Genomic DNA, 113,550 nt, shown 5'->3' on the forward strand with positions numbered 1-113,550 from the left:
TGGCTAGGCCACTCCAGGACTTTCAAATGCTTCTTACGGAGCCACTCCTTTGTTGCCCGGGCGGTGTGTTTTGGATCATTGTCATGTTGGAAGACCCAGCCTCGTTTCATCTTCAAAGTTCTCACTGATGGAAGGAGGTTTTGGCTCAAAATCTCACGATACATGGCCCCATTCATTCTGTCCTTAACACGGATCAGTCGTCCTGTCCCCTTGGCAGAAAAACAGCCCCATAGCATGATGTTTCCACCCCCATGCTTCACAGTAGGTATGGTGTTCTTGGGATGCAACTCAGTATTCTTCTTCCTCCAAACACGACGAGTTGAGTTTATACCAAAAAGTTCTACTTTGGTTTCATCTGACCACATGACATTCTCCCAATCCTCTGCTGTATCATCCATGTGCTCTCTGGCAAACTTCAGACGGGCCTGGACATGCACTGGCTTCAGCAGCGGAACACGTCTGGCACTGCGGGATTTGATTCCCTGCCGTTTTAGTGTGTTACTGATGGTGACCTTTGTTACTTTGGTCCCAGCTCTCTGCAGGTCATTCACCAGGTCCCCCCGTGTGGTTCTGGGATCTTTACTCACCGTTCTCATGATCATTTTGACCCCACGGGATGAGATCTTGCGTGGAGCCCCAGATCGAGGGAGATTATCAGTGGTATTGTATGTCTTCCATTTTCTGATGATTGCTCCCACAGTTGATTTTTTCACACCAAGCTGCTTGCCTATTGTAGATTCACTCTTCCCAGTCTGGTGCAGGTCTACAATACTTTTCCTGGTGTCCTTCGAAAGCTCTTTGGTCTTGGCCATGGCGGAGTTTGGAGTCTGACTGTTTGAGGCTGTGGACAGGTGTCTTTTATACAGATGATGAGTTCAAACAGGTGCCATTCATACAGGTAACGAGTGGGGGACAGAAAAGCTTCTTACAGAGGACGTTACAGGTCTGTGAGAGCCAGAGATTTTCCTTGTTTGAGGTGACCAAATACTTATTTTCCACCCTAATTTACGAATAAATTCTTTACAAATCCTACCATGTGAATTCATGGATTTTTTTTTTCACATTCTGTCTCTCACAGTTGAAGTGTACCTCTGGTGCAAATTACTGACCTCTGTCATCATTTTAAGTGGGGGAACTTGCACAATCGGTGGCTGACTAAATACTTTTTTGCCCCACTGTACCTCCATCTCAATACAGGAGTTTAGGGGCCTAGCTGCTTTTCATACCTTCACCCTCCAAATAAATATCTGTCTCCAAAGAAAGGCATGGTAGAGTGGAAAAACCACAACGCTGTCAAACCTGTCACAATGGTTCTCAAAAGACTCCAAGGCAGAACTGCCAGGAATGCCACATTGGTGGAAAAGCAGTAACAGATACCGCGGTAGAAACATTTTTTCATTGGTGTGTACCATCATATTGCCCATCCCTGCACGCTAACATCTCAAGTTACCCAACAACATTTAAATACTGTCCGGTTTTTGTCTGCACTGAGGTTTGTCTGAACAAATGTGATTTTTGTGTTTGTAAATCAGCACATTATAGATCCAGTATTTCTCTGTTTCTGACCATTTACCCATCATGTTATGTTTGGAACAACTTGTTTGGAGCAGATTTGTACAATAATTCTAGGATTAGAAGTTGAACTGTTGGACTTTTTTCAGACTAACAGGAAAAAACTGTTCAAAATCATTATCACACAAAACGAATCCCTTTGAGCCTCATTGTTGTTAAGTGAGACTCTAATTTATAATAAGCCTAACTGGTCTGATCAGCTTGTTGAAAGGCCACAGAGGGCTGATGTCATGATGATAAGAAAATGCTGTCATGCTTTGCTCTGTTTGTAAAACTGTGAGAAAGACTGATGGGTTGGTGTGTTTGCTGGATGGAAAAGTTTGATTCCACCTTTGAAAGATGCTCGGTGATCAACATGTAGTGTCTTAAATGTTTGTTTGCCTTCCAAGGCTTTAATATTCTGTAACAGTTTAGCATAGAAACATCTAGATGGCTGTCCGTAATATTTTTGTATCTCAACAAAAAGACTTTTTAGAGTATTGCTGTACTGTATCTGTGAGGGAGGGAAGGTTTAAAAAATCTCTTATGTTTATTGTTGCCAAAGAGATGCTGTGTATGTTTTCACCCCATTGTGAGGACAGACAGGAAGCTCACTGGCCTTGAACCAAAGGCGCAAACGTGCGGGAGAAGCTTTGGTTGAGATACTGTCATAATGTGTGCCCCAACAATGACCTGGTCACATCGTTACTTTCTGTACCTTCTATCAATTACAAATAAAATCTGGTTTACACATGTTAAATATATTGGCCATTTTTTTACGTGTTTTTAAATCAATTAATTTATTTACACATGTAGACTCTAAAATCTTACAGAGTTGTTAAAGAGTTCAGATGTAAAATTTAAAGAGTCCTTAGATTCATTTTGGACAACCAACAAATACTGAAGAACTCTGATATTAAATATAAGTTTTTAAAACTTCATTTTTAAATCCATGTATAAAACAAAACAGTCTCTCATCTTCGTTGTCTGTGTTAAAAGGTGCAATGGGAACCATTTTTGCACTCAAAACCTATTAAGCCACCAAATTCCAGTCACATGGTGTGTAAAGTCTTCTATAGTATAAACGTACCGCATATTATATCAACTTAACAGGAATGTAAAAATACAGAAGATTGATATGTTTTCAGGTTGCTTGTGAACTTCCTCGGGCACAGGAAACATTGTATTTTACCCAAACAAACTTTTCAGATAATCGATGTTATTTTTTCAAAACATTTTAGCATTATAGTCCTCTTACAGGACTTCAATTTGGGCAATTTTTTACAGTAAGTAAAAATTCAATATAAGCTGGGTTAGAAGAAAGGCAGAGGATCAGGTAGAAGGGTCACGAAGGCAAGCCAATATATGAAGAAACTTCTTGGTGAGTGTCAAATCCAACACCCATTTCCATTTGTCCTTAAACTCACAGGAAGACGATCTGAAACTAAACTCTGTGTTTTTCCATAAAGAATTTTATATTTCAAACAAGTGGATTCCTTTAGGACACAGGTGTCAAAATCCAGGCCTCGAGGGCCGGTGTCCTGCAGGTTTTAGATGTGTCCTTGATCCAAAACAGCTGATTTAAATGGCTAAATTACATCCTCAACATGTCTTGAAGTTCTCCAGAAACCTGGTAATGAACTAATCATGTGATTCAGGTGTGTTGACCCAGGGTGAGATCTAAAGCCTGCAGGACACCAGCCCTCAAGGCCTGGAGTTCGACACTCCTGCTTTAGGACATCAAATAAAAAGTAGTAAAGTTTTAATCTCTCAACCTCTATCATTTAAGTTTTAAAGGTTTTACTCTACCAGCACTATTGTTCTTCAAACTGTGTTTTCTTCTAAGTGAATCATAATGGCATCAGATGACTCTGTGTAACCAAAAGGTTACAACCCATCTGAGATAATGTGCCAGGAATAAAAATGGGATTTATCAGGTGTAGCATGTCGCCTGCATGCAGGATGACTCAGGATATCCCAGCAGAATATCCAGAGAAACGATGCTGTTGTTGTCAGGTGGAAGGGTGAAGTCGATGCATGGTACATTCTCATCATCTTTACACTCTGTGTCATGCAACTCACTGAGGACAGCATGTTAAAGGGAGCCTGTTATGCTCAGTTCCAGCTCCATGTTTTTATTGCTGAAGAGTACCAGTCGAGCTTTGTGTGTTTACAGCTATCCTTATTTATCTTATTCTGTGCTAAAACTTTGACCACCTTTAAAATTAATGAGGAAAAGTGTAACAGATCAATTTTAAAGTTTCTCAGGGTTAAATTTTTGAGCATTATAACAGATAAAAAAAAACACTGCACAATATTGTTAAATACTTGATTCTTTATTGTCAGAATTAAACTAAAAAACAAACAATTTGTTTACCATCAACTCACATCATTATAGTGTAGACTGCCAGTACAGTACTCCTTATGTTACATTAACGTAGGTTTTATTGGTTTCCATATTTCTGAGTCACATAGTTTTCAGCTAATTTCTTATATCTCCCCCTGAAGCATAACTGTAAAATGAGCTGGGACATGTGGGATCATCTAATAATAAATAATGCAGATATTTCCAAAACATCCCGTGTAATTTTGTATTAACTATAGGGAAACTGAAGACAGCACTATAAGTGTATGAAGACTTGATAATTTTAACTATCAAATATATTATAAGAACAATAAAGCATATAGTTGAAGTGAAGTGAAGTTTTTCATGAATTGATCTCAATAATCAAGAACAGTTTCCTTAGAAAGACAATTAAAAATGATTATCATAGCAGGTCAGAGCACAAAACAGAGTGAATAACTGAATCACCCAATGCAGGTGAATCATTATGGATATATATGTACCTCTGTACTACACAAGTACTCTGATATAATGAGAAGGTACTAGCATGATCTCTGCAGAATCCAGAATTTGATTTTTCCTCATAATTAATATAAAACAATGGAGTTTTTTGGAAATATCCTCAGACATATACAGCTGAATACCAGCTGACTTTGGGGAAAATATGTGTGAAAAATTCTAGAAACTTTAAAAATAGCCTTAAAGAAAATCTCTTTTTCCTTTCTAACCGTCTAAATCCAGGTGAGGAAGTCGAGTTTTATTGCCATCTAGTGGTGGATACATGTTTTGCATGCACATACAATAAGGTGCATGATAGTTTCGATGTGTTATTACACATGGATTACATCCATGTGTAATAACAAGCTCCGTCGTTCACTACATTGGAGGTACGGGTGCTTTAATAAGGGCGGAAAGTACTGAGGCTAATTCTGCTCTGCTAATATGAAAAGTATAAAAACAAATAAATCAGACTTGCAATTGTTGCTTAAATTGGGTTTAAAACCAGTTACATTCAAATTTGTTTCTTGTCAAATCTCAAAGTCTTAATTTTTATTATTGTGAATAGGAATTCACCTCATAGTCCTGTTAACTAAAATTTACTGATGAAATTCATCAACAACTTAAAAGAAATCTGGTTCTCTGAAGGCTAAGAAAAAAAAAGTATTTTTATGTCAGTTCATCACTTATTAATAGGAATTAAAATTTCAGGTCTCTTGTGTTACTGGTTTTCTTTAAAAGATATTTCAGTGAATGACCCTCATCCACTGAAATATTTTTAAAGAGGTAATTTTTTATATTTATGGAGATATTTTAAAATTCCATTAAGATATATTAAAATACTCAGATAAATATGAAACTTTCAAAATGTCCTATTTTGAAAATGAGCCTTTCACAAATTTTGGATATAATTTTAAGAAACACATGCTTGAAAGATGCGAGGACAAAAATTTTAAAAACAACTTTCACATCCTGGAATAATTTTCTGAATAATAATTTTCAAAAAAGTTGAGACCTGAAATTTTGCATAATTCCTGATGTGGGTCCTTCCCCCTAGATATATATCCAGCAGTTAAGTAGTTCAAACCTGTTTTCCAGTTTGCTATTCCAACATGAAGGTAAACCAAACCTAACCTGAGCAGGTACCCACACTGGACCCTAGAATATCATTATTATCAGTAAGAACCATGACACTTACTGCAATCAAATAATTGTTCATGCTAATGAAAAATAATCAATAACTCAATAAGTGGGAAAAGCAGAGGGATGGTGTGATTTTTCTAAATGTAGTTTTCAGTACTTTATCAAGTTATTATTACACCCCCACTTAAATCTAAGATTTAAATGTATTTTAAATTCTTAAACAAGTAAACCACAGACACCGAAACGAGCACATCTTAATGACCTCAGTGCAACCAACACAACCTACGTTAGCGTGACCCTGTTTGCCTGTCAACGATTACCTTAAACTAGATAAACAACATGCAATTACAAAGTTTCTCCTGTTGATTGTGTTACTGAATTAAATCTCAGCTGAACATGTTGCTTTAAGAAGATCTTATAAAGTGCTTGTTCACTACGAACAATAACAATCAAACATGAATCTGAGAACCAGTGAAATTCATTATTAAGTGTAGGTACAAACGCCTGCACGGCTGCTTATCTCTAGTACTGCAGAAAGATAAAAGATTTCCTGTGAGTACAGAATTAGTTGAAGGTACAGTACTACGAGTAGTGTGCTTATCAGTTGTGATGCTATCAGCACAAACGTATTCTACAGATATCTTTTTCCATATAATCTACCTTTCTGATGTGTTTCAGTACTTTTTTTTCTGCCGTCGTGCTTTAAGATCATCGGTCTCTGAATAAGACGTTTCTTATGGTGCAAACACTGGACTGTTTGACAAGCATGAGGTGCTCTTGCCAGGTGAAAAGGCAGTATTGAGAGGTGAGGCTCAAAGGTGAGTCCCCCAGCATGGTGTAAAGCTTAGCAATTTTAAAGCCCTTTCATTGACAAGGCAAGAGGGGAGGAGCTGCATTTTAAATGACCGGCTAATGATCCTGTGAGTCTACATGGAGCTAGGCTTTAGTCTTTGGGTAACGATACGATACAAGAGGCAACAATTCTGACTTTAAAATGAACCACATGAGCCACACGAGTAAACATCTGCTCTCATTCTTCTTTTTATACACCACATGCTCCTTGTAGGCTTTAAAACCTTTACAAAAGTGAATCAGCTCCACTGCTGCTCATCTAAAATGCCACTTTACCAAAGTCACCAATCAACAGGAAAACCTCATCTTTCATTTTTGTAACTTTTGAATGTGGCTTCCTTGCTACGTGGTTAAATATAAAGTCAATCCTAGTATTTATTTACATTTTCTCCGGGCGATTACAGAGATTACTGTTGCCGTGACATGTTGTAGTGCACTTTATCTGCTGATTATATTTCATTCTTTTCATTTTGTAGCATTATTGTAATACCGAGGGTAAATCAGAGCCTTCCAGTTTAGGGTTGAGGGTGAAATTGTGCACCAGTGATCCACCTACAGCTGGTTTACATTGAAAGAAAGCTCAGAAGTCCCCTGGAGGACTGGAAGTCTTCTCCAAGGAATCATAGTGAGCTTCATCAAGGTGGTACTCCTCGATTTCATCCTCATCGTCGGAGAGGGGCGGTTTGGCCGGGGCCTCCACATCCGGCTCGCCTGGTGGATCATCGCTAGGAAGAAAAAGAGCAAAAGGGATTGTGGTTTTTATTTGTTAAAATGTAAAATGGTAACGGAAGACGAGGTCAACAAGAGCACAGGATGGAACAATGGGTTGAGTTTTTTTTCAGCCATATTGCTGCTGAAAATAAAAAGGTCTGAGTCATGCAAATAGAGAGAAAGCTGAGGCGAAAAGCATGATGCCGAAACAAACAACACGTTTTTCAGGCAAAGTGTAACAGCCCACAATCAGCTGATGAGGTCAGCAGTCACATCACATTAAAAACAAACAAACAGCGATGGAAATAACCCAAAAGCCACTCCACAGCTCGCAAAGAAAACACAAAAAAATGAAGCAGCTTTCAGTTATAATGAAAAATTCAAAAGCAAGTGGATACACGAAGACACTTTAGACCCAAGATTATTCACTTACGATGGGCTTTGGTCACTCAAAAGCGGGCGTAATCAGGCCCTGTACTGAAAGGCAGAAACAATCCCCATGTGTCAACAGTCAGGATCAAATACCAACTCACATCTTCCAACGTGAGACAGGGAAATTAATTACTACACACTTCCTCCTAACATGGCTGCACATTATAAGGCATATATATTTGGTTTCCTGTTAACACAAGGTATCATTAAAGGTATTAAAAGGGAAAACAGACCAAGACTGAGCTGACTGGAGCCTGTATTTAGAAGGTACTGTTGCTCCTTTTGTTTGATTTTTTCCACATTATTATCTGTAACACAGTGCCAGATATATTTAGTGATAACACTGTGAGACTTTTACATGACTGCTCTGAACAGTTTTCCATCATGATCTCACTGCTGTACCTTCACTGAGCCAAAGGTTAAGAAGGATTTTTTCACCAACATCAGCACCACATTAAACACAGCGTCTGCAGAGGCTGCCAGTCAAACTCAGCAAAGATCTTGTTTAATATTACTAAATTAGCCAAAATTATTGTCACCATTTACTTAGATTAAATTGAAACATGACAAAAAACAGATCAGAACTCCACAAATTCACCGAGACTGTTTACATTTAAATTATGACCAATACATATTCACATGTGTCACACGGGGGAAAATAAAGATTAAATTAAAAAACAGGCAAACAGGCATGTGAACCCACCACACAGTGAAGCAAAACAACTACAAAAATAAAAAAACACTTAAAATGAACACGTTGTGTTGATCGCAATACACAAACAGACACACTCACTCACACACACACAGTTGAGTTGAAAAAAGTACCTTTGCTAGCAGCAGGAGGAGCAGGCCAGTGGGTGTGTATAGCAGGTCAGGATGCAGTGTAAGTACTACTGTGCACAGAACACACACACACTGTACATGCAACAAGCCCGGTGGGAGGTTATGATGGGTCTCGGTTCCAGAAATGTAGATAAGAGTGGTGATGTCAAATGTGCAAGAAGAGCCGCTTGTTAATGTATTAAAGCAAGAAGGCGATCCCCAGTTTGTTAGCTGTGAGAAAAGATGTGGTGACTAAAGTTTAGTCAGCACAAACTTAAAGCCAGAATCGAGAGTTGAAATGCTGCCTGTCAATGAAAGTTCGTTGGTTTTACGAGCTAGTTTGGCACTTGAAGGCTAATTAAAAGCTTCTTCAAATGGTGTTTCGTAAAAGTTTCATCATGTCACACCAAAGCCTTCAGGGAAAAAACGAACAGAAACAATAAAAATATCCAGCTGAATAAATTTATTTAATACTTTGTAAGAGTAGAAATTCACCATACATTTGAGGTCATCAGTGTTACACTTTTTGGTGCCCCCAAAGCATGCACATACATAAATTCTCTATACAATATTTAGATGTTTTCCTTGTAACTCTTTTACAACAAAACCCCTCACAATCAGAGCACGTCAGTGAATGCTGGCGTTATTAGCCACAGGTGATTGGTGTGCTATCTCTGCAGCGATGTCAGCCATACCTTGGACTATTTTAGTGGAGAAAGAAGAAACACTGGCAGCTTCCAGTCGTTTGCACTCGACTTTTGTCTCTAAATTCATCAAAACAGAGATGAAAAAAGACGGGGGGGTTGGCAAAGCTAAGGGGGGAAGACGAGTGTTAGGTGACAGACAAACGGAGAGGAGAAGAAGAGAGCACAGAGACAACAGACATGTGCAGCAAGGAGAACATTTCTACAGTGCAAAAAAGGTCTGTGTTAGGTCTCAGGCAGAGTCTGGAAATATTTTTCTGTCTATAAGTGGCAGATCAGAAAAGCAGCACTTGAAAGTTGGTTTTTTTTTAATGCATGTGCCTTACTTTATCACATACTTGCAAAAAAATATATTGCAAGACTCTTCAAACAATTTCCCTCATTAACAATTTAGTAAAAGCATTTTTTGCAGTGTAGGAGGAATGGGAGAGATGCACAGTTTCATTTTTAACCTCCTCTCTTTGGTGAAGAAAGCACTCAGTCAGAAGCCGAAACTACGTCCCAGCGGGCTAGCTCGTGGACACCAGATGTCAACAAAGGGACAGCGGTTAGCACAGACAGGCACTAACTGGGCCGACATACAGACAAGCACACCGGTATTTTTATTGAGCACACAAAGGATCAGACAAACAGTTCTCTTGACATTCTTTACTCACTGAGGTTTGGAGAAAAAAACGAATCAGGCTTTTAATCGCAGAGACAGCAGTACAAGAAGGCTGAATGAGGCTTCAACCACAAATGAATTCCTCTCCCCTTCAAAGCTGCAGGCGGCTGTGCCTTCAGTCTGTACTTTGGCTGAATGCAGCACAGTATAATCACCACTCTGTAGCCAGTGTAGTTTTTTTTCTATTAATCACAATACCGCTGATGGTTCATGTGAAGTCTTAAGTTCCCATAAAACGACATTAATCACAGAAGTTAACCGACAGCAGAAGCACCACATGTGAATATTTTTGAAAGTAGAAACGGATTTTGAATCTTTTAAATGAACTTTATGCCTATTTTTTATTTATGATAAAAAAAACTTTTTTAATGGTTTCACGTGTACCGAGCAGCGCCGCAATACCAGTTGTCTTTTCTTTCATGCATGAACCAGAGTTTGCCTCCAACTCTAATCATTTTTATGAGCAATTAATCGATCCTTTCTTTTTTAACTGGTGATGTCAAAGTGATATCCTTCTAATGAGCTCAAAACCCAAATATATTTAATTTGCAGTCATATAAAAACAGAGAAAAGCAGCAAATGTCTGTATTTGAGAACCCGAAGCCAACAAATATTTGGCATTTAAGCCTGATAAGTTATTTCAAACACTTAATCGGCACAACACATCAGTTAACTGACTAACGAACAAACAGTTTCAGCACTAAACTCGGCTCAGAGCCTCGCGTAAGTTAGTTGACCCCATTCAGCCTTGGCACAATATTCAGTCACCACAACAGACAGTCAAAGGACCCCGAGAGTGGTGTGTTTGTGTGTCCATCCGAGCGCAGAGGCTCACACTGAGAACGTTACAGTAAGTTTGTTTACACACAGTCAGAAATATAGACTATTACTTCCATAAGGTGCATTTTTTTATAAACTGATCATAGATACTGCATGACAAGCACTTCTGTATGGCACATTTATGTACAGTAAACATTCCCGTCACATTTTTTTTCCCCCACGTTTCATGTGTGAAAACATTTACATGAGCTGTTCACTACTCGCGATACATGGCCTCTTATGTCAGAGGAATACAAAACCTCACAGCATGAAAAGGTAGAATTATTGTTAAATACTGAAAGATCCAGTAAAAGCATTGATTGCAATGTCATTTTTACATAATATAAAAATCCTCTTTGGGATCAACCACTTTAGGATTACACCCTGATTTACATATCATTCTTTACACTGTCTTTCTAACTGAGAGCACTGACATTAGTGAAAATCAGGTTCCTTCGTTGGGAAAATATAACTCCCAGCAATATATAAAAGAAATGTACATGCATGAAAGACAAGCAAAGGTTACATTTTCCTCACAGAAAATGTCCATCACACTGATTTTGAATATGCGGATGGCACAGAGTCCACTTTGTTCTGGTTTTGGCTTGGCTCTGCACCAAAGCTCCACCAGCGGCCCAGTGTGGCTACTGGCCAGTTAGACAGCACAGGGCAGGACTGAAGGACGAAGGGAGGGAGATCAGAGGGAGAAAAAGAAAGACACCCAAGCGTCTTCCTCGAACTGACCGGCTTGGGGTGAGTTTATTGTCGTGAGAAGGAGGTAGGGAGGCGGGAAAGAGGATGGGTTAAGGATGACAGATGGGCAGCGAGGTGCATGTCCTATCGTGTGGCTGAGTCTGTGCCTGTTTGTCTGTCTGTCCTCACACTGTCGAAATCAATTTGCCCTCTGTGGAACTGTGGACACAGAGAGGGAGAGGCTTCCAGGTGGGCTGGCTCAGGAGAAACAACAGCAAACACAAAACCAGGACACACGCAGACGCAGAAACCTCGTCTACCCTCTGACATGACAAGCATAACCTACAAGTTTAACTGGATCTGAGCCTCATTTTAAAGCAAAATGTGGATGTGGTTTTAACGAGCAGGGATTGAGTGAGTGCAGTTAGCAGACAGAAGGAGCTGCATGGAGCGTGGGGGGCGGTGGCGTGACGGGAAGGTGCCGTGGAGTCAAAGCATGATTTTCTTTCTTAACTTAATGAACAAAAGGAAACTTAAAACGACTTACACTTAAATTAATCAACTATTTCTCTTCCTGAGGTCTAATTAACTGCCACTTTGTCAGGTGCCTCCTGTGACTCCCCATTTCATGCACAATGTCCTCTGGACTCAGGAATACTGGCTTTTTGGAGCCCACAAGCAGGTCTATCAGTTAAGGATCCTAGTTTGGGCCCAGATCGAGACTGCATAACAGTCCCCACTTTTTTACTTTCACTTTGACTCGTCAGGTTTACGCACCAAAAACTGCTGGCTTGGGATTAGCCATTAAAAACTACTTGGTTTAGGTGTCTAAAGTATGATTTGTGTTAAAACAGCAGCACTTCTAAACACCAGAGGACTCACTGGGCATGGACGAGCCACACGGTGGCTTTGACAAAACAGCACTAAGAGATGATTAATGTAATCTAGTTTTACAGAGAGAAACAATTGTTACTAATGGATGACTTAAAGATAAAGCCAGCCTTCTTTAAAACCATTATGCGGTCAGAACTGCACCATCTTATCACCTATGGATTCCTATCACGCTGCTGCAAACAGAGGAGAACTAAGAAAAACAACACAAAGAGTGTGGTGTGTCCTGCTGGTTGTCTGTTTGTGGGTCTGAACTTGGCATGCACCAGGATCTGTCCCAATCCCTCATCTCTCCATCTTCAGCTGTTTGGTAAACTAACTCTCACTGATGCCTCAGATTCCAGCCCTCGAGCCAACGGGACAGAATTCCACTTTGGCTTCCCACCCACAAACACTGCCGAGTGCATTTGAAATGACTGAACTGGAACTGAGTTGAAGCTGATTCCTGGCACACACAAAAAACACACTGACTGAATCAAGCTGAGTGGTTCTTACCTTGTGGGGAAGCGGGGCTCATACTCTTCGACTCCCTGCTGCAAAGACATAATCAAAGAAGAAAGAAACGTTTAGTTTGTGCACTTTAAATATGAACTCTGAAATAAAGCATGAAAACCACATTAACTGTCACTCATACCAGTATGATGAGATAATATAAGCTAATAAGATAATAAGGTAAAGACAGTGCTTAACAATTTCAACTGTTTATTAAAAACAAGAAGACACAAATGTAAAAGATCTGTAAAAATAAATTGTTATTTATTGAGCAAATAAATATTAATTAATAATATTTATTATTAATAAATTTATTTTTTTTAATTTACTTTTTAAATTTTACTGCATTCTCTCTTAAAGGCACATTTTACAAAATGTGCTCTTAACAAAAATAATTTTTGTTAACCAAAATAAAAAATTGAGTTTAGTTGAGCCTGGTTCTGAAACGTCGTGAACTGTTGCAATGACAAAAGCAGTCAGAAGGTGGCGACAAAGAAACATAAAGAAGAAGATGCAGCATCATCAAACGAAAACTGGAGATGTTAAAGAAGCTGTATGGTAGGAAAATACACTACAATATACATCAGCCCCTCTCCTGGTTATCATCTCATTATTCTTTCACTGACTGGTTGAAATTGATGACTTAAAAGTGAAACAGTGTAAAATATATTTAACATATTTTCCATTTTTATGTTCATATTAAACAAACAAAATTTTGTGCTTTATTAAAGATCAAATCAGAAGTGAATGACCGAATAACTTCCACGCATACATATCCTTGACCAAAATTACAAAACACATTTTTCCTTAAATGTCAGCAGAGATGTTTCAAAGCTTGATGTTACATGACTGCTGAGCAATTAGGCATCGCCCACATGTAATGTTCCAGGTGAGGCGTAGGAGGGAAGGTGGGCCAGTAGTGAAGTTTACCGTTGCGTAAGGCTACTTTTGATTTTTCCTTCTGAAAAATTAAGCTGCCTCCATCACCACAGCTGCCTTCTCTTTAGCCTGGCTGAACGCCGACTCTGTTATCAGCTGATGCCTGTCAGAAGCACTTCCTTCAGCGACAGCGGTAGACCTCTGCAATCTGAGCTGTGCCTCATCTTACACTCGACCCTCTGTGACCAGGAATGTGAAGCGAGGCAGAGCTGATTTGTGCGTTTATGTAAGCTAAGAGAGAGCGAGTCAAAGCGAAGCATCTCCGGCTGGCAGCACGTAGGGGGAAGCTACCTCCAAACTTTCTGAGACAGACGAGATCTTTGCCAGGTTTCGTGAGACTGCTCGTGTGTCATGTGTGAACCCATGTGGGTGGATGAGAGTTTGCATGTGTTTGTGTGCTTGTTTTGCAGGCCCCCCACCTGTGAGAAGCCTGGCACCGCCACACTGTAGGGGCGTTGTTGTCTGCCGTGCAGCGCAGCAGCGCTCTGTGCTGCCATACGGGAGTGGATGCCATAATCAGGGACGGGGAGAGCCATGTCTTCTCTCTCTAGAAGGTTGCCCGTGCTGCTGCTTTTGCCATGGTGGAGACTAGAAACACAAAGAAGTACACAGAAAAGGAGGAAACTGTAAATCATGTGATCCCCCATCGGGCAATTCCTCCTGGGCCAATCAGGCGCTAACATTTGATGTCTCTAGGTAGGGAAGGTATATGGGCAAGTCATCAGGGGACTGATTTTGATTTTGGAAGTACTTTCATGATTGGTTTACTTTTGCTGCAAGGTACAATATCATTTTGAGTGCTGGGGCAGTGCAATCACATTATATTTATGCAATGTAATACAATAACATGCATTACTGTTCCCAGTATGAGTACGTCATATCGCAGTGTTATTTTGAGGCAGTATAGCCTAGAGTCTGATATTTGTATATAGAGTTTGTTATGTTTGTTTGTGTGTGTGTGTGTGTTCCTGTCTAGCTATCTTTGTGAGGACTGAAAACTGCTTGTGAGGACACACAACCTGGTCCTCACAAAGGCATTTAAAGCCATTTTTGAGGCTCAAAATGTGGTTTTAGTGTCAGGGTTACAATTAGGTTATGGTTATGTTTAGGGTAAGGGGCTAGGGAAAGCATTATGTCAATGAAGGTCCTCACTAGGATAGCTGAACGGGGTTGTGTGTGTGTGTGTGAGACCACCTCCCTCCCCTCCTCGCTCATTGCTTCATCGATGTGTGACTACGTTCAGCAGACAGAGGCTTTCACCAGCTCCTAAGTGCATTTTTTGTGTGTGGGATGCTTCGTCTTCGGTGGGGTTTGTGTCATCCTTCACACAGCATCAAATCCCAACCAAAGCATTTCAGAAGATTTTAGCCAGGGTCTTTTATTTTGAAAATTGATCAGCTTCCTAATGCTTTTCCTGCCCATTTCATCTGTTCTGTGCAGTTTGACATGACTTTGGCCAAAATACACTCGCTGTGCATTTTGTGCCGCACAGAACAGAGAGCCGTTTCTGGGATGCTTCTGAAAAATGCTTCAGTGCATTTGATGGACTCACAAGCACTGTACATGGGCACAATTACATCATTGCTGTAATACAACGCAGCTCCACCCCGCTGCCCGAGTAAGGAGTAACATCTCACATTAATATTTATGTAAAAACCCCAACTCTACTGGTAAAGGAGATCTGGCAGGTTAACCAACAAAATCATTAAGTTTCTGTGAATAATATTAATATTTAACTTAATAACATTCAGTTTGATTATGCATTCAAAACAATGAAGTCTGCAAAGTGCAAACACCCACTTGTGTACTCGAAGTTGCCGCATAGAGTCTCCTTCAGTGATCACCCGTGTGTAGGAGAAGGGAAACCAGCCACGCCTGCAGAAGGAGGACATCAAATATAAACAACACAAAAATCAAATGCACAGCATTGGCTGACCTGTTCACCTACAGTCTGCAGTTGCCGCTGCAACCCACTTTGCAACCCTTCTTCGCCCCAGCTCCTCCACTTCATGCTGATCATGCCATTTCTGACTTATTTAACATTCTGTCTGTTTGTCGCAGATTCCTCTATTCTGTCACTCCTCTCTCCAAGTGGGCCGAATATAAATCACTGCAGGTGGAAATAACGACTCAGCTTTGACTACAGTGATCCTGACAGAACTGCATTTGTCGCTTTTTTTGCTGCATTTCATTTTGCACTCACATCCTTGTCTTCTCATTCTCTCCATAGTGCCAGCCATCACGGGCCTCGGGTACCAGCAGGGTAATCACGTCGCCCTCAGCGAAGCTAAGCAGCGTGCTGTTGTCACCGGCAGCATGGGAGAAGACGGCCTGGACACGAGTTCTTCCGTTTTTCTCCAGACCTGCTGCCATGGAGCTGGACCGGGGCAGCGTGCGGGTCTCTGCTGTGGAGATGAGGAGGAGGAGGAAGACAGTTGTTATCACACTGCCATAAACTTCAGTTTTTGCTACAAAGCCCTTAACGATGCTTGAAACATACAGAATGTCTACAGGGATTTTATTCAATGTAGATTTTTATATTATTCACATTTTTGTGAAATATTCTCCTCTGAATCTATTTTTACTCAGAAATGTACCGTCTTACTTTGGTTTTATTATCACATCTCCTTCTATTCCCACTTGCTTTGGCCTCTTTCTTATTAAAACGGCACCGAGCATGTGTGTGGCAGCCGGGTCATCTCATTAGCTTTTTCTATATCTGAGATGCAGTAATTCTTTTCTGGAAATATACCTTCCAGTACATTCACTGTGATTAAAAGCACGCTGAATGCCAAGTTAAATTTGCTTTTCGAGATATTTTCATTTTGCCACTAAACAGCAGAACAACTCCACAACAAGCTGGCAAACTCACCGCCCTGAAATAACACTGGCTCACAATATTCTGCCAAGCAAACGATGGTCTTTTCATATATCCAGCTGCCGGAAACAAAGAGAACCATTTATTTGGAGTGCCGTTTTCTATCCTCTTGAATATTACTGCTGTAATTATGTTGTTTTTTCCTCAGACTTTGCTCTTTTGTGTTTTCACCTATATCTGACTGCTTTATATGTGACTGCTAGAGGTTCCTTTCTTCTTGAAGCTAAGTCTCGTCGTCACTTTGCTGTTTATTGCTGTGCAGAGAGACACTGTGGAGCTTTCTTTGTGAAACGAGCTGCTAGTGTCATGGTCCTGGGCCGTGTTGGCCCAGTATTCTTAGTTCTCTTGTATTTTTGTATTCAGTTCCCTGTTTAGGTTCTGTTTCCTGAGTTGCCCTGTTATGTGGTTCCCTGTGTGCTTTCCCTTTGTGACTCTCACCCCCTGTGTGCCCCTCTATGTATTCATGAGCCCTTGTCCCCTTTCGTGTTTTATTCCATGTTTTCCCCAGCCTGTTATGTCTGTGTTCTCCCCGTGCTCTCTCCTCCTGTCTGAACCTCTGTACTTCCTGTTTTACTTTGACAGTCTCTCGTCAGTATGCGTCATGTTGTGTTCACTCCTGCCCTGTCTCGTTATGATTATCTGTGTCAGCTGTGTTCCCCGTGTGCTCCCACTTCCCTCGTTAACCCTCTGTGTATTTATGTCTGCGTCTCCCTCAGTTCTGTGTCGTAGTCTCCCTCATAGCTGCGTGGATTTCCCTGTGTCTCTCTGCAAGTATTAGTTATTGTTCCCGGTTTAAGTTTTGTATTTCTTGTGATCTGCCTTCCAGCATTAAAGCTGTGATTTTGAGTTTATCCCCTGAGTCCGTGAGTTTGCATTTTGGGTCCTCATCCTGCCTGCCACACAGCTATCATGACAGATAGAGCTGGGGCTGAAATAAGGCTGATAAGACTGAACCAAACTGCAAATGTTCTCTAAAACTAAAACAGCCATGCAGGACTGGAGAAAGTGTCTGCCACTTTTATATTACATATAGTCTTTTGAGCCTTTCTTAATTTTAAAATACATTTAGGATTATGAAGTCAGTTAACGAGTCCTTTCATCAGCATCCTTGCTCAGCAGAAAAGTGCAGCGTTAGTGTGATTATTGCCAGGACATGTTAGATTAAACACCACGACAGAATAAATGTAGCCCACAGTGTGTGACCTTACTCAGTGTGGTCTTGCTCTTGGCTGGGGCGGCCTTGCGCACAGGTAGGGTGTTGGAGTACACCTCGCCTCCGTGCCGCTGAGTCTGCGGTGAGGCTTTGCCCTGGGCGATTTTGCCCTCCATCCACTGCTGGTAGTCTTCTCCTCCATGAACGCCGGCCGTACCATTCATCACAGGCATCCCTCCTTCCACACCTCCCATCAGCCTCTGCATGCAGGCAATTAAAATGCAAACATTTTTTCTCGTTACGTCACAAAAGGCTGTTACGCAACATCTTGAAGCTCATTAGTGATAATGAAGGAGGAGAGCAGATCTGGGTCATGAAATTGTGATTAGTGAAAACACTATTTGAGTTCACGCTGATTTGAAGATAAGCTTAAGGAGTAGCTGGGAGACGGCAAAAAGAATTTCAAAGTATATTTAGTCTGCCGTTATAAAACTCTACTAATCTGCACCACCGTAATTAAAATGATGAAGTCTTTGAATCTTGAAAGTCTGTGTTCATTTTTGAGCCTGCAGGAGGAGAAGGAAGGGGGCAGGGTGCCAAAGAGCCTGAGGATATAAGGACCAAATGATTTCATTTCCCTTGACCCAGATTTTGTGAGGATGTGTTGAGGGATTCCCCGATGCAGTTGACCGCTCATTCTCAAACCTCAAGAGTTAGAAAGTGTCCATAACCGAAAACTCTTTAAAAAAAGACTGACATAGCTTCTGGGTGCATTTTTTCTAACTGCCTGCAGGGGGCGACTCTTTGAACTGTGCTGTTTTCCAATGGCTAGAAACAGTGAAAACAGCAGAAGACTTCATGGAAATTCACTAACCAGTGAGTGACATCATGGTGGCTACACCCATCTTTTACATACAGTCTATTGTACATTGTAGTCTAAGCTTGAATCTCTATCACAACAAGCCCACAGCGAGCTCACTGGAACACAATAGTAACAGATGTTTATTTCTAACACGTAAGTGAGCGTGAAGAAACAAAGCACACGGGTGTACCAGTGTTTGGCAAACTAAATCAGGCCAGAAGAAGAACTCACCTGCTGTCCCATGCCACCGCTGGCCCTGAGGGCTGCCAGCTCTGGAGGCACTGGCAGGGGTTTAGCACCAGGAATAGGCTCAGAGATGGGAAGGCCGGGGTGATGAGCACCAGGAGGCATGGTGCCCGTTGCACCACTCATCTGCTGGGCCAGAAACATGGCACGGTCTGGCAGTTTGTTGGGCTCAGCACAAGCCTGCTGCCACAGTGGGATCTTCTGAGTTAAAAGGTCCTTCCCCTGAAAGAAAGAGATGAGAAATACTTGGTAGTCAAAATAATGTGTAAGTTTTAAATCATTTGAATCTGTAGCTGAAAGGAAATGAGAGGGTACTAGCAGAGCGCAGCGGATCCGCCAAAGTCACTACTCACTTTACAACTTCTTCTGCACATGCGCCGTATGCCACTTAAGCAGTTATGTAATATTCCAGAAAGAAATAAAATATTTCTTATTTGTAAGAAAAAACCTGGCTGACAAAAAGAGGAAAAAAGCTCACAGATGTGCTGTGAATATCACCTTTTTGTGGCGCAATAAACAGGTAAAGCTGGAGCTCCACAGCGTGAGTTGTTAATTTTTCTGTTTTTTTGGGAGCAGCGCTTGCCCCTGTTTGCTGTGGGTGTACATATATTTCTCTAGTTTGTTTACCTTCTGAAATAAAGCCGCTTCTGTAAGTGTTTTTCCCCTGTAGGCATCAATATAACAACACTTTTTTTTTTTTACATAATCCGAGCAGACAAAAAGGTGATGCAAGGAAAAGGGAAAAGGAAAAAGGAGAAAGAACACGCAGTCAGCGCAGGCCACGAGGGATGAGAAGCCATACATTATACAGTAGTTCAGTTACATAAAGATACTTCTCATTTGCATTTGTCATCAGTGAATAAATGATGAAGTTCTGAGTTTTCATGAATAAAGAAAGACGGCGAGCAGAATCTGCTCTGCAAACAGCTTTTAACCATGCCAGGCTGGTGTGGAGGATAAACACAGCGTGGTTCCAAGGTTGTCTGGCCCCGCTGAGTGCATGTGGGCCACAGTGTCAGGTGTCTGCGTGTGGGTTGGATGATCAAACAAACTCACACATACACAAAGGGAAAAAAAGTGCAGCAAGAACTAATTCGCACTGATAAAGTGACATCATGTAAGTGGCGATTCAAACTTGTTCTCTACGGAGAGTTTGGTCGTCGGGCTCAGAGACGGCCGTGTCAGCTCACGCCACCTGTGGCTATAAGGCTGTGAGTACACAACATACGTAGATTATCCACAGTTAATGCAGCTTTTGTTGTTTCAGGGGACTTAAATTATCACTGAACAAAGCAGGTCAGAAGGAAACACTGTTAGCGCTTCCTTTTTGTACCTGCATCAGTGAAATTGCGATGAATGAAGTATGACCCACGCAAAACTTTGTGTTTTCATAAAAATCTCTCTCGGTTCATGTGGATGTTGGCGAAAAAGATGAGTCATAACAATCTAAGCTTTTCACATAGTTAAGGTGGAGCGTAGGTGGGCAGAGCTTTAGCAGTGATGACAGAAATCGACAAGGAGAAGGCGGCTCTGTTTTCTTTCATTCTTTCTTTTCGGCTGATTGACAACAGCACGAGAGAGCCGCTCGCCTACAGTAACTAATAAAACACGAGATTTCCCAAAGTAACAGAGAGCTTCAGCAGTCATCTCACAGTACATGTACTCCTGAGGGTAACTAAGAAGTACCGGACCTGCAGGGTTTCAACAGTTCAGTGGAGCGAAGCAGCAATAACTTAGGATTACATTTCATTTCTAATACTCTTACAACCAAAGAAACGGCGACATAGTGATACCTCAGCTGCTTCCCTGAGTCTGAAGCAACTACCTGGTTCTGAGCTTCACAACCACCCAAAAATACATTTACATAAATCTAAATGTATTTATGCATAAATAGGGTGACTACAAATGATTATTATCATCACCACATGAGTTTAATTCAACTATCAGAGTCTTTCAGAGCCTCACATCCACTGATAAAGCTGAAAGTGGGAACCGTTTTTTCAAAAATAAGTATTAATGTGAACTCCTCTAAGACAATTTTTTTAAGGCTGTTTTATCATCACAGCAGCAGTTTGTGTTCTGTGCTTCCTCCCGCTGTCTATCAATCACCCATTCAGACACTTCACACCCACACACAGTGAGTCTGAACCAAGTGTTCTTGCAGAAGTAGGTCACTCTCCCTCCCACCGACCTCCACACTCCCTCCCATCCTCCTCTTCTACATCCTCTCGCACTTCCCTTTGCTACTTTTTTTTTAAAAAATAATTGACATTTTACATTTGTACAAAACAGACAAAACAGGAAACGGACATTTTCACATTTTACCATTTGTGAGGGAGTGCGATACAGGAGTCGTGATTGGCTGATGCATCTGAGGCGTCTTTAGGGTTTTTCATGGAATTAATACATGAAAAATGCAGAAGGTCACCGCGATTGGTAAAGGAAGACGATAAAGCGGCACACGTCTCCTATCACAGCTTGTACGGTATGTGCGGTAAAAGTGGCAGAAAACATGATCATTCATTTGGAGTGAAATATTGGATTTTAGTGCTTTAGTGCTTGTACTGCGTAAGGGTGCAGAATGGCTCCTCCCCACCAAACAAGTGGGAACATACATTCATACTTTCGCCGAGGCTCTGAAGCCAAACAATAAGGTTGAAGCTGGGTGGTCCTAAAGTTGTAACAACTTAAAGGTAAAGATAAACTGAGGGGCTGCATAAAGACTCACTATGAGATAAGTAATGATTATTTTGATCTGCGCATCATCATTTGTTTCCAGGAATACAAATATAAAGCTGATAAAGCCCCAAAGCTCAATTTTATTTATTTTTATTTATATACAGTAGCGCCAAATCACATCAACAGTTGCCTCAAGGCGATTTACATTGGAAGTTAAAGACCCTACAATAACACAAACCTGTTACACAACTGGAAGTCCTAAAACAGCATTTTAGCCTGCTACCCTTATTGGGAAATGCCTCAGTTACCAGTGAGCTATGAATGTGGTCCTACCACGACCAACAGTCAGTGAGAAGACCAATCGTGTTGTTGTGATGTCACAGCCTTGTGACTGTAAAAACAAAGATAACTAAAAAAAACTAAAACTTTTAAAACCTATAAAAGTTCTTGTTTTTTCAGGTTTTGGAACAACATAAATGATGGTGTTGTAGGAGCAACAGCAATTCAAACATATCAAATATCTTCTCACCTTGTTGTGGTAGACGCTGCTGTTTTTGGCCACAGCACACTGACGGTCCACCAGGAAGCAGTACCTCCTCCTCTCCTCAGACAGAGCGTTCTTGTAGCCCTCAGCGATGTAGTTATCCAGCTCACTCTGCTTATTACTGATGGCCTCCACATACTAGGAGCAAAAAGAAAGCACATGAAACAAAAACATGGAGGACAATCTTAATCCAGACACTCGACCGATAATACAAGTTTCAAGGAAAAACTAGGACGCCATAAACTGGACTGGAAATGCGCAACATCTACTCCGGTGATTAATAAACTGATACACTCTGGAGTAAGTTTTTAAGAACAAAATCTCTTTCCAGAAATGTATTTTTACAGAAGTTCAGAGATGCGGTGTCTTGATTATTCTCAAAACCCCCGAAAACTGTTATGTGAAGTGGGTGAATCAACCGTTTAACAATCAAAGCTTTAAATGACTTCAGATAATGGACAGAATTTCGATGGCTCAGGCATCATACATCACAATCATGACATATAAAAAGCAGACAAATTGGGCTTTCGTGAAAATTAAATCGAAAATGTCACAGCACATCAGACCTGAAAACCGTGAATTAGACAGAAAGAAGTCAGGCCCCTCAGGCTGTCTGATCACATATCTATTATGTGATCACAGTGACCGGTGCTCTAAATTTCCCGCAGATTAGTTGAAATCCGCTCTTTCCAAGCTATATCGAGCTTTTAAACTCATTCAACCTCCTTCACCGGCTCAGCCCACTGAGTCCATTTAGTGCTTGTACTGCGTAAGGGTGCAGAATGGCTCCTCTCCACCAAACAAGTGGAGCCACTCGTCCACATCCACAATCACCTTGAGGCACACAAAGGCAAAATTAGAATGAACGCAGGCTCGCTTACGTAAGTGAAAACATTCAGATTCCCACGGTGTCACATAATGTGAAACAACATTCTCTGAGTGCCAGACAGCAAGGAGCTCCTGGATGAGGCGTTAATGACCGCGGCTCGGTGGTTTGCAGGGAAACTTAGAAGCCTACGCACTGTCATGTGCAACTGGCTGTTTGAACTAGCACCAGTGCTGTGGATGGCAGACTGGAGCTTTTAAAAAAGAGAAAGCAGCACTTAAATAACCTAACACTGCGCTATAACCACCATCACACACTAAGCAGCACCAGATGTACTAATTAGTCCTTTAATGAAGCATAATCATGTGTTCTTTAGAAAATATTCCTGCCTCACCATCAACATCACACTTACCGACAACATGGGAAACTGAATGTATAAAAAGAAATCATCTGAAGTATTTTATGCAAAGCTGAAATTTACTGGACTGCTTGAATTCTTTGTTATCAGGTTGCCCTAAAAGCTCCCCGAAAAGCCTTCAGTTGATCTGGAACGCTGTAGCGAGAGTACCAGAGCGCATATTTCTCCCATATTAGCTTCTCTTTATTGGCTTTCTATTAAATTCAGAATTTAATTTAAAAGCCTTCTGCTCACATGCAAGGCCTTGAATGATCAGGCCTCAGTATATCTTAAAGACCTCATAGTGCTATATTATCCCAACAGAGCACTTTGCTCTCAGACTGCGGGCTGGTTTGGGGTTCTTCGAGTTTCTAACAGTAGAATGGGAGGCGGAGCCTTCAGCTCAGACCCGTCTCCTATGGAACCGGTTTGGGATCACCAAACAAACACCCTCTTCTCCAGATTAGCCTCAAAACGTTCCTTCTGGATAAATCTTATAATTAGGGCTGGATCAGGTCACCCTAAACCATCCCTTAGTTGTGCTGCTATAAGCTCGCGTAACCTTCTCACAGCAACCTGAGCCCCGTTTAGGTACTATTAATTCACGTCATTACCTGACCCTCGACCACTTTTGTCCATAGTTTGTGTTTTCACAGCTCTTTAAACTGGTTCACTCCAGTTAAACTGATTTTTCACACTGTAGATGTATTTTATTGACATGATATTCATTTTTGTTTTATCTGTGCCAAAAATCCCTTTTGGGGTTGTGTCAGGAAGAGCGTCTGGTGTAAAACACACGTGGAGCTACTCTCTGTGGCAACAACCTCGTGACAAAGGGGAAAGCGGACTCTTTTCTGACTCTTTAAAAAAGCTTCTTCAGACTTTTTCTGTATATAATTGAATAGAAATAAGAATTTGCTGAATTATTAAAGAAAATCTAAATTTTAAAAGCAAAACTGAACAATATCGTCACAGTAAGCTTGTGTTCATGTAAAGCTTTAGCTCATCCTTTAAATAGTAAGTGCTCCAATTAAAATGTAGCCATAGCGCTCTGCCGGCTGAGAGATTTAATTAAAAATCATCTGTGGAAATAAATGTGCAGGCACCAAAATAACACTATCACGCAATCTAATGCACAGAGATCAACATTAAAACAGGAAGGCTTTCACTTCCGCTCGTCCTTATTGAGAAAATTGGCCGTGAAGACATTATTGTGAAATAAGCAGTGGTGGATTTTCTATCTGCTGATGTTACATTTAGGAGTTAAGTGAGGGCTTTTGCAGAGAGTGGTTCATCATGCATTTAATTGTTTAGGCTTGTAGTTCTCTATGGAACCGACTAACTCTAGAAATATTTATTTTTCCTGCTTTTTAACCAATAACACTCTCATAGCCACGCAGTGTTTATTACAGTGTAATACTGTGCCGAACCTTAACTACATATGCTCGTTAGCTTTACGATAATCCTTCACTGGGGGTCATTTACACACTTTATCACTGCGAGTGCTTTAAAACTCTGTCGAGATTATGACTGTAATAAAAGTAGGAATAAATAAGAGTATGGTATGATTATTTGATCTATGTCATCTCCACTCCTTACTGAACCTGTGTCTTCATACAGACGGTCACTGGTCTTCAGGAAGAAGACACATTCACAGCGATCGGCTGTCTGTGCTGGTGTTGGTGTTTAATGAGTCTAATAGACCCCGACTGACAGGTAAGATGTGGCAACAGCTGCAGACAACCAGCAATTAATCTCATCCTTTCACTCTTCACTACAAAGTGATTACAGTTGGAAGCACAGAGCCCCATTTGTGCCGGAGACTAGGTTGAGTGCAGTCATGAAAAATATGCATATAATCTATTCCTGTGACATATTTGACAGTTGATATTACAAAGATTTTGGACATCTGAACTATTTAAATTCTGGTTGGGGGTTTAAATCCTACCACACGAAGAGACACAAGCTCGGTTTTCTTTTGCATTTTAATCAAAGTTCAGCCAACTTTTTGTTTGTTCTTCTACGTCTAAGTTTTATGTTAATTATCACCAATTTCCGGTTAAAATGAAAACAAAATATTAGTAAAAGAGCATCCGTTACTTTGGAGACAAAGTTAGAGCGGGATGGCTGAGATGGTCTGGGCATTTGCAGAGGAGGGAGGGTGGATATACTGGACAAAACGTGTTAAAGATGGAAAAGAGGAAGACCTCAGAGAAGACTCATGGATGTAATGAAGGGAGACATGTCGAGGGTTTGTGTGACAGGATGAAATGAAGAGAGATGATCCACTGTGGCTTAAAAGTTGACAAAAATAAAGCAACTCTTTTGTTAAAAACTGGATACTATGTAAGATACTGTCTACAAGTATCTATAGTTTAACCAAAGACAGAAAGCATGACTGCTCATGCTAAAATCATCCTTTTTTCCAAAAGTGAAACATATACCCATTAATTATGAGCCTTTTTCACCGCCCAGTTTCTGTGATGGGGTGAATAATGTGCTCTGTGCACTCCTCATAGGCAGGTGGTAAAACTCAGTGCTACACAATAAAGACATTCATGTGGCTGAATCTGGTTATTTAGCAGAAAAGAGCAATCTCTTAGAACTAAACAAAGTTGTTTATGTAGGCGAACAAAGGCTGAACATGCACCAATCACCCACACTGGAATAATAAATGGTGACAAAAAAGTGGCAGCAGCAGAGGAAGATGAAGGCCATTCATGAGTCATAAAAACAGCGGAGGTGGAGCCGCTTGCAGGTATCGCATTCCGACCGTCGCGAGGTTAGAGCGGCCAGAAGGGTGCAGTCAATCACCGGGAAGTGACTGACGGAGCGGTTTCCCCCTCCGTCAGCTCTCTGCCTGATTTCCTGAGAATTTTACTCTTTAAGAGTTACAGGAAATAAATCTGCGGTTTACCGAGGAGGTCACTTGTTTATTTACTGAATTCCTCGTGATTATGTCATCTTCCTAGAATGCCATGTGAACTCAAAAGGAAACCGAAAAACGTAAAAGGAGACATTTAATTAGCAGAAGCTGCCAAACCGGTCTCCTCTATCTGAAGCCTAAAGCCTTCCTCCTCTAAGATCCTTTACTCACAGCATGTAGACATAAAGGGCTGCAAGCTTAGACTAAACTGTAGTCCCTGAATGTGTTTTGGGGCATAACTCATTTTCTTTATTCTATTTAGGATTTATTGCAGACGTACTGCGTTATAACGGGTCTGGTATTAAAACCTAGTTTAAAAAGCCATACTGTACTTACACATGGTTGATCTATCTAAAGAGACTGTATAAGGAAGGGGGGAAATATTTGGCAACAGCAGCTTTTTGGTTTATCATCATCATAATAATATTGCATAATGTAATAATAATTACATTTAAGTAGGCCGAAACAATGACAAGTAGAAAAATCAAGTGTAGCTACAGTAGAAGAATCAAAATAAAACTTTAACCTCCTCGAAAAGACCAAAAACTTGAATAAACGAGGAGTATGTCAATGTAATCTCTCAGATCATGAATTCTGTTATATCTTAAATAATCCTTATGCTGCCATTGCATATGCATGAGAAAGGAACGTATATGGAATATAGGATGCAAATGTTTATAAAAGCATCCCTGGATAATTGATATACTGCACATCCAAGTGCATTTCTTCACCACAGCTCCTTCTCCATTATTCATGCAGCTTCACTACATTAAGCCTGATCACCCTCAGATATGGAGCCCTAATTAGATTCCTACTTGCTTTTCATGTTACTGCCAATCAGCCACTCTTCACCCAAAAGCTCCGCCTTTACACAAATATAAATCTGGCCAAACACTGCTTCTGGTTTCTGCTGACAGTGAGCCCGATCAGCATTTAAGGCCTGTGCACAGAGGGAGATGGTGTCCAAGTAATCACCGAGTTTTCACATTAAAGATGGTCTAAATCACTGGTGCAAAAACTCTGCTGAGTATGAAACATGTCTGTCTGTGGTGGAAACGGCCATTCAAAAAGCTTATCGGTACCGTTTGCAGCGTTTTCTTCAAAATGACACCGAGCTGCGCAGAGGGATGTTAAGCAGTGTACGGCTGTAGGTAAATTCATTCATTACATGGAGAGGTTAAAGACTACCTCCACATCCAGCTCTTACAGCTAAAGCTTTCTGTGTCTCACTGAGAGGAAAGTAAACGCAAACTGCCAAAAGGGCGAAAGTAATAACAGACTATTGTGTTAACTCCCTCCAGAGGAGCCTGCCAGCCATAAAAATAAAATGAAATTGATTTTGATGTCTCAGCGCTGATCCTAGTCATAAGAAACCCAAATAGTAAGGTCCCATCTTCATGAGTAGAAGGCCTACAGCATATGTGTTTCAAATAAAACCTGGTTATCAGATACATGTGGCAGACTTCTAACAACAACAACAACATAATAATAATAACAATAATAAAATCCCCAAAAGGGAGTTGATCCTATAGACGGTACATAAAAGATGGACCTAGCCACAAGCAATGTTTTTTATTTTTTTTAAGTTAGAAATCATCCAAATATAATTCCCTCGAAGTCAGCAGGTGTAAATTTATAGCTGAAAACAGAAAGGGTGACATCGTGGTTGCTATGCCCATCGTTTATATACCGTTTATGCTGTAATTTTGGATATTAGCAGGATAGTTTTGAACTCGGATATCAGAAAGTAGCGTATGATATCTAACAAGCAGGGTTCAGAGTTATTAAACTATAATTACATTTACAGTATATAACCTATTTGTATTTCATGCTATATTTGGTGTCTGTTTTACAGCTGATCAGAAATCAGTATTGTAATGTGAGCAAAGGGTGCGATTCTATTCTTTGCATCTGAAATGATCACAACAAAAAAGCGTCGGCACATAAATGTAGAAACAACCGCATCTCTTTCCATTCGTAACATTTCCATTAAAGCGACTTATCAACTGAGCCTGGTTATGTAACGCAGAAATGTGTCTGATGGAGCCAGCTAAGTGTGTTTACACGTGAAGAACAAGAGCACACAAGCGGCAGAGGGAGATCATTAATCACAGCCAAGCTGGCTACGAGCTGACTTCCTCTTATCTTCAACAAGACGCCCATAAAAAAATAAACACACACAGAAACAAAGAAAAAGGTTTTAACTATGCACAGTTCTCACTTACCTCTCATCAGCCTCGCATTCCTCTCATGATGAGATTGTAGTTTTGATTGGTGTTACTGCTGATTAATGTGAATATCTGTGACATCGTTGCTCAATATGCAGAAATATGCATTAAACAAGTGTCTGCAGATATGTTCTGTCCCTTTATGAAACACACGAACGATCTGTGTCCTAAGCGTGGTCATCTCACAGTTTCTGTAAGCTGCACATAAAATGGACGAGCTGAAATCAGTGTGGGAAGATTCAGAGTTGGCCCCAAACAGAAGAGATCTCAGAAAGACGAGACTTTCTTCAGAAAAGTGTGGAAAAGCATGCTGGTGTATTTTTCTCAGTAGGACATCGATGATTTAGGAGACCGCAGTGAGTCGAACAAGCGTATAAAGGGAAATGGCTCTGCGCTGATGAGAGACCACCGACGAGACTTCATTCAAGTGCCAGTGCGACTCGATTACGGCTAATTATAATGCAAATTCATCAAATACTTTTATTACTAGTACTGTCTCTAAAAGTAGTAAAAGGCCATGTCAGTCTTGTTTTGTAAAAACTAGCATAAAAAGCACAGAGTATATTTATTTACAATAATCTAAAATAAAAACAACTCACTAACGCTCATATTTGACAGGATGACGATACAACTATTGCTAAATTACTGAAGATTATTCAGTTATGTTGTTTTATATTCAGTGTTTTCCTGAGTTTAGAGTTCATGAATATCAAAGGAGAAGAAAATGGTTTCTTTTTTATTCTATTCAGCTTTTTTAAAAAACATTTTATTTCTCTTCTTATCATCCTGGGATTCTGCAAATGTACTGACCTTGTAACTCTTGCAGCATTAATCATAATGTGAAGTACTGATGTTGATATTCTTTCCATTGAAACATGATAATGTTAAACTGGAGGATGAATAAAACTGTTCTAATGAGCATAACCTAAACCTAGAGTCCAAATAACAAACACATCAGACTGTGTGCTGTGCTTAAAGAGAAGTTTTGCTGCCCCTGAGAACTGCCCGCTTTAATATTAACATCAGTCTTGAGCTGGAGGAACGAGCGGCAGTTACTTTAATCTGTGTTTTCTCTTCCTCGCTGCTCTAGAAGGCACCAGTGAGCTGTGCCATCATTTAATTAAAAGTTAGACAGTGGAGGATGCTGTAGTGATGGCCTCATTTCATGGAAGGAAGTAAGCAAACTTTCAAGCTTGCTGCTGCCAGAAAACACCCAGATCCTTGCTGTATGCCATGCTACAAAAAGGCAGATCTGTGTTTCACCTTTGCCTGGTGTCACTTGTTCCTGCCAAGACCTGATTCCCACGAGAGCCCTTATGATGCACAACAAGAATCTGGCTTTTTAAACATGCTGTTGCCCTCTGACTGTGCTAAGGCTAGTCAGGAGGTCCACAGTACATGCTAGCATACTCAAAAGGTGAAGACGTGGCTGCTCTTGCTCGGAGCTTTCACACCCAATAATACATTAAGGCCCAGAGGGAATGACAGACCCTGTGCTGGTGTTCCTCATGCTGCAGCTGAACCCCCCCACCCAGCCCCCCGTATCGATTTTTGGAACGACCGACTTGGCCGCCCCCTTCATGCTCCAGCAGCCATCCACTGCGGCAACACTAACAATTACACAATAATTACCTCCCCTGCTGCTCCCACAGAGCAGCACAGGGCGACTTCTTCAGCCTTTATATGTGCTGCACAATTAGCTTTTTAGCCTCTGATCCCTGTTTTCTTTGCAGTATAACAATAAGTTAAAACCACATTGTGTATGACTTCATGATATATGATGACCTCTCTTTCTGTAAATTTTTGTAAGTTGGACCAGAACTGATCTCTAAATAGTATCAAGTCAGCTAACAATGACCGTAATACATTTCAGGGGAAGGGAACTTACAATACATACTTTGGACCAGTGCTCTGTTCAAACAGCAATAGCTGATGTGACAGAGAAATTACCTCTAAAGAGACGTGTGAACCTCTGTTTTTACCCAGTGCAGCTGCAGGTGAGTACTTGTTTTGTGCTTGACAGGCTGTCAGCAGATGAAGCCCCATATTCCCCTTTACACTGAGTTTAATTTGATATCGTAAGTGCTGACAACACATATAAGCTTCAGAGGTCCATCAATCATACATTCAGCATATTGCTAACACCCAAATATACAAACATAAACAAGTGTGTGTGACATTTGAGTAAGCAGACAGCCAGCTGTGGAGACAGCAAAATCTGCCTGAAACTGACTTTATGACGCTGCAGCTGTAACAAAAGCGATTTCCGGATTGAAGCCAATTAAGGCTAACCTATATAAGGCTGCATACGTGTGCAAACGTTAACTAAGAAGCATAAGAACATAAAAGGATATCATCTTCCTTCCCTTTGCATCCTCACTCTCTATCAGCCTGTCAGATCACAGCAGCTAACAGCAGCATCTCCTGTGCAGGTTGTATAAGAGGGCACGCCCACCATGTGTCACTGCAACACCTACAGATGAGAGCGCAGAGACTTGCACCGTCTAATCACGCCTCCGCTCAAGCAGTTACCGGGACACGAGAGAAATATGCCTCACTCAACCCATTCACCTGGCCTAGATACTGTCAACAAATATTATGCAACGCCGATAAGTGCAGCAACTAATGACACAGATAAATTATTAAAAGTTGTGGGAGTGCATTGAACAGTTACCAAATAGATGTAGTCAAGCTCCTTTTTTTTTTTTTTGACACTGTAATTTTTATTGATAGTTTTGTCACAGTTTAAACATAGACATGTTTTGCATTACAGGAGAAATAACCATGCAAGCACACAGTCAAAACAAAACAGAACAAAAGCGAACAAAAGGTGTGGGTGCCAATTCTAATCAACTACCGTATGCATGCCTGCCTTTGCTCAGCAGCATACATACTCCAGCTTATATATGTACTTTTATACAGGCATGCATCAATAGATATACAGAGTCATAGACCTTAAATGTTTTGTTCGTTCATTAATTTTCCTTGGTGCCATACAATGTCCACTTCTCCCACTTAGCAACGAAAATATCTTCCTTTAATCTGGGAATGTAAGTCATTTTTTCCATTGCATAGATTTCTCCAACAATATTTAACCAGTCTTTTGATGAAGGCGGATCCAGTTTGTACCAGTTTCTTGTTATAGCTTTCTTTGCAGCTATCAATAGGATTTTTGTCAAATACAAGTCGTCGTACAGAACATACTCTCTAATATTCCCAAGATATACAGTTTTAAAATTGTGTGGTAATTGGTAGCCCAAGATATTGCCTATTACAAGACTCACGTTCTTCCAAAAATTATGCAGTTTCAGGCACTCCCAAAACACGTGCGTATGATGTGCTTCCATGTTACCACATCTTCTCCAGCATGGCAAACTGTCTTGAGTCTGTTTACTTTTGATTTTTGGTGTAATAAAGAATCGAGTAAGGTGTTTCCACCCAAATTCTCTCCAGCATCTTGAGTTAGTCGTTGTGTTCTGGGTTTCACACATATCTAACCATTCCTCAGTTGAGATATCAGTTTTTATTTCCTGCTCCCATTTCTTTTTTATGTATTCAGTTGATGTTGCCGTGTTCTCTCTTAGATTTTTATATAGTACAGAAATCTCCTTGAATTGGAGGCCCCTGTATGATTTAATTATACAATTCAGGATGCCATAAGACGTACGCGAACTTCGTATTTCCTTTGAAAAGTAGTCTCTGAGTTGCAGGTACCGGTAAAAATCGGTTTTCTCTAGACTATACCGATCTTTTAAATCTTGGAAACTCATCAAATGGCCATCTTTCATTACTGTACAAATCGCTGTTATTCCTTTTTGTTCCCACTTCCTGAATCCTGGGTCGTGAGCACTTAGTATATCACCAACAACATAGGCAGCCCAGTTTAACATCTTAACCTCCCTTTCCAACTTACTTTGTTTAACTAGGCCAAACCATATCTCTAGAGTGTGGGATGTTATAGGATCAAGGAAATGCTGTAAGGTTTTCTTAAGTTGCTCATTTCCAAGAAAAGTCTGGACTGGGACATCCCGTACTTTTATTTCAATATCTTTCCATTTAGCATTAAAGTTCTGATCACACCACTTTATCGCCGGTCTGGTTTGGGCCGCATGATAGTAATCTTTTAGATTAGGGAGTCCCACACCACCTTGCTTCCTAGATAGTTGTAATGTTGTGTATTTTATTCTAGGCCTTTTACCATTCCATACAAATCTAGAGATGAGCCTATCCCAGTCCTTGAATTTTTCCACTGGGATCTTAACTGGCAGAGATTGGAAAAGGTACAATAACCGTGGGAGGACACTCATTTTTATTGTTGTGATTCTTGCACTAAAGTCTAGTGTAAGAGTTGACCATCGGTTTAGATCGTGTTTAATCTGAGTGGTCAGCCTATCATAATTTGTTTTAAAAAGGTCACTCAATTGTTTAGTCACGGTTACACCCAAGTATTTCATTTGTTTTGCAGTCCAGTTCAGTCTAAACTTATTTTTAACCTCTTCAGATGGCAAATAGTTGAAAGCCAGTATCTGAGTTTTGGTCACATTAATTTTGTACCCCGAATGTTCAGCAAAGATATTAATTACATTAAACATTGGAATTAAAGTTTGGTTTGGATTTTCTAGGTAGAGTATGATATCATCTGCAAATAAGCTGATGATGTGGTCTTCCCCTTTAATACTTATTCCTCTCACCTCCTCACTTTGTCGGATGGCCTGTGCCAGGGGTTCAATATATAGAGTGAAGAGAAGAGGTGAGAGGCAACAACCCTGACGGGTACCCCTCTCGAGAGAGATTTGCTCCGTTAGGCTGCCATTGATTCTAATTCGAGCTGTAGGAGATTGGTAAATAGATTTGATACACATCACAGCACCGTCATTAAAACCAAACCTTTCAAGCACGGCATATAGGAAGTTCCAATCTACACTGTCGAAAGCCTTCTCTGCATCCAGGCTTACTAGGGCCGCACTGCCCTTTTTTGTTTGTATCGAGTTAACTATTTGGAGGGTCCTTCTTATACTATCTTGAGTTCTACGTCCTGAGATAAAGCCAGTTTGGTCTTCATTAATTAAGTCTGTCATAATTGCTCCATATCGCTTAGCGATTATAGATGTGTATATTTTGTAGTCCACATTAAGAACCGATATGGGTCTGTAGTTGTTACAATATTCGGTGTCTTTTCCCTCTTTAGGGATTACTGAGATAATCGCCTCTCTCCATGAGGGAGGTGTTACACCCTCCGCAAGGGTATGATTGAATGATGATTGAAGCATTGGTATCAACTCCTCCTTAAAGTTCTTGTACCACTCTGAGGGGAACCCATTGGCCCCCGGTGATTTATTAGCTTTCAGACTGGAAATTGCTCTAGATATTTCTTCATGACTGATGGGGGCAGTCAGTTTGCTGTTTTGCTGCGTACCAATACGTGGTAAGTCTAGGAAGTTAAGAAAAGCAGTTTTCTTATCTTTATTTGAGGAACATGGTTGTTTATACAAGTTTTCGTAATATTTCTTAAATGTTTCTTCTATTGCTTCCTGGGTATACTGCAAGTTATTTGTAGATGGGTCTCTAATCTTGTGAATTGTATTAACAGCTTGCTGCTGTCTAAGACGCCGTGCTATCAGTCTAGCTTCCTTTGGGCCATTCTCATAATAATCCTGTTTCAAAAATCTAAGTTTTTTTTCCACTTCTTCAGTCAATATATTGTCAATTTCCTTTTTTAGTGTTTTAATTCTGTCTTGGAGCTGAACATTCCGAGTTGTTCGGTATAATATTTCTGTGTTTTTCAATTCCTCCACCTGGCTTAGGTACAGGGCCTTCCTCATTTGGTGTTGTTTTGAAGTTATAGCAATAAGCTTCCCTCTGAGCACAGCTTTGAATGCATCCCAAAACACCGTTGGGCTAATTTCTTCAGTGGAGTTTTCCTCTATGTATTGCTTTATATCTTTCTTGATTTGGTCTTTCGTTTCTTTATTATTCAGACAGCTCAGATTTAACCTCCAACAGGTATTTCTACGCCTACTATTTAGATTTAGCTTTAAATGAATGGCACAGTGATCAGCAATATCTGCCACTCCAATTGTGCATTCAGTTACTCTGTGTAGATCCCATCTGTTCATTAAGACATAGTCAATTCTTGAGTAAGTGTTGTGAGTCTTTGAGTAGTGTGTATACTCCTTATCCAGTGGGTGGTGTTCCCTCCATACATCTACCATTCCATGCTCCTTCATAAATGTATTAACCATTCTCGCCAGGCTGTTTTTGCTTCTATTTGTGCTTGTTGTATCAATTCTATGGTCGAATACCACATTAAAGTCTCCTGCACACAGCACAGTCCCTTCAGATTCTGACATGACTGTAGTAAGTAGAGTCTTCACATTTTGTTGGTTGCTCTCAGGGGGAATATAGAGATTGATTAGTGTCACCGCCTCCCCTTCTAGTTTACCTCTTACAATAATGTATCTCCCCTCACTGTCCCGAATTTCTTTAGAACATTCAAAATTAACTGAATTTTTAATAAGTATTGCTACCCCCCTTTTACGACTTTTCTTGCAAGTACTATAGTAAGAATTTCTGTACCCAAATTTCTTCAATTTATCATGCTCTTCCTGCGACAAATGTGTTTCCTGTAGATATATTACATTGGCATTAAGCTTTCTCATTTTGAGTATCACTTTGCTTCTTTTAATTGGGTTATTCATCCCATTGACATTCATTGACACCAGCGTTATATTCCTCATCTTTTCACTGTTAAGTTTTGCTTTATTTTTGGCTTATCACTATCATAGCATCCCACACTAACTCTAAGAACTTGGAACAAGATAACAAGAAACTTAAGAGAAACTGAAAATACGTATTTCTTACCCACAGCGTCCCTGTGGTTCGTGGGGTATATCCCTTTCAGATTAGGGCCCCCCGTGAGATCCAACATAGGTTCCTTAAGAAAAAAGAAAAAAAAAAGAAAAGAAAACCTAACACTTTCCGGTCTACCTTGCCTTGAAAAGTAACAGAGTAATGAACCTTTAGTTTCAGAGTTCTACTGTTCAGTCATTTCCACCGGATTCAAATGTTTGTATCCTCACTTATAAGTTCTCGGTGTTAGATCGCTGCCATCCCAATGCATTTTGCAGTCGCTCCTCCAGCATCGTGCTTTCCCCGCTCCGCTGCGGCACCTCCACCTGTATTCCTCTCCTCCTTAGCTCCTCCGCCGCCGCCCGGCCACTGTCATATATCCTGGCGCCGCTCTCCCAGTGGATCCTGATTCTGGTCAGAGGCGTCTGGAAGCGAATTCCTCTCTCTTTTAAGGCTTTCTTAATTCCAGCGTATTCCTTCCTCTTTTGAACCACGTCGGCAGCGTAGTCATGATCAAAGAAAAGCTGCTTATCCTGATGTACAAACTTTTTCTTCCACGCTGCCTTCAGCACCATCTCCTTGGTTGAGAACTGAAGAAAATTAACCACCACCGATCGCGGAGGTTTTTCTGGTCCGGGTTTTGGCACCAGAGCTCTGTGCGCCCGCTGAATATTTAGAGCAGAATCCGGCGGGAGCGAAAGCTCAGCTCTCAACAAGTCCTCCACACACTGCAGCACAGAGTTTCCTTCAGAGCCCTCTTTTAGGCCAAAAATGCGAATGTTGTTCCGTCGGCTACGGCCTTCCAAGTCAGCCAGTTTCGTCTGAATATTCCGTCGTTGCTGAAGCGACTGGATTAGAGCGTCTTTTGCGGCCAAATTCCACCTTTCCATCTCTTCCAGTCTTTTCTCAGCTTCTTCGAGTCTGGTCTCATGGCTAGCTAGCTCGTTCGCAGTTTCTGCCAGCTTTGTATTAATGTCTTTCTTGAAGCTGTCGAATTCGTCCTTCATTTCTTGTGTGATGTCTTTCTTAAACGTGGCAAACTCGGTTTTAAACTCTGCTTTAAGTGAGTGAATTTCCTTAATGATGTCCTGGAAGTCTGCGTGAGGGTGGCTAGCTACATCTCCTTCCATCTGCTCGCCTTGCACACTGTTCTCGGACATGTCTGCGTTGCCCCCTCTTACCAGCTCCACTTGTTTCACAAAATCCTTAATGTTTCCTTGTCTTTTTGACCTTCTTCCACCTTCCATGGCATTTATTACACGGTTTAGCGGTGGAAATATTCGAATTCTGGTTCTCTTTCGAGTTTTGACCGGGAGCTGCAGGTTTATGCTGCCATCTTCCTTACGTCCCCCTAGTGGTCCCCCAGTCAAGCTCCTTTTATCATAATGCTTGGTTTTTTCTTAAACTGGTGCAACACCGGCGATCATAGCCATGTTAGCTTTGGTTAACATGGCTCATATTATATTGGTGCTATATAAATAAAACTGAATTTAATTTACAGAAATTTAAATCTAGCAGGACATAAGCAATTTTTATGCATCAGCATCTATTTTGCTTCTGTTGCTTTGTCAGATCTTTTCTTTAGGTGCAACATCTCTACAGATTCTTTGATTTATTAGTATAATATATAAGAGTTTCATCACTTTTTTCCCATAGACTTTTTATTTGGGTTCTTAAGGTATTTTATACACATTTTAGAGGCAACATTTAAACAGCATGTACAGGATAATGCTCGTTACCCAAATCATCAGTCTGGTAGGTCTAAAACCCACATGGCTTTATTTTGTCTACTCTATTGGGGAGTAGACTAAATATTACTATGTCTGTTGGCATCTACTGTTTTATGATCTACACTAAAACTCCAGTCTCAATTAAAATTTGTGTGTTGTTGTCTGAGTGGTAACATTCGCTATCTCCACTTCCCCTCAGAGACCGGGTACACAAAGCACGAATGCACGGTCGGGGGCCACATCCCATTCAGCTCAGCACGTCCTATCCCATCAGCACCGGCAGCAGTCACGGATTACTAGGCGCACTGAGGCTCAAATCCCATCAGGAGGAGGGAAAGCATCTGTGAGCCAGGAGGAGCCGAGTGTGTGGTAGACTGAAAAGTCAGCACGAGTTCACTAAAAGTCTCTGTTGGCGCTTCGAATTTTGACACTGCTGAAATAAAGATGGAGTGAATTATGTGAAACAGACATTTTCAGCAGAAGCTGACTGGCAGGTGTTCTGCGCCACATGCTGGCCTGAAGCCAGCCGGATCACATTTTTTTGGCACTGGCATTTGTAGCCATGCTGCCATGCATTTTTTTAAAAGAGGTCCTGCAGATAGCCATACGGATACTGTTGATCCATAGACATCTGCTTTTTTCTTTATTGATCCACTGAAGAAGCTGCACACATTTACATTGACCGACACACACACTCACACACTGACCTGCATCTCCTTGTCCCCATATTTGGACGGGTGCTTGCTGCCCTGGCTCTTCCGGCGCAGTTTCTTTAGCTCTGCCTGGCACTTCTCCAAACTCTCCCCTTTGCTCTTGTGCTCCATCTGGTACTTCTTCAGTGCAGCCTGGGGGGGAAGGGGGGCAGCACAAAGTCAGCAGGGGCACAGCAGAGCTGCTCGCACGTGTCAGCATCAGCAGATGATGTTTCACACTGACAGAGGCAGACATTTATTTGACAAGTGGTCAGCTTCTGCATCACTGAGACAGGAGAACTGAGGTCTCTTATTTCTCCTCCTCACTCCCAATATTTTGTTTCCTGATCGGATGTTTTTCTTTTCTTTGTGTATCACATGTATGTATCACAACATCAACTGTAGCGTGTTCATGTCAATAGTATGCATTATATAATATGTTCCTAACAACTTAAAGGAACATGCAAATCAAATTAAAGCATTCTTTTGAAAACATATTTGAGTGAAATTCATCCAAAAGCCCTCCAAGAGTGCTTAGAAACCCTTTGTTTAGCATTACATAACGCTCTGGGGGCTGATTCCAAACACAGATCACCCCAAATAAATTCCTCCACTTAATTTTGTTCTTTTTGTGCAAAACTCCTCAGTTTCCCAGAATTTCTCACTATTCACGGGACAGAATAGGATGTGATTTATGTAACTTGCTGCAGTGGTTTGGATGAAAGCCGGTGGAAAATTAAGGAGTGCATTTTGACTCCGAGCCAGTGATTTTATGAGAATGTGGTTCTTACTGTATTCCACATAAATTCACTCCCATGAGAGGTCCAACAGGATGTTTTATTCAAGCTCGTGGTGGGGCAGGTGTCCTGTTACATAATGAATCTGAATATTATGCCATCAGAATCTCCTCAAGCAGTAATTCTTATCACAAGTGGTTTTCATAAAATTCATGCAATTAAGCCGGGATCTTTTTTTCCTTAAAATGAAACATGAAGAAGTACCCAACGAATGTCCATGAAATGCTTCAGGAAAGCACAAGGTAGACGTAACTAAACGGTATCATTGTCTATGAACGTCTACAACATTTTAGAGATGAATGAAATTGACTGAATCAAGTAAAGGCTAGCTAGTGTCCATCAGTTAGTCTTCTTTTAGCGCTGCTTTGGTCTCCACCAGTTTCTCCAGGTGGTTTCTAAACCAGTCTGCAGCTTTTATTCCAACAGCACACAGCAAGTATTTTTCAAAGTGATGCGTTTGAACTAAACAGCAACAGTGTAGCCAAACCAAAACAATAAGCTAGAAGAGGCTGAAAGGCCCATCAGAGCGGCACAGTTTAGTGACTTGTGAAGAAGGGAATCTCACATTCAGATATCGCGCGTCCAGCTCGACCTTCTTCTCCAGCTCTGTGAGCAGCTCGTTGTGGAACGACTTTAACTGCAAGACACAGAAAAGCCTCAAACACAATGCAAGAAACAACAAAATGCACTGAAACCTCAAGCAGTCACATGATCAACCACAGCAGATTATTTTTAAAACAGGAACGTCACTCATGAGTTAGTGTTGGTGCAGAGGAATGCCGTGAAGTGTGAGACTTTTCCAGTTACAATGCAAATAAAGGAGGGTGTCTGGCAGTGTGCACCGAGTTTGCTGCCTGTGTGCACGTATAAGCTGAGAGAACACAGGACAGTATAGACTGGATTCTGCACATAATATACTGTGACCTTCCTTCTCTCCTTTGGATATGTTCATATAACCCAAGTTCTATTTAACTTGCTGAGAGTCAGCACCGAATGAAATATTTGCATAAAAATTTAATATTTGCTCAGTTTCTAATCTGCATCTTGTACCACTGCACAAAAAAATATCATTATTACCTTGAATCTTTGACACCTATTATCCAAAAGATCAAGGATTCCAGTTGCAAAATACCCTTTAACACAATTTGCATAAACATTAAAGACAGGATGCTCCTCGCTGTTTCTTTTTGTTGACTGAGCGTTTCCTTCTAATGTTGCCACAATTGGCCAATTTACTCTTTGCTGGATTCAAATAAAGACCTTTTGGAGAAGTGAAATGAGAATGTTTTCAGTCTGTAATGACTGTAATTTACATATCAGAGTATCAGTAAACAAACCATAGCAAATAAAGAGAGTTGCTGCCATTAGAAACTGGATTTACAGTAGAAGCTACTCGTGTACAGTAGGGAGTGTGTCCTGCTGGGTATTAAATGTTAAAATATATCGTGTGACTCCAAAGCAACCATCCCACAATCCGTCTGGCTCGAGGCTTAAGAACTGCTGATTTTAGCAACACCACCACCACATGCTCACCATCTCCTCAAGCTGGATCTGGATCTGTCTGTGCACTTCAGCCATCTGAAAGAGCACATCCCCTGGAGAGAGAAGACAAAGAAAGACAATAAACAAAAAGAGAGAAGGGAGGGGAGGGAGAGAGGGAAAAAAGATAGCGATATTAAATCATTCAAACTCTGTGTGAGAGCAACACACATCGTGCAAAAAGAGAGACCATGCAGCTGCGCAAAACAGATGAGAGACAGGTGTACGGTGTCGAGGGAAGAGGACAAAATGAGACAGCTCGTGATATCGACGAAGCAGACGAAACTCAAAACAGTGACAAAAATTAAAAGTGCACTCGAGAAATATGCGCTAATGAATGAAAAATAAGAGTGTTAACCAAGAAACCTACTGAAAGTATGTGGATTTCCCTTTTACCAAGAGCTTACAACACTACTGCTAAGAAACACACAGGAACAGCATGGTAAAAGAAAAAATCTTTAGTATTTCATCCTTGCAATAAGACATATGTATTACTACAACATAACAGGGGGAAACACCAAGAAGCAGACCCCAGAAAGAAATCAAAGCTAAAAATAGAGAACGAAACAAAACACAAAAAACTAAGTAGAAAGTAAAGGATGATTCATGCAGCCAGGGAGGTGCGCATTGTTTTAAGATACCTACATGCTGCCTCTTCTGAATACGCAATGCATTGTAAAAAAACAAAAAACAAAAAAAGGAACAAAAAGATCTAGTTTGAGCAAAGAACAGAGGGATAGAGACCTGAAGAGACAGTGACAGATCAAACTACCCCAGGAAAAATGAGACACACAACAAGATTTCACACAGAAAAACACTCAGACAGGCAGTTAGTCTGACCCTGCCCTTACAAACCATCTACGTGCTCTCCGCATCACCAGAGCTCAGACGGACACTGGATTTTTCATGCAGATGTTAGGACTGACTAAAAACTGGGGTATTAATTTGGTCGTGAAATGTATTATTTAAATGTTCGTGTCGGCTTCTTGTTTGTCAACGAAATACTGTCCAGCGTATGGAAATCAACACACGTAAATAGGGGAAAACTGATATACTGGCAATTTTGTTTTTTTGATATTCATCAATAATTTTGGATTGGCTACATTTTAAAAAATTGTGAAATTACAAATTTCTTTTTAAACATATTTTTATCTGAATCCAAGCACTTTTTAAAACATCAGCCCAGATCAGTGCATCCCTACTTGTATGCTTTGTAAATTCTCAAATTTCAGTATCTGCCTCAAAAACCCAGCATCAGTGAAGCTCTACAAACAAGGTAATATACTTTAATACTAAAAAGTAATGTACTAGTAACATTATATATAACCTATAAATGAAAGGAAACCTAATATTCTCACATGCCTTAAGAAAATAATAGTTAATCATCTATAAAAACAAACACATCTCATAGAACATCCTGTACATGTACTGCAGTTTCTTATTGCACATCTACCATAATATTTGGAAATACAGAAGTTTTTCCCTTTTCTTAGACAATATAAGAATATAATATTAATAATATAAGACACTAAGTAAACCGCTCTTGGTATTTTATGAAAAAGCCTAAATTAAAGTACATCTTACAGCTGCAGCGGCACCATAAAGCACCCGATTTATTCCAAATGAACCCACTAATATATATTAATGTCACTCATCTGCCTCCTGCATAATGCATGCTGACATTAGATAATGTACGCCGCTGCAGCGCTGACTTGAAGTGAGTCTGAGCGAAGGGTGTATGCGAGTGTGTTGGTAGACCTGTGAACACCGGACAGTGGACAGTCAGAGGGGACACAGAGAGTGGGCTGCCTGGACAGGATTAATGGGCTTAATGGAAGTGCTGTGTTCATGCAGATGAGATAGAGGGGATTTAGGAAAGGTCGGAGCAGGAGGAGGTGGGGGCAGAGGTGGAAGGAAAAGAAGTTTATATTTACTTAAGGGGACTGGATTTAAGTCTGCATCCAAGCTTCTGCTAAATAACTTGAGTATTTCAGATAGATGTATAGCAGCTGAGGTCAATACCAGCCTTTTTTCTTGCCGTCATTCTTCCCTACTTTCCCCTATTTGCTTCATTTGCAACAGCTTCTGCCTGTCACTGTCAGTATAATAAGGTAATCTTATTAGTCCTACAAAACACACAAAGTAAATGGTTTCTGTTTTCTTGCTAATAGCTATCAGAGCCGTGCAGCACATCCCTCTTTTGTAAATTTGCTGTCACCAGTTTCTCAGTACAAGATTTTAACTTCTGCAAGATGTCATCCTGGCTGCCCTTTAACCTCACACAAAACTCCAATGTCACACACGAGGCAAACCTGACTCATGCATGCAGAACAGAAAGCCACACAGGGGAGTTGAGCCCACAGCCCTTCTCATCCAACGCACCAGCTTACTTTAAAGCCTCCTGCTTCCTTATGAAAATGCACCGAAAGGCTATAACGCTGTGGAAGTGTCTGACTGCCGGCGAATAGGGCGTTGGGGCCAGCGAGGCAGATAAATGCACTGATGTGTACTTTCAAAACTCTCCTTTGATTCTTGGAGGACACCCAACGCACATTCCCATCCCATCCATTAATAAACAGCCGCTGGCCATCGACAAGCGACGGCGACCGGGCTGAACTCAAGCACCTCTATCACACACAACTGCACCAATGTTGATTTCAGCCAGAGGGGGGTAGCAGAATACTGAAGATTAAAGGGGCATTCATTTCTAGAATATAACAAAATATCAGATTCTTGGGGAGGATTCAACTTCCTTGTTAATTTATTTCTATTATTCTCATTTCTGGCCATTTTCCTTTATATTTCCCTCTGAGAAAATATTCAGAATTTCTCACCATATATTAGCAGAAAATGTCCAAATAGAGAGAAACGAGTGTGTTAAATCACACAGGTAGCCCTCAGACATTAGTTTCCATACTTCCTCCCTCACTGCCAACAAAACTGCCTCTCAGCTGGTAATAACATTTAAAGAACTGGCCTTGGTCATATTTCTGGGTTTTTAAATATGTACCTGCAGGCTAATTTACGTTGTTCTTCATTGTCCCTGAGGAGGAAGACTTCTCTCTCTGATTCTCATCCCCTTGCAGGCCAGAGTTCAGTCTCCACATCAACATACTGAGAGCATCTCACTTTAACTTTAGAGACATTCACTTCACTTTAAACTTTAGAGCAGCAGATGGTGACCCTGCCACCAGCTGCTGAAGCATATAAAAATAAATAAATCCTCGTTTGAGCTTTTATGCCTTCAAGGGCAGTTCTGACTGATAACAAGCTGGCATGGGAGCATAACTATCACCACAATGTCTGCAATTTAGTAAGAGACAAGCAGCTGAACAATGAAGCAACGCATATGTGCCAAAAACTGCAATACCTCTAATGACCACTTGAGGCAGGCTCTAAAAGTGAGACGGTTACGTTTAAATATTCAACTTTACAGCAGAAATAAGCAAGTTTGCAGCCTGCTACCAAAAACTGAACCACACAGCTTAACTACATTTGTGCTGTTATTGCCTTTATTGGCACTTTTATCAAATTATCTGATAAATACCTTACCCTTCATTCTAATTTGTGTTGTACAGTTATTTCATTTTTAACCTTAATTTATATTTTATTCCTTCCTAGTTAAATTTACCCTTTTTAATTTTTCATATTTATTTCCTATCTTATTCATAGCCTTTTCCTTTTTTGTTCTCTTTAGGTCACGAGCAGTTGTCCAAGCATTTCACTACATATCGTACTGTGTATGACTGTGTACGTGACAAATAAAATTTGAATTTGAATTTGAATTTAAATATGCTCTACTGAGAGGTAGACCTTCAGTTACGGTGGTGTTCTGGTGTTTTATTTGTCAAGCAGCACAATAATAAACAGCAATACACTATACAGTGCAAAGCCAACAGCAGATCTCAGTATGGCTGCACCGATCTTCTATAAATAAGTAAAATTTGAAAGGCATCTCCTGATCCATTTGCCAAAGTTCAATACTATTACAGCCAATGGGAACAAGGGTCAAAAAATTAAAACCAACTTGTAATAAAGAAAAAAACTGTTAAAGAGCCAACAGGTCTCACAGTGCTCCTCTGTGGCTTTGACCCACAGGCTTTTATCACCTGGAAAATCCCCAAATTCCTGGATGTTCTTGTTTAATTGCACCCATCTAATCCAAAATCTCTCCACCTTGCATTGTGAAATATCGGACTTCTACCCGGCAGAAGTAAGCTGCTTACTGTTAATCAGAGCCGATCACAACATCTGAGGCTTAAAAGGGAGTAAAGCACTCAGCACACGCAGGTCCAGATCAATTAAAGATTAAATACACAATCGCTGCTTTTGTCTGCAAAATGTTCTCACAAACCAAGACTCAAGCAGGCCACACTCTCACAGTTAGTCGCATTGTCTTCCACCTAGGATGACATTGTTCCTTCATGCTGTTCTTGGAAAAATTAACACAAAAAGGACACATCTAGCTAACAAATGAAAACCTAATGCTCAAAAGCAATTAAGTGAGATTCAAAGGTTTACAGCACACATGAGAAAAACACAACAGCTCAACATAGATGGGCTGAGAAATAATGACTCATAAATGCTGAGAAACCAAAAGTGGAGTAAAGTTGATTTTAAAAGAAAAAAAGCAGCAATCACAGTTCGCTCAACACTCCAGTGACTCAACTGCCAAACCACACTCTGTCAGTGGATATGTACAGTAAGAGCAGTTCAGACTGCAGGGTGGGAACAAGCCCATTACTCATTTGGGCAACCAAAGGGCAGCGCTAACATCTGGGTTTATTACCCCAGCTACTTTCCCATGCAGCTCCTGGGCTTTAAAGAGTGAGAAGGAGGGAGTGAGCCACAGTTAATGGCCATATGAAGGAAAGTGTTTTATGTAGTGTGCATCTCTGCAGGGACTGTATTATAGAAGGCTGAAAGCAAACAAGCAGCTCTAATCCCCAGAAAGCTGCAGTGAAGGGAGTACAAGGTGCTGCGGGGAGATTTGTCCTCCACAATGCCGCATGATTGACACCGTTATTGTTGTGCTCTTCTGGGTCTTTAATTTTGCTAAACACCGGCTGCATCAGGGTGCATATAAACACCCCCGAGAACATGTGCAAATTTCCCCAGAAGTAGTAACAATGCTTGATTTAGCATTCAGATTTTAAGTATCCACTTGACAACAAAGTAATAACAAGTTTTTTTGTTGTACTCGCAGTTAATCAGCATAACTTTTGGTGCATCTGTAGTCCAGCTATAATCCTGCACTCCACCGGCAGTAAAAACCCAAGCTGACATGTTAAAAGCTGTCACTGTGTTTCATCTTATAAATTACAATAAGGGCACAAATCCCGCTGAAGTGAGTGTAAACATGTCATCTTAGATCTGGGCTGTTTGACGTCTTCGCTTCTGCAGTTTATCGGAAAGAAAAATGAATCTTTTAAAAGCGCGATCGAGCTACAGGAGATCGATAGGAATGACTGGCTATACATAATCATTACGTGGTGGCTGATGGGGTGCTAAATGAAGAGTGATCATCTGTGGCAGAAGATGCAAGCTGCTACAAAGACGCAGGCACAGAGTGGTGGATGGGATTTCGACAAATCAACAGAGACCCAGGCAGGTAAACACAATTTGTGTCATCTTAAATCATTACTTCTGACCTCTAATCGTTTCTCACAGTGAGAAATGTACAAATAAAGAAAAAGAAGATATATTTGCTCTGTGTGCTTGTATAGAGTTAGCACACTGAGGCACAGGCGACAGTGTGAATCAGGGTATAATGTGGATTTCAAGCCTATAAACATCTCTTCTTCCACTAAATGGGGCATTGCTTTAAAAAGGCATGACAGAGGAGAATTCATTGACAGCTTCACGCTACAGCTTGGTGACAATAAGTTAATAATGAGCTGACAAGTGCCACTATGTTCGGATTTTGAAATGGATAAACACGCAGAAAGAGAAAATCCCACAAGCCTGGGAGGAGACAGGCATCAACAGCCTAACAACAGCTTCCTGTGCGAAACGACTCGCATGTATGAAAAGTGTCTCAGATCAGAGTCTCTATTATCAGCATCATTAAGTCACCATTTGGCCGACTACCCACATCAAGGACAATGCGACAGCTCAAGGACATTTTATAGTCCAACACATTATTAAAGCCACATTACCATCCCATTAGAGACATTTGCTAAATTAATCACTACACAATCCCTCGCTGATCTCTTTTTTGTCAGTTGACTGACACCCAAAAAGACGTCCAGCTCACTGTTGACAAGACAGCTTGTTTTAAAGTGCTGATGAATTGCAGTGGGTTGTATTAATGAAGGGCAGGTGGAGGTGATCAAAGTGCCGGCGCTCCGGCCTTTGTGCTCACTCGGCAGTTTGGTTTTGATTTGCCAAGAGACTGGGTGGAAGCTGCTAACGAGCCGGGAGCACATCGCTTCCTGTCTCGCCTTCCTTGCTCTTTCTTCTGCATCTCTCTCTTCACCATGTCTCTTGTTTCTTCCTCTTTTTGTTTCTCTGCATCCTCCCTCTCCACCTGGGGTGACATGAGGACAAAGGCAGGAGCAGTAAAGGGAAGTTAAATTAGCAGGGCAGCTCTGCTCTGGTGATGTCCGGGCAGAGGAAGGATAGTTTGGTACCCAGTCGCAGATTAGCCACTTGGGTTTTCGGTTACATCACCAGTTAGGGAAAAAAAGCTGACAAAAACTGTATCTTAAGCCCTTTTGGAACACTGCGTGCTTTGGTTCTGTCCTAATTTAGTCCGATTGATTGAGGAAGTGAAAACAAAGCCAAACAAAGTGTAAATCATGAAGCTACCAGACAGGACACAAACAGCAGTCTCCTGGCTGACAAACCTGTGCATTTCTAACGACTGGCAATGACGACAAGAGGGTAGCTCCAAAATATTTATATAGTATATATTTTGGAATATATATCAAATATTATTTTTTTTAATCACACATAAGTTTGGATTTTGGTAAGGCTTAAAAGTTGGTGGCACAGCTGTGCTGGCAGGTAAGCATTTAAGCCTCGCCCGCCTTGATCTGCAGTCACGGGTTTTGGGTAGTGAATGAAAGAATGGGATCACAAATACAAGCGGTGGAAATGAGCTTTCTCCAAAGGACAGCTTCCAGCTAACTTAGCGACAGGGTGAGGAGTTCAGTCACTCTGAGTAATCAGAGTAAAGTTGCTACTCCTCCACATCAAAAGGAGTCAGTTGACGCGGTTCAGGACCCTGACAAAGATTCCTCCTGGGCGAGGTGTGCTAGACATGCCCATCTGGGAGGTGGCCTCGGTGTAGACCCAGGACATGCTGGAGAGTATGCACCTTCAGCTCCTCTGAATAAGCTGGACGAGGTGACTGGAGAGAAGGAAGTCTGCACTTCTCTGCTTACGTTGCTGCCCCTATGACCCGTCCCCAGGTTCCAGCAGCAGCTAAAATGCTAAAGTTAATTCTTCAAAATGTGGAAATTTCAGTGACTATGTCCATCGTTTATGTGCAGTGTAGAGCATTACTCGACCACGTCCCCTACCACCCGGCTCTTTGCACTCTTTAGAGTTTTAAAAGAGGACTGAAAGACTAAATTGCTGCATCCGGTTCATTAAAGTGCCAAAGTATACCTTAATGCATCTCTGCAACATCAGTAGTATCTAAAGGACATCTAAAGGGCAGTAGCAGACACCCTGGGATGAGATGGGATGTACTTACTTCATTATGTACTAAGACCTTCAGGAGAAAAAAAATTATAACTCTCCACAGAAAAAGGAAAACTGTCCTCGCTTCGGCATGAAAGCAAACACTAACTGATTTATCATCCTGTGCTGTGTCCCTCATCATTCCAGTTGAGTGTAAACTCCAGTAATATCCTTTCGTTTTGACTTTGCACGTCAAGCGATGGTTCAAAATGCTGCAATCAATGATTTTTAAAGTTATACACGGTCATTTGCTCCTGCTGCATTTTCTCCCCTCTATGCAGAATGAATGTTGGCTGAATTCAGATTGGAGCTGAAGCTCAGGGGAAATTCTGCCTTTGCTGGATCAGAAAAATGAGGGTTACACTGGGGTCAACAGCTTTTTTTTCCCTAAAGCTGAGCAGCATGAGATTTCAAGCAAGACACATTTGGAGGGACACCAGTTGTGCATATTATGGAAGAATTTCCCTAAGCGATGGCCTTAGAATGTCACAAATGATGTTTTCATGTCCCTCTTTACGAGCCTTTATTATTGCTTTCATCTTGTTTTCTCTACCTCTGCTTCAAAGAGCGAGTGCTCATATTTCTGCTGCCGCCATCCAGCTGTGCAGCATGAGAGGCGATTCAAACCACTTCCCTCTGCAACACCAGCTAATTATTTGAGAGACAAATGAGGGGAAAATTATACAGTGAAATTTGCTGATGAATATTGAACCACAGGAAGGAATTTTTTTGTCTTTCTGACCTGTCAGAATTACATTCTCCCCCACCGTTGCCTAATTGAGTCACTGATTGCATCTAGCCCTGTTCCCATTTGTGAAAGCGTGCTATCCTTTAACAGTATGTTGGCTGAAGTGGAGAAATATGCCTTAAAGGTCGACACAGTTCTCTAATATGTGTTGCAATGAATTAATCATCCAAAGGGTAATTGTTTCCTGGACCTTAAATTTGGCCATCTAAATTAACCTTAAATTGATTTAATGAGATGGATGTTATGCTACAGAGTGCTCAGCCCACGGCAATGAGAAGACACGGGATAGATTTTAATTTGATGAATAGGAACAAAATGAGAGCATAAAATATGCGGATACACCACGATAATTTGCTCACACGCATCCCAAGTGAGCTGGAGTTCTGGTGGAAGATAGTCAGGAATCATGAGGTCTTTGTGCTTACTATGGAATTAAACAATAATTAATATATTTCATGAATAACAGACACAGAAATATAAAAATCTACCTAAGAGCTGATGTATAGTGAAAGCGCTATAAATCAGTGCTTTAGAAAATAATGTCCTAATCTAATTGTAAAAAAGACAGAATGGGGGATGATGCTGCTCTGTTGGCCTCATCGGAACATTACCATGAGAAGACTGTGAGAAACCCGGGATCAGAATCTATGCTGGAGAACAGTTTGTGGCTCTGTCTGAGCTGAGGGAAGACTTCTTAACCGGTGAAGTTCAGTTATCTCAAGGTCTTACACGGGAGTGATGAAAAGATGGAGCGTGAGCTGAACCGGTGCGGCATCAGCGGTGATGTAAATGTACCAGAGAATCCAAGCGAAGACAGAGCTGAGCCAGAAGGCAAAGCTTCTTTTAATATGTGCTATATAAATAAATTTTGATTTGATTTTGATTTGATTTTGATCTACCAGTCGATTTACAGTTGAACCCTCACATATGAAGCTGCATCTTTGCCACTGGCTGTCCTCAGCCTTAAAGACAGACATCCAGAGGAGGCTTGAAGCTCCTGCTCTTTCACATCAGGAGGCGACAGCTGAGGTAGTTTGAACATCTGAATAGGATGTCTTTTTGGATCTCATCTCCATTTGCTGCCACCCCAAGCAGACTTTGTATGAGCAGAACAGTTTTAATGAGGTCATCTTTTATAAGGCTCATGATATTAATCCTGTTTTGTTGAACAATCCTGCTCCATGTTCTACCTGCGGTAAGACATACGTGAAAAGCCTGAGTAATGACGAGATTTTAAAGTAGATTTTAATGAATGCGGGTTTGGATGTACAGTCTGCTGATTTTAAATTAGCTGTACTGCAGGAAACGATAAGAAAAGCCAAAGGGCTGTTTTTCCTCATGCTTCCAGCAGGTTTTGTGTCTGAGCACAGACCTGAGTGAGTACAATCCCTGCCTAACGCTGCATTTGAATGGCAGAGACCTTATATGGACAAAGGGGAACCGGAACTGCAGGAGCCTCCTATTTTTTTGCTCACAACCATGCCCATATTTAGTATACGGAAGAAGGATAATGTCATTTTCATCGATACTGACATCACCGGCGAACCATGTTTGGGCTGCGGCTCGCGCGCCGAGCTCCTCTCTCCTCCTGCTTTGAAGCAGCTCCAGTCGCTGCGTTTCACTTAATCTATTTTTAGAAATGTGTGCAGAGTCGGCGTGTTCTCCCAGGGCTGCCTGAGCTCCCACATCAAAGCGGGGGCGTTCGCAGACACAGAGCGTAGTGAAAGCGGAGAGGATGAGTGGGATGACACTCCACTCTGCAGTCATGGAGTATCTCGTCTCTCCTCACAGGGAGTCATGCAGCAGAGCAGTTGTTCAAACTCTGACAGCATCGCGTAAATTAAGAACAAGTGAATGAAGCACAGCGGTGCATCATTTCCTCTTCCTGTCACAGTTTCTCAAGTGTTGTTTAGCATGTATGACACCACACGGTCCATCTCTGTCCCCGTGTGGAGATGTGTGTCAGTTTATTTTAAGGCTGCAGGAGTGGATAATAATCATGTAATGCTTTCTTGCTTTTTAGTCAGTTTGATTATGGCCTGCTCTGGCATGTGAGGGTGTTTGCTTGTACAATAAGTCTATTTATGAGTATGTGTTTGTGTGTCGGCAGCTCAAGTCTACTATTAAACTGTTCCCATGTCTCCACAGCTGCTTCTTAAGTGACACACAAAGCTGCCAGAGTGTTTAGTTTAAAAACACCGTGGTGAGCATCTCTGTGTTAGAACTTCTTTTGCAGTTTGACACATTCATAAACCTCTGCTGTTAATAACTGGTGCTGAAAATGGGTTGAAAAGCAGATTGAGGCTTTATTATGAAACATGCATTAGTCCTTATTACATTTTTTTTGTAACGCTATTCACGGGTAAAGGCTGGATTAGTTCAGCGACTCACGCTCAAATAGTAGAGGCGGTCTCCCACTGATCGCAGCTTCAGCTTCTCACTGAGACATCGAAGCTTCACTCAGCATATTGAACCCACGATCACTTCTGATGCATCCATCAGTGTGTGAACATCCATATACTCCATATATAATGCTGTATGTGAAGGATAAACGCCTTGTATGAATGAATGAACATGTTTTTTGGTGTAAAATGCTCAAAGTGGCCAGTAAGGAGAAGAAATCCACAACACTATTTTACCGCTGGTGTCACCAGAAATCCTTAAGTCAACCTTTTTTGCTGTATGCTTATATTTCAAGGCTTACATTTTGCTTTTTTTACGAGTCATTGTTTGGTGATAGTGCCAGAAACAGAACAGCAAACCCATGTAGAAGTCCTCAGAGCTTGAAAAAAACCACAGCTGGACTTCTTCAGGTTTTTAAGCTGTTCCGCCTCTCATCTAAGAGGCTTCTTAAGCTCTGAAGAGGTAAAACATCTTTTCAGGATCTACAGGTTACCATGAAATGGATAACTGGGAATATACACAGACAGAAGTTTCAGTTAGGAACTAGTTCCTTCGCCACACTGAAGCCAGGCTGTCCACACGGTCCTACAGCAACTTATGGTACTGGTCGAAGGTTGCTGCCACCTGGGGTAAGGTGCAGGGTGCCTTTTAAATCAAACCACTAAATTTCACCAAATAAGTAACTTTCAATGCCTTAATCTAACCAAGTGGTTTTTATGGTTGACTTACCTGTGACTTAGCCCACCTCCACCCTTTCAGCCTCCTCAAGTGGACTCTGCAGACCAACTTAGGACAGGCAACCAGTATTGACCAGGTGCCACTGCTATAAAATGCCTTGTGCTTAATGATTAGGCACAAACGCCATCTGACAAAGTGGATTTCACCATTTACAATTACAGGACAAGAAAAACTATCACAGACTCAAACTGCAAACGTCAGCCTCAAAGATTCATTCACGATTTCATTAAAACATCAGATCTTCCACAAACAGGACACTTATTGTAACTTAAAGCTGTTCAATAATGCCTAATATGATCAACTTTCGCGCCATCTTTTATTTAAGAGGAACGGCAGTGATCCATTTAGCCTGGATAAGATCAGAGCTGCTAATGTGTGAGCTAATTCATCAACAGTCCAGTGCTTTTTCCATCCCACATTAAATTTTTCTCTTTGACCATCAAGGTCAATTTCTCAGCCCGACTTCACTCCCCTCCTCATTTCACCCTGTCACATGCAACTCTCCATCCTCTGCTCATGTGCTAATGCCATTAGCTGCTGTTCATCTTAATGCGCTGTGATTAATTACATTGTTTCAGAGAGTACAGTTGGAGGTGGCGGAGCCTTTCTGCCAGATTTCACTTTGAGAGTTGAAGCAGTCTGTAGTTCGGCCCTGTTACTTCAGCTCCACGGCGCCAACACATTTTCTCCTCAACAAAACCCAATTAAAGGAACAATTACAAGTTGGACGATTTTACAAATCTGCCTTCATTCCTCATTAATTATGAAGTTTGTGGTAAAGGCCTGGATGAGTGATTATCCCCAGCAAACACGCACACAAACTCACACACACAGTTTTGCTTATCTGGGATTCTGTGCTCGTGGCTCCGGTCACAGCTACAGACATGTGCCAGCTGAGGAAATTTAGTTCAGTCACACACACAAAACCAAACGCACAACCCTTGTTATCTGTTAATTAATAAGCTGGCAGGCTTGGGAGTTTTTCCACATTATGCAGCAACAATGGTGCTCAGTGTTTCCTCCGGCTTCTTCTGGAGCAAAACCGGCAAAACTGGCAAAAGGAGGCTGTTTACTTTATAACGTATCATTGAATTGGTCTAATGAGAAAAATTGGATAATTATCTCTCATCGCCTGCTCATGTATTTTTAATAATTCAGTATCTCCAGAAAACGTTCATATTTGTCTACTACTATTGCAGAAAAGAAAATCCCACTGAGACACTGTCATCTATGGATTAACTGGGAGAACTTTGATATAAATTGCACACTTCATACCGAGTGACTGCAGAATCATCCACAAACTACATTTTTCTTCTGTTTTCATCAGGTAATTCAGTGAAGCCGTGAGGCTTAACACCAGTAATGGAATATGCTAAAGAATCCACAAAAGCAATAACCGCCGTCAGAAGGGCTCCCCCTCCGCTCTGCACAGACCACAGCCGCTCTGAGCGCTGCTGATATGCAGAGACGGCATCAATCCATTTTGCTCAGCCTAGTCTGTCATTTCACTGGAGGCGGAGGGAAGTTCTGCTGAGTTGTTAAAGGGCTGCTGAGTCATGGTTAGGCTGCTAGAAAAAGAAACTGAAAAAGAAACACAAACATGCAGACAAAAAGACTACAGAAGCACAGTCGTGGAGGACAGAGAGCATGAAAGGCAAACAGAAGAGCAACCAAGCTGATGGAAATGGGGATGCAGAGATGGATGATGGGATGTCCTGTTAAGGAGTTTGCACACAAAGTCAAAAATTTGCATTTTTTAAAAAGAATCATCTCTAATGTATGAAAAGCGTTCATGTGTAGTGCATATTTGCATATATACACAATAAGTGACTCCTACAAACAGTTGCAAAACACTGTGACGGACATTTTGGGAGAAATATTTACTCATGATGAAAATAGTCTTGGTGTGCAAAGGCCTTTCCTCCTACTTTTAAGTGGCTTTAATGATTTATATTTAAAGTTAGTCACCGGCTTGGATGTTTAAACATTCAACCCTAAAACAGTGTGATATGAAAATGATTCAAACTACATAAAAAAATCATGGAGGCGAAACCGAATAGATAAAGAAAAGAGCTTTTCATATTGGAGCTCTACCCGGTATTTGCTCAAAGAGAGAAAGGGAGGAAAAGCGAAAAGATGTAGCTCCAGAAGAAATGCGAGGAAGCCCCCAAAAAAGGTCCTCACATGAATAATGGATGCAGCTTTTATATCCTCCTCAGTCACCTCAGATATGTCTGTTTCACACTCCTCTAACCATCTCTCCATCCTTTCTTCCTCCTCTCCTCTGCTGATTCAGGACACGCCTGCTATCTTACATCCCATCAAGGTGAAGGAAAGAAGAAGCCTCCACAATCCCGGACTAACAAAGACTCTGCACACGCCCCGGCATGTGACCTGGTCTACAATTATAACAGTGCTGTCCTGCTTCATACAACAGCTATCAGCTAGTTCTCATCAACACCAGTTATCACTATAGCTGCGTCTATACCAAACAGAACCAGAGCTGATCCAACCGAAACCAGACGACACGCTGCGTGAGAGCAAAGGGAGCTGGGAAATTTTTATCCTGACAACTTGCTGGAAGCGCCATTCAAAACAGGAAGATTTTTCATTAGCACTGTAAATATATTGAGGGCTTATTATGAATAGAAAGCAAATCCACCTCGCCATGTGCGCTCTTGTGAATACCAAATGCCAAACAAATTTGTAAATTTATTACTCGCTCACAGCGGTGCAATAAAAAAGTGACTGGAAAGCCTTTATCTTTCCGGAATGTGAGGAAACAAGGGATTAACCAAATGGGCAAGCTGTGACAATCATGCAGAATTAATTCTTCTCGAACCAGAATGTGTTTCACTGTATGAATTGGAGGTGATAATGTATCAAATAAGCTCTGAAGTGCAGGAAAAGACAGGCTAACGCTCATCTTTAAGATTTACACAACGTTCTGAAGCACTTAAGTGCTAGAAAAACATCTGTGAGTGTGTGTTTGGGTGTGTGTGTCCAATTTCAGGTTGGTCATCAGCTGCTTCTGCCCTACAGCACGATCCCATCCACCATCTGCTTGTGTAACCCCCCTGTACCCCATCAAGGGTGCTACTGCCACTACAAGGACTCACCAACATCCTTAGAGCCTTGACTTTCGCTGGCCATCTCGCCCATCCGCACCAGAGCGTCGAAGTAGCCCTTTGCAGCATATGTGACACCTGGAAACATGGAAGCATTGGGCATCAGATCAAGGGTGCGGAGTTGAAATGATGTCTTCTTCAGCTCTGCAACCATCCCCTACAACCCTCCCCTCCCCCAGAGAGGTAAGGTTGGGAGATCGACAGGCGGAAATGGAGACCAGGCGGGAAAAGAAAAAGCTCTATGGAGGCAACTACAGGAAACAGAAATCTCAAGACTGCCAGGTTAAAAAGCAAAGCACAACCTTTCACCACAAACTACTTTGGAAAAATCTATTTTAAAGGATTAGTTTATCCAAATTACAGGAAAATTAAAAAAACAAACATGTTATTTGTTCATCTTCCCTGTTCTAATCAGTTTTAAAGGATTTCTTTTTTGGTCAGATTCTGGGTCAACAGAGAAAATGTAATATGTTTTTTGTTTTCTTGCAAAGTGAATACCATCCAGGTAACAGGTTTCCTATATTCAGCAGAATCACTCAGTAAATTTCCAAATTTGAAATGTGGGCATTTTGAAACCAACAGACTCTCTTCTTCTTAATTGACTTTTTTATTTCCTATTTACCTCGTTTATTATTACTTTCCTCTTTTATAATTTACCAGGAGAAACATTTTTAATGCTTAAAAAAAGTAATTTTGTTGTAAGTTGCACAAAGGTTCTTTTTCAGGTCATAAAGGGGAAAAAAAGGTTTCTCTATTCTGGGCTATATATTGACAATGAGTTTGTTTCTTAGTTTCCTCCCATCATACAGTAATCTTATGTCTAAAATGTGAAAACAATGCAGTTTTCAAGTAGACATCACATTGAAGTAAACCGACAACCCGACAAATCCTGCATTTCACTGATCTAAATTTTAGGTTTATACGTTTTTAATCATGATCATCTGATACATTCTCTGATTGGAGTAGGCAGCACTCAGAAAATAGAGGAAATAGAGTCATGTGACGGAGCACACACAGAGCGTGACGGAGAGAGCAGGAACTGAGGGGAGGGGAAAGAGCTCGGGTTTTTGGTATGGAGAGATCACAGAATCATTTTATGTCTGCTACTTTTGTTTATTTGATCTTTTTTCTGGATACAGTTCCAAAATTAAATCATCCATCAGTTACCCTGACCTGTCATCAGTCATAGATCTGCATCACATTAAGTCGAAATATCAACTCCCATTTAAACTGGTCTAGTTTATCAGAGTCTGGTGATATTTAGTCTCTGGCTGCACAACATTGTAGTGATGAAGACTTTGAAGATCTGTCCCTTGGTTATTCACTCAGCCAGGGTCACATGAGTTAGTCTAGGCTCAGTGAGAAAAGCCTCTCGGCTCCAGGAACCATCGTGAGAAGGATCTTATTCCATTCTTTGAAACTGATGATGACTTTGTCTGTTGTGTTGATGTTGAAACTTTTATTTTATTTTATGGTTTATTTGTGGGTTGTGAGTGTGATACAGATGAGTGGAGGAGGAAAACTCAGCCTGAAATCAGTCGTACTGCATAAAGGCACTTTGCATCCATCCCAAAAGGTAATTCTGTATATTTAAAAAATAATAATTATGAAACTATAACAGCCTCTTTGGAGAAGTGGAAATACAATGAGAAGAAATGAAACATGAAAAATATAAAATATGAATATTTGTATTGTTTTTTTGTTTTGTTTTTTTATTCAGTGCCATGTAATACGAATAACGTGAGGGCATTTTAAACATTGTTTACCCTTATTGAATCTGCTCAATAATGCTGTAACGAACTACAAATGGAATAAAGAAAGCTAATGGCACTTGTAACTTATATGCAGCTGCTTGAGATTAATCTTAAAACCGATTTCCTCATTGTCTTGATAAAGGTATGAGGCACCAAACTTCAGGGCGATTATCAGTGTGTGAAGTTATGATTTTATGTGACGTGTCGCCCTCGCTTGTCCAAGACAAATTTCTCCCAAGGGAGACAATAAGGACTAATCTAATCTAATCTCATCTAATTTAATCTAGACCAGCAGAGTAATGTTTCTTCTCTAGTTTAATAAACTAGCTGATTGAGTTAAATTTCTTTTGGTGGTTTAAAACTCCAAGTTTGTCCTTCATATACAGGTTATAAATGTTTTAGTCTAATCAAATTAGTTATGAACCTGGACCCTCAGATTTTGGACTAAATTAAACACAGATGCTGTAGAGGTTCTGAAATATAAGCAAAAACACCAAGTAGGTGAACAATATGTTTGCTTTTTTGAATATGTGCCACTTGGTGCACTTGAAATTTACATTATGACAGACAATAAAAATGATTTGCATGGCATAAGCAGAAAAAATAAGTATTCTCGTAATTTGGATGAACTAAAGCTTTAAAATCCTAATGGCACCTCACATCTTTACAGCCCCATACATAATAATATGCTGACAAACCCTTTCACAGCAGTGATGTGTAAGCACTCTACAATTCAAATACTGTCGACCATTATTCTCTGCGGTGTATCGCCACAGAAGCCGGGGACACGAGCCGAGACACGGCGGTGACTCAGGGCTTAGAAATGAGGGCAAGACAGCCTCAGGCAGCGGTGACGGTGAATTAAAGCAGGTCAGGGGTCAGCTACACGGGGAGTGAAAGTCATGATGACAGAGGACACATGCCCAGTCAGGATATACATATGGATGAGCGCTGAGTTTATTACAGGGCCGTCATGTTGATGAGTGTGTTTTGAACTGCCAGAGAAGGTTCATGCAGAATCCCACAGAGAGAGCAGGAAAATGACAAGTATTCATATCCCCGCATGGAAAACAATGAAAATCTATTCACATCTAGAAGTCCGCGGAGACACTGAGCTATGCAAGTTATTGTTCTGTAAATTAAGACAGCGTCTGGCTTCTCAGTCTGCACAAGCACTTAACAATTTCATTTCTCCAGTAAGACGATTTTGTGAGGACTCTTTTATGAAAACCAGGAATAAAAAGCCACAAAAGTCTTTACACAGCAGTGCAACCCTCCTCCGTAAGCTATGACAGTGACAGGCCAAGACCCTTTTCCGGCTTCTCTGAAGCCTGGCTTGAGTTAAGCTTAGGTAGGATATGAGTGGATGCGAAAGCAAGGGGATGGAGGTAAGGCTAAGATGGCTGGGTGAGCAAGGCTAATTTAATCGATGTGCAGAGAAATCTCAGCCGGGAGGAGAGCAGGTCCAGGTGAAGCCGGATTAGCTCCAGGGAATGCTTTGCTTGTCTGTCAGCTGGAAAGTGACAGAGAGGCACAGAAGCAGGAGAAAAAATAAAGAAGAAGAGAAGAAGAAGAAGAAGGCAGAGGACGAGGAAAAGGAGGACCTGCCTGTAAAGAGGATTAGAACAGTGATATAAAGCCAATACAGAGCAGAGCAGATGAAACATAAACAAGGTTTAAATCAGCTGAGGTTGGTGACACGTGACTCATGTTAATGTCATCAATTTCAAAATCAAGCTTTCCACAACCTCAATCAAGCCTCCTCTCACATTCCTCCACAGAAAGCAGACAAATCTGATTCAGCTCAAAACCCGAACGTCTCGTTTATAAATGGGCTAAATTTGGAAAAAGACAGCTCCTGATTACAGCTTCAAATATTCTCCTGTTTTATGGTAACTGAACCAAACAAGCAGATTAAAGATAAACTAAAGTTACTAGTTTTTAATTAACTGCTTTTGAAGAAAAGGTTGGCCATTACTAAATCACAGAGCCATCAGTAGACACATCTTTGTACTCTTGTAAGCTTAAAGGTTCCACTGAGACCAACGATTTTTCAGTGATGTCACCAAACAAGACAGAAATCTCAGTCTCAGCTGAACAGCCCAGTTTTGACATCTTCCTTTTATTTGATTTCACATGTGTTCTCCTCTTTCTCCACAAGCACAGCATGTTCCAGCCGCACAGCTCCCACGTTTCTGCTGCAGCCCTGCACCACGCTGCAATTAAGATTTTAATAAAGAGAGAGTTTGGCTGAGCGCTACATCCCAAACCACACTGTGCTCATCGAGCCCAGAAAGCAGGCTCCTTCCTGCATCATTCTGGTCCTCTCAGTCCGCTGAGATGTCAAGCTGCCGCCCCACTTCTAGTACGAGGAGGGGCTGCACTGGCATTTTTCCTATGACAATAGATGCTTGCTGGGTGCCCAGCCCCACTCTAAACTCTGCCTCTGTGCCGCTGCTTGGCATTGATGAAGTGTAATCCCCACTCAGAGAGTCGCAGGGCTATTTTTAGCCTTATCTATCAGACTAGAGTGAGGCCTTCTTTATTGTTCTTGCAGGCTGCCGAGTCTTCCCTGCATTTCCTCTCCGAGCACACAAAGGAGAGCCCGGTTCGAAACCGCACGCAGCATACCAAGCAAGTCTGCACCATCACTGAATATATGATACGACCCCGATAACCTCCTCTTCCTCCTCCTCATCCTCCTCCCTCCACAGAGTGACATCTAAGAGCAGAGCTGGAAGGTTTTCTTATCAATAAATGAGCTCAACATGGTTGGAGGCGTGTGTTATCTAAATACATATACTGTACAAGGCATCAGTACAAGCATTATCGGCCTGACCCAGAGGCATGAAATCACGTTATCCATGCTGACTGCGTAGCTTTAGTTAATCAGAGTTTGTGAAGTTAAAGAATAAGCCACTGGACATTCTCCAGGATTCCAATAACTGCTGAGAATTTTGGAATTTCTGTTTTTGTGAACATTTGTCTCGCAGTCTTTTCCTTCTACCTTCTCCTTTTTTCAAAACATTTTTTTATCCTGTCTTGTCCTGAATACCGGCTCTGCTCGTTCTCATTTCTTGGGCCTCATGGGGTAGGGGTACCGTTATTCTCACGACTCTCCCTGTTCCACTTTGCATTGGCTAATGCTCCACTTAGCTCCCTCTGGATATTTCCTGTGTTTTGTCTTTGACCTTGACTGAGTGTATACCTCAGTTTCCCACACCTCCCTACTCTTTGCCCCCCACGCACACACAATCACACCAATTCAAACCTCAAAAAGCAATGACAAAGGATAAAAAGGTAGAGACAGACGTTAATGAGAATGATGAGAGGAACTGCTGGTGGACAGAAAGGAGGAAGACATCACAGCGGAACAATCACAGGACATCACAGCACAATACCGAACGTGTGAATAAGATCTAGGCACAAACTAGTGTGTGTAGTTTAAAAGCTTCTGATGGGGATTGTAAGCTTGGCATCAACAATGCTCTTAACGTGAATATCTGAGCCATCGTCACCCTAAAGCTAACCAGTCTCCAGGTAAATCAAGACGATACAGAAGCAGCGCCAAGTGTCGGGTGAGCTGGCCCTCTGCCTGGACGACTGGAGGAACGAGAGAACGACGAAGACAGACGGTAAACAAGAAATGGTTGGTGTACTCACTGGTGAGCGCCTTCTCATAGCTTTTTGCCATGGCTATGAAGTTCCGTAAGCACGGGTTAAACTGCTCCATGATGGACTGGAAAAGGAGAGAGAAAAAAGAGAAGGTATGCTTGGTTAGAAGCAGGAAAGATACGATACAAACACCGACATGAGCTACAGTGACAGAGCTCTGCTCTTTACTGGGGCATGAGCACACACACACACACACACACACACACACACACACACACACACACACACACACACATAGACAGAGTAAACTAAGCCAACCACGAGGAAAAGGAGAGCAGAGGATTCATTTCAAGACTCCGAGCCTGACGATGAGGATGGTTGGATGAAATAGAGGGAAAGAGTCACTGAGGGAGGGCTTATATTTGTATGTTTGTGTGGTGCTTTGTCCCCTCAGCTCCCCTGCTGTATGAATTAAAAATAAAATCTGGTTTTGGCCGCTGAATCCTTCAGCTCAGCAGCAGACCTGGACCCAGTGCCATTTCCCTCTGTCTCCCTAACACTTGAACTCTGGCACACTGCTCCTGCTAATTGCTTTTGTGGCCAAAAATAACACAAAATTTGCCTTTTCACCGGCGGTCATCGAGTCTCAGAGGTCAGTACCAGAAATTCAGACAAATGAAATCAAGACGATCATCGTTGGACCCAAAAAGCCCCACTCATACATAGCGGAAGTGAACTTAAACAAGCTTATACCATCTACAGCTTGCAGGACATCAATAATACTTTTTCAAATAAAATATTTATTAAAACTACAAAGAAAGTTTGCTAAAATAAAATAAATACAAACAAATGATTCCTTATGGTGTCTTATACACCCAGCAACATTTTTTTCCACTTAAATATTTACTCACTAACTTTCAGTTTAACCTGTTAAAATCTACGGTGTCAACTCTCCTAGGGTTCGGGTTGGGTTTTATTTAGCCACATACCAAATAGGAAAACTTTCACAAGCTAGAAGATGTTAACTCCTAAATGAAGTCTCACACATAAACAATGTTTCCAAGCAAACAAATGAAAACAGTAGTGGCCGTTAACCTAACCCAAACCCTAGAGGGTCAGTGTTGGATATTAAGAGGTTAATGTCCAGTACTTTAGCTGCTCTTTGTGTTCCGCGTTAATCATCCTGATCACATACGGAACGGCGGGTTTACCAAAGCTTCTTTAGCTGGAAGAAGGTGCCTGCTGCTGGAAATGAGATTGATGAGAGCGGTGATAGTGAACCAGAACAGTAAAATTGCTTAACGCTTCGCAGCTCTGAGGCGCTGCGGGGCAAGGTGATAACTCTCACATTACAAATCGCTTTTTCCATCATTAATACAAAATACAGAGAACACTAACACCGAAACTAAGCACCCCAATCTTTGCTTATATGTTCTTGTACAGCACAGCACTTCATTTTTTATTCAGTGAAGCATTAAACAGAATAGGCAATTCCGAAAAGTCAGATTCTGTAGATATCTGCTAAACGGAGTGGGGGAGATTAAGTCAAACATCAAGAACAGCAAAGTGGGTGAAGACAGATCACGTGTTTAGATGAATTTGCTGATTATTGCCTGTGAAACATTCAGCAACATAACACGCTGCTCTGGGAGATTGGCAGCAGAGAGAAAACGTCACAGCTGGAGCTGCAATAATAGAGAAGACTGGCAAAATACTGCAACAAGCTGGTAATACAATGAGTAAAAATGAGCAACGCTGTGACTTAAAGCACAGGGAAAAACTGCCAATATCAAGTTCAGACTACTCCCCAACAGATATACACATAAAACAGTGCACGAATCCAAATCTCCTTCCTTCATGACAGATGGCCAAGCATTGGTCAGCAGCGCACAAGCAGTGAAGTGCATCCACAACGAGAACAAACAAACAGAGGCCCGAGGCCTTGTTAGGAAGTGAAGAAAAAGTCAAGAACAAATGCGTAATGAGTTTTACTGTCTGTCTCTGCAGTGACTCAGCCTCCCCCTCAATCCAAGTTGCCCTTTCACTCTCGCTGCATCTCCGGCCAAACCCAGCAATTTAAAAAGCAGAAATCTTCTCTCTGCAACTTTCTTTTCAAACTTGCCAGAGAGGCAGCACGGATGGAAGCAGAGGGAAGGTAAAGGGAGTGAGGGATGAGCAGCATCTAACAAACAGCCTTAATCTAAGCCATCATGACTATGATCCAAATCCTAGAAAGTGCAAAAAGGCGCTTAAATCAGTTATGGCACACTGACTAATGAGGTGAATAGAACATCACTCATGTCTTAACAATCAAAGCCTGTTGGAAGTTAAGTAAACAGTTTCTAAAGTCAGCGTGTTCAATGGAAATGGTGATAGAGAATGTATGTATTGTATGTATGTATGTATGTATTGGAATTTCAGGAGCAGGACCACGCCTCCCAACACGCTCCTTCCGGTTCTCATCTATATAGGTTCCCCCAGCTCTGCAAGCTGTTCATTCTCGTTTACGTGCCCCTCCCTCCCTCCTTGTTCTCAATCCTTTAACTTTTTCATTTCTATTCAGTACACGGGGATCTGCCAGGCCCGGGAGCCGTCGCCAGTCCCCTTCGAGGCCTTCCCCAAACTGCAGCTCAATTCATGTCAAAGCATCACTTTTACCTAGTAAAACGCTGTCAAACCTAAAATGAGGACGTGGGCCCAGCTAGTGAAATACAAAAGGCCCACGCTAATTTTGGTATTTTCAGATAGTAGAAACATTTTTGTAGTTCTCTAGTCGTTCAAGGACGCGTCCCAGACTTTCCATGTGAGCACTGCAGGAACTACAAACTGCAAAAACTTCCTGGAGTATACATAGGTCCCCTTAGACCATTAAAGTGGGCTCTTATTTCCATGTAAGTACCCCAAAACTAGTAAGACACAAGGCCAAAGTTTGCAGGGTTTCTAGTGTGCTTGAAGTATCTGAAAAGGTCCTCTGCAAACATCAATTTGCCAGATACCACAGGGCACCTTGGTCTTGTAGAGTGCAAGGACCAACAGATTCTGAGAACAGCGTATTTAATCAGTGAATTTAGAAGCATATCACTGTTTGATATTGGCTTAGGACTTCAGTTGAGGCAGTAAGGATGCTTGTGTTCTTTTCAAAGTGCCTGAAGGAAGAAGCACAAAGGGACAGAGCAGACAGAATAATGAGTATTCTGCAAAGAAAGAGTAGGGTACGTTTAAATTTGATGGATGCCTTTTTTTCCAAGTCAGCCTGCTACACGGGACGCCTGCTCATGCCCACCGGCTGACGCAGAATAGTCACCTTGGTTCACAAACCTCTCCATGATTTCAAAGAAATGGAAGCGGGAAGTAGGACAGGACGACACAGGGGTGCAAGGAAAATAGGCTGACTGCCCGGTGAGTGAGATGAGCTTCAAGGTGCACAAATGAGATGAGGTTGGTTTAGTTTGGCACCAAGGAAGAGTTAGAGGAGTGGGACATGCAGGGAAATGGACTGAAACTAAATGCATAAAAGTATTTTCGGCTTTGCAAGGTTCTGGGTCCAAAACTGGTTTTGCATGTGATCAGAAGCACCCTGCTGTGGATACTGACATTGCTGCATTGCTACAATATGATGTCATAAATGCTTTGTGTGTGTGCACACACACATAAAGAAAAAAGGCCATTGGTGGTGTTTCTTTGTGGCTTTCCTGGCAAAAACAAACCTAATTATATCCAGATCCCCTCTCTCCCATCTCTGGGTGCATTTTCTGTTATGCAAGGCGTCAGCTGCTGAACAAACCCAGTACGGAGGAACACTCCTAGCAGCAGTAATCATCACCATGGCTGTACCACCAGTTGGCAGGAAGAAAGGAACGATCAACAAAAGAATATAAATAGATGATGGAAAGCGGCCTGGATCTCATGTCTAAATAAACAGAGCGAGGAACGGGGAACGACTGTGTGAAGAAGTGTGTGTCTGTGTATGCGTTTGCGTGAGTGTCACTGTGTGAGCTGCGTTATGTAATCACTGTCAGACAGGTCCAGCTTCATGTGTTGCATTCCTGATTCTTGATGTGATGCTTCCTATTAAAATACCATAACTATTTCATATGCGCTACTTACTGACACATTCAGCTGCACACTAGAAACAGTCATTGTGACCACTGTGTTCACTGTAAGCACGGAGAAATTATAAAACAGAAACATTGCAAAGGAAAAGCTCTTTGCTTTGATGGGTCAAATTATTTTATATATTTTCTCTCCTCAGTTTCTCTCTCGTCTGAAGCGAGCAGTTTAAGAGCTAAAAAACTGTCCGAAACCAAGCAGTTTTTATATATGTGGCACTAAACTCTAACTCAGGTCTGATTCTCAGCAGTGTGATATCAGTCAAGTCTGAATTCATGCAAGATTTCTGTCACCCACCTGACCTAAGTGCCTTTCTGCCAGAGTGAGCGCCTGAGTGATTTCAACAGATGTAGTGTAGTTACAAGTGGCCCTTCACATGCTGAAATTCAGCATCCTGATCCAACCACCTCGGCTTCAACTGCACACCCACCAAAAACCTCTATACACAACAGAATACACTCAAATAGATATGCCAGACATCCTGACTTTAAGTAATCTGATTACACCTAAATGTTTTATGTTGTTACTTAACCACAGTGTAGAAAATTAACTCCATGGAATCTGGTCACATTAAATTTACTTGATTTAATGGTTTAATTATATGAAGTAAGTAAGTAAAATTTTATTTTGCCTTTCTAGATAAAAAGATCTCAAAGTGCTTCACAAAAAAAACAAAAACAGACAGAAGGTAACAAAATGCAATTCGAAAAAGATGTTTTTAGTTGTTTTTTTAAAAGAGAATAGAATAGAATAGAATTCAACTTTATTGTCATTGCACATGCACAGGTACAGGGCAACGAAATGCAGTTTGCATCCATCCAGAAGTGCTTTAGTGATATAGATATATTACAATAAATATAGATATGTAAATATATTACAGAAATGGGTCTATTATGGTATGTTATAATGTACATGGTATGAAGTATGTTGTGAATATTCTATAACTATAAGTATGTACAGGCTGTAGTGAGTACAAGCTATGTACAGGCTATGAACAGGATATAAATATGAAAAACTATACAGAATATGAAATAAATAACTTTACAGAATCTGAGATATACAGCTATACAGAACTATGCAAGTTGTAAACAGTTGTAGGGTTAAAAATTATCGTATGTACAGAATGATTATTACAGAGCTATACAGTAGTGCAGAGACTACTGAGTCCACAGATCTTAAGCTCAGTTGGAGAGAGTTCCAATAACTAAACCTTCAGTTTTATATATTTTAGTTGCATTTTACTCCAAGAATCTTTTTTTGTGCGTATTGCATTGGGTGCATTTTTCATTTTAATGAAAGTTGCTGACTGCAGTCTTGAAGTCAAACATCTGTGCAGAGGAACAGCAGCATACTTCACTGAATACCAATTCACCACCAATTTTAAGTTCTTGACATTTTCCAAGTTCAGTTGGGTCCATGCTGGAGTTCTACAACTTTGCCCTTCACACACACAAACAAACCGGGTAACAACTGTGAATAATGTAAAGACTCTCAGCCGGCACCAAACAGTCAATCATTATCAATGCAATAAACATGCCATAATTCACGGGTTCTCCCCTGGTCACGACATGCTCATGCGGTTTAGGGGATAATCTAATAGGATCATTAATTTGCCCGGTCCTTGCTTAATCCACACTCAATCAGTCGAGATTGTTCCTTCAGCAACAGGGGCTGAGGCTGATTAGCATTCCACTGAATGAAAGACCATATTTAACTGACTGCATGGGAAATGAGAAGGATTACAGAGCAAACGTTGCTTTGTCTCACTTTGCCCGTTTGCTCCAGTCACGTGTTCTAATTGACTCACTAATCACTCTTACCAATTAAGCATCAAACCTCCACAACAATACAGGGATTGTCTTATCACGTTGCAGCTTTGGGGGAACACGAGTGAATGTTATCTGGAGGGAAATTATAAGCATATCTTCAAGAAAAAGTTGAAAAATTGTCATCAAGACACAAGTGATGACAAAGATACTCTGATTTCTGCTCTTTTTAGATCACGAGTTTTTAATCAATCATTAATGGACTTTGAGTGTCACTGAGGCCGCAGTTTTTTTAATGTGACAAGAGCAGACTAAATGCCAAAGAGGAGATAATCTACCGTGAAGCACATCGCTGATCCCAGAGTGAAGATAGAAACGATAAGCAAATAATTAGCTGACTAAAGAGCAAAATGGAATTAACCTTTGGGAGGGCAAAGTCTGGCCAAGAGATAGTAACTGTAGCAACATGAGGCATATTTAAGAAAGAAACAAATGTTCATATAATTATTTAGTAAAAAGGAGAGAAAATTAAACTTTGCCGAGTGCACAGCAACCATCTACGAGAAATAACATGCATTAATAGATCAAATGAATTATCAATCCAATAGACAGACAGAGTACTGGAAGCATGTGAGCATCCTCATGCAGTCTCACACAGACTACGCACATGACTTTAGAGCAGTACGATCCATCTCCCTGACATGTTATCGGTCTGTTCGGTGAAATATTTATCTTCCTCCACATCTCACCAGCACTTGGCCAGACAGATGTTCATCCTGGAAGCATCCGAGCGTGGCAGAATGACTGTTTGTGTGCGTGCGCAAAAGCACAACTCTGGAACAACCTTCTGTTTGCAGCACTTTAATGGTCCTGTGTGTGTGTGTGTGTGTGTGTGTGTGTGTGTGTGTGTGTGTGTGTGTGTGTGTGTGTGTTCGTGTTCACAGAGCACTGTGCTGTTTGCAATTTCTGCAAGGGAAATGAGGATTTGGGCCTGTGAGTGTTTTTGTTAAGGTTTTTTTTTCCGTGTGTGTGTGTGTATTGTTTGCAGTTTGTGAACACCTGACAATTAATCCATTTATCTCATCCTCTGAGGTTTGACAGAGAGCCGCACCAGGCATTCATAACTAAACAAAGTGTGGGTCTATCTGCTAACTAAGGATCGCATTTTCTGTCCTGACAGCTTTATGATTAAGCTCCGGTTGTGGTTAGGACAGTAAAAATAATTGGCAACCACCGGAAAAACATGTTGGCTTAAAGAAACCAAGATCAAATGTTGGTATGAGTTGGGATGAAAACTGCAAAACAGCCAATGTGGTTATTGGAGACTCGGTTTAGTTTTTCTCCACCACAAAAATGAGCTCACGAGAGGCCAAGCATATTTACCTGACATTACCTCAAGAGCTGAAGAGCAAACGTAATTTAAAATAAAAGGAAAACAGTACAGAATCAGGAGTCTTCCACTTTGAGCTTGCTGAAATGATCAGCTGTTTCAGGTGATAAACGATGAGTCTGAAACCAAAGTCAGCTGATTTCACTGCATCTTTGGCTCCAGCTTCCCTGCCAACCTGAACTGGAGGAGCAGCTAAGAAGATTTCTCAAATCCTGCATTATCATTTTATTTTGTTTTTGTGTAGTTAGAAACAAAACGTGTGTAGTAAACACCACCTTGGCCACAGGTACACTGAGATTTTTGGCGTACCTTGTTTTCAATTTAACAACTTGTTTGAAAGGTGTGATTTGCAGCTTCATCCTGTTAGAGACACTGGCCCTGTTAATTAAAAGGAAAGAAAATATAACAAATGTTGAACTGATAATGAAAAGAGCTGCCTTTGTAAGCTGGAAAGGTTCTTCAAAGTTCTCCTTCGCAGTTTTAAACAAGAATCTATCCAAAAATCCCACAACCTAAATCCACTGATATTTTACTTACTGCTGCCATGGCCATAACAGATTGCTAGTATGATGAGAAGGAGATTGAATAGGTAGCAGCTAGCCCTCAAAGCCAAGGTTAATAGATCCATCAGAGCAACATCGCAGGGCACGGACACCACGTCCCATGACAGATGAGTGATTTGGAATAGAGGCAGAGGTTATACAAGCTATTAATAACAGAACAAGGGGCAGCGTGAAGGAAAACTGGTGTTACACTGCAGCGTTCGTGACAAGTTAAAGTGTACTCAAACACACTGAAGAATTATATACACAAACACTTAGAGCCCACACATGCATAAACCTTTGTGAGTCCTTATCCCAAGTTAATTTTGGTGGTAACAACCCAAAGCTCTGTCCGTGGTAAATGCTTTAAAATCAATTTAATTTGTTAAGATTTTGTTTCTTTTGATCACTCAAGGAAGGAAGGCAACAAAGCAGGAAAGAAACAAGAGAAGAACAGAACAAGGTCAAAATAAATAAAGGAGAAAAGAATCTACGAAGAGAAGCAGAGAAACAGAAACCTAAAAAAGAACATCTAGGTAGTGAACCTACTTCAAAAGACCTACTATCTGATACATGCCTCCCACCCAGGTATGGATGGGGGAAACACTTGAGAGAACAAAGGAAAGAAAACAAGCAGCGTTAAGAACATTGTGACCTAGCTGCCTTCATCAGCGATGGTGTAGAGAAGCCAGTCTATATGTGTGTGTGTGAGCATATATGTGTGTGTTAGCATGTGTCATTTGGTGGCAGGAGACGAGAACGTGGGGTGAGTCAGAGCCTACATAAACAGCAGCAGGTTCATATCATGTCGTGGCGTAAATTACTGTAAAGCCAAGACAGCCATGTGGCACCATTAGAACCTGCTGCGGCGCTGGCTGCCAAACAGATTAACCAGCGAGAGGAGATCTGGCAACCCCAACGAGGACGGAGAGGCAGGGACGCACCAGGTGGAGACCGAAACAGACAGTCTACAAAAAAAATGCAAAAATAAATGAGTGAAAGCCACCAGCCTCAAGTTATTTACTGTTAGTATTTAATGAAAATAGATGTTCTTTCTTCTGGTTGGCTGATCAGGAACTCCCAAAACTTCATCGTTCTTTAAAAAAAATAAAAATGTTTGCAAGATGGGCCAGCAGACTGGACTGGCACCTCCTTCCTTTGAAGAAGAAAGAAAAAGAGGTCCATATCTGATGTGCAGCTTGTGAGTTATTGGGGGGGGGGGGGACTTTCCTCGATGTATTTGTAATATTTTAAAACACCATTATGTTTTTTTTATTGCTTATTTTAATGACCTTGACTTTTTCCACCCATTCTACCTTACAAAGAAAATAGCACTAACATCATATTTTGACCACAACTAAAGCAGAGATGGAACAGTACGCAGGTTGGTTTAATAAAAATATATAAATATTTACTATAAATACAGGACATTTACCATAAAAATATTATCTTAAAGAAAACTTTTGTTTCTCTGTCACGTGACAAAAGTTTCAACTGTGTTTCTGAATGAGAAAGCTCCTGGATAACAACCACAAAAACACCAAACTGTCAACAGTTGATAAGGAAAGTTTCCACTTTGTTCTCCCGTCTGGGTGGGATACAAAATGTAACCAGATTAAACACACACAGGAAAGGTCATCTGCTCTATGTGGTTGCCACGGAAATGGGGAGGGCTCATGCGGCGCTGGTGTGTATTTGACTACAGTCACATGTCAAGGTGACCTCCTGTCATCAAGTTTTACTGTGCGTGTGTGCGCATGAGCGTGACTTATCTTCATATACTGCTGTTTCTCGTGGCATCAGCTGGTGTAGAAACATTCCCAGACATGGTACAGACGGGGGTTTGTTGTCACCACATGACATTTTTAGCATAGGTACCATGGTCATTGTGTTTGTTCACATATTAGGTCTCCGTTTGTGTGCTGGTAATGACTCAGACATTTCTTTGGTAGAAGCTGCTTTCTACCAATCTGGCTGTTCTGTTTTTTGTGTGCTTTCTCACAAAGTCCCACCGATAACGACAGAGAGGTCTTTATTCTCACGGAGGAAACGTTCCAGTCGGCAGGAATCGGATTAAAATGGATGCTGGCATCACCTCAGGTGCTTTAGTGTCTCTTGTGAACATTTGAACAAATCGCCAAGCGCTCTTTAATGAGGAGACAACAATTTCAAGGCCACTTGCTCCTAATGTGAAAGTTCAAACTGAAGTAGTAAAAATGATGAGAACTTGGGTCCAATTCAGCTGCGTGTTTCACCTGGACGCTTATTACCTGTACCAAGGATGTTCAGCTTGTCTGTTTCCCTGTTTGTCTGAAGGATTACTCAGACAGGTATAAATGGATTTGCATGATAATATTACCAGAAGCCGGGCTTTGCCCAACACAGCAGGGACTGTTTTAGTGTCAAAATCAGATCTGCATTTGTCTAGGAATTTTTACTATGAAGACACGAGAATTGATCGGACAATTCACATTACATCTTCACAAACACATCAATTTAAATAAGAAAAACAGCCCTCATCTCTTTCTGGATCCAGTGACTCAGTTCATGCATGGTGTGGAGGGAATGCTCAGCCTTGGCGGAGGTTATTGAATGCTGCTCGTACAGATGCCTGCAGGCAGCCCTTAAGCAGATTGTGGAGACAGAGAAACCAACAAATATCACCCCCAAAGGGTAAAACTAACAAAGAACAGTACGGTTAGAGAATACACCTTACTGCATTCACTGTATTTTGTCATTTTCAAGGGTTGGATGGAGAAGTGCGGCCATGGTTTCAGTCTTGTTTGTTTGTTTGTCCGTGTGTAAGCCCACAAGACATTCAGAAGGAAAAATTAGTAATACATTTTAATTAAATCTGGTGGAGTGTTGGAACACAGGCCAAAACACAAGTGATGAGTTTTTAGTTTCAGATCCAGGAACCACTGAAGTATTTTTTTCAAATTATGAATTAGATCATATTCTTATATTTCTGTTTTTCCCGCCTCCAGATACAAAGATGGATTCTGGTATGTTATTAATCGTTTAGTTAGCAGTAATTAGCAGGTGTCTGTTCAGCTGTATATGTACGTTGCATCCAAGTTTTCTGACCTTAGCGGATAAGTTAGCTCTCCAACCTCTCATCCAGCGGTTCTCCCAGCAGTCTGGCCGGCCGAGCACAAAGGAAATTTTACCACCTTCTTAAACAAAATCTAGGAATCTGTTAAATTTCCTTTCCACTGATATGTAGAAAAAGGCTACCTGTGATTTTGAGCTCTCTCGTGAGTATAGCTTACATTAGTGTTATGGCTTCACACTGAGAAGCCTTCTCACTGAAGACCGTGCTGCTGATCATCCATCACATATCAACAAACACATATACAGAGGGGTTTTTAGAGCTCCCAGTCACCAAAGCTTTAAAGCATGTGACGCACCGCACAAAAGAAGCAGTGCATAACATTGCTGCTAATGTGAAGAAAGCAATTAGCAGTCCCGTACTGCATTATATACAGTATGTGGGAGTGATGAGCTGAGATATATGCACCGTTATGTACCGTTAGTGCTTTGCTGCTGTCCCTTATTATTTGTTTCCAGAAAATGGATGTTATTTGCCTCTGCTCAGCCAGTGTGACAATCACGGCGCTAAAGACGCCCTGCTTCAACGCCCTCAGGAGACGGGAATACAGCGCCGATATGCCGTGTGTGTGCACGCATGTGCACGTGCATGTGAATGTGTGTGAAGTCAGCCAATTTCCCTTTCAGATGAGCTCTTATCTGTGTGCAGGCAAGCAGCAGGAGAGTCAGCGCCCCCTATTCCACAGATGCAGCTTTGGAAGGAGTGAGGGAGGGGTGAACTTCCGGCAGCCATATATGGAAGTGCTGGAATCTCCCCCCTTCCGTGACAGGGCAACCCATTTTTTTATTCACCTCACGTTCAGCTCATACCACAGGAAAGCTGACGGGGTGGTAGGAGAGGCGAGAACGAGGACGTGAGGGAGGAAGGGGGGGTAATGGAAAGAGAGGGAGTCTCCACGGCTGCCGTGTTGAAGGAAGAAGATCATCATCGTCATCGCCTCACAGTGACGCATCTGATTCAGCCGGTGCACCAGTTGTTCTCAGATTTACACGTGAACGAATGCATGTTCACGCGATCACATATGTTCCCACAAAGTATTCATGAACACCGTAAACGAGGTCAGGTTTTAAATCTGAAAATGACGGGAGAAGATTCATCTTGGCACCGCTTCCTCCGCAAGGGTACAACATATGAAAGCGTATCAGCACATGTGTGATGCCAAGATGTGCCATTTATCTCAAAGGAGGCTCTGTGTGTGTGTGTTAGTAACGAAAGGATCAGATAATGACACATTTCTGCTTTTTAAACCCCTCTAAGCACATCTTCATCCCCTCTATTCTTCTCTCAACCTCAAATTTCACTTTAAAAGCCACTCCAGAGCAACATCTCCAATTGAACAAGCACACATACATACATACAGCAATCTTCCATAAACACCTGCTTTTTCTTCACCCCTCAGGCCTTTCCCCTTTAATTACAGTCTAATTAGTGTAAGAAAAGAAAAGAGCAGAACAGGGGATCCACACCCTTGTCTCCTCACACTCTTTCTATTGAGATCCAATCCCTGCAACTTTCCTTTCATCCTCTGCCAAGCCCCTGCTCCCTGGCAGCCTCCATCTCTCCTTATCTATCTCCCTCCAGCTCAAGTTAGATAACTTACCGATGTGCTAAAGGCTGCTGACATGCTGCAAACACACAGCAGACGCCGGCAGTTATGTTGTATGACAGCTATGGAAGCTGTGTCGTAACAGAGCAGTTGGTGAAATCTAAATAATACAGAGTGCAACTCCATGCACTGTGCACCTGCACTGAGCTGACGCCTTCTGGATGTTGATTTAGGGTCCAGTTTGTGTAGTCTATGTAAAGAAATGTAAAACAGCACAAAGGATGCTCACAGCTCACTGATATTTCTAAGAATTTTAAGTCCACACATTTAAGAGGTAAAATGGCTGAAACACAAAAAGCATCTCGTTTTTCTGGGTACATTTTGTTCTTTGTGGGTGTTCTTCTTACTCCCACAGATGACTAGCCAAACATGCACAATATTAACAAAGTAAAATGCTTAGCTACAGCTGCTAGCCATCTTAAACATCATCTGCCCTGTGAGGAAAAGAGGAAGGTCTTCTTTCGACACTCAGTACTGAGCCGGGGTTAAACAGGCAGAGCTGAAAATTGAAGAAAAAACTGAGTTTGCAGCTGTAAAATTATTACCGTTATTAACAAACACTCACTACCTTCTTGAGCTCAACCGGTCACTTTATTAGGTACACGTTGCTGGATATCCGTTTACCTCCAGAAGACCTTTAACTCTCCATAGCACAGATTAAACAAGGCGCTGGAAACATCCTCACAGATTTTTAACCTTACTGATGTGACTGCATCACACAGCTGCTGCAGATTTATGAGCTGCACACGTGATGCCAATCTTCCATTCTACCACATCCCAAAGGTGCTCTATTGGATTGAGATCTGCTGACTGTGGAGGTCATTTGAACTCACCGTCATGTTCAAGAAAGCAGTTTGAGATGATCTGAGCTTTGATGTGTTATCCTGCTGGAAGCAGCCAACAGAAGCCCCACCCCTGGATCTTCTATTGTCCAATTTTGGTGAGCCCCTGCGAACTGTAGCCTCAGTTTCCTGTTCTTAACTGACAGAAGTGACACCTACTGTGTTCTGCTGCTGTAGCCCGCTGGCCTCCAACAACAATGTTCTATACATTCAGAGATGATCATCTGCATATTTTGGTTGTCATGAGTGCTTATTTGAGTTACTGTTGCCTTTTTATCAGCTCAAAGCAGTCTGTTCATTATCCAAAACTGCTGCTCACTTTTTGAGAGTGTTTTCTGTAAATTACAGCAGTTTCTGAAAATACTCCAAATGTATTCAAATTCACTTAAATTCAGTTTCTTTCTCATGCTCAGTTTAAACTTCACCAAGTTTCCTTGACCATGTCTACATGTGTGAATGCATTGAGTTGCTGGCATGTGATTGGCTGATTAGATATTTGTGTTAACAAGCAGTAGAACACGTGTGTTCTTGTGTGAAATCATCTTGTATGGGATTTCTCGCAAAAACGAAGAAAGTAGATGTACATAAATAACAATAAACAGCAACAGATGCATTAAGCATCATAAGTGAAGCATTAGGGTACATTACTGTTGGTTTCATGCTCGAAGTGTTTTTTAAACCACTAAAGCTAAGAAATACTGTCCTGAAGTACTGTAAGCTGCAGTTGCACCAAACTGCTGATGCAAATTTAATAAAAGCAATGACTATTTGACAGAAACTGAAATTGTACCATCATATTAATACCTGCGAGATCTGTGTAAATAGAGAAACTGTGGAAATTTAGGATCGGCAAATTCTTGGCATCTGGCACTCTTGTGAGCTGCATGCTAACTGTAAGCATGCTTTTTAAGCAATCCTCTTTAGCTCTGCATTTTTATTTTTTTGGCTTTTTGCACACAATTTTTCAAAAAGTTTTGCAGCCCTACAACTAGGTTGTTTGTCCAGTGCTCATATGCACATAAGCATCAGACACTTTAGCTGCTCCACTTTCATGAAGATGTACTATACATTAAATCAGTCAATGCACAACAAATAAAAGCGCCACAGAGTGTTAGCCGTGACTCTGAAAACATAAATTAAATTAACTTTTATATCAAACATGTGCATAACTGCATCCCCTTCTACCTGCACCGCTCCCATCTTACATAACACCATCACACACCCCACAACGCTGTCAGAGACCGTCACTGTGACGCTCACAAACACGACTGCTGCCCAACGATCAGTGACAAGACACACAAAGCTAGAACAAACCCTGAAGCTTGAGGAGGCACAGTTTTCTGCAGGGACTGAAGCACAAAGCCTGCGATATAACGCTGAACAGAGACAAAAGAGCTGAAAGCACTGTGACTAATCAGAGAAGGAAATCACTGGTTTGAAACAATTACACTGGAGTAATCTGGCCTAAGCAAAGCATCTGGATTCAATAGGTTTTTATGCACATGAGCAAAGAGGCCGGAGGCTTGTTTTCACCTCAGACAACCTTTCAAATGTGAACAAAAGGAAAAATGACCAGACTGGTTTAATCTACCCGATCAGTACAGAGGTGGGACTCGACCCAGAAATATCCTTTTGTGGTGTGAAAGAAGGAGGAGGTGGAAATCCTGCTGAGAGGTCTCTGCCAAAAACCCTTCACTTCCTCAGTCAATCCACTGCTAACCTGTAAGGTTCAATTTCCTGGCAGATGTCCTGCTTCTCACCTGTGGTGCTTATGAGCTGAGGTGAGGACTCTAATAAGAAAGCAATGAACTAATAAAACAAAAAGAGGTTGTGGTACAAAGAACAGAAGTTCTAAAAATAACCAGAAACGATTAATGTTGATAGCAGTTCTCTGCTTATTCGTCCACTTGGCTAAACTGAAAAGTCTGTGTTCATAGAGAAAAAAACCTGAACAGATTGTACGTGTGACAGTGGGGATAAAGTGTTCGGTAGTATTACTCACAACACTCCCAAAACACGCACACGCGACAAAAAATCCTCCCTGGAGAACAAATACTTTGGGCTTAGTAGGAGGACTGCCTTATGTCTTTTGGAAGTTGGACCTGATAGTACGACAGTATTTTACGGAGGATTTATGACTCCAATCGGTTGATAACATTCTCTGGTGACAGTCAGGCAATACAAAAACTAACATAGCATCTTAAGGAGAGATTGATGCTGCAATTGAGACACTTTGAAAGCTTCTGTCAATAACAGGAGAATCAGAGGTGGGATGGTTTCTTTCATCACCTGTATATCTCACAGGGAAGCAAACAAGCGCCTGTCTACAGTTCAATCCTGTCTTTTGACAACTGCCTCAAATAATAATTTCTCCTCAGAAAATCATTCACTGCAGTTCTGCTTTAAGCAACAAAACAAGGCATGAAGTTATCACGTATTTTTATCAATGAATCTATGATTTTTCTTTTGTTAACTGAAAAACAGAATCTTTTGATTCCTGGTATGGCTCAACCAACAGTCCAAATCCAAACACTTACAGAAGCAGGACTCTGTATATGTTCCAGCTTGTTCACTATAAAAAGCAGTGAACAACATATAGATATTAATAATTACTTTGTACAGCGTTTCGTTGAGATCGGTCCATCGGTGCCAAATGACCATAACAGTCGCTTTTATATTGTCCAAACCTCAAACAACCCCCCCATGAGCGAGTCCTCGTTCTATTCTAGCGTCTTTACCTTACAATATAAAGCACCTTGAGGCAACTGTTGTTGTGATTTGCCAGTTGATTGGGGGTTGATGGGAGGCAGATAGGACAAAAGGCAAACTACATGAGAGAGAGCCAGAGTTTAATAATTGCTAATGATTAAATGCAGAGTGAAGCATAAACACAGAGGGGAAAGAGAAACACCAAGTGCATCATGGGAATCCCCCAGCAGCAGGGTCACCTGATCCAGCCTATATGCTTTATCAAAAAGGAAAGTTTTAAGCCTAATCTTCAAAGTAGAGATAGTGTCTGCCTCTGAAATCCGAATTGGGAGCTGATCTCACAGAAGAAGGGCCTGAAAGCTGAAGGCTCTGCCTCCCATTCTACTTTGAAATAATCTAGGAACCACAAGTAAGGCCGCAATCTGAGAGCAAAGTGCTCTAACGCATTGATAAGGTATTATGTGGTCTTTCAAACACACAACTTGTGCTGTGTGGCCAGTAGAAAAACTTTAAAATGGCTCAATGCATATACAAATACCACAAACACACCACAAAAAAACATCAACTGACCTACTGATCTCCCTTTAGTCCACTCTCACCATCAAACACCTGAAACAATCGAGGCAGCCTCGCCCTGACACTCGAGCTTCATTCAACAACCTGAGCCTGCAGTACTCCTGGGATTACAATGCTTGGCTGAATACACTCCTGATCAAACATACAGATGGCATTTGTTCAGCAACCACAACAACCCGAGGAAACACAGTGTACACACACTGTCAGTGGGTAGCAAACGCGTCTCCGTGTAGTATCTACACACAGTCCTCTGGGACTTTTTTCTTGACATTTCAATCCACACAGACCGATAACTTCACTTCATAGTTTGGCTCTGTGATGATGTGCAATCTCACATCAGAAAAAAACAAAACGCACAGTGCCAGCCACTCTCGCAGTACAGTACGGGAGCTGACAAACAAGTGAAACACACACATATAGTCATGAGGCACTACTGCCCACACACACTCACTCGCATCCACTGATGTGAGTCATCCAAAAATTAGATTCAGCATCTTGCATTTCAGCAGCAGAGCAGAGAGGTTAAGACTTTGGTCTTCTGCTGTTGAGTCCAACTTATTTTGCTCCGGCAGCTAACAGTCAGGCAAACAAAGAAAACAACAGGAGGCAGAGAAAACAAAACCAGCGTTCATCCACCAAAGGGTCATTGTGTGCTAGAAACACAAAGGATTAAAAACAACCATCGTATTTACCACATAATACTCTTGGAGGTGTGTTAACAGCTTCACAATGACATCTGTAATTTAATTACAGTTTTCAACCCTATAAAAGAACAACATCAAATTACTAGCAGACAGTCCTCAAAGTTGTATTTTCAAAGTTCAGCCGCTGCTAAAGAGCATCTTGGACTGCAGCAGCTTATCACACTTGTTGTTCTGCGAGCTGCAGAGCAAAACCATTACTGTCACTCCTCAAGTCAACTAGATGGAGATGATGAATGCTTTATTGTTATTCCAAAAGAGCATACACAGGTTATTTTCTTATTACTTTAAAAACAAAAAGAAGTATTTTTTGCCCCAAAGTACAAATAACACCTTTCTCGGACTGTTTTCTGTTCTATAAATTGTATCCACTTCATATCAATAACTAATAAAGCTTTTTCAAACACACTTAGATAAAACATGCAAATACTCAGTCTGAGGAAAAGGTGGAATAACCTGGACATAACCAGAACATGATAAGATTCAATCAGCCTCTCAGCTAATCGTCTATGAATGTGCATCACTGAATTGGTGTAGCCGAACTAATGTTTTCAATCATTAAAGGCAAGTCAAAGTCTAATTTAAACTGGGGACTTTACACAGAGGCATGCCCTCTGTGGGTACATGCTGTTAGACACTTTACCGCAATATCATGTTCTGTAAGAGATGATCACCATCCTAACACCACAGGAGTGCATTCCTGTCATCCTGTCTGCGTCTTCTTTCCTCGGTGGAGAAACAGACGTGAGCGTTGAAGCGAGCACCTTCAGGCCTTTTCATCTTCCACGCTTATAATGAATTAATAAAGACCTGTTAGTTTCTTTAGCAGTCCCACACAAAGCTCATTGGACCAGCAATAGGCCTGCCATTACACTACCAACTGCCACACCAGTGAGCATCAGCCTCCTACAGTCAGCCCCCCATCAGGGGTCAGACTGGCAGCAGCGCTCTGCTTCAGCCTGCTGATGACAGGAAGAAAACCCAGAGCTGCATTTCTGCAGGTTGGCATTTTCATACCCGACCCCTGAGCAGGGCGTTCTTTGGACAAGACAAAACCGCATCCTAACACAGATTTTCACAGAAGCTGAAACTGATGGTCACATTTTTTCTTTTTCATCTTTTTAATCCAACATAAGTTTACTTGTGATAAACATTTGGCAGTTTATCTGACATTTCTTATGACCAAAGGGTCAGCGGCACATTCGGTTTGCCTGACTTATCCAACAAAAACTTCTTTTAAAAACGGAGTCAATCAACGGAGCTGTCCAGTCACATCAGGTCAGTTCTGTTTTTACTACGACACACCTCAGCAGGAGCGAGAGTGTGGGGAAAGGGAACAGCAAAGAGTCAGCAGTTTGGAGGCGTTTCATTTCCTTGTCTGCTCCACTCCGTGTGTGAGGAGGTGCAATCACAGAGGAAGGAGAGACTAAAATGGCTGCAATTAACATCACCATGCTGTACATGTCTTTCCAATGGTGTAGTGGGGGGTATCAAACATAAGGCCTGCTCCAATCTGGCCTACTGGACCACTTCGCAGATAAAGAAGACCACCCCCATCACCATTAAGCAAAGATTTAAGCCCAAAGAAATGTGCTGACAGATTTACTACAGCGGCATTTCTTTATTATGTAGGAAAACTGAGATGTTCTGTTGCAAGTGCACTTCTTTTTCATATTATTAAGATATTCTGGGGATTAACTGTGCAGATAAACCTCTTTACACTGACAGAAAGGGCAGTTTTACTGCTTCACCCCAGTAAAAACTAAATAAAGGGGGCTGCATGTGGCCTTGATGCAAAATGAAACATCCCTGGTTTAGCGGTTAACACATTCGCCACAGACACAAATTCCCTTTGGGGTTGCATCAGGAAGAGTATTTGACATTAAACTCTTCTGTTGTAAACATGCGGCGTAATCTCTTGTGGCTTTCTAGGCAGTAAAGACTCTCACACTGAGCTAAAAACAAACTAGTGCAAAACACTTTTTAAAATCTTTACTAAGTTGTCTTTCATTATTTTGCTTTTAAATATGAATGAATATATTTAACAATATGCATTGATTTGGTGTGTTTGAAGTCACAAAGCTAGGCTCTGGAGGGACAGCTTGTTAATGTAACCCCGGGATCAGATTAGTAGAAGGTATCAGTATCACATCAGAAATGCAATTTAAAGTATTGTATTTATAGTATTTATAGTAAGATAATTTGTCATCAACTGACTAATAAACCTATCACAAGACTGCCCACTTCTCCATCACGCAACCACCATTTTTTTTACCTATCCTCCTTCATCATCTTCCACCTCCTCCTCCTCCTCCTCTCTGCAGTTTTCTATCCAGCTCAGGCTATAGAACCCACCCACAGGTCGCAACATAAGGCAGCTAGCCTCCTGCTTGTGCCCCTCTGATCCCTTGTTAGAGTCTTTTGAGGGTTTGTGTATCTGTGTGTTGGCTGAAGTCAGCCCCAGTCTGAAAAAATTCCTATCATTTCCTTGGCAGCCTAAATGGTAATGTCATGTTACACCATCCCGCCTCTGTCACACAAGGAACCATGAACTCTCGCTGAACCAAACCCCCCTTCAAGTACACCTTTGGCTCAGTAAGCACACATGCCCTTCTCCTCCTGCATCCACCAAGTCGTGTCCTGCACGAAGAAGCTTTTAGGCACTCCGACTCTTCTCTCTGAGCATTTTTGCGGAGGCGTATGGAACGGTGACAAGTCTCCTCACATAAAAGGAAAGCCCTTGTCGTACTTCCATTGCTGAAATCTACCTCGCCTGGAAAGCTGCCCTGAGTGCAGTGAAAGTCAAGAGTAACACTTCTCCACCTCCACCACAGACACTGCTGAAAAGGGGCTTTGTTGTGGAAATAAAAATGGAGGACATAATCATTTGCCACGTTTTGCCTCTCATCTTTCAACAAGTGCAGGGTGGTCTGCTCAGCGCATGCTGAGATATTTAAGAAACCTCTGACACCGAGAAGCAGTTTGTTTTCTTTTCTGCAGAGCAAAACCTTGAGCATGACTTTTCCAACCAGCATTTCAGATCCCAAATTGAATGCCAATTTGGGGCATCCAGAGTGCAAAATTACAGTTGACTTTTACAAATACCACCATGCTGATAATGACTCTGTCCTTTCTCTCTGAAGTGATCCAACTATCAACAGCACAGACACCTTAAGAAAAAAAGCCCAAATGTGAAGACTGCTGGGACCAACGGGGACCCCTTTTAGGATGCGCAGACTCCATAAATTAATGATCAGTCTCACTGAGGCAGATAATGTCAAGTTCACCTGCTCACAGCAGGATTTACCACTGAGGCTGACAGCTTCTGCTCTGCATAGTGTTGAAATAAATCACCCCAGGGCAAACTGTCAGTTTGCAGCATTTACATAACTGGCTCCCTCATCATTATTGCAAATGTAGCATTGTAGCATTGGGCACAGTTCAACCCTTTCCCTCAACCCTAAGGCAAATCAAATACTCCGTGCCAAGCAATTTAAATCAATTACACCTCGAGTCATTGATTATCTACCTGGAATTTGTTACTCCTAACATTATTAATCGCTGTAATGTGACTTTGCTGATTTGACTGGTCTGACTCTGATTTATTATCACTTATAACACGTTATAGGCTAAAACAGGACAAATTATTCACCTGTAAGAATTTTGAGACTAAAATCCGTCTCCAACAGTTCAAACTCAGAGCATCAGCTGTAGGAAAACGATGAATAAACTTGAGCTGTTCAGGACGCATTTCCTTTATCAGTAAATTCCTTCACAGCATATATAAACCGGCACTTCTATTACTACAGTGGTAAGACACAGTGCAGGTCAGCTGAGACAAAGTTATCCGCTGTCTCTCCTCTGAGCGCGTCCTCTAAACGCCGCGGTTCACCGGTGCAGCAGGTGTCTCCGAGCGGCAGAAGGACGCACGGTCGGCGGATCCGAAACAAACTACCAAAGAGCCCGGCTTACCTTGTAGACATTCTCCGTTATACGGTGCACCTCGTCGGTCCGGGACATCCTTGTAGGCGTGTCAGTCAGAACCATAGACTAAGATTTCCTTTCGGATGAGGCTGGGAGGGTTTTCCGAACTGTAACAAGGGGAATGAAACAGCTGTTCGCGGGAAAGAGCGGCTCCTGTCTGCCGTTCACTGAGAGAGAAGAGCGCGTCTGGTCGTGGGATCCCTGCTTTTATAGGAAAGTCCTCCGCTGCGCCCACACCGGCTCCCCACGCAGCCAGTCAGTCAGTCGGTGCCTCTCGGTTGGAGCGCAGAGGCGGACTCACTCTGAGAGGGGCGGTGCTGCTTTCAAGGGCGGTGGGAAATAGAGTAACTTGCGACCTAAATTACAACAGTACATAAGGATGAAGCGGCAGGAGCCATCATTCTCCAGCGTATCACATTGAAGCCTGGGGGAAGGATAAAACGGATGTTAGCCTAACAATAAGCAGACATTAATTTAATTTAAAAATAAGAAATACGCTCTGTTAAAAAATCTCAAAACTGGATTTTGGCATGTGGATCTAAAAGAGAACAAAGCAAGGACGGAGCCAAAATGGAGTCCAGGGGTGGCACTGGCCTCCGTAAAATTTGCTTGGACCCCCAAACCTGTGCTACCCCAAAACGGCAGAGGAGGTATGGAGAAAAGGTGTGGTCCTCCTAAATACAGTTAATCAGTGTCCCCCAAATCTGGGTTGGTTCCTCTCTGGTAGTCCAGCTTCATCCTTCCAAAGACGTGCATTAGGTTAACTGGGGACTTGGGTGTAGGTGTGAATGTGTGAGGGTGAACGGTTTCCTGTCTCTCTGTGTTAATCCTGCCATATATTGGCAGCCTGTCTGGGCTGTATCCTGCCTCTTGTCCTATGACAGCTGGGATGGGCTCTGGCCCAGCTGCAACCACGAACTGGATACACAAAGAAAATGGATGGGCCCCACATAAAAAAAAATCACGTAAACATCCCTGAAAGAACCCACCCTAAAATCGTCATCATGACATCAAACAGTTGGTCCTTATATTCTGATTTAGCTGGATACAGCAGAGCCCCTGACAGTGCGGCAGCTTGTCCAAGCTGTACTCCACACCTTATTCTATGATAGCTGGGATAAGTCTCCAGCCCCCCACAAACCTGAATTAGATAAGTGGAGGTGAATAGATGGATGTATGGATAGATTTAGCAGTAAAATACAGTTTTTAATTAAATTAGCACAGACACTTTGACACGCTTTCTTTCATGGCTTTAGAAGCTGCTTTTCCCTGTTGGTAATCTGACAGGTGGTTTCACTGCTGAGTTCCTCCTACTAAAAAGCACTAATCTCGTTTAAAATGTAAAGGCTGGTTTGTACTGTTTGACAGACTTTATAGGAATCACCTTTTTTTCTTTTTGGGAGTATAGACAGCTTGTTTGACATTAAAGACTTGAAGTCGGGTGATTTTTTTTGTTTCAGTTATCAGTAATCAGGCATCTTTTTTTCATGATAATTGTAATAAAACCTGATTCCTTCGCCCTCTAGCCAATAATTTGTGTTATTATTATTAATATTGTAAGTCATCATGACTGAAACCACCAGGCAGTGTGCTCTTGTGTTATGATGCTTTGCACTGAGTCTAGAAATGCAGCACGGCTTTTAAAGAAGCCACACCTGCTCTGCTGTGTCAGCCACCCCACGCCTCCTCTGCTACAACCATTCACAAGACCTGACTGAGCAGCTCCATACAGAAACTGCAACAATCTTCATCCATTTAGTCGGTACAAATATTACATTTTCCAGTATCCCTATTCTTATAGTGATTTATTCAGTCTGTGTTTATTATTTCAGTCATTTAGACCCTCCGGCTCAGTCTTCCCTCTACATAAAAGGGGCTGTAAGATAATGGAAAGGGTTTTTTTGTGTGTTTGTTTTGTGAAAATGTAAGTTTTAATAAACCCACAACAGAAAAAGATTTTACCGTGGCCCCATATGTGTGCCTGCTCTATATTTGTGTGGCGGTTGGGTGAGTGGGCTCTGGTTGGTATGAGTGGGATGGAGCCACATTTACTTGGATTTGTAAGCCCTGGATTGTGGGCCGGGAAATCCCACACATCACGATCTGAGAGCTGCTGAATGGGGATGTATTTAAATAAAAGAGACAGAAGCAGAAGATAACAGAAGATAAGTGCGAAAGAGGACAGTCATGCCTTTTTCTTTTCTGCAACACTTTTTTTTCTCTCGTTTAGTGAGATAGAGCAGATATTTAAGAGCAGCTTGTAGACCAGATAATAAAGTGGCACCGTGGATCTCTACCAGAACAGACTTATTTTGTTTTGTTCATCACATCCGATTAGAGCGAGTCCCGAGGAAACCAAACTGCAGACAGTTAGTGGAAATCAATCAGGCATGTTTGGTCTTCACTGGAGCAAACAGCAGCCTTCCCACTGTCAGCGAGGCTATTGATTTAGTCCTCTGTGAATATTCAATCCCCACAATTAGTTTCCGTAATTGAATGTGAGCTGCCATTATGTTTGCTGACATCCAACCTATTCTGAAGTATAATTGTACACAAATTAATTAAGACATTGATTATTAATTATGGGTAGTTTGAGAAATAAACAAAGCTGGAGGCTTAAGACTGAACTCAGGCGTGAAGTGGCAAAAATGATGACCTGAAACTAATAAAATGACAACAACAACAACACAAAGCATTTAACCATTAAACTTATCCAGTCTTTTGATGCCCCTGATACAAATTTCTGGCATTTAATCCAAAATGAGCATATAGCCCCTAAAAATAGTCTCAGTTAGTACATTGGTTTGCTGAAGGTTGTTCCTTTACACATACTTTTTAAATTTTCTTTTGGTTTAAACTGGGTTCTACTTGAGGCTGGGGTTCAAACCACAAAATAAACATCTATGAGATGTGACGTTTTTGGCAGGATAAGATTGGTATTATTCTAAATATATAACATATGAAACCGCTTATGAGCTGTCTTATGAGATCAATGCAGATTCTGGATCTGAAAATGAAGGCCATTTAACCATGCAGTCTTGATAAAAACCAGCGTGGAGCAACACATCTGGTTGCAAATGGGAGGCCTGATTGTATGGAAGTAAACAGTCGTTGGCTCCTTTGGTCTGTGATCTCATGAATTTACAGGCTGACGATTTTCCAGACAAATTTATGGGTTTTTTTTACACAGCATGATCTTTATATGTCAGCTATGATCTCTGTCAGTGTCAAACAGGTAAATAAAACAGGGAACAAATTAGGGTGGGCTCACTTTATAACAGATGACCTGTTACTGCATGAGGATGTAGTGTCAGTTTACATATTTATGTCAGATTTAACACATTTTCATGACCTCTGGTTTCAAAAAAGCTAAGATTGGACTGTGATGACACTCAGAGTGGTATATCCATGGTCTATTATATGAAGCTGTATCCACGTGGCTTCAATCAGCATACCTGAAGGCACCAGCCCAGAAGTAATGTCTTTCCAATGTATTTTTGTCCATTTTAAGCATTTAAAACATTTTAGTGAGCTAATTAGTGATTTAGAGACATTTTATTCATAAATCTGGGGCTTTTCATCCTTTTATTAGACAGCCAAAAATGGAGAGATGATAGGAAGTGAACGGGCAACTGAAAGGGGAACACAGGAAACAGTGTAAAAATTAAGTGACTTGTCAGAATTTGGAAACAAAGTACTTAAAATTGTCCTTTAGGACTGGGGCCTTTAAATAAACTTGTTGAAAATGACATTTCACTTCAGTAAAGTTCTGCATGTGTGTATATTCAGTACAGTGGGGGTGTAATCAGGTAGGCAAGACTCCGGGTGGGCAGGTTACACATACACACCTACATACCTGAAGCATTTATTCAGCAGCGTTTCATGTGAAGCCTACTCATCATCGTCCTCTCAGGCTTTTTCTCTCAGCTTTAGATCCACGTCTGTGATTCATCAGCAAGCGCGGCGCTCTGACATTCAGTCTGTGCGCCGCCCACTCCCACACACCTCCGAAAAGGCTTGTAGTGCACAGTCAGAGTGGATTCAGTCCATTCAAAAAAATAAAAAATAAAAAAAAAAAACAGTGTGAAGTGAACAAAAGCAATTCGGGCTATTTCAGACTCGTCAATACATCGGCGTTGTCGGAGAGAATGGTTCAAGGTTAGAGATGGGAACATTTAATGTCTCCCTATCTATCTGATGCTTTGTCCTTAGCTGAATGAGCTTCGATCACCTTCAGAACAATAGCAGAGCAAGGTCATGGTGGGCCTGTACTTTTCATACATGCTAGTCATACATGCTAGAAGCCACAGAATGGGGGGGTAACAGATTCATTATGTGTGTTTTTTTGTTTGTTTTTTTAATATTAAGACTTTAAAGGCCTTTAATCTTTAATATTGATTCAAAAATATGACAAATCAGGTTGCAAACCATAAAACAGACCAATCATTGAGATTTATAATAACACAGATCATTAAACTTGTGCCTCCTACTCTGATGAAATTAAAGAGGATGGTGAGGGCTCGTCAACAGTCTCCCCTTCTTTTATAGCACTGATGAAATGCCAATCGTTACTTTAAAGATAAATCATGCAATTTTATAGAATTCGGTAAAGCACCACACCTCTGTACCCCCATTAGCACCACACTGTGCTATTAAAGTTTTCAATATCTTCACATTTAAATTAAATAAATTGACATAAGGCTAAAACAATGTGGGTAAGCAAATGATTGGATTACAACCCTCAATTTTTCACTGTCAGCAGAGTCTTTTTCATTCCAGATGGACACAAAAGCATTACTGTCATTTAATCGTTAAAGTGATCTGTGCAGGACATTCAAGCTCCTCCACACCAAAGCAGGAAACAAATTTCTTTGTATGCCATCATCTGACCCATTTCCCCTTGTGTGATGTGGGAAATAGGTTAAACATACACCGATCAGACGTAAAATGATGACCGCTGACAGGTGAAGTGAATACCTCTCATATTCACTGATGGATATTCATGGAGGGAGGGGTTATATAAAGGAGCAAGTTAACATTTTGTCCTCAGGGTCAGGGCATCTCCAGTAGAGTGTTCCTCTATCAACAGTGGTCCAAGGAAGGAACAGAAGGCACACGGGGAATGAAGGCTGGCCCATGTGGTCCAATCCAACAGATGGATCTACTGAAATTCCTGAAAAACTTCATGCTGGTTCTGACAGAAAGGTGTCATAGTACAGAGTGAATCACAGTTTGCTGTGTATGGGGATGCAGAGCTGCAGACCAGTCCGGCTGCCTGTGCTGACCCCTGTCTACTGTTAAAAGCACTAACCATGTGCACGCAAGCATGAACTGGACCACAGACCAGTGCAGGAAGGTGGCCTCGTCTGGTGAATTCCATTTTCTTCCACATCACGTGGATGGCTGGGTGCATGGATATTGCTCACCTGGGGAAAACCTGGCACCAGCACGTCACCATGGAAAGAAGACAAGTCGGTGGAGGCAATGTGATTCTTTTGAGCAATGTTCTGCTGGGAAACCTTGAGATGCTACTTTGACATGTAGCTTCTACCTAAGCATGGTTGGAAACCATGTACCTTCTTTCAGAGGAACAGCATTCCCTGATGGCCCCTTTCAGCATGATAATCCACCCTGCCACAAAAACTGGTTCAGGAATGGTTTGAGGAGCACAACAAGTTTGAAGTGTTGACTTGACCTCCGTATTTCCCAGATCTTAATCCAATTGGGCATCTCTGGGATGTGCTGGACCCCAGCACACCTTCAGGCATCTAGTTAAGTCCATGCCTTGACAGGTTAGGGCTGTTTGGGGAGCAAATGGGGGACCAACACAATGCTATGCCTGATTGGTATAGATTTAGAAAAATAAGGCGGCCCAAAATATTACATTTTAGCTACAAGATAACTTTCATCTGGATATGAGAGGGAAGCCCCACAGTAAACTGTGTACCTAATTCAGTTTTATTTACACAGCACCAGTTCAAAACAGTCATCTCAAGGTCCTTATGTAAGGACCCTACAAAATTAGAGACAGAAGCTCAGTGATGAAAGAATCCCTTATAAGAAGCATTTGGAGATAGTGGAGAGAAGGACTCCCATTTATTCCAACACATAGAGACCACCTGCCTTGGTCAGTTGTGAAGTGAGGAGAGAGAAAACTGGAGACCAGCAGCTTCAAAACTGAGTCATCTGCTGCCACCTTGTGTTCACTCACTGAATAACAATCGGAACAGTGATTTACAGGCAGTGAGATAACGAACGGCAATAAAAAAACACTTTTATTGTAAAAAGAATATATAGAGGTACAATATCTGAGGCCATTTTAAGACAAGTAGTTTGCAGCAGGACTGGCGAATCGCAGACTGTCAGTATTAGTCATCAGTGTTTCTGTCTGTGAGATTAACTGATTTACAGATTAGTTAGCTGGATCTTCAAAGATGCACAAGCTTTAAGCCTTCTGGATCTAGGCCACCCTTCTTGCACCACTTTAACATGAATATGTAAGAAAATCTAAAGCATCATACGCAAACACTGAAATAATTAGTTTTGATCATACTTGATGGGTAAAGCCCCAGGTTCTGTCAAGTTATTACCTTGAAGAGATTACCAGCTGTTGTCTGGGCGTCAGAGGTAAGCCCACAGACGATATGATTAGCCCTTTCTCCAATGACACTGAACTAATCCACAAGGGGAGCAAGGAATTAGATTAGTTAAGCTGCTTGAAAAGGGGTCAGACTGAGAGAATATTCTGCGAATCTGATGCAAATAGTTTTTTTTGTTTTGTTTTTTGGGGGGTACTTTAGGGTGGGTTGAGTAACTCAGAAAGCAAAGCCAGATGAAGAGAAGGCCTTTACGGTAAGAGAAAGACACCAAAGACTTTACAGAGAAAATGTTATGTTTCTGTTATACCTGCTTTAAAGGATCAGTTCACTCAAATCACAAGAAAAACAACGTACCCCTCCATCCTGTTGCTAAATGCAAATGTTTTATAAGCAAAGATTTTTAAAAACTAGCAGAAATGAGATCTAATCATCCCTTTTTGCAATCACAAATAAGTTAATACATGGAAGAAAAATGTCTCTATGTGAACTTGTCAGAGACCAATGATGGTTCCCAGGCTTGTTTCTCTGTTATTACATTCACCGATCACCGATCCATCATCTATGTTACTATGTTTGCGGAGATGCTTGTTTTGCGCTCCTCAAGTTTTTGTTTCACCAGATGTGTGCGTTTGTTGCAGGGAGGCTGAGTGGGAGATTTTACACAGATAAAAACAGGCTGAGTGCATTAGTAGAACGACATATATCAAAGAAAGTAAAGAGCCAGGCAAATGTTAGGGTGAACAATTTATCGCCATATGTGAAGGAGGCTCTGTTCATGGTGAAAGTTGGAAATTAACTCCTCCATCATTTTGTTCTATGTGTTTAGGTCACAAAGTCTACAATAAGGGTAGATAGGGCTAACTCCATTTACTCCAACTTGCTGTACAGGTATCAGTTACTGGTGAGCACACAGAGGGCAAACAAGATGACAGGAAGGTGGATCAGATCGCCAGAGCACAGCACCATCATAATGTCTCTTCTGCATTTTTACCCCTCCCTCACAGGACAAACGACAGAACAGATATATGTATTCTACAGCAGGAAAAAAGCAATTTAATCTCAGCTGGACTTACTGCAGCTGTAAAGCAAAAAAACTAAAAACTAAAAAAAAAAAAAAATCACCACAATCTGAGAAAGCATGGCAGCACAGACCTGGATGCACAGAGCTAAATGTGTGTTTCTGTAATTTGGGTGAACTGGCTCTTTAAAAACATTACCCATCAGGCGAAGATATTTTGAGGGAGGAATTAAAATGACATACACACATGGCTTTAGGTCACTGTATGTCAAATGACTGATGGTAAACACAGAGAACTAATCAAACAAAGGTTAGGCACAATAATCTGATCTCACAGGTCTTCATGGTTCAATCAGCATTTGTGACTGCGGTGAACCGGTCCTGACTCGCTTCACGTGTGAACCTGCAGCCCATGAGGAGAAACAGCCGCTGGATGGGGTGGAGGAGGCCCGGTTATCTGAGACTGGCTGCTGTCTTTGGGTCTTTGAGCAACCAGCTGCTGTCGGCTGAAGATCCTCAGTCGTGCTCCTACAAAGCGAGCGCCTCTCGCTGCGGTTTCTTCTTGGGACGCTCCCGCTCTGAAACAAAGAGATTGACAGAGAAAGAAGCAGGATGAGGGGCCGTAGAGTCGTGACATGCTAAATCTTTATAGGTAATGTTACAGTATTTTACAGCATTTTAGTATGCTTCAGTGCTTGCTATTGTTTGCATACCATGTACACCAGTTATCTTCCTGAAGTTTTTCAAGTTTGGTTAACCAATGTATTATTTTATGCTCCAAGCTTTTTCCTCTGCTGAGACTAGTTTACTTTATTGAACTTTACTTACCAAAATTGTTTTATTCTGTATTGTTTTATTTGATCTCACTGCAGTGAACTCATTTTTATGCAAAAATAAAACCCAAGTTCATTTTTCTTGAAGCCTGACCTGACAGCAGACACAACATCACCTTCATCTTGTCCAATAACATAAAACACACAACCTGGACCTGCTGTGAGATCACAGATCAAGTGCAGAAAACTCACAGATCCAACAATGCAGAAACAAAACTGAGGTTTCAGCCACAGGGGCCTAGAGACGGGTCAGCGAACATATGGCAACAAGTGGTTGCTAAGGAAAAATTTGTATTTTTTGAATGGTTGACGAGGATTTGCTGGACATTTGCCGTCGGTAGAGTGAAACTGGATGCAAAGAAGCACACGGTGCTGCCCCCAAAAACCCCTTATGGCCTCTTGTCAACCATTTAAGGAATTACAAACTTCTCTGTAGCGACCAGATGTTGGGTGTCACTGCCCAGGCCTAATACAGATTATACATGTATAAAGTATCTACTGAGTACTAATCATGCTACAGTGACCATAGAGTATGTAATCTTGAAGAAACTCTGCCTATGAACTACCAAGGCTACCAAGACTCTTCACATATATACTCGGATTGATTAAAACATTTACTTCAAATAAAGAGTACTTTTACCTTTTATGTGTATAGAAAGTGCATGTATGTAGGTCATTTTTAGTAAATCCAATGTAGCATTTTCACGCTTATATGCATGTTACACACACAATTTAACGGTCCCCAGAGTGATTAAGCTTCAACAATTGACAGCCTTTTACTTCCTATCAGGTGTGCCTCTACCATTCCTCACCATTAACTGAGAGTCAAAGATCACAAAGATGGCAATGGTCAGGATCCTGTTTCTTGACTTTTCCAGTGCCTTTAATACCATCCGGCCCTGTATGCTTCAAGAAAAACTGAACAGGATGGAGGTGGACCCCTGCCTGGTGGCTTGGATCTCCGACTACCTCACCGACAGACCACAGTACGTCAGGCTGAAGGACATCACGTCTGACACAGTGGTCAGCAGCACAGGAGCACCACAGGGAACTGTGCTGTCCCCTCTTCTCTTCACCCTGTACACCTCTGACTTCTGCTACAACTCTGAATTATTCCACATTCAGAAGTTTGCAGATGACACGGCCATCATGGGGTGTATCTGGGATGATCAGGAAGAGGAGTACAGAAGTCTGGTGAGAAACTTTGTCGCATGGAGTCACACAAACCACCTGCAACTCAACACCTCAAAGACTAAGGAACTGGTTGTGGACTTCGGGAGGTCCAGAGAAGGTCCACTGCCGGTTCAGATAGAGGGGGAGGAGGTGGAGGTGGTCAACAAGTACAAGTACCTCGGGCTGTGGGTGGACAATAAACTGGACTGGTCATGCAACACAGAGCACCTGTATAAAAAAGCCCAAAGCCGACTGTTCTTCCTCAGGAGGCTGAGGTCTTTTAACATCTGCAGGAAGCTCCTGAGGATGTTTTACCAGTCGGTGGTTGCTGGAGTACTTTTCTATGCTGTGGTGTGCTGGGGGAGCAGCACAGCAAAGAGGGACTCATCCAGGCTGGAGAAACTGATCAGGAGGGCTAGCTCTGTGGTCGGCATGAAGCTGGACACTCTGGTGACAGTGGCAGAGAAAAGGACACTAAAGAAACTGCTGGACATTATGAACAATGCTGGGCATCCTCTGCACACGGCCATAAACAACCAGAAGAGTCTGTTCAGTGACAGGTTGCTTCTCCCCAAGACAAGAACTAACAGACTTAAAAACTCCTTTGTCCCACACGCCATCAGACTGTTTAACTCCTCTCTGGAGGGGAGAGGGAGGGGAAACAGGAGGACAAAGGAGGGGGGAACAACTAAGCTGTAGTGCCTCTTCACCTCACTGTACAATACCTTGTGCAATACTTTTTGTAAATAGTCAACAGTGCAATAGACTCAATACTTGAAATGTGCAATTCACTTGTATTTTTATTTTTTATTTTTTATTCCTATTTATTCTATTTATCCCCTTCGTATATTTTATTTATATTGTCTCTGTATTTATATATATGTGTGTGTGTGTGTGTGTGTGTGTGTGTGTGTGTGTGTGTGTGTGTGTATGTATATATATATATATATATATATATATATATATATATATATATATATATATATATATAAATATATAATATTCTGTAACTCTGTAACTTCTGTCGGTGCTGTGCTTTTTTGGAAATCGAATTTCCCAGAGGAACCCACCCGAGGGATTAATAAAGTTCTATCTAATCTATCTAATCTAATCTAATCTAATGAGACGGGAATCTTTCCAGACGTTTTGATTCAGCAGCGAAAGAACAATGATCGACACAAAAATCTGCAAGTAGTGGCTGGAAACAGCTGCAGGGCAGGTTTTTGCCATTTATTTGAATAAAAACGTGATGTTAATAGATGTAATAACCTCGCTTTCTGAGGACCTCTCTCTTCTGAGCTTTGCATTTAAGCATCTAATAAAGCGCCAACGTGACAAGAAGACACCTCATTAAAGACCTTTTTAAAGACGTGAGACAGCAGCGAGATTTAAGCTTCATCACACTGCATGTTTTAGTTTTAAACAGAGTGATAAGGTCACCAGGGCCCACGGTGACTCAGCACAGCCTTTTAACCCTTTAAGACCGACCATAGAACCAAGTCCGCCAGAGCTTATATTATATTTTTACATGCTGTGGAGCCATTTTTGGGAGCATTTCAAGTTGCTATACATCAATACAATCATTACAGCCTAAATTTTAATAATATGTCTGCATTAAGTGCATAGTAATTACATAAATTGCAAAAAAGTGCAATAAACTACAAAAAAATTGAAAATCGTTTTTGTTTTTTTAACATATATTTCTAGTTAGAGAAATTTAAGAGGCTTATCCCTCAAAACTGTAAATACAAAAAAGTTGCACAAAATAGTTTCCCACCACAGGAAATTTATTTTGAGTGTCTTCATAGTTTTATTTTTGAAATACACCAATTTCTATACACTGCAGGAAAAACGAAAATAAATATTATAGTGCAAATTTGCAAAATAACAGCATGTGCATCAAAATAAACTATTTCCAGCAGAGCAATATGAGTCCTCAGCATCCCAGAAATGACACAGAAAGTCATAAACTCAAACATAACTTTTTAAAACACAAGTATAGGCTCATAAGGCCCCGATCGTAAAAAAAACTACATTTCCGCAAAATGACGTCACTTCCGGTTTCGGGCAGGTCATGCGGTCATGTGATAGTTCGCGCTGATGGACGTAGGAAGTGTTACAAACAGCTGATCGGATCGGGGAAGCGTGTTTCTGGAATATCATGTTTTTGTTGCTGCAAGTGATTTTTATGCAGTTTTTGCAAAGCTATATGTGGAAGGAAACTGTGACCGAGGACAAGCTGATGGCATCAGATGTAAGTACAACTCCTCCGGTTTCATATGCAAAAAAAATTATTGCGCTAGCTTATGTGGTTGCAGAGCTACCGGGATTTAAAAATAGTTACGCAAAATGGAGCGTGCCCGCTCCGATCGGCTGTAAAGGGTTAATAAAAGCATTCTATTTATTGACTCCTCTAAAATTACTTTCTGGTGGTGAAGTGTTTACAGTCGTGGAAAGAAGATATTATTGAGGTTTCAGCACAGCCTCTGCGATATGAAACACGATGGGAGGATGGCTGTTGGATTTTTTCTATGAAGTGTCATGCACATATTCTAAAAGTCATTAGTAATAATAATAATAATAACATATTTATTAACAGGTGCCTTTAAAGGTCACCTTACATTAGTACAACAAAATAAAACGTATGGAGAGGATCAGATAAATATGGAGGAGCGAGGTTATAAAGTAAGAAGTGGGATCTTCAAATTTACAGGGAGGTGAATGGGAACCCAATGGAGCTGTTTAAGAACAGCTGTTACATGTTCAGTGGATCTAATTCTGGATATAATATGAGCAGCTATATTTTGAACTAAGTGCAGTTTGTGGAGAGATTTCTGAGATAGACCACAGAGAAGAGAATTACAGTAATCTAAACGAAATATGACAAGTGCATTGACAAGTATGACGGTACTGTTTGGAGTGAGCGAAGGATGAAGGCGGTTAATATGAAGATTAAAAAAAAAGAAGAAGACTGAGTGATATTATTAATATGTACTGTGAAGGAAAGAGTGCTGTCAAGGATAAAACCAAGACTCTTAACCTGAGGAGGTGTGACAACAGAGTTATCAATGGATAATGAAAGACTTCTGGTTGGAACTTTAGTCAGTCTTGCTTTTTGAACAGGACTGTGCAGCAGTGTGAACCTGGGATAGGAAAAACATGAGACAACAAACCTGGTTGCTCCTCCGCGGCCTCTGGAACATCTGGCAGTTTGTCTGAAGGGACCTCAGGAAGCTCGACATCTCCCTGAGAGAAAGTTCAAAATCCGACAGGTCAGAACTCAGAATCAAAATGAAGAGCAGGGTGCTGCTTGCTAAAAGTGCGATCTAATCTTTTCTTTTTCTTTCTTTTAAAGCTGATTAAACTAACCTGAGTTATTGCCTCCAGTTCAGCCAGCACAGCATCTTCATCCTCCTGAGATAAGGAGCCGGCCAGCATGTCGTCAATTTGCTGCAGAGAGACGACAAGTTTTTAAAAAGTGAAATGACTGTGGATACGAACCAATTTTACATCTGTGAAATTTAATCTACAGAGATTTGAGAAATCCTTTTAAATTTTCACTCTCTCCACATCTACTTGCAGAATGAAGTAAAAGAGGCTAAAATAATAAATGAACCCGATTACCAGCTGAAAGGACCTACCCTTTGGTACTCAATGGCATCTTGAGTTTCATCCATAATCCGTTCTACTTCTTCAATAGACATCACCTGCAGCGAAAAAGAGTTGATAACAGCTCATGAATAACAGGTGATGAATTTTAAAAGCATCTGCAGGCCACATGTCATCACCTACCTCATGCATTTTCTTCAGGCATTCATTTCCAACTTTCAATCCATCGATGACTTTCCTTTCGATCTGGGCGAATTCCAGGTCTTGAACCTGAAACGAGGAGCACAGGGAGGAGCTGTGAGCGCCACCTAAACGCTGCTGAGTGTCAGTGCAGTTCGCCGATCGCTCACCATGCGCTCCAGGTTGCTTATCTGGTTCTCTGTCTTGTCCAAGAGTTGATCTTGATAGCGTTTCTTCTTCAGTAAGAGAAGAGCTTTCCTGTTCAAATAAACACGTTAAAGCTTGTAGTAAGGAGGGAGAAATGTAAGAGATGATTGACAATCAAAAAAAAAGCGCTGCACAAAATGTCTCGTCTTCCCAAATTCTTTTTGCAACAGTAAAAAAAACCTCTCTTCTTTCCCATCTCCCATCCCATTTGCTTTCTTGCCACTATTAACTGGCTTTGGATTTACGTTTAGTTTCTGATTCTCTGTCCAAGCACCCTGAGCACATGCACCAACACTGTACATGTGCTCACAGTCAACTGCAGTAGATAACCCAGAGAAAACAAAAGGAAGGTTGATAAAGAAGTTTGGAGAGAAGGTGATTTTCATCCAGTTCAGCCCTCTGTTAAACTGAATTTGGTGACAGTGAAAGGAAATATTTTGGATTCTTCACAGCTGCTCAAACAAGCAAAACAACTGAAGACGTCAGCTTGATTTGTGTTTTTCGCTATTTATTGTTTTTTAAGGATTCTGCCTGAAATAAGCTTTAGAGACATCAATTAGAACAACATTTCAGAACTGCAGATTTCAAAACTTTATTTTTCTTAATTTTAATTTTATATTAATGAACTCTGGGAAGTCAGCTGCAAGAACAGTTGCAGGGAAGCTGTCCTTTCTGTCCTGAGTATTACGCTCCCTATTGAGCAGTATTTATATATTTCGTGCTGAGAACATATATGCCTTTACTCTCCTTTCAATCATTACTATGGTTTCATTGATTATACTGTACTCACTCTTTTTTGCCATCCTTCAGCAGCTGTTTGGCCAGAAGCCTCTCCTTCTCCAGCTGCACATTGATCTTCTTTTGATACTGCCTGAGCTTATCTCTTTGCTGTTTGAGTTGCTGAAATGAGGAAATAGAGACATGAACGAACCAAACACCTGCACTGCACTCAGATACGCTTCAAACTAATTCAGCCATACCAACTTCTTGTTGATCCAGGTTTAGAAATTGTAGCAGTCTGCACAAACTACAGCAGCTATAATCTGATTATTACTGGCTGCGCTTACGTTAAGGTCCTCCGGTAATACCGGCATAGAAAAATAAGTACACTACAGTGTTAGAATTTGAATGACTTACAGTGTTTGCTTAAAGGACACTTTAAAGAACGAATCGAAGAGGATTAAGCGGTTAAGTACGTTAAGACAGAAGAGTAGACCCTGAATAATAATAACATTTAGATGTTTTGCTTTATAAAATATTGCTGAGGGCTACTCGATAACCGAAGTTGTTAAATTAGCACACAAGAGCTCGCTCTGTTTTACAGCACAGAATTCCAGGCTAACACTTGAGCTAGCTGTGTGACACTTACCAAAATCGCTTTGTCTTGTTCTGTCACTCGGGTTTGTTTCTTTTTTCCAAAAAGATTTCCCATCCTGGCACAGCATGCCAGCTAAAAGTCTCAACCAAAAAGCAAAAAAGGAGGGCAAACTACTTAAATGTAAAGCTAAATTCAAGAGACAGACTTGTGAAGATTCTCCTCCATTATTTGTGTAGTCATCTGTGTCCACACCCACACCAGGAAGGACGGTGTCCCGGCAGGGACAGACACTTCTGGTATGACATTTGGTTAAAGCGCCCATTTAGAGCAAACTTATGACAGACCTGCCGTTATTTAACATGAAAATACTTTAAAATCACAGCTGTTTCGAGGGTAGAGCCGAGTAATCGTAAACACAGTTTAAAATAAAGAGATCCACCAGTTTCCACTGCCCTCCAGTGGTCAGACACAGAAACTACAGTGTGAACGTACAAAACTTCCGGTGTGGACTTTCAAAGTAGAGTGACAATACAAACAGTCAGAGTAACCTGTGATAAAGGATTGGAAATTTGCATGTTAATTAATTTAACTTCCACAGATTGAGTATTTGGAGTGTGTTAGATTTGTGTGTTTTGTTTTTTTGTTCTTTTACAAAAGTTTGAATTTAATTTAATCTTCATAATTTAAAAAATTTCCCAATGAAAATGAAAAAAGCAAATTAATTCTAGATGATTTTACCGTTCTCAAACAAATTTTTCTAGCACAGTTCTCTGCACCCACTGTTACACTCACATTAATTATTAATAATTCAAACTCACATTTTTATAATTACGTTTTCACTCTAACATCTTCCTGATTTATTCTAAGTCCAAACATTCAGTCACGAGCTATTTAAAAGTGGCCACGTTTACTTTTTAAAAAAACTAGGTGTGAAAGTATGGGTACAGAGTGCAGAAAATATGGATCAAATCAGGGTTCGGGAGTAATACACTGAAAAAAAAAGGAACAAGACACAACTACTGAACTACTGTTCCCGGGTCTTTTTTTGTCAAAGCCCCTGAATACTTGAAATACTACCAAGATAAACAGCAGAAAATGACTAACTAGGATGGGGCTATGGTGAACGACAAACACGGCAAGACAAAAAACAAGAAACGAGTTCAATCTATGGCTGAGATGGACACTGTAGAAAGTGAAGTTAATGACAAGGGAGACATTTTGGCTAGCGCTGGGGCTAATGCTAGCAAAAATGATGAAATGGATGAGGACAACAAAGTTAAACTGAGGGCAAAAAAGGAAACTGTACATATCCTGTTATGTGAAGCACTTAGGTAAACCTCTAAACATCAGTTCTTCTTTGAACACAAGCCCAGAAACAACTTCTGTAGATTCAGCAACTGTGGCACTCTTCAACAGAAGGGAGTGACACAACTAATGTTCCTGTAGTCTTCCATGGAGCCAGGTGTCTTTAACCCACCTCCTCCATCCCTGTCTACATCTCTCACACAAGACTCAATAGAGAAGATTATGGAAGGCATCTTAGAAAAGCAGCAGCAGCCTGAGGGAAAAAGGCAGACAAAGAGTAACCTTGCCTGTAGTTAGCCCGAGTCCCAATATGAGACAGTTGGAGCCTCCATCCACTATAGTATTTCTATTGTTCAAAGAAGGTGCATCAAAGTTAAACTGCTAAGGGAATGATAACCCTAAAATACCCCTTTGTTCAGACAGAGGGAACTGGATGCTACCAAGAAGAGGGTGGAGAAAAAGAGGAAAAGGCCAGAATCCCAACAAACAGGCCGCCTCTGCAGATTCTGCGACATGGACCTGGAACAGGGACCAAATAGCCCACACATTCATATGGGCTTCCCTGAAGTGGCAGGGAAATACATCTACTGCCCTTCAAAAGTGTACTCTCTATACAGAGATAAAGGCATGGCCAAGGAGATGGCCTGGAAGAATTTGAGGAGTCTCTCGTCTATGAAGCAGAGAGACATAAATGGGTGGAAGAAAAAAGGAAATGAGGAAGAAACGGTTGATACTGTACATGAGAAAATTTTGTCCTAGTTGTGTTTCTTTTGTTTATAGAAATAAAAACAGATTGTAAATATAAAACCAAATATTTAATCAATCTCTGTTTCCCTCTCTAGAGAAAACATAACATTTGGTTTTGTTTTACAAGATAAGAATGATGTGTTGTAACATTATTTTGTGTATCAGCAAATTTTTTCATACACACAAAAAATGACAATCCCCTAAGTAAGTTATTTTCTTTTACAAAGTTAAAATCTTAATGCTGGTTAATACTTTAACTTGTATTTTGAACGTACCCACCGGAAGTGTCAGTACGTCTCGTTATGTTGTGATGCACTTCTTGAGATCGGCCGTTAGAGGCCAGTAAACCATCGTGATAAAACGCACATGTAAACCCTGGTCCGTTTTATTTTTAATAGCCTGAATTACTTCGTGTGCTCTTGTGTTTTAAAGGTTTCATGGTTTTCGAGGTGAGTGGATGACAACGTGGGTAAACTGCGTGAATGCAGCGCGAATAAAAGCCGGTGGAGATGCTGTGTGGAATGAAGAGGGAAGCTGTCCGTGCAGATGCCTGTTCAAAACACAGCAGACATCAATAATTCGTTTCCAAAATAATTCAGAAGAGCACGATCCCCCTTTGAGTACTTGAACACGTTCATGGACCAAAGCGAGACAGACAAATGTAACCAGGGCGTGTTTCACTGTGATCGGCGGTGATCGATTCTGCACAGGCCTGGTTCGTGTCACACAAGCCTGCAGTTTATTTTAAAGAGGAGTCGACACCATGAATGAAGTGGATTATCTTGATCATAACAGAGCTGAGAGTCTGCAGTTTGAAGAAAAGCCGGACATTAAACCTCCAGATGTTGAACAGCTGCAGGACGCTGATATAAACCAAACCGCTGGTAAGAATAAACACAGCTGGAATGCGAAGAAATCTGCTAACAGCTGATTCGCTGTGGGGCTGGGTGGAGATCACGATCGCACATCTTCTCACGATCTGCTAATCTCAATTTGTAAAAATAACAAAAGTATTTGCTATCAATGACTTTTTGTGTTCTCGGAGTTAAAAAGGCGGAACTCATCTGGGCATCGTGTAGCACCCGGCCGCTTTACACCGCGCACATATGCAAGAAATCTTGTAGTTTTTAAAGTAATTCCTTTTTAAAAACTACCTTTGAGCAAAGAAAAAAAATCTATATAACTTTCAAATGATATAAGGGGCAAACAAGAGATAAATGAAAAAAATAAATACATATATACAAATAAACTTATCTGTTTTAAGGCTTATTGGGTTTTTATGCATTTCACTCCTTCCTTAAAATGTCTGACATTAATCTAAATGGTTTGTTTGGTTACATTAATTAGCAGATATAGGCTCATTGGCCACTTTGTTAGGTACAGCTGTTTAATCACTCATTTATACAAATTTTTAATCAGTCAGTCACATGGCAGCATCTCAGTGGTCAAGGCGACCTGCTGTTGAGACTGAGCATCAGAATGAAGGCGAAAGTTGATTTTGGTGACTTTAAACGTGGCATTTTGTAACCGTCGCTCTGACTGAAACATTTTTCAGACCTCCAGTTTTTTGGTTTCCTAAAAGCTCAAAGAAAAAGTACAACCAAATAAAAAAATGTTCTAAGCATTCAACTCTTTTTTTATTTTTATTTTTTTCTAGGAATTTCATTATAAAAAATAAATATTATTTGTCACCCGTAAAGGAGCTTCTTCAGCTTTTGAATGTTCTTATATAATTTTTCATGATTTTTGCTTTTAGATAGAAAAATATGGACGGTGCTCTCCCTAAAGTTAAGTTTAGTTCATGAAACAAAGATATTTGTGGTATGAAGACATCACAGAGCAACATGCCTTCCCTATGTTTATCATTACATATGGGATTATGGGATAACCACTTTGTGTCTGTACACTTTAACATTCCAAGATTTCATCCTGGATCATGTAATGCAAAGCACCTCTCGCCACTTAATAACAGTAATGATCAGATTTCCCTTTAAACAATAAATGTCCTTCTGCATGCTCATAAATCTGTTTGCAGTGTATCAGGATCTGCTGAGCAAATTAGGTGAGCTGTTACAACATTTTCCAGTTCCAATAGAATATCAGTGTTTACGTTATGCTTCGGATTTATCTCCTGATGGGCTGATACATTCTTGGAGGAAAGTCTTGTGATGGGTACATCACAATTATAGGAGCTAATATATTACTTTTAATTTTGTGTAAAATTTGTAGTCAGGAGTATTTCATGTTTTTGTTGAGGGTCACCAGTTTATTTAAAGGCTACTAAAAAAGTATTAATTTAATTGAGATTTGCTTCTATATGATAATCACAAACATGTCAGCCTATTGCTGAACAAACACTCTGCTGCATATTAAAACAATCAAACTGTCAAAACATTTTATGTTTTTACTTAAATACCCATTCAATCCCACTGGCAACAACTGCCGTTTTAACTGCCTATGACATTTAATTCAACATATTGTGTGTAGGGGAAGTCTAAGGAGTAAAATGCATTCACTCATTTTGCAGGGAAACATTTGGGATTAAATGGGTTAAGTAAATACTTTATATACTGAAAATCAGTGTATTATTTTATCACAGTATAAACATGAAACTGAATGTCTTATACGGCTTCCTTTAGCTTACAGAACTGCAGAACTATTGCTATTCAGTTTGACACGAAGTCATCGGGTATGAAATCAAAGGCTGGCCTGCAGGCATCCCAAAGCTGCTCCAGCTTCTTGGGTTTCCTCCTCCATATTTCCATCTTTGTCCTCAGATGTACTCAATAATATTCACATCAAGAGACTGCTGGCTAAGCCCAAAGAACTTTGAGCTTTTTCACTTTGAGAAACTTCAAAATGGAACCCGAAGTGTAGCAAGGAGCTCCGTCTTGCTGAGAAATTTGACCAAATCATTTTGACCCACGTTCCCCCTGACATCTCCATACTGGATGGCATGCTGAACCACAATCTTTTCATTGTGAAAGCATTGTTGTAACTGAATCATGATGGCATGCGCTTATATCAGATCTTATGCAAAGAAAGAAAGAAAAGGTTTTGGTGTCACAGGTGTGAAAGACCTCCAGGCAGTCTATTAAGCCATCATTATTTTGTCTCTAGCCATTTGAGGTTTTTGTTTTTGCTTCCTTTACTGCTTCATAAGTAATTATATCTAAGCTTTATTTTTACCACATCCCCAAGATAAAGATCTGTGGTTTACCAAAATTTCAATTCAAAAAATGTTATTTATACAGCATCAAATCACAACAACAGTCGCCTCAAGGTGCTTTATATTGTACAATATAAAGCAATAATACATAGAGAAAAACCCAACAACCATATGAATCCCTATGAACAAGGACTTTGGTGACAGTGGGAAGGAAAAACTCCCTTTTAACCGCCGCAACCGGTTGGGGTGAGAGGAGGAAAACAGGACAAAGACATGCTGTGGAAGAGAGCCAGAGATTAATAACAAGTATGATTCAGTGCAGAGAGGTCTATTAACACATAATGAGTTAGAAAGGTGACTGAAGAAGAAACACCCAGTGCATCATGGGAATCCCCCAGCAGCCTACACTTACTGCAGCATAACTAAGGGAGGATTCAGGGATAAGATAAGTTTGAAGCCTAATCTTAAAAGTAAAGATTAAGTCCATCTCCTGAATCCAAACTGGAATCTGGTTCTACAGAAGAGGGGAAAATGAAATTGATAAATGTTTGGTCCAAAGCTTCCATCCACTCATCATGGCCATGAAGTGTCATAGTGAATTTGGTCATTTAACAATTTGTTTGAATACTTCTTTTTCCAGGTAGGTTAGAATTACCATACAGCATACATCTTTAATGATTAAAAAACAACAACAATTATGTGCACAACTTTGAATTTATTTTGGATTTTCTAAGCCACACAGGGTCATACAAGTTGAAATATGTACATTAATATTTGGTTAAATGTCCCTTAGCTAACTGCACCTTGACCAGACTTGTTATCCATCAACAAGCTTCTCACATAATTCAGGCTGGATTTTGACCACTCTTGACCACTCTTCTCAGCAGAATTGTTAGCGTTTATTTAAAATTGTTTGGTTTCCTGGCACAGATCCGAGTGTAAGCATAGTTCACAAAGTTTCAAGTGGATGGATCTCTGGGCTTTGCCCATTCCAGAACCTTAATGTCAGCCTGGTTTATTCATCCCGATGCCAGTTTTGATGTGTTTCAGCCCATTATCCTGTTAGAACGTTAACTGTGTCCCAATTTCAACCATCTAGCTGTTGATTTGAGGTGAAGTTGAAGAATTTGGAGGTAGTCTTCCTTCATTATTCCATTCTGTTGGTGGAATTTAGCACAGGCAGTAAAACAGCCTGATGACAATGAAACTGTCACGCATGAATCACCATGCATGACAGTTGGTACAGTGTTTCTGCAATGCCGTCTATAAATTAAATTAATTCAAATAAATGAAATAAAATTAAACTGTGAACTCTGTTGTTGTTGTTTTTTTTTTTTTTTTACTTTTAAAAGAACAGCTCAAAGAAATTAAAAATTAAAAGCCCAAAATTACCATGACATTCACACCCATGAGAAGTGGATTTAAACTTCTTACCATTACTGTAATTGTTAGGGTGACTGGTGATGGATAGTGTTTCATTTTTGGTCTCAAAATAATCCCCACTGTAACTTGAATTTCAGATTACATTAACAGCTACTGAAATCAAGGTGAACATATAGAAGCCTACAGTCAGTGATGTACATGTATGTTTCAGTATTCCCCGCAGATGTCCAGCAGATGTTGGTGATTAAAGAAGAGCTACCCTGGACCCCCAGTCTGGACCAGCAGAATCTAGACCACCTCCACATAAAGGAGGAGCATGAGGAGCTGTGGATCGATACAGGGGGAGCGCATCTTGCTGTTAGCACTAAGTGCACATTGTCTTCTATTTCCATGAAGTGTGAAGATGAAAGAGAAGAAAAACCTCAGATTGTACAGCTTCATCAAAGTCAGACTGAAGACAATGCAGAAGCAGAAGCTACAAACAGCAGCTCAGCTACAAATATCAACAATGAAATTGATGAAAAGGATTGTAGAGGACCAGAAATCGCTGGGAACTCTAATCCAAATTTCCATTTCCAACTAAATGCTGTTGAGAAGGCCCCAGACTCTTCTGAAACAGACATTAGTGATGGAGATGATTGGCAGGAGCCTTTGTCTGATGCTGGACCTGCAAACGAAGATGGTGACAGTGGTTGCCCTATACCTAAATCAAACTTGAAAACTCTGAAATCACTGAAAAGCAAGTGTTCTTTTCAGAGAAGGAAGACATGTCATTCATTCAAAAGGCCTTATGGCTGTTTGGCTAATGAGAAATTTAACAGAGTGAAACAAAGTGAATTTTCAAAGATGATAGTCAACACAGGAGAAAAAACATTTACCTGTGGTGTTTGTGCAAAAAGATTTAAACAGAAACAAAATCTGAAGACACATATGAGAGTCCACACAGGTGATAAACCATATAACTGTGATTTTTGTGGAAAAGACTTTAGACATCACTATAGTTTTAAAGTACACATCAGAATCCATACTGGGGAAAAACCGTTTGTTTGTGGCATTTGTGGTGAAAAATTTAGAAAAAAGCAAAATCTCAAACGCCACATGAGGGTTCACACAGGAGAGAAACCATTCAGCTGTGTTGTCTGCGCAAAACGATTTACACAGCAGGGCGTTCTGAAGAGACATATGAGAGTTCACACGAGAGAGAAACCATTTGGCTGCAATCTGTGTAATAAAATGTTTACACAGCAGGGGGTTCTGAAGAGGCACATGAGGGTACACACAGGAGAGAAACCATTCAGCTGTGGTGCATGTGGGAAAAAGTTTGTGCATCAACATGACCTCAAAATACACATCAGAGTCCACACTGGAGAGAAACAGTTCAGCTGTCCTGCATGTGAAAAGCGATTTACTCAGCAGGGAAGCCTCAAGAGACACATGAGGGTGCACACTGGAGAGAAACCATTTGGTTGTAATGTGTGTGGGAAAACTTTTACTCAACAGGGAAGTCTAAATAGGCACACGAGAAGCCACACACAGTAGAAATTGTACTGGGTCTTAGTGCTATTTGAAACAGTTTTAACCAACCAATCTGTGTTCGTTAAACCTGAGATGAGATAAACTTGAGGATTTCTGATTCACAAAGAAAGTTAACTTAAACTGAGTGAGACTCTGTACACTAAACCTACTCACTGACAAGTTTTCTTTAACAAACTGACTCATTTCCTTATTCCAAAAGTTGCTATCAAACCACTTGGTGGAGCAAATGAATTTAGACAAGTTTACATTTTATAAACACTAAAATGCTGATTAGGTGTCAATTCACTATCTTTTTATTTACCATGTTGGCTTTTTAATTTTTCAGTGGTCAATTTGTATGAGTGAAGAAAGTGAATATCTCACTTATTTATTATCAGCTAAGAATTATAGTGGCTTGCAAAAGTATTCGCCCCCCTTGAACTTCCCCACGTTTTGTCACATTACAGCCACAAACATGAATCAATTTCATTGGAATTCCACGTGAAAGACCAACACAAAGTGGTGCACACGTGAGACGCGGAACGAAAATCATACATGATTCCAAACATTTTTTTACAAATAAATAACTGAAAAGTGGGGTGTGCGTAATTATTCAGCCCCCTGAGTCAATACTTTGTAGAACCACCTTTTGCTGCAATTATAGCTCTTCTTTGCAAAACAACTCCAGCTCAGTCAGATTAGATCAGCGGTCTCCAACCTTTTTGGCGCCACGGACCAGTTTATGCCCGACAATATTTTCACGGACCGGCCTTTAAGGTGTCGCGGATAAATACAACAAAATAAAACCAGTACCGGTACCGAAAAAAAGAAGATTTATTCATAACACACTTGAAAAGACCCAGGAAAACAGAGTTAACGATAAAAACGATAACAAAATAACGCTGAAAACCGATAAAAACCCTGAAAACCATACATTTCACACCTGAGCCTCAACTCTCGCGGCCCGGTACCAAACGACTCACGGCCCGGGGGTTGGGGACCGCTGGATTAGATGGACAGCGTTTGTGAACAGCAGTTTTCGGATCTTGCCACAGATTCTCGATTGGATTTAGATCTGGACTTTGACTGGGCCATTCTAACACATGGATATGTTTTGTTTTAAACCATTCCATTGTTGCCCTGGCTTTATGTTTAGGGTCGATGTCCTGCTGGAGGTGAACCTCTGCCCCAGGATTCCAAGATTGCCCTGTATTTGGCTCCATCCATCTTCCCATCAACTCTGACCAGCTTCCCTGTCCCTGCTGAAGAGAAGCACCCCCAGAGCATGATGCTACCACCACCATATTTGACAGTGGGGATGGTGTGTTCAGAGTGATGTGCAGTGTTAGTTTTCCACCACACATAGTGTTTTGCATGTTGGTCTCATCTGACCAGAGCAGCTTCTTCCACATGTTTGCTGTGTCCCCCACATGGCTTGTGGCAAACTGCAAACTGGACTTCTTATGGTTTTCTGTTAACAATGGCTTTCTTTTTGCCACTCTTCCATAAAGGCCAACTTTGTGCAGTGCACGACTAATAGTTGTCCTATGGACAGATTCCCCCACCTGAGCTGTAGATCTCTGCAGCTCGTCCAGAGTCACCATGGGCCTCTTGGCTGCATTTCTGATCAGCGCTCTCCTTGTTCGGCCTTTGAGTTTAGATGGATGGCCTTGTCTTGGTAGGTTTACAGTTGTGCCATACTCCTTCAATTTCTGAGTGTCCCACAGTGCTCCATGGGATGTTCAAGGCTTGGGAAATCTTTTTGTAGCCTAAGCCTAAATTTCTCAATAACTTTATCCCTGACCTGTCTGGTGTGTTCTTTGGATTTCATGGTGTTGTTGCTCCCAATATTCTCTTAGACAATCTCTGAGGCCGTCACAGAGCAGCTGTATTTGTACTGACATTAGATTACACACAGGTGCACTCTATTTAGTCATTAGCACTCATCAGGCAACGTCTATGGGCAACTGACTGCACTCAGACCAAAGGGGGCTGAATAATTACGCACACTCCACTTTGCAGTTATTTATTTGTAAAAAATGTTTGGAATCATGTATGATTTTCATTCCACTTCTCACTTTTACACCACTTTGTTTTGGTCTTTCACATGGAATTCCAATAAAATTGATTCATGTTTGTGGCTGTAATGTGACAAAATGTGGGAAAGTTCAAGGGAGGCGAATACTTTTGCAAGCCACTGTAAATCCATCTTTCTAACTGTGAGAGTCTTTGAATATTAATGCAGGTATCAGACTGTCAGCCAGTTAGTTAAATTAGACTGGAAACAGTGTACATTACTATAGAATCACTGTTTACATCAAAATCACCTGTATAAAGTTTCAAAGTGTTGTCACGTGTACAGAAGAAATAGCATTTCTCTGTGCAATGAAATTCTTCCTTTGCTGTCCACACACCAATGCCAAGTTAGGTAGGGTTGAAGGAGCAAGATAAATAAGGATACAAATAAGACAAGATATTAAGATAAATAACATAAAAAAAATAAGGATAAAAAAATAGTGAAAGATAAATAAGTACAAACAAAATAAGTGAAGACAAGTAAGGTATGCAGATGTCAATGTAAATGGATGTACAAAGGAGCTTAATGTGCAAAATGAACTTAGTGTGCAAAGTGTCCTGATGTGCAAATTGCAGTTGAGGTAGGTCAGATGTTCAGGAATCTGATAGGAGAAGGAGTTGTTGAATCGGGATGTTCTGGATTTCACACTTCTAAACCTTGGTATTGAGAGCAGAAGTGTGAACAGTCCGTGTTGAGGCTGTGTGGGGTCTTTGAGGATGGAGGCAGCTCTCCTCTGGACTCTGTGATGGTAGATGCTCTGCAGAGAGGGCGATCTTCTCTGCAGTTGTTATCACTCTCTGCAGGCGTTTGCAGTCCATAGCAGTACTGCTGCCGTACCACGCAGTAATGCAGCTTGATGGTGTGTTCTCCACAGTGCAGCTGTAGAAGCTGCTGAGGATCTTGGCCAACAAATTAAATTTCCTCAGCCTCCTCAGGAAATACAGCCGCTGCTGAGCCTTCTTGACCAGCTGTGTGGTGTTCAGTGTCCAGGTGAGGTCCTCACTGATGTTTACTGTGTTGTAATCAATCATACTGTTGGAAAGATGTCTGTCACAGCTAGATCTTGGAGAAAATCTCAGTGAACATGAGACTGAAATGACTTAAAACTGTAAAACTGAACAAAATGTGTTGTTAAAGTGACTTTTAAAATCCAGCTGCAAACAGTCTGATTGTAATCTAATTACATTTCATATTGAAGTGTGTCCACAGGTTGGAATTCAGTCATTAATTGACGTAAAATACCAGTTTAAAGTTTCATTATCTGAAATTCAGAGTCGGACCCACCAAGACTGTTGACCCAGAACCAGAACTAGATCAGCAGATCATTTCCCAGTCAGACTATGTTTTTATGGCAGGATGGATCCAAAATGGATCGGGGATTCAGACTGGATCACACCTGGATCTGGTTTGGCTCCGGTCATTGCCTAGCTCATCCCGTCCAGATCTGTTTTTGATTAGTTATCTTGTCAAAAAGTCAATGCAGCTAGCAGCCTGGGCCATGCCTTGTCATGTTTAACTTCTTTGATGGATTTCTTGTTTTCTTTTAATTAAACCTGTACATTGTAAGTTAATAGTTCTTAGTGTGTAAGATGTCTGTGGTGATAAAAATAAAGATGTATTTTTTCAAGCAACATAGCTACAGTTGTCTTTGTTGTTGTTGTTTACAAAGAATACAGAATCAAAAAATGAAAGTCTTAGGTTCAGGTTTTTGACATTTTTATGGTAATTAAATTATTTCCCTTTTTGTTACGGATTAGGTGACTTGAAGTTGAGAGAAAGAATATAATTTTACTAAACAGCACCTGAAACTCTCAAGTTACTTTCTTTTTGTATGTGGATTTAGTCTTTTTGTTTTCTGCTGACAGTAGTCACTAACAAGTTTACTGGTTATCGAGGCGAGCTGCTGGAAATACGCTCTGGTCAGTTGGAGATACTTTTATGTTGCTATATGTATTTTTATCTTTCACACTGCCACCAACCTAATGACCCACATCTTTTCACAATAACCATAGCCAGGCCTGGAGCTAATTGAATAAGAAATAATTTGGTCTTGTTATTGGAAAAAAGTAAATATTCAAAGAGAAAAAAAAGATTTTTTTTTTTTTTAAAAATGGACTACTCTTTTGTTTCAGTTTTAGAAATTGCATAATTTTTTGATAACTGCTTGTCAAAAGAACTAAACCCTTTCAGTTCTTTAAAAAATTTTTTTTAAAGAAAACATATTCTTCAGTCCAGAAATAAACAAATAACAAATACAGTAGAAGCATGTGCCGTTTCCATAGTGTAGTGGTTATCACGTTCACCTAAGATGTGAAAAGTCCCTGGTCTGAAACCGGGCAGAAACATGCTTCTTTGCTTATGCGTCCTGATACAAAAGTGTCTGACTGCAGGTACTGCTTTATCTTGTGGGGTTGTACTGTTGTTGGGAAACAAAGAAGAGAAAGTAAGTTTGCTTGCGACATTTGTGGTAAAGTACTCAAATCTGGTACAGGGCTTTGGTGTTTTTTGCCTTTGGAAGCTCTTTAAGAATGGAAAAGCACTTTTAGTATTTGGCATTTGGAAGTTAATGACAAACACTAATAGTGCTTTCACAGCTGGAAATAATCATATTTGTTGCAGGTCATGTAGTTATATGTTGAATTTGGAAGGCTTGATTTAAAAAAAAAGTGTTAATTTATTTTCACATTAGATTCTTGTTCAAGCACTTTATGATACAGCAGTTAGCATCAGTGTGCACCATCACCATGTATACAAATTCTTCTGTTGACCACAAGAATATGGAGTCACTGTTGTCCCGTGTCTGTTTTTGTGTTCTCTGCAGATGTCCAACAGCTGCTGGTGATCAAAGAAGAGGTTTCCCATGAATGGAGCAACAGTCCGGACCAGAAGGGCCCAGAGCTTCTCTTTAAAAAGGAGGAACAAGATGAACTCAGTAACAGTGAGGTGGGAGAGCCGCTTAATGATCTAACAAAGGCTGATATCATCAGGCTCCAACTCACTGCTGGTCCTGTGAAGACTGAAAACGATGAAGAGAAGCCTAACTCTTTACTTCTCCTTCAGAATCAAATGGGAGAGGCAGAGCCTCCACTTTGCAGCTTAGCTAAACAGATAAAAACAGAAAGTGATGGAGAGGACCGTGAAGGACCTGGACCTGGACTATGGAACCCAGATCCAAATACTGATGAGAAGGCTTCAGACTCTTCTGCGACTGACGTCTCAGATGATGATGATGATGATAGTGACGATGGTGGTGGTGATTGGCAGGAACCTTTGTCAGATTCTGGACCTCCAAATGATGACGGTGAAAATAATCAGGGAGCTCCTACATCAAGTGCAAATGGACTCAAATCTCCAAAAAGCAAGAGGCCTGTTCAGAGGCTCATGACAAGCCATTTAATGGAAACTTCCTCCAGGCATTTGGGAAATGTAGATTCACCCAGACAAGACAGACAATTTATCTGTGGTATTTGCGGAAAACGATTTACACAAAAACAAAATCTTAAGACACATATCCGAATTCACACTGGTGAAAAACCATTTCATTGTGATTTTTGTGGAAAGTGTTTTCGACATCTCTATAGTTTCAAGGCGCACATCAGAATCCACACAGGAGAGAAACCGTTTGTATGTGACATCTGTGGTGAAAGGTTTACACAACAGCAAAATATCAAGAGGCACATCAGGGTTCACACAGGTGAGAAACCATTCGGTTGTGGGGTTTGCACAAAAAGATTTACACAACAGGTGGACCTGAAGAGACATATGAGAGTTCACACAAGAGAAAAACCATTTGGTTGTGATCTTTGCAGTAAAAGATATAACCGGAAAACACAATTAAGTGCACACATGAGAGTTCACACAGGAGAAAAACAGTTTGCTTGCGACATTTGTGGTAAAAGGTTTAACCGGATGGCGCTTGTTAAAGCACACACAAGGGTTCACACAGGAGAGAAACCATATGGCTGTGATATTTGTGGCAAAAGATTTAACAGGAAATCACATCTCAAAGCCCACACAAGAGGCCACACAGGAGAGAAACCACATGGTTGCGATGTCTGTGGCAAAAACTTTGTACATCAGCGCGATCTCAAGATCCACATCAGAGTTCACACCGGAGAGAAACAGTTTAGCTGCACTGTATGTGGGAAGAGATTCACCCATCAGGGAACTCTGACGAGACACATGAGAGTCCACACTGGAGAGAAGCCATTTAGCTGTGGTGTTTGTGGTAAAACGTTTACTCAGAAGGGAAATCTAAACAGACACGTGAAAACCCACACGGAGTAACAGCTTTGAAGGTTCTGTGAATGCACTTACCTGCTAATGAATAAGTTGGACGGATCTTTTTTGTTTGTTTGGTCATTAATTATGTCTGTTCATGCTATTGGGTGCTTTGAAGGATGCCCTGTACTGTATGAAAAAAAATAGAGACTATGGCTGGTGACATTTATAGTAGGGGTGGTACCATGTGCTCAAAGTGATGCAAGCTATATTGTAATTGGGAAATATATTACTTGAATTCCAGATAGCATTTATTTATACATTTTCTATATCCAAGGTACATAACCATGTTTAGTCATAATATTTTTAATAATAATCTATGCTTGAGCATTTTGTTTTTCTGTATAAACCAGAACTCGGTGGGTGGGTGGGTGTGCACCAAAATAAGTTTGGATCAGCATACCACAGTCAAACAGCAGCTATGTGGTGTTGGATAACACAGAACCAGATGGACACATCTACTCCTGATTGCTTTTCTGGTATGGAGTATATCAACTAATGTTATTTAGGTTTTAATTTTGCATTTAATTTCAACTCCTTATTGTATTTAGATTTTGTATTTAATCACTTTCTTTTTTGGTTGCTCTAACAGTAACTTGCCAACTTCTTGATTAATAAAATATTTATTCTTTTTATTCTTCCTCTTGAGCTTTTTACTTGAAGCATGATGTCATCAATTATCATCATTTTTCACAATGCTTATAACCTGTGGCATTGTTGGATAAGCCACATTTACCCAATCTCACAAGCACTTTACCCAAGCTTGGTACTGTTTCCTAACTACATTCATACTCCGATGGATGCATCAGAGAGCGACTTAGGGTTAGTATCTTACCCAAGGATACTTGGCATGCAGACTGGAGAAGCCAAAGATTGAACCACCAACCTTCCGATAGGTAGGTGATCTGCTCTACCTCCTGAGCTACAGCCACACCAGTGGTATGGTTCCTGTAAATTTCAAATATGCAGTAGTGTAGCCACTGGCCTTGATTGCACGTTATTATATACATATTTAAACACACACACACACACACACACACACACACACACACACACACACACACGTAGATATACACATATACATATATATGGACGGCGTCAACACGGGCTGGACGGCGTCAACACGTTAACGAGCAAACTGCGCTAATGCAGTAGTTCCCACCAATTGAGCATTGCGTGGCACATCCGACATAGTTTTACTTTTGTCCATGACGCGCTTACCTTCAGGGTCATGCTTCACAAGAAGACCAAAATAGTTCCAAAGGCCAGATCTGAATGAGGGTGGAGGAGGTTCAATTTGCCATGTTGCGACAAGCTTAGCTTCTGTCTTGCTAGCTTGCGCTGCGCTCAGTGGAACTGCGCTCGACAGTGCAACCTAGGCGGAGTAGTCGAACGCAGATCCACTGAGTGCTCAACACAGACAGCATCGTCAGAAGAAAAGTTGATAAAATAAATTAAAAATTTTGTATTGTTCGATACATATGCGTACCGAACCGAAAGCACTGTATCGAATGGTTCAATATCGATATGAGTATTGTTGCACCCCTAATAAAAATATATACATACATACATGAGAAGCAGGATTATAAATTCAGTTCTGGATTTAACAGGGAACCAATAAAGGGAAGCCAATATGCTCCCTCTTTCTAGTCCCTGTCAGTACTCTTGCTGCAACATTTTGGATCAACTGAAGGCTTTTCAGGGAGTTTTAGGACATCCTAATGATAACAAATTACACTAGTCGAGCCTAGAATAAATGGTTTAGCTACTTCAGCATCAGTCTGAGACTGTATGTTTCTAATTTTAGAGATGTTGCACAAACGGAAGAAAGCAGTGTTGGTGTGTGTTATCTGGCTTCATGGATAGATAAAGTTGCGTGTCATCTGTGTAGCAGTGAAAATGTATGCTTTGCCTTCTAATGTTACTACCTAGCTTAAGCATGTATAATGTAAACAGAATCTGTCCTAGCCTGGGTCTTCTGGAATCTGCCTATAGTTGGTGATGCTGTGGGATGCAGGTCCAGCCCTAAATGGCTCGAATTGGAGCTTAGCACTGCTATCGAGCACACTGGAGCATCCTTGCCAGCTATCTTATTTTCAAAATCGGTTATTAAAAGTGCATGTGATGACTTTATTCTTTGCAACTCCGTAAAAATATTGAATCAAATTAAGAGAATCTTGAAACTCCCGGTAGTGTCAACTTTTGCCCCGATCTGCCACAATCCTAGCTTTACGCCTAGTACAATGGATGCTGCTTTCAAACAATGGCCTGTCAAAGGGTTAATTGCTATAAAGGATCTTTATATTGACAATCATTTTGCCTCTTTTGCTCAGCTTCAGACAAAGTACAATCTCCCTACAAGTCATTTTTTTCGGTACTTACAAATTAGGAATTATGTCAAGCAAGCATTCTCAAATTTAGATACCATCCCCATACAGCATGTCTTTTACAATATGATGAACGAACCTCCCACCTCAAAACACTTAATTTCTCGGCTTGTCAACCTTTTTTCTTCGGCAGCCCCCTCTTGCCATATTAAAGAGGCTTGGACAAGGGACACTGGTTTGGTTATCTCTGACGATCTATGGGCTGAAGTGTTAAGTCGGATAAAACTATGCTCTGTTAACGCCCGGCTTCAGTTAATTCAATTTAAGGTTGTCCATAGACTGCACTATTCCAAAACCAAATTGAACAAGATTTTTCCTAACGTTTCCCCCAAATGTGATAAATGTAAACTTGTGGACGGTACTCTTGGGCATCTTTTTTGGTCCTGTTCTACGCTTACAGCCTTTTGGACTAGTATTTTTAGTTTCTATAGCACT

General features: G+C 41.0%; 3 protein-coding genes and 1 pseudogene across 5 annotated transcripts; 2 read left to right on the plus strand and 2 right to left on the minus strand.

Moving 5' to 3' along the window:
- Positions 1–6,951: 6,951 nt before the first annotated feature.
- baiap2b (BAR/IMD domain containing adaptor protein 2b) lies at positions 6,952–81,562 on the minus strand. Of its 3 annotated transcripts, XM_085361681.1 has the most exons (16): positions 81,303–81,562; positions 60,025–60,100; positions 54,599–54,685; positions 40,547–40,558; positions 39,896–39,957; positions 38,928–38,999; positions 37,581–37,718; positions 21,903–22,055; positions 18,680–18,916; positions 17,642–17,846; positions 15,759–15,960; positions 15,356–15,430; positions 13,975–14,143; positions 12,620–12,657; positions 12,112–12,114; positions 6,952–7,113 (listed from the first exon to the last, which is right to left on the minus strand). In XM_085361681.1, the coding sequence occupies exons 1-16, from the start codon at positions 81,375–81,377 to the stop codon at positions 6,969–6,971; spliced, it is 1,749 nt and encodes a 582-aa protein (XP_085217807.1). In that variant the 5' UTR covers positions 81,378–81,562; the 3' UTR covers positions 6,952–6,968. The 3 variants fall into 3 exon arrangements, with proteins under 3 accessions (XP_085217807.1, XP_085217806.1, XP_085217805.1); XM_085361680.1 differs by lacking the exon at positions 12,112–12,114; XM_085361679.1 differs by lacking the exons at positions 12,112–12,114; positions 40,547–40,558.
- A 6,021-nt stretch (positions 81,563–87,583) lies between these two features.
- On the minus strand, positions 87,584–96,501 carry chmp6b (charged multivesicular body protein 6b). The gene is made up of 8 exons (XM_085361716.1): positions 96,303–96,501; positions 95,724–95,833; positions 94,897–94,984; positions 94,730–94,816; positions 94,579–94,644; positions 94,307–94,387; positions 94,111–94,183; positions 87,584–89,509 (listed from the first exon to the last, which is right to left on the minus strand). Exons 1-8 carry the CDS (start codon positions 96,363–96,365, stop codon positions 89,460–89,462), a joined length of 618 nt encoding a protein of 205 aa, XP_085217842.1. The 5' UTR covers positions 96,366–96,501; the 3' UTR covers positions 87,584–89,459.
- Positions 96,502–98,905: 2,404 nt separating this feature from the next.
- Positions 98,906–104,394, plus strand: LOC146627175 (uncharacterized). The gene is made up of 2 exons (XM_085361700.1): positions 98,906–99,187; positions 103,067–104,394. The coding sequence occupies exons 1-2, from the start codon at positions 99,067–99,069 to the stop codon at positions 104,392–104,394; spliced, it is 1,449 nt and encodes a 482-aa protein (XP_085217826.1). The 5' UTR covers positions 98,906–99,066.
- A 4,411-nt stretch (positions 104,395–108,805) lies between these two features.
- Positions 108,806–110,743, plus strand: LOC146627176 (uncharacterized; annotated as a pseudogene).
- The last annotated feature ends 2,807 nt before the right edge of the window (positions 110,744–113,550 follow it).

Source organism: Diplotaxodon limnothrissa, linkage group LG8 (genome assembly GCF_057381915.1).
Source record: "Diplotaxodon limnothrissa isolate DT_005_m linkage group LG8, D_limnothrissa_male_GT1.1, whole genome shotgun sequence".
Classification (NCBI taxonomy): domain Eukaryota; kingdom Metazoa; phylum Chordata; class Actinopteri; order Cichliformes; family Cichlidae; genus Diplotaxodon; species Diplotaxodon limnothrissa.

Coding starts and splice junctions, on each gene's coding strand:
- baiap2b (XM_085361681.1), bottom strand. CDS start 81,377: ATGGTTCTGACTGACACGCCTACAAGGATGTCCCGGACCGACGAGGTG. Junction 54,686..60,024: donor CTATGAGAAGGCGCTCACCA/GTGAGTACACCA, acceptor CCATGTTTCCAG/GTGTCACATATGCTGCAAAG. Junction 14,144..15,355: donor CGGCAACTTCGAGTACACAA/GTGGGTGTTTGC, acceptor TTGTGTTTCTAG/TCTCCACCATGGCAAAAGCA.
- chmp6b (XM_085361716.1), bottom strand. CDS start 96,365: ATGGGAAATCTTTTTGGAAAAAAGAAACAAACCCGAGTGACAGAACAA. Junction 95,834..96,302: donor AACAAGACAAAGCGATTTTG/GTAAGTGTCACA, acceptor TCCTCATTTCAG/CAACTCAAACAGCAAAGAGA. Junction 94,184..94,306: donor AACTGGAGGCAATAACTCAG/GTTAGTTTAATC, acceptor ACTTTCTCTCAG/GGAGATGTCGAGCTTCCTGA.
- LOC146627175 (XM_085361700.1), top strand. CDS start 99,067: ATGAATGAAGTGGATTATCTTGATCATAACAGAGCTGAGAGTCTGCAG. Junction 99,188..103,066: donor TGATATAAACCAAACCGCTG/GTAAGAATAAAC, acceptor TGTATGTTTCAG/TATTCCCCGCAGATGTCCAG.